This window comes from Callorhinus ursinus, unplaced genomic scaffold (genome assembly GCF_003265705.2).
Source record: "Callorhinus ursinus isolate GAN/ISIS: 27379988/994484 unplaced genomic scaffold, GSC_fseal_2.0 scaffold142, whole genome shotgun sequence".
Lineage (NCBI taxonomy): Eukaryota > Metazoa > Chordata > Mammalia > Carnivora > Otariidae > Callorhinus > Callorhinus ursinus.
In genome coordinates, this window is record NW_027397204.1 from 66,886 (window position 1) to 204,872 (window position 137,987).

General features: G+C 47.0%; 5 protein-coding genes, 2 long non-coding RNA genes and 21 other non-coding genes across 45 annotated transcripts; 16 read left to right on the forward strand and 12 right to left on the reverse strand.

The window, feature by feature from the left end:
• Window positions 1-2,487: 2,487 nt before the first annotated feature.
• On the reverse strand, window positions 2,488-2,569 carry TRNAS-GCU (transfer RNA serine (anticodon GCU)). The gene has a single exon. It is a non-coding gene; the product is annotated as a tRNA-Ser (tRNA).
• Window positions 2,570-9,826: 7,257 nt separating this feature from the next.
• TRNAQ-UUG (transfer RNA glutamine (anticodon UUG)) lies at window positions 9,827-9,898 on the reverse strand. Its single transcript has one exon. It is a non-coding gene; the product is annotated as a tRNA-Gln (tRNA).
• A 459-nt stretch (window positions 9,899-10,357) lies between these two features.
• On the reverse strand, window positions 10,358-10,429 carry TRNAQ-UUG (transfer RNA glutamine (anticodon UUG)). Its single transcript has one exon. It is a non-coding gene; the product is annotated as a tRNA-Gln (tRNA).
• Window positions 10,430-11,524: 1,095 nt separating this feature from the next.
• On the reverse strand, window positions 11,525-11,606 carry TRNAS-UGA (transfer RNA serine (anticodon UGA)). Its single transcript has one exon. It is a non-coding gene; the product is annotated as a tRNA-Ser (tRNA).
• Window positions 11,607-12,064: 458 nt separating this feature from the next.
• On the reverse strand, window positions 12,065-12,136 carry TRNAM-CAU (transfer RNA methionine (anticodon CAU)). The gene has a single exon. It is a non-coding gene; the product is annotated as a tRNA-Met (tRNA).
• A 425-nt stretch (window positions 12,137-12,561) lies between these two features.
• TRNAG-GCC (transfer RNA glycine (anticodon GCC)) lies at window positions 12,562-12,632 on the reverse strand. The gene has a single exon. It is a non-coding gene; the product is annotated as a tRNA-Gly (tRNA).
• A 3,000-nt stretch (window positions 12,633-15,632) lies between these two features.
• Window positions 15,633-15,704, reverse strand: TRNAW-CCA (transfer RNA tryptophan (anticodon CCA)). Its single transcript has one exon. It is a non-coding gene; the product is annotated as a tRNA-Trp (tRNA).
• Window positions 15,705-17,985: 2,281 nt separating this feature from the next.
• On the forward strand, window positions 17,986-18,058 carry TRNAR-UCG (transfer RNA arginine (anticodon UCG)). The gene has a single exon. It is a non-coding gene; the product is annotated as a tRNA-Arg (tRNA).
• A 3,481-nt stretch (window positions 18,059-21,539) lies between these two features.
• On the forward strand, window positions 21,540-21,621 carry TRNAS-AGA (transfer RNA serine (anticodon AGA)). Its single transcript has one exon. It is a non-coding gene; the product is annotated as a tRNA-Ser (tRNA).
• A 359-nt stretch (window positions 21,622-21,980) lies between these two features.
• On the forward strand, window positions 21,981-22,053 carry TRNAR-ACG (transfer RNA arginine (anticodon ACG)). The gene has a single exon. It is a non-coding gene; the product is annotated as a tRNA-Arg (tRNA).
• A 1,488-nt stretch (window positions 22,054-23,541) lies between these two features.
• On the reverse strand, window positions 23,542-23,613 carry TRNAM-CAU (transfer RNA methionine (anticodon CAU)). Its single transcript has one exon. It is a non-coding gene; the product is annotated as a tRNA-Met (tRNA).
• Window positions 23,614-24,711: 1,098 nt separating this feature from the next.
• TRNAW-CCA (transfer RNA tryptophan (anticodon CCA)) lies at window positions 24,712-24,783 on the reverse strand. The gene has a single exon. It is a non-coding gene; the product is annotated as a tRNA-Trp (tRNA).
• Window positions 24,784-25,185: 402 nt separating this feature from the next.
• On the forward strand, window positions 25,186-39,021 carry LOC141371951 (uncharacterized). 3 transcript variants are annotated; one of them, XR_012377312.1, is made up of 4 exons: window positions 25,186-25,537; window positions 27,321-27,542; window positions 32,593-32,707; window positions 38,033-39,021. It is a non-coding gene; the product is annotated as an uncharacterized lncRNA (long non-coding RNA). The 3 variants fall into 3 exon arrangements; XR_012377313.1 differs by having other exon boundaries at window positions 27,324-27,542; XR_012377311.1 differs by lacking the exon at window positions 25,186-25,537 and having other exon boundaries at window positions 27,268-27,542.
• A 3,294-nt stretch (window positions 39,022-42,315) lies between these two features.
• LOC141371956 (uncharacterized) lies at window positions 42,316-58,809 on the forward strand. Its single transcript, XR_012377317.1, has 5 exons — window positions 42,316-42,497; window positions 54,854-55,017; window positions 55,204-55,359; window positions 58,109-58,204; window positions 58,538-58,809. It is a non-coding gene; the product is annotated as an uncharacterized lncRNA (long non-coding RNA).
• On the reverse strand, window positions 43,238-48,471 carry LOC141371955 (endogenous retrovirus group K member 13-1 Env polyprotein-like). Its single transcript, XM_073890350.1, is given in 3 exon segments — window positions 43,238-43,974; window positions 43,977-45,550; window positions 47,965-48,471. Coding segments are annotated over 2 exon segments (1,956 nt in total). The 5' UTR covers window position 45,550; window positions 47,965-48,471; the 3' UTR covers window positions 43,238-43,591.
• A 748-nt stretch (window positions 58,810-59,557) lies between the features above and the next one.
• On the forward strand, window positions 59,558-72,918 carry LOC112838309 (butyrophilin subfamily 2 member A2-like). 3 transcript variants are annotated; one of them, XM_025891133.2, is made up of 8 exons: window positions 59,558-59,832; window positions 60,265-60,393; window positions 61,129-61,476; window positions 67,496-67,777; window positions 69,147-69,347; window positions 69,719-69,739; window positions 69,838-69,864; window positions 71,200-72,918. In XM_025891133.2, exons 2-8 carry the CDS (start codon window positions 60,309-60,311, stop codon window positions 71,820-71,822), a joined length of 1,587 nt encoding a protein of 528 aa, XP_025746918.1. In that variant the 5' UTR covers window positions 59,558-59,832; window positions 60,265-60,308; the 3' UTR covers window positions 71,823-72,918. The 3 variants fall into 3 exon arrangements, with proteins under 3 accessions (XP_025746918.1, XP_025746926.1, XP_073746452.1); XM_025891141.2 differs by having other exon boundaries at window positions 70,102-71,321; XM_073890351.1 differs by lacking the exon at window positions 69,838-69,864.
• A 1,509-nt stretch (window positions 72,919-74,427) lies between these two features.
• Window positions 74,428-80,995, forward strand: LOC112838319 (endogenous retrovirus group V member 2 Env polyprotein-like). The gene is made up of 2 exons (XM_025891157.2): window positions 74,428-75,082; window positions 78,581-80,995. Exon 2 carries the CDS (start codon window positions 78,821-78,823, stop codon window positions 80,162-80,164), a length of 1,344 nt encoding a protein of 447 aa, XP_025746942.2. The 5' UTR covers window positions 74,428-75,082; window positions 78,581-78,820; the 3' UTR covers window positions 80,165-80,995.
• A 93-nt stretch (window positions 80,996-81,088) lies between these two features.
• Window positions 81,089-95,926, forward strand: BTN1A1 (butyrophilin subfamily 1 member A1). 3 transcript variants are annotated; one of them, XM_073890356.1, is made up of 8 exons: window positions 81,089-85,007; window positions 88,088-88,223; window positions 88,418-88,765; window positions 90,487-90,768; window positions 92,478-92,627; window positions 93,120-93,140; window positions 93,234-93,260; window positions 93,641-95,926. In XM_073890356.1, the coding sequence occupies exons 2-8, from the start codon at window positions 88,145-88,147 to the stop codon at window positions 94,312-94,314; spliced, it is 1,581 nt and encodes a 526-aa protein (XP_073746457.1). In that variant the 5' UTR covers window positions 81,089-85,007; window positions 88,088-88,144; the 3' UTR covers window positions 94,315-95,926. The 3 variants fall into 3 exon arrangements, with proteins under 3 accessions (XP_073746457.1, XP_025746932.1, XP_025746930.1); XM_025891147.2 differs by lacking the exon at window positions 81,089-85,007 and adding an exon at window positions 86,844-87,493; XM_025891145.2 differs by lacking the exon at window positions 81,089-85,007 and having other exon boundaries at window positions 87,522-88,223.
• Window positions 95,927-99,353: 3,427 nt separating this feature from the next.
• Window positions 99,354-99,436, forward strand: TRNAL-CAG (transfer RNA leucine (anticodon CAG)). The gene has a single exon. It is a non-coding gene; the product is annotated as a tRNA-Leu (tRNA).
• Window positions 99,437-103,354: 3,918 nt separating this feature from the next.
• On the reverse strand, window positions 103,355-103,428 carry TRNAT-AGU (transfer RNA threonine (anticodon AGU)). Its single transcript has one exon. It is a non-coding gene; the product is annotated as a tRNA-Thr (tRNA).
• A 4,804-nt stretch (window positions 103,429-108,232) lies between these two features.
• Window positions 108,233-117,117, forward strand: HMGN4 (high mobility group nucleosomal binding domain 4). Of its 12 annotated transcripts, none has more exons than XM_073890359.1 (5): window positions 109,175-109,351; window positions 110,849-110,999; window positions 112,789-112,833; window positions 112,954-113,023; window positions 115,433-117,117. In XM_073890359.1, the coding sequence occupies exon 5, from the start codon at window positions 115,519-115,521 to the stop codon at window positions 115,789-115,791; it is 273 nt and encodes a 90-aa protein (XP_073746460.1). In that variant the 5' UTR covers window positions 109,175-109,351; window positions 110,849-110,999; window positions 112,789-112,833; window positions 112,954-113,023; window positions 115,433-115,518; the 3' UTR covers window positions 115,792-117,117. The 12 variants fall into 12 exon arrangements, 9 of the variants coding, with proteins under 9 accessions (XP_025746997.1, XP_073746460.1, XP_073746461.1 ...); XM_073890358.1 differs by having other exon boundaries at window positions 109,177-109,351; window positions 112,954-113,089; XR_012377322.1 differs by lacking the exons at window positions 109,175-109,351; window positions 112,954-113,023 and adding an exon at window positions 108,233-108,726 and having other exon boundaries at window positions 115,433-115,521.
• TRNAR-ACG (transfer RNA arginine (anticodon ACG)) lies at window positions 108,372-108,444 on the forward strand. The gene has a single exon. It is a non-coding gene; the product is annotated as a tRNA-Arg (tRNA).
• On the forward strand, window positions 108,889-108,961 carry TRNAV-CAC (transfer RNA valine (anticodon CAC)). The gene has a single exon. It is a non-coding gene; the product is annotated as a tRNA-Val (tRNA).
• A 6,027-nt stretch (window positions 117,118-123,144) lies between the features above and the next one.
• Window positions 123,145-123,217, reverse strand: TRNAK-UUU (transfer RNA lysine (anticodon UUU)). Its single transcript has one exon. It is a non-coding gene; the product is annotated as a tRNA-Lys (tRNA).
• A 1,879-nt stretch (window positions 123,218-125,096) lies between these two features.
• Window positions 125,097-125,168, forward strand: TRNAA-CGC (transfer RNA alanine (anticodon CGC)). Its single transcript has one exon. It is a non-coding gene; the product is annotated as a tRNA-Ala (tRNA).
• Window positions 125,169-125,694: 526 nt separating this feature from the next.
• TRNAI-AAU (transfer RNA isoleucine (anticodon AAU)) lies at window positions 125,695-125,768 on the forward strand. The gene has a single exon. It is a non-coding gene; the product is annotated as a tRNA-Ile (tRNA).
• A 1,028-nt stretch (window positions 125,769-126,796) lies between these two features.
• On the forward strand, window positions 126,797-126,868 carry TRNAP-AGG (transfer RNA proline (anticodon AGG)). Its single transcript has one exon. It is a non-coding gene; the product is annotated as a tRNA-Pro (tRNA).
• An 869-nt stretch (window positions 126,869-127,737) lies between these two features.
• On the forward strand, window positions 127,738-127,810 carry TRNAK-CUU (transfer RNA lysine (anticodon CUU)). Its single transcript has one exon. It is a non-coding gene; the product is annotated as a tRNA-Lys (tRNA).
• The last annotated feature ends 10,177 nt before the right edge of the window (window positions 127,811-137,987 follow it).

A 137,987-nucleotide genomic window follows, 5' to 3' on the forward strand; every position in this document is an offset into this window, starting at 1 on the left:
ATGAAGAAAAAGTAATTTCCAATGCTTGACTTCATGGTGAAACACAGTTCCTTCAAATCACGTGGAGGATGCTTTTGCTAGGTGAAAGCAACGAATATTAAAACAAGGTAATAATTACCTCTTCCTTTGCCCAGCCTCTTTTTTAGATCTCTGGTGTGACTCTGGTTTTCCCCAGTCAGCTGTAGAGTCCAAATTGTACAGAAAAGTTGGGGCTTGAGCGTTGTTTCTCAGGATTGAGATTTCCCAGACTAAAAAAAATTGCAATGTGTTAATGTCATGTGAAGCCACTCGCTGCTTCCTTCCTCACAAAATGTACCATGACAATAAGTATCCTTTTATCAACCAGGAAAAAGATATACTCTACTATATGGATATGTCTACTAAAAACTAAAAAGGATATATGTCTACTAATATCCCATTGATCGAAGTCATCCTCATGCCCCAGCCCATAGACCAGGGGCAACACTCCAACTCTTGAAGAGGAACTGAGAAGTTACTAGACCAAAGGCTTGGATACAGGAAGGGATGAAAAACTGAGGCCAATACTTGAATCATTTGAGGAGTCAATGCAGATTTACGAAGTTTAGAAATCATTCATCCTTTCTTATTATCTTACACCTTATTGCATTTCATCTTAAAAATGAGTTCCCAAGTGTATGAATTACATGCATTTTGAGAAAGAGAACAGCAGCCCCTGACACCAGGCCTGGGTCTGACATTCACAGCTCAGTCTTAGCGTTGCTAGGAGCTGGCCTGGCCCTCACAGCTAAGCCCTGGTCAATTCCTGTGGAACATAAATAATTTCAAAGGATACCAACAACAGGCAAGGCCACTCTGTGACCCTCAGGAAGCAAGATAAAAACAAAAAAACTGTCTGTAATCATGTGTCCTACTTTGATCCTCTCACCTTTCAGACAAAAATTAAAATAACCAACCATAGAGTTACTGAGTCACTTAATAGATCACCATGATATTTTGCCTCCCTCATTGCAACAAGACAATAAATCCAACTTTGTTCAACTACAGTATGTCCCTCATAGTTTTTGGCAGGAGATCAATTATCTTGAATTTTGAAGCACTAAATATCACAGACATAAAGGCAATAAATTATTGTGTGATACCTTCCCTTCATCCATCACTTAGCCAGGTTAACGGGAGATGGGTTAAAAAGTTGAAGACAATCTCGGTATGTCACAGGAGTGACAAAATTTTCCAGTTTGCTCTATCTTAACATGCTATGTTTTCATTGCGATATGGAGTGCCTTGGGCCATGTGACAGTTTTAAATTTTTATTTAGGAATTTTATCAATGTTTTCCATTGTGATTTTTTAGCATGATATAATTTTTAGTGGTCTGGTGGTCTTCTTTTATTTAGGAGTTTGTAAACCATCTTCAAACTACATATACCATATAATCCAGATGTTGTTAGATGAAATTCAAAATCAGATACTGCTTCAAACTTCATGCTTTGTAGGCCTCAATCCTCATGAGGCTTTGGCTCATGACAAATTTACTTCAGAAGAATTTTCTAGATATCAAAAGTCACAGTCAGTCACAGGATTTGAACATGTTGGAAAGATCTCATCACCCCTAACCACTTGCTCTGAAAGAATTTGGTTCCCATGAACCTTAATAAGGAAAGGCTCATTATATGGTTTTTTAAAACAATTAGTTTGGTTTCTACCTCAGTTTCCTCATCTGTAAAATAGAGCCAGGTGATAGAGGGGGGACGTTTTAGACACATCATCTCTACAGTCCCTTCGATTTTTGTGATTCTACGCTGTGTATCTGACCCCTTGCTCTAGTTCTCAGTAAAGTGAAAAGAGGAGACAGGAGAGATTTTATGGGATAATGTGCTCAAATTAAGAAGCAACTAGCAGAAGAGGACCAAAGAAGGGAGAAACCAACAGAGGTTGGAGGGCTCGCAAAAGATCTTTGATTTAAGTTAATTCAACTAAAGTACAAAAAAAAAAAAAGGAGAGTGGTGCCTTTCTGAGCGAATTCACGGGAAAGGTACATGGGATGTGGGCCTTGCAAAAGGATTTTTTGCCGAAGGGGGCGCTAGCATCACCCGCGCGCCCGCAACCGCTCGAACGGCTGGACCTCACCTGGGAGAGCTGAGGTCACCGACCCGGGGCCGGAGGCCCGAGCGGTCGGAGGAGAAACTCCAGGGGGCGCGGTGCCCGCAGCCTCGGAGGTCCCGAAGCAGAGTTTCAGGCCTCAGTGGAGACCCCGGGGGCGGGGGGGGGGGGGGGGGACTTGTGCCCCCGCCGCGGGAGCCGGGTCGGTGCAACACTCCCATCCAGGCTTATTTAACCCCGGAAATCTCCGTAAAACGGTTAAAGAAGTACATTGGTTAATAGTGAAAAGTTGCTGGTCTAGCCTGTTTCTGGTTTTTTCCTACAAACACCGTCGGCAAGATGCTACCGAAGCCTCTCGCTCACCAAGAGCTAAAACCTCTCTCCACCGGCGCAGCGGGGGAGCCGCCGACGAGGATGGGATTCGAACCCACGCGTGCAGAGCACAATGGATTAGCAGTCCATCGCCTTAACCACTCGGCCACCTCGTCACCTCCGGGAGGACCTTAGCACATAAATACTATGTTGCTCTCCTGAGCACAGCTCTATGTTGTAATTTCTATTATTTGATTATATACTTTTATTAATGAAAAAGACCTCCTTGCTTTCTGTAAGTGGCCCTCTTGTCTTCGTAAAGGAAAAACAAATAAAGAACAGGCTATCGTCCCGGGAAAGAGGGGGTGGGGTGTGGACCCGAATAAAAACCAAATACACTTTCTCAGGAAACCTGGCAGCCTCTGCCGGAAGAATGGAGTTTATGACTGCTTTTGTTTTAAAAATCAAATTGGTTATCGTCATTCCTTTAGGCCATGTATATACTGAAACCATCATGAAACGAGCTGTATTATATCTATTATTGCAGGATTCTCAGATGTCTGCCATATGGAACATTAGCGCTTCTTAGAGTCATCACTTCCCAGGAAGTGCGAGCAGGTGATTGCTGAGGAGCTGGGCCTGGGGGGCTGAAGGTCAGATTAACTGGAACTGGTTCCCAATGTCACACCAAAGATTTCAGACTTTATTAAAGAATCTTAGGACCATCGGAGGGAGTTTTGTTTTGTGTCGATTTGTTTTGTTTGTTTTGTACAGGTAAATTTGATTTAAAAAAGATAATTTACTACTGTCGTTTATTTTATTTTATTTTTTTTACTGCCAACTTCAACGCCCTCCAGCCAAAGATCACCAGGAACACACCTACAGTTGGATAAGTTGTAATTGTTGCTGCTGCCACTAGGAAGGGCACACATCTCGAGAGACCTTGGAGGATCTCAGTTAAAAGGGGAGTTTAAAGACCTTATTAAATACAAACATCCTTTCATGTTTCACATGTCATGCCGTATTGTTGACAAAATACAACATTCTTTCATGATTTTAAAAAACTCTCTCAACAAGTTGGGTATAGAGAGAATGTACCTACCTCTACATAATGAAGGTCATATACAACCTTCATACTGGATATAACTCAAATACTGGATTTATCCAAAACTGGATAACCACATGCAGAAAACTGAAATTGGACCTCTATCTCACACCACTCACAAAAATTAACTCGAAATGGATTAAAGACATAAATATAAGGCAAGAATCCATGAAACTCCTAGAAGAAAACATGAGGGGGAAAGTTCACTGATATTTATTTTGGCAATGATATTTTGGATTTGACACCAAAAGCACAAACTACAAAAGAAAAAAATTAACAAGTGGAAAGCCTATCAAACTAAAAAGCTTCAGCACAGCAAAAGAAATCAACAAAATGAAAAAGCAAACTGTGGAATGGGAGAAAATATTTGCAAACCGTGTATTGGATAAGGAGTTAATATCCAAAATACAGAGAGAGCTCATCCAACTCAGTAGCAACAAAAACGTCCAATTTAAAAGTGGTCAGAGAACAGTGTAGACATTTGTGTGAACCAGACTAACACCATCTTAGACAAATCTGCCATGATGACCACTCTGTGGCCTGAAGCCTTCCTGAACACAGCCCCCATACACACTCCAACCCACCCCCCGAGTCTTTCTGTCTAACCCCGCCCTTATAAGTACCCCCGCAGGCACGGTGTCCTCAATCTGCTCTGGAGATACACCTGTGAGCCTCCAACATCGCCTCCGGGTGGGGCCCCCTGCAGGTGCTCCGAGCCTCCAAGGCTAGAAAAGCAGGTCAGTCACACGGGAGATGGAGTCACCCAAGGCAACCTTCCGTCCCTAAATCCCCTTGACAAACCACCTCTCCTCAAACTGGACTTGTTGGCCTATTCCTTCAGTCTTCCGGCTCCTTCGGCTCTTAGGGCTCATTTTGTGTAGACCTCCCTTTCGTGGAATAACGTCTCTCCAAAGAAAACATCTAAATGGCCAGCATGCTCAACATCACTAGTAATCAGGGAAATGCAAGTCAAAACCACAACGAGCTACCACCTCACATCTGTTAGAATGCCATCACCAAAAAGTCAAGAGATAAGAAGTGTTAGCAACTCTGTGGAGAAAGGGGCCCCCTCGCGCACTGTTGGTGGGAATGTAAATTGGTGCAGCCGCTGTGGAAAACAGTGTGGAGGGTCCACAAAAAATTAAAAATAGAACTACCATGTGACCCAGCAATCCCACTTCTGGGTTTTTATCCAGAAGAAATGAAAACAGGTTATCAAAGAGATATCTGCACGCCCATGCTCATTGCAGCATTATTTACAATAGCCAAAATATGGAAACAACCGAAGTGTCAGTGAATAAATGGATAAAGAAAAATTTGTGTAGGGGCCTGGGGCTCATTCGGTTAAGCGTCTGCCTTCGGCTCAGGTCATGATCCCAGGGTCCTGGAATCGAGCCCCACGTCAGGCTCCCTGCTCCGCGGGGAGCCTGCTTCTCCCTCTACCCCTCCCTCCTACTTGTGCTCTTTCTCTCTTGCAAAACTAAATAAAATCTTAAAAAAACAAAAAGAAAAAGTTGTGTATACATACATATATGTATACACAAAGATACCACAGGCAATGGAATCTTACTCAACCATGAGAAAGAAGGAAAATGCCATCACTGACAACATGGGTAGACCTTGAGGGCGTTATGCTAAGTGAAACAAGTCAGACAGAGAAAGACAAATACTGGGTAATCTCACTTCTATACGAAATCTTAAAAAGCTGAACGCTGAACTTTTAGAAATACAGAGTAGAATGGTGGTTACCAGGGGCTCGGGGGGGTGGAATTGGGGAGATGGGGGTCAAAGGACACAAAGCTTGCTGTGAGCGGATGAGTGACTCCTCGAGATCTAATGCACAAGCTCATGATTATAGTCAACAATACTATATTATATCCCTTAAAGTTCCTAAGATCTTAAATATTCTCATCACACAAAAAAGAAATGGTAATTATGAGACCTGGTGACGGTGTTAGGTAATGCTATGTGGTAACCATATTGCAATATATAAATGCATCAACACGTTGCACATCTTAAATTTTCACGATGTTATATGTCAATTATATCTCAAATTTGAAAAAAAAAATGGGGGGCTTATTGTAACATTTGTCTTCGGTTGGGTGATTTGAGGGAGGAGACAAGGAAGCCAGGCTTTGTCCTGGGTTGGTTGCTGTCAGGAAGGGAGGGCATAATTCTGTGATTTCGTATCTTCATAAACTCTATCTAGAAAAAGGTAAGAATAGAATGAAGCTAAGTTTGGAAAACCAGTGGTCCCTTGTGTTAGCTGGCAGGAGACATTTGGTAATTTTGTGGTACACACAGTGACCTTCTTTGGCTGTCTGTTCTTAGACTAGACTATGAAATGTTCTGTCTCACGTCATCATGATCAGAGAAAGCCCTTGTCTGATGCTCCTGTTGTGTGAGATTGTTTATGTTCCACAGAAAATCCCCATGGCCTAGGGGTGAGTACCAGGCCACCTCCTGACAGCGCCCGGGCCTACTGGACAATCATGTCAGCTCCTGGATGCCTGGATGTCAGCTCCTTTTTCTCATCTATATCCAAGGTCATTACAAAAAAAGAATAACTCCTGGTGTGTGTGTGTGCACATGCTCTACAACGTGATCAGGATTCAGACTGCAGGCTCTAAGGAGGTGTCAAGGAATGATTTCATAAATAGCAAACATATTAATTATCTAATATATAAACACCTATAAAACAGGTAATGTTATGGTAAAAAATATGAAGTTGTAATTGTTTTAAGCTTAAGTGAGTGACAAATTCTAAAATGTTTCTGGAAAGAAAATAAAAATGTATTTGGATTTGGTACTGTTAAGGTTAGGAATTGTCAAACACGATGACCAAGGCCAAACTGAAGAGTTCATTGATTCTTTCATTTATTCAATCTTTCCAAGAATATTTATCAAGCATCGCATCTGTGCCAGGCACTGTTCTAAGTACGGGAGTCTATACCACACGTAAGATTCCCTGCCCTGGTGAAACTGAAGTATGCAGAAATAGGCAATACATACTTAAGAAATCAAAACATACCATATGTCAGAAAGTAGTAAATGCCTTGCAGTGGTAGCCGGCTGAATAGGGTGGTCAGGGAAAAATTAGCTCAGTGGCCTCATCGCTTGCTGCACATTCAAATCCATGAGGAACTTTAGGAAAATAGCCTCGGTGCATTATACCAAGAGATTCTGATTCACTTGTCAGGAGTGATATTAGAAGAGTGATAGTCTAGCTCGTCAATGCTGGCTTAACTGTGAAGAAAGATAGATAAAGGAAAACCATAAAAGCTAAAACCTAGAAGTAATTTTCCCAGGTACGAGGAATTGCTCTCAGTATAGCAACTGCTGACAAAGTATAAATAAATAAATAAATAAATAAATAAATAAATAAATAAATAAATAAAAAGCTGCTTGCAAAGTATCAGTCATAGCAGAAGACCAGAGCCAGACGGGGCTCATTCAGCTTCGGGATCTCCAGGGTCTTTGAAACCCAGTGGGGTAGACAGACTTTTTGTGAAATTCCTTCCCTTGAGTGCAGCCTGGACCTAGTGACTGACTCCTAACCTAAGGAACACAGTGAATGTGATAGGATCTCACTTGCTTGATTAGATTACAACAGACTGTGATTTCTGACTTACCAAAACATTTGCACTCTTGCTTTCTCGGCTCACATGCTTTGACAAAACAAGCTGCCATGTTGGTAAAGTCGACGTGGCAAGGAACCAAGAATGGACTCCAGCCAGCAACCAGCCAGCAGCTGAAGCCCTCAGTTCCACAACCTTTGAGGAGGAACTAAATCCTGCCACACACATGTGAGCCTGGAAATGGATCCTTCCCCAGCTGAGCTTTGACATGACTCCAGTCCAGCCCATACCTTGAATGCAGATCACAAAAGATCCTGAAGCAGAAGACCTAGGTATGCTGACCCTCGAGACCCTCTGCAACTGTAAGATGAAGAGCATCTTGTTTTAAGTGCCAATCTTGTGGTAATTGATACAACAGATAACCAATAAACTCAGGAAGGCCCCATGGCCCAGAGATCCTGTGGCTGGGAGGGAAGGCCATTGAGAAGGCAGAAACACAAGGTACCCTAAGATTGCCGGATCTGAGTTCAGATGCCAATCATCACCCCATGGAGCCCCTACAGAAGAGTCTCTTGAAAAAAAGACTTGTGTGGAAACTGGATTGGTATTTTACCTTTGAAAGAAGTCCTGATCAATAGAATCAATCTAAAGAGCATTCACAGACACGTGCTGTTTAGTAATAGAGGCTGTGGTAGGCTGGATCATGGCTTCTAACAAAGGCCTAAATCCCAATCCCCAGAACCTGTGAATACGTTACCTTACATTTATAGATGTGATTAAATTGAGGATTTTGAGATGAAGAGATTATGCTGGATTTTCCAAGGATACCCAGAAGAAGGTCAGAGTCAAGAATAGGAAACATGACTACAAATGCAAGAGGTGATGCAGGGAAGAGTCCACTAGAAGCTGAACGTGGCAAGGAAACAAGATTCTTCCCTGAAGTCTCCAGAAAACCTGCTGACACCTTGATTTTAGACTTCTGATCTCCAGAACTGTACGAAAAGTAATTTGTGTTATTTTGAGCCACTAAATTTGTGGCAGTTTGCTACAGCAGCAGTAGGAAACTATTACAGAGGTTCTAAAACATTACCATGACTGGGGCTTAATAGGTATGAGGAAGTTTGCAGGGATTTTTCTGGAACAATGTTTAGTGGCCAGAGGAGTTGATGGGGGCTCTTCTTTTGCTGTCATTGAGAGCACTGGAGGATATGCTTAAACTAAAGAGAGTCAACAGAAGGAATTTAGGGTCCAGTGTCTAGAGGGTTAACCATCACACATGGGACCTCTGCGACAACAAACCTTCAAGGGAAGACATGTATACTCTTGCATGGGGTCAGGTGATCTTCAAGGTGTGTAAATTCACTCTCCATTAAAGGAGAGCCTCTTGTACGACAACAAAGGAAACTCTCAAATGACTATGATGGTGGGGGTCTCACTCCATGGTCTGGACACTTTCAGGTCTACAGAGGATGCGCATGAACCTCATGGGGAGAAAAGTCACAGGTGAGGCCTGTGACTCTTGGTCACCGGAGCACATAAGTAACTCACGGGGATCTCACTGACTTCAGGCACCAGGCGAAGCAAAACTCGGCACCAAGAGGAGAGATTCTAGGAGAACATGAGGATGATGGGGAGAGTACAGTTTTCAGGAGCCAGAGGAAAGAGCAAGGAGCTGAGTGTTGATGTGGGGGGGGAGGTGCAAGTCTAAGGGAGTGTCTCTCATACCGAAGTGGACTCCTGGTTTGGGAAAACACAAGGGCAAGGTGACCAAAACTGAGACAAGTCCACTGAGATGTGAAGTCCAAGTGCTACCCGTTACATCATGAGGCCCTTGAAGTTGGGTCCCCACTGAAAGACCGATGAGTATTCCTAATAGATCAGTGTAGCTTCAAAATGATGGAGGCGACACATTGGCTTCAGGTGCACACGGAGCCTCCAATGAGGGCAGACAGTGGAGGCTCTAAGACGTACTCCACAGCTGTCCCACTGTGCAGTAGTATTATTTCAGGACAGTGTTAGTGTTCAGAAGCTGATGGAACACTTTATGTGGGCTCCATGAAAGGAAGGACCTCGGTTTGGGACGGTAAAACGTAAACTCTTAGTCACCAGGGCCAAGATTCTAACTTGCCAGGATCTGAGAAGCTCTGGGCAAAAAAGGCAAAAGAGGAACATGGAGTTTGAGGGGGGAATAGGGCTCGGATTCCCCGGGTGGATGGTGAGAGGCAACTTTCTCTTGGCAGGGACTCTATGTTGATCTGGAAGAGATTGGCAGTGCCTGCAGCTAGATGTGTAGACCTCGAAGGTGAGCAAATGAGTTAGGAGAGGGAAAATCACCAACATGTTGCTGAGGCCCCAAAGAGATTTGGACTCAAATTGCTGGATTTAGAGCCCACAGTGCTCACCACAGAGTCCGTTGAGGAGCTTTCTGTTGCAATTGTTATGCGTATTCTTGCATGGGGCCCTTACATTTTGAGGAGCTAGAGAAGAAAAGAGGAAGGAGCTTATGACACGTGAACTGTTGGGGTCTGAAGACTAAAGAGACGGACTTCGGGAACCCAGGCAGTTAGAGGGAGTGATCCACAAGGACACAAAGGTGATACATAAATAGGTCATTTTTCATAAGGCCGAGAAGAGAGTAAGGAATTACAGGATGCTCTTAGCATGAAGAAAGTGTGAGTGTAAAGTTCCAGTCCACACACCAGGAAGCAATAGCGATTTGAAATATGGGCCGAGGTCACCAAAACCAAAACAGGTCCCACCGAGATTTGAACTCGGATCGCTGGATTCAAAGTCCAGAGTGCTAACCATTACACCATGGGGCCACCTTGTTGAGTGTTCTTGATGGAGTATCTATGAATATTCAATGCAGAGTTTGTCACTGTTCAGCATGCTGTAGACTATAGTTTTAATTTTTTAAATATTAATAGAAAAATCTGCTGTATCGCAGACAGCAGATGTTCCAAAATAGACACGACAATTGGGGCTCACGTGCACTACGAACTTCTCAAGGCCAAGTTCGTGTTAGAAACTGATGGAACCCGAACCCAGAACTGAGGTCTGGGGTGTTTGGACGATATCCTGATTTCCCAAAGAAGGAGGAGGGACACAAGAGGACAGACGTAGAATTCCAGAAGAAAACGCAGGCGACGCTGTTCTGCAAGACAGTGTCACCTTGCCGACCCGGATGCGCTGTTGAGGTGCGCAAGTGATCAGGTGTCTCTGGCCAACTCTGGGTGCGGGGGTGATTTAAGAGAAAAGGGGAAGATGCTAAAAAGACTGGCAGGTCCCACCGAGATTTGAACTCGGATCGCTGGATTCAAAGTCCAGAGTGCTAACCATTACACCATGGGGCCACAGATAACGTGTGTCCCCGGCAAGCTTCTGGAAGCTTTTTGCAGTGATTTGTACGTGAGTACCTGTCCTGGACAGGTGGAAAAGGTTCACGGTCCCCGAATCCAAGGAGGCAACAAACTTGCTCCGCCGGGGAAAAAGCCCAATAGGGCTCGTCTTTGCTTGGAATTTTCCCCAGGGTCCACGGAAGGCTTGAGTACCCGCGTTCCTGGAAAAATCAAAACTGCATTTACTAAATTCCTAACCTGGGCAGTGAACGTTTGTCTACCTATGGGCTTATAGAGGAAACTGTCAACACTGAAAAATCTCTTAGGGCATGTACGAATATAGAAAATGCAAGAAGAAAAGTTAAATATAACGGGAATTTACTAGTAATTTCAAGGATTAAAAACTACGTTTCTAAGTATTTTTACTTTTAGCTTATCTGCATTCTGTGATGGATCAATTGCAAGTGTAATAAAAGATAAATTGTTATTACATTTACTCTTATTTATGTTGCATATACGGTATTGTGTATGTGTTGGTTTTATCCAGCAAAACAACTTTTTTAAATAAGATTCAGCCAACGTCTGAAAACAGTTTTGAAAATTCTCTATCCTATACCTCCTCTCTGCAATTCTGGCTTCCTGAGTGGAATGATAAGAGGGATCAAGAAGGAGGAAAGATTGGAAATTTCTGTTTTGAGATATTCATTCCACAACACCAAACGTGGTCACGAGTTGGATAGTGATGCCCTGGATATGCCCTAATTCCTGCAAGAACATCAAGCAGAAGAAGTAAGAGGCAAACCAGTTTTCAGAAGTCAGACCCAAGCTGGATTTCGGATATGGAAATAGAAAATTAAAGAAAGAATTAAACCTGGGCATTTTTTTTCAGCATCTTCATATAGTGGTCTCAGAAATCCCTAGTGATTTCCCAAAATCATTTTCAAAAAATTTCTTCACCCACCGTTAGACTAAAGGACTAGATCACCTGCTTACATTTCATGGAGAAATATAGTAATACCCAGGAAAGCGGCGTATTTAGTGCTGTTTTGTGTTTTGCAGTTTCCAAAGTTGGTCCAGCAGGTATAAGACCTGGAAAGAAAAACACCACTCCGTAGTCGGCAGGATTCGAACCTGCGCGGGGAGACCCCAATGGATTTCAAGTCCATCGCCTTAACCACTCGGCCACGACTACACGACAGTTCTTTCATTCTCTGGATATATTCCCATGAGGAATAATACCTTTCCAGTTTACAAACTGACCTTTCTGTTGGTTTCCTTGACAACTGCTCTGGAGTGCCTGTCATCACACTAAAAAGAACAAGATTTTGAATATCGAGATGCTGGTAGCACAAGTTATTACACACTGTAACGCTTGCCTGACGTGCGAGATACCAAAGCGCTTGCGAGGGTGGCATTCAGTCCCTAACAGGTGCAGTGGCCCCCAGTCGGAGACTGGATTACAACGGACGAACCAGCCGCAACGGAGAGATCCGCCTCTGTTACAGACAGGGAAGCGGGACTTGTAACAAATTACCGTGGGCATTCTTACTCATCCAGAGCTGGTCCACAGACCCTTTCTGAGAGTGATCAACTTTATTCACTCCCTTTTTCTAAAATCTGAGTTTAAACCAAAAAGAGTCACCGGAGAGATAGCAGAGGATGGTTTCGATCCATCGACCTCTGGGTTATGGGCCCAGCACGCTTCCGCTGCGCCACTCTGCTCATGCCCCAGAAAAAAAAAAAAAGCTGCAAAAAATTTCCAAGACAATAAATTTTGGCGCCTTCTTTTGAATTTTCTGTTTATTTTTCAAATGATCGCTGCCAAGACCGGATGAGGATACCTTGATCTCCGTACTTGGCTACGTTCCGCCCTCAGATACTAGCGGCTTACAATTCGCCTCCGAAAAACCAACCTGTTGAGGTCGGAGTGTGTTCCAGCTCCGACAGGATGACGTTTCAGGCCATTGGAACACCAAATGCAAGCCAATTGGCATAATTTATGAGGGTGAAATTGCAAAAGGAGCGTTAACTTTGATCTTTCTCAGCCATACTCGGATACGAGAAACACAGTTACTTCGAAGTATTTTTCAGTGAAAATATTTCGACCCCTGCTGTGGGTAAAAAAAAAAAAAAAAAAAAAAGCAGGCTGCATTGGCCGGGAATCGAACCCGGGCCTCCCGCGTGGCAGGCGAGAATTCTACCACTGAACCACCAATGCCCCACGGAGGAAAGGTCCTTTATTTGTCCTCATAGCTACCGTTCCGTTGTCTCTGCTTCCTTAGTAAAACAGTGAGGTGCTATGTTTTTTCTCTAGGATTTCCCTAAATCCAATGAAAGAAAAAGCTATACCTAAACACTCTGAGAAAACTTGTGACCTAGAAAAAAGGTGAAACTGATATGTGGCCCTTGGAGGCTTTTGAAGGCGAAAAACAAGTATAAATACCCAGCATATAAAAATGTCTTTCTCCATCCCCCCTCAACCCCCTTTAAATCATTAATGAAAACAAATTCTGAAAATCTCTCGTTTTTAGGATGCAAGCCAATTCGGTTAATTACTAGATCACAGCACTCAATCCAAGTTTGAAACAAGTTATCGCATTTTGGAAAAAAGACCTATTGTCATTCCACTGTGAAGACCCAAGTTTGGACAAAGAAGGAAGGTATCGTCGTCAAAACTGAGACTAGTCAAGAAAATGCTGCAAGTAGGAATTCTCCGGAATCCTACTCCTTACATCAGTCCCCATCACTTGCTGCTTGGGAGGATGGCCACCAGCCGCTGAGGTCCTTGTGGCTCTTTGGAACCAAAAGCCAAAGGGGACCTGGAAATAAGTAGAAGTTATGGCCCCTGTTTGTAAGGACTTTTCAGAAGTTTTGAGAAAAAGCCAACATGGAGAAAAACATTGACAATCAATGAAAATTATCTTCCCTGAAGTGAGTCTTGAGTCTGGGTTTCAGGGAGGTAATGGACTCTGAGTGTCTGGATTATACGAAGCACATGAAAACCTCCATCTTGCTCTAGTCTCTGTCTTTTCACCTCTTCTTCAGGATGGAGAACTTACAGTATTTACTTGGCAGCAGTGATTCGGATGCTTTGAAGGGGAGGAATGGAAGGAAGCTACAGTAGCAAATTAAAAGGCTATCAATGTTGATCTTAAAGGAAGAATTTCAGCCATAAAATAGGTTTCTCCACATCCTAGCAACAGAGGAAAAACAGAACTGGACAGTGTGAGACATATAAATCAACTGGATTGAGTTACATGATGCGTTGGTTCTTGTTTATTCATCTATAAATGGAGCCTGGAGTAGTTGCCCTACATTCCTCCAGAGGCTTTAAAGGTAAATTAAAATGATGTCTATTAAAGCCACTTGAAAAACAGTACAAAACTACCAGTTAAATATTAGCTACTGATTTTTATTTCATGCAACTTTTGAATGAACCACTGAAAGTCAGAAATTTTGCCTTATTTCTCCAGCGTAACACATGTAGTTGGTGTTCATGTTAGTGGGACTTTTAGAGTAGGCAGTGAGGCCCTGACGGGATGCCCGGAGGCCCGCAAGGAGGCGGCCGTGGGCAGCTGTGGGGAAGGCCAGAGGCCTGTGCTGGCAGCATCCACGAGAGGCCGGATCCCACCGGACAGGCCCAAGACGGTGGCGCCACGACGGGAAAGCCCTGAGCAAGTGAGGAAGAAAAAGCTGGAAACCCTGCTTCTCTCCCCAGGTAATAAATATTCCACCCCCTAGTTAACAACGGTCGGTAAAAGACAGAAACACACCCCTCCCCAGGGCGGGCAGCTTGTGGGAGCTCTCTCTCTCCCTCCCTTTTCCTCTCCCCTCTCCCTGCCTCTCACGCTCTCTTAATCTCCACAGTGTGCTTTTGCTTTAATAAACTTTCCCACTTGTGTTACTCATCCACTGTGCTATTTGTCTGTCCTTGAATTCATTCTCGTGACAAGACCAAGGACCTTTGGTGAGGCCTGTGGATCTGGCTAGGGTGAGGCTCCAGGGCCTGGGGTCCGCCCAGCTCACCGCAGCAGAAGCATGCAGCAAGCAAGAGAGAACATTCCTTTCAGAGGAAAGGTCAGGGACAAAGGCCCTGTCCTGGGAAGGAGCAACAGGTATTGGAGGAACTGAAAGAAGACCTGTGTGACAGACAGTTGGCTGATTCAATTAGGAGGATATCAGGACAAGATTTGTGTTTAAAAAATATGCATAATAGGGACTCCAGTTCAACTGAACAAGAGGAGATCTGGGAAGAGGAGTTAGGAGGTTCACATCAACACCCAGGGCAAGAGATACTGATGGAAGAAAAGAGGTCCTTGTAGAGAGCAGGATAGACAGTTTAGGAAATAAAACTCAGCAGAACTCACTGCTCAGATTTGGAAGAGAAGATGGGTCCAGGATGGCTCTAGATTCCTGGCTCAGTGGGGGCAGGGTGGGGCGGATGAAGCTGAGAAGAATGCACACATTGTTAGAGGCAGACACGCAAAGGAACAGTCAGGAAAGCAACCAGAGAAGAAAGAGGGAAACCAGAAAACTATGCATTCCCTGATGCCCGGGAAGAGAGTGTTTAAATTAAATCTTTCTTTAAAGAAGGTTGCCAAGGACGCACTGTCCATTTGGGGAATGCTTCCCCCATTTAGAATTCCAATGGCAAGCTAAGAGCAAAATAGGAATCACAATACATCCCACAAAACTCTGATAAGAGCAGATATTCTGTTCTTTCTATCAAGTTAAAGAACAGGACCACAGGCCCAAAATGGAGTCACTTATGCTAAGCCCAATCACCGAATGGAGACTTATTAGACTTACCAGTTACAGTTTCCGCATCCCCCAGAAACGGAATCTCCAACCAGTCAGGCAATTAGAAATCACCCGGTCGGCACTAGTTAGGTAATCGGCCTGATAGATGCCTATCATCCTCCAAAGGAAAGTGGCTTTGCCTGGTGTTTTGCTGGTAGAACTTCCTCGTTCCCAGTCCCTTCTGCCTATTAAAGTCTCATTTTGTACAACTCCCTGGAGCTCCTTTCCATCTACTAGATGGGATACTGCCCAATTCATGAATTGTTCAATAAAGCCAGTAATTCACTCACGAAATTTTGTTTTTTCACAATCACAACTCCTTGGAAGTCTCTCAAAGCCAGCCTACTATATATACCTCGGAGGAAAACTGTCTTGCCTTTCATTTCTTCTTCCTTCACCCTAAAAAGGTACCCATAGTTGACCCCGACGTGATTTGAACACGCAACCTTCTGATCTGGAGTCAGATGCGCTACCGTTGCGCCACGAGGCCACAGGGAAGAGATCCTTCTCTTCTAAATTAGGATTTAAATCCTATTTAATCCTTTCTCCTCTCCTTCAGGTTCTAAAGATTTATTTCTTTTTATTGATGGATTTGATCATTTTTCTCCCTTCTATCCATAGCTTCGCTAATGCTTTGTTAAGAAAAGAAAGGAATCGACCAGATTAAATATGGATGCAAAAACCCAAATGCTTCCTATGGGGGGAAAAAACCTTCTATGTTTTCTCATGCTCAATCTTTCCACGGGTGAAAGTTCTCCTGTTCGGAGACAAATCCTGCATGTATTGGGTTTAGATCCACAATGAAACAGGACTCATAATAGTTATACATTTTGCACTACTACTTTTCCTACAATTCACTAGACTTCTCCCTCTTCTGAAACAGGCCCCCAGCCCTGCCCAATCCTGCAGTGCCCACCCTGGCCAGGTCCACCTCCCCACTTTCTCAGCACCCGCCAGTCCCATCCTCAACCTGCTGAAAAGCTTAGTCTCAAAAGCCTAGTTTAAATGACATCTCTTTGCAACTGATGAATCACTAAACCCTACCTGTGAAACGAGTAACACACTATATGTTAATTAATTGAATTTAAACTAAAAAAAATAAAAATAAATAAATAACATCTCTTCCTAAAACTCTCACTCGCTCCTCTCAGTCAGAATGCATGGGCCTTCTGGTCTGTATTAGAAGTCCACCAGCGACAATTCAGAACAGGTGGATAATATTTATTGAGCTCTTACCATTTTCTGCTAGCCCTGTGCATGATCTTTCTCCAGCCTCGTGAGTCTCAGAAAGTGCTCCCTGGAACCGGAGCATGAGTATCAGCTGGGAACTTGTTAGAAATGCACATCCTTGTCTGCACCCCAGAACCGCCAAGTCAGAAACTCTGGGAGTGGGCCCCAGAGGCCTACGTTTTAACAAGTTCTCCAGGCTATGGTGATTCAGGGGAAAGTGTGAGCATCACTGCTCCAGCCTGGAGATCACATACTTTCCTTTCTCAAGAAAATAAACATCCAGTCTTCTTCCAGGATGGAGGAGGGGCAATGGATGAATCGACTAGGGCTGCCACAACTCGGGGCTACAGATTGGGTTCTGGAGGCTAGAAGCGGGAGATCAATCCTGTCAGCGAGATTCGTAGACGGCTCTCTTCTCCCAGGGTCCACGTGGTGTGTCTTCCTGTGTGTGTGTGTGTGTGTGTGTGTGTGTGTGTGTGTGTCCCAATCTCTTTTTATAAGGACACCAGGCATGTTGGGTCAGGGCCCACCCATATGACCTCACCCTACTTTATCTATATCTTTGGAAGCCCTACCTCCAAATACAGTGACATTCTAGGGTACTGGGGGTTAGGGCTTAAGCATGTGAAGGAAGGGGGCAGTGAGACACACAATTTCACCCCTAACAGGCAATTTCCAGATGAAGCCCCCAAAGACAGTCCCTGACCTTGGCCCTGGGGCATGAGAATGGAGGGTTTATGGGTAAATCTGACCACCTCTTTGCTTTTCCCATAGGACTGGCTTAGGATTCAGCTTTCTCAAATCTGACAAGTCAACTATCACACCTCCATCGGCTTTCCAGATCACAAAATTTTGTTGCTGTTTTTGTCCTATTTGAACTTTTATGTCGGAGTTGTTTTGAGCAGGGTTTCTGGAGTGCGCAGAAGTGAATTCTTGACTTTATCCACAATCTCTACCTGCCAAGGGGGTCCCGGGGGGACGGGGAGCAATCCGGTGTCCACTTTGCCTCCCCCACCCCCAGCCCTCAGCTCAAGCGTCCCCTCCTCACTGTGGCCTTTTCTCCCAGATCCCTGTCGGAAGATAAAGCCCTGTCTTATTGGTTATTGTCGCAACATCTTCCTCTCCTTGGTGGTTATCTCCGTTGTAACTTTATTGTGTTTTTGGCCGTCAGGTTCAACTGGTTTCTCCAACTAGACTGTAGGATTTCGTTTTTTTTCTTCAAGATCTCCTTTAAATTCCAGTTAGTTACCATACAACCTAATATTAGCTTCAGGCGTAGAATTCTCTGATTCGTCCCTTACATATAACACCCCGGCTCATCCCAACAGGTGCCCTCCTGCATCCGCATCTCCTATTTCCCCATCCCCCACCCACCTCCTTCCCGGAACCCTCAGTGCGTTCTCTGTGGTTAAGAGTCTAGACTGGAAGATCCTGGGAAATGCCTTGGTTTACAATAATGAATTCCCTAGGTTGCAGTTACAACGCCAAGGTGAATTTCTTTCAACAAATTTTGGACACGCACCGCCTTCCACGCCCGGAACGACCACGTGGCCTAATGGATAAGGCGTCTGACTTCGGATCAGAAGATTGAGGGTTCGAATCCCTTCGTGGTTGCTGCGGGGCCTATTTTCCATTCAAGACACCGGGTCGGTTCCTGGTGGTCCACTTTTCCTACGGCTGTTTTCTCGGTTACAGTCGGCAAACAGAATCGGCTCCTTTTCACGTTGACCGAATAGCTCCTTCCCCCGGGTTGGTCGCCTCCACACCGTCCTTCCTTTCTCTTCCTTTGTTCCCCTCCCCCCGAGCGTCTGTCCCACGAGAGCAGCGCAGGCCCTCGTCTGGGGCCGCCGCACCTGTGGCCAGTGCCCCGTCCCTCTCAGCGCTCCCCTCCGCCTACAAAGTCAGGAGCTTTGGGGCGCGGTCTCGGGCCCTGCGGGCTGCCCGACGCCCCGCAGGCTCCCCCCGCCCCTCGGCGCCAACACCCCCGACCGAGCGCCCCGCACCCGCCCACCTGCGCCCCCGCGTTCCACGACTGCCGTGGGAACCCCAGGAACGCCTGGGGGCGGGGAAAGGCACGAGAAAGGTCGAGCTTCACGACACCCTCTAACAAACGTCGGGGCGTGGGGGAATTAGAAGACTCACCATCTGCGATCCCCAGAGAAATCAGACACTCAGCAGAGAGCGTTCGCGATCTCAAAACTCTTAGGACCCTTAGGGGTTTTGGGAAACAACGTGTGCAAGGTGTGAAAGGACCACCCCAAGATTATTTGCTAATTGCAAAGGGAAAAAGAAAGCCCCGAGGGGACCACTCTATCTTCACGGTGGGTGGATATCCTGACAAATGCCTCCTCGTGTGAAGTAAGTACCCTAGCAAGTAAGTACAGTGTCAAGCCCCAATTTTTAACCTGAATCTAATCTAATCAAAATGGACGTAATCAATAACTTCGACTTAACTTCTAGTTTAATGAGGGTCAGGGGATAAATTAAAAGTTGCCTTGAAGAAACAATCCGGATCCAGAGTGTGGGACATTCTACAAGACAATTGGCTTGGATTTTTTAAAAAGTCAGTGTCAAAACAACACCAGCAAGGAGAAGCTGGCAATGCTGTTCTGAACTAAAAGGGACCAAGGAAACATTACAAATCAAATGCATTGCACGCATGAACTTTGATTGGATCCTGGTTAGAAACACCAGCTCCAAAAAATATACTTAGAGAAATTTAAATAACGCTGGCATAATAGATGTTTTTATAAAGAATCACTGGATTTTTTTCCTTATGATAATGGTGCCATGGTTATATAAGACACGTGCACAGTTGAAACACGTGTACGTGTGTAGGTGGGATGCATCATGATGTCTGCAAAGGAATTTTATATTCCAGAAGAAGAAGGTAGATAAGATTAATATGGCAAAATGTTAACAGTTGTTGAATCTGGATGGCGGGTATGCAGATAATCCCTTACTCTTTCAACTTTTCTATATGTTTGAAAATTTTTATAGTATAAGTTCTAATTTAAAAAAAAAAAAAAAAGGCTTGGCAGAAGCTGTCCTATTTAAATGGAGGCCCTAAAGAAAGGGCACAGAGCTCCAAGGAAATAAGGCAGAGGGTCAGCTTGAAGAAGTGTGTGAGGAAGGGCAGGTCGTTCCTTGGTTCAGGAGTCCCAAGCTCCCTTGACAGATGGCCCAGAAAGGAAGCTGAGAAGCTCAGAGAGATGCCCATGATGAGGGCCTCCTGTGCCATTTGTGATCTTCCTTGTAGGCCACAGAGTACCTTCAGAGACTTTAAGGAGGGGAGGGCCACAATCAGATGGGCATTCTCAGATGAACATCAGCTGCTGCCAACATAGCCCTACCTACAAAATCTGCCCTAAAATACATCTCTGGTGTCCACTCTCACCCCTGCCCCTCCCTGGATCTCTCCAAAAAAAACAATCTTCCAGCAAGACAGAACTTTCTTCAGTTTCTCTCATCTTCTGTGAGGTTTAGGTCTAGAACACCACGCCCCTTTCCAACTTGGCTAACTCCTACACATCCTTCAGATCTGAGCTTAAATATGATTCATTCCACATATAGTCATTGAGAACCCATTTACCCATTCAGAGGTAATAAAGGTAGAACTGGACACTTTCTTCATGAAATCTGGAGTCTAATGAGTGACTCTCCAAGCAACGATCCAAGATGTCCACGTCTGGGACCGAGCATGACTCCTATAGGCCACTTGGCCCACTGGACCCCTCACTTGTCATACTCACTTGTCAATGTTCACTTCTATAATTGTTTACTCTGGAAATCCCTCAAGGAGTGGCTATATTTTTCTTGCTCTCCATTGAATGAGCAGCACTTAGCAGAATGCTTGGCACATCGTTGGGCTCAGAATAAAATTTTTGAAAGAACGAAGAAATGAATGAATCAGTTCAAGGACAAGAGCCTGGGAGCCAAAATACTACGAAGAAGTTGTTGCAAAAACCCCGATGACAAACTGTAGGAAGTTCATCTAAGAAAATGGACCTGTTGTGGCTTGGGAGGAAGAGCCAGATTTGAGAAATAATTAGGAGGTTGAATTGAAGGCCTGGTAACCAATGGGCGATGGGGTGAGAGTCAGAGAAAGGAAGAAAGTTAAGTCTTTGATTTTGGGGCTCCTGATAAAATTTGGATTGTTGAAGGAGGTTCAAGTTTGGGGGGAAAGGGTGGAGCATTCATTTTGGGATGTCTTGCTTTTGAGATGCCCATGCACTTGCAAAAAGAAATTACTAGGACAGCTATATATTATGAAGCTCAGAAGAGAGGTCTGGGCTACGGATAAATTTTCAATCCATCAGCACATGAGCAGTAGTTTATCAGTCACGTCTTATCCTTCTTCTGTTCACAGAATGGAGCTATTGATGAAGGACAGAATCATCTACTTGTGCACTAATACACCCACACATACACATACAGATAAGATTGTGATAATGGTTGTACAGTTTCAGAAATGTGGAGATCCTGGGGATCTGCTCTTGCTTTGAAGATGATCTTTGCGAATATCTTTAAACTGTCATCCACAGAGTATCAGATGCAGTTGTTCTTCCCCTCATGAGAGAAGGTGCCATGCAATGAAGTGGATTTGACTTTCAGAAATATTTTCTACTTCCCCGTTTCATTCAAAAATATTCTACCGCCTGTGGAACATTTTGATGGGTCTCCTTTCTCGAATTTAAAAATGATGCTTACAATAGCAGCTGACATTTACTGAGCCCTTATTCCAGGCGCTGTATTAGGTGTCTGGAGGCATAGGGTACCTGCGAGGATGTCTTTGTCAGATTATTTATTGAGGATAAATTTCCCACTTCTGCAAGAATATGAGGATTTTTAAAGGATTATTTAAAGGGGATTATTTAAAGAGGATTATTGCACCATATGGCTGATTTGCTTTCTAGAAAAGACCCAAAGAGCGTTTTCAACTTACCACGTGCTGGAATGGATGTTGGTTGATTCCTTTCCAGTTTCATTAACGGGGATCCTTTGCTTTGCTCTCTTGTATTACTAAATCCTAAAGTAGCCTAGAATACATGATATATGCTAACATGGAGGAGACTGAAAAAAGCTTACAGCAGCTGTAGTCGTGGCCGAGTGGTTAAGGCGATGGACTAGAAATCCATTGGGGTCCCCCCGCGCAGGTTCGAATCCTGCCGACTACGAGAGGTGGCCTTTTTACACATTTGCACCTTCTCTCCTCAGTGTAATTTGCACCTTCTCTGCTCAGTGTAATTTATCTTCAATTACAGGCTACTTTTAAACATATTAAACATTCCCTCAGACTTTTCCAAGTTACACCAAAATGGAGTTCTTATTGACCACAAAGAATCATACTGTGTGAGTAAACTAAAGCAAAGGAACAAATAGAAAACTCTTTTGTTTGAATTCTGATGTTTTGGGGTTGGAAATCCTGGTAATAGGGAAAAAAGAAGTTGAAAGAAAAGATTTCACATGTTCATATTTAGAGCAACATAGCAAATCCACTACTTCCTTTTTCTGTAAATAAATCATAACTGTGTGTGGGCCAGTGGCGCAATGGATAACGCGTCTGACTACGGATCAGAAGATTCCAGGTTCGACTCCTGGCTGGCTCGTTGTTTTGGTTATCCTCTTTGAGGTCTCCAATTCTCATCTTTTTTAGGCCACTGTAATTGTATGTATACATTTTTTTATTTTTTAATTTCTTTTGTAACATCATTTTACACAAAGTGACAAAAATGTTAATAATATAGTCTCCAGCTATAGTTCACTACTCTTTTCTCACATATGTAAATTTTCTTTAAATCACATCATTAAATGGACTAGTCCTCACATTAGATGATAAAAACTTAATAGAAGGAATACATTTCAAATGCATCATTTTTTGAAAGTAAAGATTGGAAGTCTCACAAAGAGAGTATTTCTAAGTACCAAGTACCAATTCTTTTCTTTTCTCTCTTTTTTTTGAGATTGAAGTTTTCAAAGCAGTTTTAGGTTCATAGCAAAATGGAGAGGAAGGTACCACGTGCACTGCGTCCCCCAATATCAACATCCCCCGCCAGAGTGGCACATTTGCTATAATTGATGAACCTACTTTGACACATTGTAATCACCCAAAGTTTAGAGAGTACATTACAGTTCACCCTTGGTGTTATAGTTCTGTGGGTTTGGACAGACATATAATGACATGTATCCATCGTTATAGTATCATGCAGTGTATTTTCACTGCCCCGCCCCACCCCACCCCCCCATCCTCTGCACTCTCTGTGCTTTGCCTATTCATCCTCCCTCCACCCACCAGCCTCTGGCAACCACTGATCATTTGGTGTCTCACCATAGTTTTGGCTTTTTCAGAATTTCATATATTTGGAATCATATAACATGTAGCCTCTCAACTTGGCTTCTTTTACTTAGTAATATGCATTTAAGGCTTCTCCGTGTCATCTAATGGCTTGGTAGCTCATTTCTTTTTAATGCTGAATAATATCACATTATCTGGGTGGACCACAGTTTATTCATCCATTCACCCACTGGAGGGCATCTTGGTGGCTTCCAAGTTTTGGCTATTACTAATAAGCAGCTATAAACATCTGTGTTCGGGTTTTTGCATAGACACATATTTCAACTCCTTTGGGCAAGTAACGAGTAGTGTAATTGCTGGGTTGTGTGGTGAGAGTATGTTTAATTTTGTAAGGAACTGGCAAACTGTCTTACCCCGCCCATGGCTGTACCATCTTGCATTCCCAACAGCAGTGAATGAGAGTTCCTGTTGCTCCACATCCTTGCCAGCCTTTGATATCAGTGTTCTGGATTTTGGACATTCTACGAGGTGTGTTCTGGTATCTCATTGTTGTTTTAATTTTCATTTCTCTCATGACCTATGATGTGGAGCACCTTTTCATATGTTTAAAAAAACATGCAAAAGGGCTTATCAGACACCACCAAAGATCTATAGATGGCATATTGCAAATTTTGTTAGGTTTTTATTTCTATCCTTTTGACATAGACATAATTTAAAGAATCAAACCTTTCACAAGATTTGTAACAAGAATTCATCTCTTCTTTCTTGCTCCTGGTCCTTAGGGGAGGAAAAGGACTAAGCCTAGCAGAGGATGGTTTCGATCCATCGACCTCTGGGTTATGGGCCCAGCACGCTTCCGCTGCGCCACTCTGCTGTGGAAGTCCCTGTCCTCATAGTTAATATTCAGCTCTTCCCTAGTTTGTCTCCCTCCCCCCACTTTTCCCTTCAATCTGTACAAATAAAAAATGGGTTCTCATTTTTCCCTTCAGAGTAGTAACTTGTCTTTTGTAAGGTGGTAGCCCTGAGCCTGAATTAACTCCTAAGAGAAGGGTTAAGAAGAAATGGAAAAAGCTTACTGTGGATTTGCTTCTCCGGCGCTCGGAGGCAGGCTTAGATGGGATATCTGTCGCTGTGTGCTATGTGAAGGTTACATTATAGCACAATTCTGCTGATAACCCAAATGCCGTGTCTTAAACTTATTCTAAGTTATGCAAAATGATGGATGCCGATGACGTAAATGTGCTTTCCCTTTCTCCCATGCTGTCATGTGATGGTTCATAATCTGTTGATGGGGAACGGAAGTCTGGAGCCCCAGGTGAGAGTAAGACGCACATTCCTGCACATAATCTTGACATAGAGTTTTAGGGGGTTCAAGGAACTTCTAGCCCAGAAGACTAACTTTCTCTCTTTCCCTGTAGTCTCAATTTGACAAACAAAACTGTGTTCAGTTTTCTGCATCTGGAAAGGAACTGACCTCTTCTGTGATTTGAAGTGATAAGGAATCCCAGAAATCCAAGTGTGGGCTTGCTGTGGGACCTCTCTGGCACGGAAAAGCTGACCCATGTGTGGAGCAGGTGAGCTGAGGTCACCTCCTAGAAGCAAACTAGTTGCCTGAGAAGATCTGCTAAGGTTCGGAAGGTTAGAAAGACATGTGGATGAAGAGATGGGTCTGAGAGCACAGAAGTGAGCATGGAGAGAAGGCTGAAAGCGTTGGGAATATTAATGGACGAGTTGGTAAAAAGTGGAATTCAGAACATTTGCAATAAAGGAGTAAAAGTGTTTTTATGAGGCCCCCAAAAAACCCAGACACAATACCAAGGTTGCATCTTCCTGTGTATGCTGCCTATTATATACTTTTTTTAAAGGTATTTTAATGAGGGCAGCCAAGGTGGGAGGAAGCGGGGGAGGAACCTTTCTCTTCCTCCTACATCTCACTTCCCAGACCAGGACCTTCCAGAAACGCTAAAACTACTGACCCCGACGTGATTTGAACACGCAACCTTCTGATCTGGAGTCAGACGCGCTACCGTTGCGCCACGAGGTCCTCGAGGGTGCCCCCGATTTCTTTACCTGTCAACCTGATCCATGAAATTAATTTTCTGCACTCGGTGAAGACCACACAGATGAATACCATGTAATGCCTGGCCGCCTCCTGGATCAAAATGCTGTCCGTCCGATCACTCCCCGTTTCTGCCTCCCGATTGCTTCTATTTACAGTCCTTCCTCTCCTATTTCATTCCTGGTTTTCTCTATATACATAAAAAAAAAATAGATGTTTGGGGGAGTTTTGTTGCTTTTTCTCTTTTTAGAAAAATGGACATTTTGTCTTTTTAGAAATATGGCTATTGAAGGGCGGTGGCTCCGGAGCGGCGTGGAGGAACGGGAGTGAGCAAAGAAAGATTGTGTGTCCTCTCTCCCCAGCCGGGGCGACCAGGGCGGGGTTCGAATTTGTTTCCCAAGCGTAGCTTCTAGATGGTGCTTCCGGGAAGGAGGTGGACGCGGGGGCTGCGCGCTGTGACCCGCGTCGCACCCCCCGGGACAGATCCCCGCACCCTCTGCTCTCCGGTTTCGGGGAAACGTGGTTGCTTTCACACTGCCGGAGTCCTCCGGGATCTGATCCCTGGGTCTCAAACTGCCCTCGAAAAGAGCAAGGGATCTTCTGTGTGAGCAAGTAGGTAATTCTGGCCCCCGGGGTTTGGCTGCTGAAAGCGCCTGTCTTGAGACCTGGAGACCCGGCTCGTGAATCTCGGGGAAATTTTTCCGGAGACCTGACATCATGCAGACCATCTCCTCAAATGGTGAGAGGTCTCTCTGAGCTCCTGGAAAAGGACACTCTGAAAAGCGATTCACTGTTTTAGAACAGACGCACTTTTCTCCGGAAAATAGGGTTTCTCTCTCTTTATCTTGGAAAAATCGGTCCAGAGCCCAGGACTCGGGGTGGGACTTGCAAAGGGACGTTATAAATACTGGCTTGAAGGAGTGTGTGTTTGACCTTGCAGGTAGTGAGTAGCCTTGGCAGGTTGCCTGCCGGTATTCGCTGGTAGTCACTCTGTGGGGTGGTGCCGCGAGGTTAGGGATCTGGGAGAGGGATGTGTGGGAGCCCGCGGCACTAGGAGGTGAGATGAACCGGCCTTTCAGAAAGTGAACCACCAAAGGTTTGGTAGAATCTGGGGCCGCTTAGAAAAAGAATGGATATACACAGGTGTGCTGCCGCCAGAGAATTCTGTGCGATCGTTGTTGGCTGAAAGTTGTAATTTATACTTGCCTCACCTACCTGTAAAATGGGGATAATAATTTTAGTGCCTGCCTCCTAAGATTGCGCTGATAAACGTCATGTATTCTAAATGAGTTTATATAGTTATATATGTTTAGAATGATGCCCATCTGGCACACAATAAGCTCTCAATAACAGTAAGTGGAGTGTCTGGTTGGCTCAGTGGAGAGAGCATGCAACTCATGATCTGTGGGTTGTGAGTTCAAACCCCATGGCAGGTGTAGGGGTTATTAAGCAAGTGGATAAACTTTAAATAAGTGTTAGTGTAATTACGATCACTATAAAGCTTGCTAAAATTCTTTTAAGTAATCTCTACACCCAATGTGAGGCTCAAACTCACAACCCCAAGATCAAGAGTCACACACTCCACCGACAGAGCCAGCCAGGTGCCCCTAAGTCTTGCTGAAATTCGTAAAAGCATTTGCACACATCACCAGCCTGGTTTGGCAGACTGGTAAAATTTACATTTGTCAATTGTTAGTTTCTTCCATAGATTTTAGAGTTTGCTGTCATCAAACAGAATTAAATGAACTGGATTATCTCTAATGTTAGAACTATTGGGGTTTTTTTTATAAGTAAAATTTTAAAAATTAGTAAAAACAGCTCTCATCCCAGGTTACAGCTAAAATCAGACAGACATTGACAAAGCAGGGCTGCAGATGAATGTGCAACCTAACATCAACTCAAACCAACAACTGAAATTTAAAACTCAGTGAAACACTGTAACTCATAGAAGTTTCTTTATTCATTTGTTTCAGTTGATGTTTCATGATAAGTCACAGCACAGCTGATTTCTGTCTGGTTGTTTATAATCAATAGTTGCTAATATTGGAGCGGTTTGGGATAGTATTTTAAAATTAAGTTGTTATTCATTCTCACTAACAAGTTCCCAGAGTACCAAGTTGCTTCTCTCACTCCTTGCATTGTTTTGCTGCATGGGTAGCGTTTTCTTTCCCAGAGCCGGAGACCCATGATCCCAGGTCTTGCAGACTTGGTTTTGCTGATTACCCTATTCTAATCTGAGCCTCAGGCAAGTGAGTTTTCAGGAACCTTCCACGCCGGGGTCTTAGCACCAAATCACCCTCACAGTTTATTTTGATCTTGAACCTCACTTCTGATTGCTGGCTTTGTCTCTGTGTCCATGTTTTCTGTTTCTGCCTAGTACCTCTCCCAGAAACTTGGATCTAGTCCTGGAGAGCTAAGGAAAGGGACTCCAGGAATAAGCCCTTTGGTTTTGGCCAGGCCCCTCCCACAGGCTGTCTCCTGCCCGCCATCACCCGCCTACTGACAGATTCCCCTCATATCAGTAGCTTGTCTGGGTCTCCAAATGTCTTTGTTCCTGTCACACATCTCATTGCTGAGATCTTCACACCCTCTTTGACAAGAGACATTGCTGAAATCTCCTGACTGCTCACCTGAACGCAGACCCCCTCATCTGCTACCACCTCCTCCGAGTAGTCGCCCCCGCTTGGCTGGGTTCTCTCCTGATTCCTGCAGTGAGCCACCCTCAAGCCTCCTCCACCTGCAAGGTAGGCCAAGTTTCGGGCTGCCTCTACCATGCCAACATAAATTTGTGTTTGTGGTAGAAAACAGAGGTCAAGTGTAATTGTGCGTGTTTAAACCTAATTAAAACATTCACACCCATTATTGTGGTTATTATCAAAAAAGAAAGAGAAATGACGGTGTTGGCAAGATATGGACAAACTGGAACTCATACATCGCTGGTAGAAATGTAAAATGAGGCAACTACTGTGGAAAACAGTACGGTGGTTCCTCGAAAAGTTAAACATAGGCTTACCATATGATCCAGCAATTTCACTTCCAGGTATATAATCAAAAGGGTTGAAAGCAGGGACTTGTACAGACACTGTACTTGTGATATTTTATCATATTGGAGAATTCCACTTACATGGGGGTGCCTAGAATAGTCAAATTCAGAGACAGAAGGTAGAATGGTGGTCACAGGGGCTGAGAGGGGGGAATGGGGAGTTCTTGTTTAATGGGGACAGCGTTTCAGTCTAAGATGATGAAAAAGTTCTGGAGATGGGTGGTGGTGATGCTTTCACAACAAGGTCATTGCTTTCAAGCCACTGAATTTACTCTTAAAAACTGTTAAAATGGCAAATTGGGTTATGTATATTTCACCACAATAAAAAAAAGTAACTACAAAGCCAATTAAAAGAGAAAGGCAGGGGGGCAGACATAAGGAGGAACTGGAGGTTAGAAAAGACAACCACAGAGGTGCAACGTGATGACTGTTTACTGTCCCCTCTTTGGGGGCAGAAAATGACCACTGGCGGGTGTGCTGTGGGTAAAGTTGGCACCCCCCCACCCCGTGCTCTGTCCCTGCCACACTGGTCTCAGTAAGGGAAAAATCATGAAAGTTTCTTTGAGGAGGGAGGCAATGTCCTCTTCACCCTTCCTTCCTCAGAGCGTCTCCTTAAAAACACAATATGCTCACTATGAGGTCACAATTTTTGATTTTACAATGCAAGGTCCGACCCTTGGCTGTAAACCCATACCCCTGAAACTAACTCAGGAGTCTCTCATGAGCTATACAAAAGATACAAGCTACATCCTTTGTCTCTCAGGGAAATAGAAATGCCAGTGGATACATTTTTACCAGATAAATTACTTTTAACTATATAAATTTGTGTGGATTCTTTCCAGACTTTGTAACCACTTTTGTGCTACCTTATACACATGTAAATCTGATAATGTTTAAATAAGTCATAAATTGTGTTCCCTCTTCTAATTGGTAGAGAGACATCTTTTGTTGGCAGGATTAGTTTGTCTCCCTGCTCCGGGCTGCTCCCACCTCAGGGCCTTTGCACTTGCTATTCCCTCTGCTTGGGCTGTTCTTTCATCGGATTTTTTCACGGCATGTCCCCTCACCTTTGAGGTATTTGTCAGCTTCCTTGTCTCTCCTCTTATCAAATCATATCCCTCCCTCTCTCCACATCTCTTTTCCTTGCTTTATTGTTCTCTGTAGTACTTAGCAGCATCTCGAATACTATATATTTTATTCATACATTTATTACCTGTTAAAAGCCAAGACACAGCCCTTCAGGGCTCCGTGTGGGAGGTCAGCTTGCCCTCCGAGTATGTTCCCAGGGGTTACGGCACGCCTTCCCCACCACAGCAGGTCTACTGCTCCCTGCTAAGAGCAAACACCAGGCAGTTTACCCACAGGGGTAGCCGCCTTCCCAGAAAGCAGACTCTCAGACCCGATACACATCACTCCTTTGGTTGTGGACCCCCTGTGATCCGGAACACATGGTTAATTATTGCGGCAAAGGCTGCTCTGGTTGATTGATCAAAGTCTGTTTTCCTTTTCCTCTTGGAAATACAACTGTCTCAGCCCACTGGGCAGCGCCAGCAAAGCTAGCCCAGGCCCGGGGGGGGGGGGGGGGGGGGGGAACAGCGAACATTTCTTTCCCACAGTCCTGGAGGCCGGGCGTCCAAGGTCAAAGCGCTGGCAGGTTCGGGATGGCTGTGTCCTCACATGGCAGAAGGGGGCCGGGGAGCTCTCTGGGGTCTCTTTTATAAAGACACTAATTCCATTCATAAGGTCTCAACCGAATCACCTCCCGAAGTCCCCACCTCCAAATACAATCACACCAGGCATTAGGTTTCAACCTAGGAATTTGGGAGAACACAAAAATTCAAGCTAAAAGACATTTCCTAGCCTCCTTTGCAAACGAGGGATGGCCATGTGGCTGGGATCTAAACAAGGGACTATGGAAGAATTGTAACCAGCCAGGTAGCAACTTTGAGGCTTGACCTAGGAGAACCTCCCATGAAAGCTCTTCTCTCTGTCTCTCTTTCTGTCAAATGCCGAGGATCAGCAGAGGACTCCATGGCCCCAGACTTCAGAGTCACATGATGGTCCCTTAGCAACCGTGCAAAGACCAACCAGATCTGCATTAGAGGTTGCCTGAGAGAAAAATATTTATTGAGTTGAAAAACTGAGATTTGTGGGTTTCTGGGTTACAGCAACTGAACACATCACCAATAAAACAATGTTTTCTTGTTCCTTTCTTATTAACCTCCCATTATTTCAGTGCTCAAACTCCAGCTCTAGTAAGTACAACATCCTTATAATCTACCAGGTGAGAAGGTAACAGGAATCAGCAGCACACACATATAGCTACGTCTATGGCAAAAAAAAAATACATGGGTTTCTCCAACATTCTAAGCATTATCAACTCATTAATAATGTATAATTGTTCTTTAAGCTAATTAAGGGTTCCTCCTGCATGTCACTTCCTCACCCTAAAAATCCAAGCCGAGCAAAAATATATAAATGGATTACTACTCTTCGGCAACTGTAATACTACCCTAAAAATCACATATCAATGTGGATACTTTTTTAGGTATGATCTTATTTTAAACTGACTTCCCACTTTCTGCTCCCTCTGATAAAGGCAAATACTTTTAAGTGCCCTTCATTGTTCACAGGCCACTTGGGTTCCTGGTCATTCCCAGGCTGTGCATGCTGGGAAATGTTTAATTGTTGGCTCTCTAGGGGAAAAATGTCATCCTTGTCTGCAATATTTGCCAGCTTCCATGATATAAATTCTCCTGCCGTAGCTGATGCAAGCGACAGATGTGAAGTCACCCAAGTCATTGAATGCTGAGCTGGGGAGGGAGGTGCACGGCTGGCTCCCTATGAGCTTCTCCAGAACGCCACAGAGGTCCCACCGAACATTTTCTCAGCAGTTATAACAAGAAGCAGCTAATATTTATTGAGCACTCACTATGGGCCAACAACATTTCTCTGAATTTTCTTATGCTGCTATACAGAATTATAGTCAATCCTCACAACAGACGTGTGAGGTTGGTGTTGAAGACGTGAAAGAATTGCCCTAGCAGCTCGAAACTAAATGCTAACACGACTAAACATAAACAATGTACTGACAGTAATCAGCCGAGGCCACTCTGTTCCCTGTAATAGAACAAGTTGGAGACGATCACTCCATAACTGTGTCTGAAACAAGAAAGAGATAAGGACACTCCCCAGTCACCCCTCTTTTCCAGCCTAGCAGAGTGACCATGCCCCCTGACCAATGACATGGCCAGCCCCCTTCAGTCCTCTTCCTCCCCGAGGCCCCCAGCACTGAACTGTCTGCTCCCGACAACACCCCATCCAGGACTAACCTCTGATTTCCCCCCAACTAGCCCTGGAGGCATGGCTTCTCCCAACCCCCTCTTAGCTAGAGGGCCGTGATTCCTAGAGCTAGCACTCTCCCCCATGCAACAGCAAGCTAGATAAACCTAACTCGGTTTGGCTGCAGGTGCATCCTGGGGCTCTCTGGTCAATGGACTTTAACCGTGTGAGCGGCTTCACTTTACAGGAGAGAAAATTCAAGTTTAACGTTAGGAGTCCTTAGGGAGTCTGTCCTCTGAGATAGGATGTCATACAGGAGGGTGGCCTTGCCCGCCCGACAAGGAGCAGGTGACCGGAGCTGCATTTGAAAGGCCTTGTCAGAGGGAGGGGGACGAGGAACTGGCTGCCAGGAGGCGGACTCACAGGAGAGTGGCTCCGATTAGCCACAGAAAGACGCTGTTATTGCTCCTAGAGACAGAGAGACCGTGGGAAGAGGGGGCGTTAGGGCCCAGGGGTGGGGCTGACAGTGAGCAAGGATGCCCCTGGGGAGGGGCAGCCAGAGCTGGGAGGCGGAGGGACGGTGCCGCAGTAGCTAGGGCAGGAAATGCTGCAGGAGCGAGAGAGGGAGGAGAAAGATCTTGGCCTCGGCCCTCCTCCTGCTGATCAATCTTTTTTCAGTCGTCCCATTGGAACCTACCCAGAAGCCAGAAGGCGAGGGAGCTCCAGAGACGTCATTCCTGTGACACAGAGGAGCAAGAGAAGGGGAGGGGTGAATCCAACAGCACGCAACTTGACTGACACCCCTCCAGCCATGACCACAGTATTAAATCTACAAAAAAAAAAAAATGTTTTAATAAATATATAAATGAGGGGTGCCCGGGTGGCTCAGTTGGTGAAGCGTCTGCCTTGGGCTCAAGTCATGTTCCCAGGGGTCCTGGGACCGAGTCCCAGGTTGGGTTCCCTGCTCTGCAGGTGTGGGAAACAGAACGCCACAACGACCACTGGTGCATGTTCCCTCAGACTCCGAGATCTCTGAGAAAACTCGAGACTGCAGGGTTAAAAATAACCCGAAAGGACCAGAGTGAAATGCCCTTGGGATGTGTGTGGTCTGTTCTAAAGTACACAGCATGGACAAGATGTTTTGCAGATGGGAGGCCAGCTGTAAGCAGCACACTGTGCATTCCCTTCGTTGTTCTCTTATCCTGTGTTAAGGTCCGAGTACAGTGGTGTTTACAATTAATTGATCACAGCCAGTTACAGATTTCTTTATTCCTTCTCCACTCCCACTGCTTCACTTGACTCACCCTGTGTGCGTGGAAGAATGTGCCTTACTAAGCCCCTGCTGTAAATCATTATAGATCTGTATCGTTGTAGAAGGTATATAAGAGTATGGAAAATAAACCTCGGCACCTCGGGCTGATTGCTCGGGGTCCCCTGTGCCTCGCTCTACTGTCGTCTCTTTTCCTCAGTTCCTTCACCGCCCCAGGTCCCCGACTCTCTGAGGGTGACAAGTGGCGCCCGAACAGAGACCTGAAGCCCCCATTGAGGTATGATCGGCCAGCGGTAGGAACCCTACAGAAGGTGGTAAGTAGGAAAGTTTATTACAGGGTTATGGGGCAATCAAATTCGAAAACATCAGGTTTTGCTGCATTAATACAACATTTTCTTAAAGAATATGGAGCTAAAGTTACTAAGCAGCGCATAGAAAAATGTTTGGAAACAGTAGTTGAATATAATCCTTGGTTTCCGGACGAAGGCTCCGTAGATAAGGAGACTTGGGTCCCAGTAAAAAATAATGTCTTGAGGGCTCTGAGACAGGGTGAAACGATTCCCCTTGATTTCTGGCCATTTTGGGCTTTAGTACGAGTGGTGATCAATACTATGGAAACCGGGGATAAGTTATCCCCGGCTGAGGTTGGTAAAGAAACTACCAACTCTTTACATGCATATGAATTAGACGATGAGACTTTAGAAAAGGCTAAGACTGAAAGTAAAAAAGTTTTCGCGGCTTCACAGTCCCGGCCGTCACCCACGGCCCCTCCGCTTTCAACAGAGGACCCCACCGAAGGTGATCAACCTCCCTCCACAGTAGATTCATTCCCTCTCAAAAGGTCCTCTCTAGCTCTCTCACCTCTCGAAAAGGAACTCCGACGGCAAGGGGCTAATGATTTGTTTATGGCTCTCCCCATAGACCGAACACAGGCTGTTGGTCCTGTCTATGAGGGATTACATTTATTTTTTTTAATTTTTTATTGTTATGTTAATCACCATACATTACATCATTAGGTTTTGATGTAGTGTTCCATGATTCATTGTTTGTGCATAACACCCAGTGCTCCACGCAGAACGTGCCCTCTTTAATACCCATCACCAGACTAACCCATCCCCCTACCCTCCTCCCCTCTAGAACCGAGGGATTACGTTTAAATAGTTTAAGGGAACTGAAGAAGGCTTGCCACTTGTATGGACCCACAGCCCCTTATACTATAGAGATTTTGAAAGCTTGGGCAAATTCTCGGGAATGGATCCCTCATGATTGGCATATGGTTGCACGGGCTTGCCTTAAGCCACAGGATTTATTGCAATGGAAAATGTGGTTATCGGATGCTGCCGATATGAAAGCCTGGGCAAATCGGGTAAACCCAGCCATGCACCATATTTCTTTTGAAATGCTCACCGGCTCTGGCCCCTTTTCAGATGCTGGAGAGCAGTTGGTCAACACTCCACCCGCAGCCACAGCGCAGGTCTCTGAAATCGCCCTCGCAGCCTGGGAAAAGCTAACCCCCTCAGGGGAAGTGGGGCAAAGCTATATAAAAATTGTGCAAGGCCCTACAGAAGCATATACAGATTTTATTAATCGGCTCGAAATGACTATCGACTGCCAAGTTGATAATAAACCTGCTAAAGAGCACTTGCTAAGACAGCTTGCTTTTGAAAATGCTAATGAGGACTGCCAAGCGGCCATCCGGCCACATAGGGAAACAGGAGGTATTCTCTATTATCTTCGTCTATGTAGAAATATTGGCACTTTTACACATCAAGCTCGAATAGCCTCCCTCCAACTCATGGCCCTACAAAAACAACAGGATATAAAATGTTATAATTGTAGGGCCCCTGGGTGGCTCAGATGGTTAAGCGTCTGCCTTCGGCTCAGGTCATGATCCCAGGGTCCTGGGATCGAGTCCCGCATCGGGCTCCCTGCTCCTTGGGAGCCTGCTTCTCTCTCTCTCTCTCTCTCTCTCCCTCTGTCTCTCATGAATAAATAAATAAAATCTTTAAAAAAATAAATAAAATGTTATAATTGTAGAAAAATAGGACATGTCAAGAAGGAATGCTGTAAAGCCCCCAACCTAGAGCCAATTCTCCTTTTAATACCGCCCCTAGCCTCTGCCCTCGTTGTGGCAAAGGCAAACATTGGGCCAAGGAATGCAAATCCAAATTTGACAGGCAAGGTAACCCACTCCCATTAAGATCGGGAAACGGGATGCGGGGCCACCCCCAGGCCCCGAACAACAACGGGGGATTCAACATATCGCCTCTCCAGCAGCAACATCCTGCTGCGCACATAAACCCTCCGTGTTATCACTCAGTCCCGCCACCCAGGGAAGTGCCACAATAGATTTAACCACTCCTTTTACAGTGGTCTTCACCCTGGTCTTCACCCTGGTCTTCACCCTGGTCTCGGGCCTCAAAAAATACCCACGGGTTATTACGGACCTAACCAAGAGGAACCGTGGGTCTTGTGCTAGGAAGATCTAGCCTAAATCTTAAAGGAATCCAGGTGATGACTGGAGTAATAGACTCTGACTATGAGGGAGAAATAATGGTGGTTGCACAGACTCGGGTTCCTTGGACCTTTAAGGGAGGAGATAGAATTGCTCAGTTATTATTATTGCCCTATGTACAAATTGGTCAGTCCCAACAGATCAGACGGGAGGATTCGGTAGTACTGTCCCTCTCATGGTTAAATGGGCTTCATTACCGACTCAGACTGATCTTCTTTCTATGACTCTTAAAATTAGAGGAAGGACTTTCTCAGGTCTAGTAGACTCTGGAGTCGATATTTCAGTAATAGCCTCCCAGCATTGGCCTAATACCCGGCCCATGCAAGCAATCTCTAGTTCGGTAGAAGGAATAGGTTTTGTGACGGCTGAAGAAATGCGACAAAGTGGTGTACCACTTAAATGTGAGGGACCAGACGGATTAGAAGGAGTTATCCAGGCTTTCATCTTAAATACCCCCATTAATCTTTGGGGAAGAGACCTCTTGCAACAGTGGGGAGCCGAGCTAGTCATCCCCCCAAATCGACCAGTTAATCAAATCATGACAAAGATGGGCTATTATAAACCAGGACAGGGCTTAGGCAAACAACATCAAGGAATCACAGAACCTATCACTGCCCAAGGACAAACTCATAGGGCTGGACTGGGTTACCCTTTTTTCTAGGGGCCATTGAGGAAGAGGCCTGCCCCTATTAAAATAACACGGAAAACTTCTTCCCCGGTTTGGGCTCCTCAATGGCCCCTTCCGATAGAAAAATTGCAGGCCTTAGAGCAAATTGTTCAAGAACAATTGCAGGCAGGACATACAGAACTTTCGCAATCTCCTTGGAAATCTCCTGTTTTTGTTATCAGAAAGAAATCAGGTAAGTGGAGGCTCTTAATAGACCTTGGGAATGTTAATCCCATCATGGAGCCTCTGGGTGCCTTGCAGCCTGGGTTACCCACTCCTACAGCCATTCCCAAACAATGGCCATTGATAATAATAGATCTAAAGGACTGTTTCTATACCATAGCCATTCACCCTGAGGATAGGGAGAAATTTGCCTTTTCTATTCCCAGCACTAACAATAAGGAACCAATGAGACGATATCAATGGACAGTTTTGCCACAAAGTATGACTAATTCTCCTACCATGTGTCAGTATTAGGTTGGCCAGGTCCTCAGACCTGTAAGAGATCATTATCCTCGATCCTATATCATTCATTATATGGATGATATTTTGCCAGCGTCACAAACTGAAACTGAATTACAAAATGTCTATCAGGCCACTTCTCAACACTTGACTTCCGCCGGTCTCATAATAGCCCCGGAGAAGATCCAAACAACTACTCCGGCTTCTTATCTAGGCCCTGTGGTAGATAGAACCACAGTGAAACCTCCAACAGTGCAAATTCGTAGGGATACCCTCCTTACACTTAACGATTTCCAAAAACTCCTAGGAGACATTAACTGGATTCGCCCTCTCCTGGGGATTCCAACTTATAAATCACAAAATTTATTTAACACTTTACAAGGTGATTCTGCTTTAGACAGTCCTCGCGCTTTATCCTCAGAGGCAGAGGCCGAACTGCCGTTTGTTGAGGAGTGATTAAAAACTGCCTTTGCTTACAGGGATGATGATTCTCTCCCCCTGCTTCTTCTTATTTTCCCTGCCCCTCATTCTCCGACTGGTGTCATAGCACAAGAAGACAAACCTCTCGAATGGGTGACTTTACACACAAAAACTTCTCGAACTGTTACTCCATATCTATCTCTTGTCGCTTCACTCATTCTCCAAGGACGAAAGCGTTCTATTCAAATTCTAGGTTTTGACCCAGCATTCGTTGTTTTACCGATCTCTTCCACATCCTTTAAGGAAGTCTTTCCGTTCTCTGCTGACCTGCAAATATCTCTTGCTGACTATACTGGGCGCATAGGTTGCCACTATCCGTCAGGTAAACTATGGGACTTCTAAAGCGCACTGCCGGGGTTATACATCGCGTCGTCCGTAAGGCCCCAAGCCCCTCAGCTCCTACATACTTTATTGATGGCTCTTCCTCCGGGCGCGCCAGGGTCTGGGGCCCTGCTATTCAGTGCTCCATGAAAACCCCTTACACTTCTGCTCAAACAGGCCGAACTTGCAGCTTTATTGTTCTTACTGCAGAATGTTCATTATCCTATAAATATCGTATCTGATTCTGCCTCCGTAGCTGGCATTGTTGCGCCTTTGGAAACAGCGCTTATCTCCACAACTCATTCTATCATTAACCCTCTGCTTCAGGAATTACAATTAGAAATTCAATCTCGAACTCTCCCTTTGTTCATTACTCATATCCGCTCTCATTCTAACCTCCCTGGACCTCTTACACAGGGAAATCAGTCTGCTGATTTATTGGCTACTCCTGTTTTTGAAACTCCACAGGCAGAACATGCCCATCTTCATACCAACGCCAACCGCCTACATTCACACTATAAAATACCCTTGCGCTCTGCCAGGCAAATAGTCTCTTCCTGTCCCGTTTGTCGACCTCTACATTTAACTGAGCATCCGGCGGGCTTCAGTCCCAGAGGCACAGCTCCTGATTGTATTTGGCAAATGGATGTCACTCATTTTCCCCCTTTCGGACGCCTCTCATATATTCATGTCACAATAGACACCTCTTCAGGATTTCTTCAGGTTACTCCTTTGAAGGGGGAAAAGGCTGGGCATGTCATTTCTCATTTGCTTGAATGTTTTGCTATTATGGGGTTACCTACTTGTATCAAGACAGACAATGGCCCAGCATATACTAGCAAAAAAGTACGAGAATTCCTTGCAGAATGGCAAATACAGCATATCACAGGTATTCCTTATAATCCTCAAGGACAGGCTGTAGTAGAAAGGGTGCACGCCACCATTAAAAACAACTCCGTAAAACTATGTCTAAAAAGAAAGGGGGAATCTCCCCTCGAGACGTCATGGCACAAAGCTTATTTATTTTAAATTTTTTAAATTTACCCCAAGGAGAACCATATACTAGAGCTGACAAACATTTCTCGTCAGCCTCAATCTCAACTCAGGATGCACCTGTGTGGATAAAAAAGGAAAATAATTGGTTGCCCGGGAAATTAATTACCCGAGGCCCTGGTTATGCTTGTGTCATTCCAGATGGATCCAGTCGAGCGATTTGGATACCTCTTCAGAAAGTCCGGCCCAGGACCGGCGATAAAGACAACAGAAGAGGTCTCTCAGCCTCTGCAGGGATTGACTACCCAGCGCCCTGTCCGAGAGATGGCAATACTCTCCTTGAAGAGACCTCGAAAACGGAAATTGCCCCCGACAACACCCCCAACTTGGGGGCAACTGAAGACCCTCACTCAGAGGGCGGAGCGAGTCCTGGAGACGACCAGATCCACCAAAAGCCCTGAACGTTTGTTCCTGGCTATGTTAGCGGTGGGGACATGCGCCTCTGGGGTAGGAGAAAAACACGCCTACTGGGCATATGTACCCCATCTTCCCTTGTTACGTCTAGTCCAATGGACAGAATATGGACCTACTTTTTACAGTTTTTACAAATGACTGTACTCATCTCCCAGCACCTTGGTCCTCTGTACCCTCAAAAAACGAATGAATGCCCAAAACCTCCATCACAGAGTGCTTACGGGCAGCAGCTGTTTTGAAAAAAAGAAAGGGGGAGCTGTGGGAAACAGAACACCACAACGACTACTAGTGCATGCTCGTTCAGACTCCGAGATCTCTGAGAAAACTCGAGACTGCAGGGTTAAAAATAACCCGAAAGGATCAGTGAAATGCCCTTGGGATGTGTGTGGTCTGTTCTAAAGTACACAGCAGAAGATGTTTTGTAGATAGGAGGCCAGCTGTAAGCAGCACACTGTGCATTCCCTTCGTTGTTCTCTTATCCTATGTTAAGGTCCGAGTACAATGGTGTTTACCATTAATTGATCACAGCCAGTTACAGATTTCTTTATTCCTTCTCCACTCCCACTGCTTCACTTGACTCACCCTGTGTGCGTGGAAGAATGTGCCTTACTAAGCCCCTGCTGTAAATCATTATAGATCTGTATCGTTGTAGAAGGTATATAAGAGTATGGAAAATAAACCTCGGCACCTCGGGCTGTTTGCTCGGGGTCCCCTGTGCCTCGCTCTACTGTCATCTCTCAGTTCCTTCGCCGCCCCAGGTCCCCGACTCTCTGAGGGCGACAATCGTGGGGAGGCTGCTTCTCCCTCTCCTGCCGCTCCGCCTGCTGGTGCTCTCTCTCTGAGTCAAATAAATAAGTAAGTCAAAAAGAGAGACTTCCTCTGTTGGAGGTTGCTATGTTGCTAAGTTGGGATGTGATCCTAGGACCACTGCAGCCATCTGGGGACCATGAGGGGCGCTAAGCTGACTTTCTAAGCCTGCAAAGTATAAAGATGGCAAGAACCTGGGTCCTTGATGAAACACCCGGAAATTGTTCCCTAAGTTGGTCAGGGTTCAGTTGTAGAGAATAGAATGCCCTTTAGCTTGTCTAAGCAGGAAGGGACTTATTACAAGGTACTGTCTATACTGAAGATCAGAACTGACTCCCCCAAGCTACACTGCAGAACAGAGCCCCCAAGGGAGCTGATGGCCCTTCTAGGACCGGGACTACCCTGCCATTGCCGCGGCCAAGGATCCCGCGAGCATCCGGAGGCCCCGCTGGCGGGCAGCTCGACCACCCCGTGGCTCCCGCTGCATCTTCGAGAGCAAAACAGATGCCTGTGGGCCTCTCAGTCCCTAGAACTCGGTGATGGGTCACTGGGGACTCGGCTCACACTACACGGGAAGATAAAGGACATTTGAAAATGAAGAAATGGGAGCCCTTGCCCATTTCTATCCCCCAAATCCCACAGGAGTGCATCTGATTTGCCAAAACAAAATCTCTCCCAAATCACAGCTGCTTGAGAACCTGAGAAATGTGATCGTTAGTTTTCCCGCCTCTCTAGGACAGAAAAGACCGCTGGGGTGGGGGAGGGGGTTGGCTGTGGAGTGATCCCTCCCTCTGTCCTAACTCAGAACTTTTTGTTAAATGAGAAAAATCTCTATTGTTTAAGCCAGTAAAGCAATCTGATGCCCCAGGGTATAAAATCAGTTCTTGGCAGCTGGGGTACTAGGACCTAGGTCTTCTGGACCTCAACCCTATTCTCCCACACCTACCCCACCCTTCATTACCTTTGGTATTTATATCTCTTCCTTCACACATGTGTGGTTACCATAGTAAATAAAAGAGCTCAGAGATGTGACTTTCCGGAGGAGATGGTGTCAGCCAAATTAGGTCAAGAAAGGCCCTTCTAAGAGACAACTGAAATGGAATTTTGGAGATCTACCATGTTTAGCAAGAAACACAAGACTGACCCAGCTTCTTTATCCCTCCAATGACTTTCATAAATGTGTGGCTTGTAGTCATATATATATAATATATTACAAATAGGTATATTAATATTAGATATTAATATAATACCTATATGTAGGTATATTATATATTATTATATATAATACATAATATAATACCTAATATATAGGTATATATTAATATATTATGGGTAATATATATTATGTATAATATATATGCAAATGGGGAGGGGTAGGCAAGACAATATTAAGAAATGTTAACCCATGTTTTATATCCTTTTGCATCAGGAAACTCTCCACTTTGCCTCATGCCTGAATGAAAAGGTTCTTATGATGTTAATATGAAGAAAAGTAAGTGTATTTTTAGCTTTCAAAATTATGTTTAGAAACCCATGCCAAAAACTATAATTTTGAAGAAAAAACTCTTGAGTCTCAAAATTCTGTCTTCGAAAAGCAGACCGGTGCAGGACTTGGGCCATCATGTTTCCGCCATAAGATAAGGATCACAGAACAGTGCTTTCAACCTGCAGGTCCTGGGCCATTAATGGGTTGTGAAATCAATATATTGAGTAAATTGAGTGACCAAGACGTTTTTTAAGCAAAAAGAACAGAATGTAATTATAAGAGTGATGGGAGAAAAAGAAACAAAGGCAGGACTTGCCTGAGGCTAACGGTGTCCAGGCAGAATCCCGAGGCTGGCCGACTGGAACTTTCCTCCAGCGATCTCAAGGACCTCCTTCAGTGCTTTGTCATCGTAGGCTTACGCCCATTAGTGTCACTTTCCCTGATGGCTGTAAACACCCCCAAGATAAATTGGCAATGGCCTCCAGAGCATATGGCCCAACTGATAGGCATCTGAAGGGTCTCGAGACTGATGTTCCACTAGGCAGTGGTGATGTCAGTTTTTGGAATGTTGGTAGGTTTGGTGGGGACCGGAGCCGAAGGCCAAGAAAGAATTCTTGAGAAGCTATTTAATTAGTCGTCACTCCTTACAGCCAGGAGTGCCGCTCTTCCTGCCCACACGTCCCGTCCCCACATCACATCACGAGTATACAGAGTGTAAATTAGAATGTGTGTTCTGAGTTACAACATAAACTGTATTTCTTACTGACGGCCACAGCAAAACAAAAAAGTGTGAGATTATGTTAGAACAAAGACATAGGAGCCACGGGAGTTAGAACCACAGGAGGGAAAGGAAGCTCGGCCGGCTTCGCGGTTCCTCCAGATGGCAGCGGAGAGCCAGCGACTCTTCGCCTCGCCGGCCCGGTCACAACCCCTCTCCTCCTCCCGCAGGTGAGGTACAATTCCGAGCAAACAGGGAGCCCCCGCATGAAATCCTGAGTTTGCGGCCCACAGCATTCAAACCGACTGACGGCATCTTCTAATGCTATTACAACGTCCTTGACGGCAAAACCCACGCCTTTCCGTCCTCAGGATCCTCTGTGCGCAGCCCCGGGCTTGTCCACTGACGGGACACGCCTCTGGCCTGGGGGACAGGGGCCTGCTCCCCGGCGCGGGGCGCGTGCAGACACGCGCGGCGGCCACTAGGGGGCGGAGAGGCCTAAAGCTGACCACGTGGGACCTGAGCGGAGGGGGGAGGGGAAAGAGGGAAGGGGGAGGGGCGGGAGAAGGAGGGGAGGGGGAGGGGCGGGAGAAGGAGGGGGCGGGAGAAGGAGGGGAGGGGGAGGGGCGCAGGAAGGAGGGGGAGGGGGGGGGGCGGGGGAGGAGGGGGAGGGGGAGGAGGAGAAAGACAGCTGGAGGTCGGCCAAAGAAGCAGAGAGGTGGAGGGTGCAGGGGAGGGGAGAAAGCAAGTTACTGGGGCGAAAACATAACTGTCTGGCTGGCAGTTAGTTAGGATACTTCACATCTGTTAAAGAACAAAAACAACTCAGTAAATTTGGAAAGTTCTAATTGGCTCTATTACGCGAGCCACGAACCGGACAGCTTTCCCTCCAGCAAGTAGAGGCGGAGCTCTGAGGGGCAGTATGGAAAAAAAAAAAAAAGGAGTCTTTTGTAGGAAGGAGGGTGGGGCGAGGAGGTTATTAACAAAAGAAAAGGAAGGATGGTTTCGGGCAACGTCACCTTCCCCGTAGGAGTGGGGGCGGTGGGGGGAGGGGGTTGGAGAGGGCCCAGGTGCCAGACTGCTTCATTGGGGCGGACCGGAAGGTTCCTGACTGGCCTGCTAAGGCTGCGTTTCTGGGGAGATTGAAACCGCGGTTAGGTGTGGTCTAAAGCCCTGGTTTGGTAAGTGTCCCCATTTGGGGCCTGTAGTTTTCTTGTGGACACATTTTACAATGTGTTATAGATACTGTTTCATTTTCTCCTAACAACAACCCAGTTGGATCATGATTCCTACCCACTTTTATTTTCAACCTGAAATACTGTGGATTAAAACAGAAAACAAGGGCGCCTGGGTGGCTCAGTTGGTTAAGCGACTGCCTTCGGCTCAGGTCATGATCCTGGAGTCCGGGGAGTCTGCTTCTCCCTCTGACCCTCCCCCTCTCATGTGCGCTCTCTCTCAAATAAATAAAGTTAAAAAAATAAAATGTTAAAAAAATAATAACACAGAACAGATTTTAGACGCGACAACATGCTAGAGCTTTCCTCTATTTTACAGTTTTATTAAGTCCATTTGTATGGTTATTCTGGATGACATCCAAGAGCGCAATCCTTCTGTCAGAGCTCATAGACAAAAGGATCGAGCAGTACTCAAAACTTAACAGACGTCTGCCTCCATGGAGTTGGCGTGCTAGCGGGAGGGAGAGAGAAAATAAACAAGTAACATACGCCATAGCATGTCCGATGGTGACCCATATGTTATGGAGAAAAATAAGCCCGGAAGAAAGATAAAGAAGGGCAGGGGAGGAGGGGGTGGTCCGGGAGGGTTTTGAGCAGTCTTCTCATCTGTAAACCGGGGACAGTAGCTGCCACGGCCCGCGTGCAAGGTCGAACAGGGGTGAGGGTAAGAGAATGAAACATAAAAGTATGGGAACAGGAGGGTTGCCCACGGGGGTGCCGCGAGCAACAACTTTATTCTTACTTACACACTTTATATAAGTTCAGGTTACATAACAGTAGGACATAAACAAGTTCCACAGTTTTCTCCCTGCCCTCTCCTGGCTCCGTCCCGAGTTTTTGGTCCAAGGCCAGGTTCCTCAAGCACATAGTTTCTTCCCATGCCTTCAAAGGGCCTGGTGCGCTATTTTTCAGGGCTTATCAATAACACTGTGGTTTCTTAGCCTAAATACAACTCGGGCTAGCCAGTACCACATGTTCTTGTATGGGGGCAGTTAGGTGGCCATGGTTCAAAGGGATCAGGGAGCCTTTGCTCTACCCGATTAACCCCTTTGTTGCTCATGGCTCCCGACATTTCCCCCTTTTATCTTTAAACGCAACATGTGTACATTTGCTTGGGTACTGGCCATGAAAGCAAACAGACAGCGACTCCAAGCACACCATAAGCAGAGTAATAAGGTTACCCCTACAACCAGAGCACACATAATCCAGAAGGAATGTTGGAGGATATTAAAGGGGTTAAACCCCTGTAGCTTTTGTAGAAAGGATTGTGCCATGTCTCTGGGGGTGACTACATGCAGATGGGAGGAGGCTATATTGTTTATTTGTTCTTGCAATTGAAACAGATCTAGGCTTACATTTGTCTCATGCCAGATACCTTGCAAGTGCCTCTGCACCGTTTCCCAGGAGACGTTGTCAGCTTTCGGGGGGTCACACAAATGGAACCATACCCTCCGTGGCACACAAAGGACAAACGAGTATGTAACAATGAATATTGGGTGCCCAAATATTCGACCGCCTGCTCTAAACCATCTAGGCGAGCCAAAATTTTTCTATCTATACTTCCTTGTGTAGCAAGGGTCTGGGAGACATTATGAGCCAAGCTATTTACATGAGCGGCAGTATGTATGCCCTGGGACAGTGCCACCGTGGAGACAGTAGCTGATGCTATCAAAGACACCAAGGCAGTGATGCCAGCTATTAGGAGGCCTAGGAAACGTCGCCCCCGGCTAAGTAGGCCCTCCAATTCTTGCGTAAATTGGTAGCCATAATCTCTATACCAGGGCCCCCTCACCTCTACAGGCATCATTAGATAAGGGGGCTGCATGGCGAGGAAAACCTTCTTTGTTGGATTTGGGGCGCTGGGTAAAGGCAAACAGTTGGTGAGATAACACTCCTCACAAGTTATTTTGTAAAGGGTTCTATTGGCCTTAGCCTCGGGTACTACAGATCCGTCCCCCACTACAAACAGAAACGGTGGGGAAAGACATGCCTGAATTTGAAATGTCAATGGGCCCGTGGGGAAGCCAGGGAAAAGGGGTGAATTAGTTTTAACATCTCTCATGGCCGCAACAATTTTCCATAAGTCCGGGTGTCTCATCCTCCCCAGTGATAGCAGTCCCCCGGGAGCAGAATTATTGTGGTCGTATGGCCCATATCCTGAAGGCGGGGGGGAGCGGCGCAAAGGGAGATCCCTGTCTTTTGACCAGTCAATTATATAAGTGTCAGGTATGCCATGGGGAGTCACAATCTCTGGGTTGTGATGAACGCAGGTTTTCCAAGAGGGTCCATAGGTTTTCCATGTTAGGTCAGATTTGCAGAGGGGATAGTCAAGGTATGGGGTCTCAAGGGATCTGGAAGCGGGTCCGAAACGGCCAACAGGCAGGGGCCGTCGATGTTGAAGGACAACCTCGTTGATGTCCCAATTCTCCACCATTACATGAGGTGCCAAAGTGTCTCTTCTAGGTGGCTCAGTTCCATACCAAGAGCGGATTCTTCGGGAGACTGATGAAGTGACCATGCATCCATAATGGGGCGCCTCAGGGCCATCGATGGCCTGGAAACAAATGGGGGGGGCAGAAGCCAGGCTGGTCCAGTTAAAAGGCGCCACAGCATGAGTGAGGCCGGAAATCTCAGGCCCATCAAAAATGTCTGTGAAGTTAGTAAACACCGTGGGTGAGGGATCCTTCCAGGTGACCGCCCTCGCGGTAGGAGGATCCGGGACAAAAGCCCAGTAAGAAGAGGCCTGGGCAGAGTCAAGGGTTAAAAGTGATAGCATGGCAAGGAAAAGGGCAACAGCCGTGACTGGCTGGCCCGACTCACGCACGGTGGCCTCAGCTCGAGCGGTCAGGGCTTTGATGCCTCCGCATGTTATTTTCCTCTGATCCGAGGCGGGGCGTCTCCTCGTCCTCCCGGAGCGGATCTGGAGCCGCCTCATTCTGCAAACCATCACGGACAATGCGGACGCATCGGAGCGGGAGCCAGCGTGGCGTCTCCTCATCCTGGGGAAAGATACAAGCGCATCCTCGGCCCTGGCGTAGGACCGGGTCAGGTCCCCTCCATTCCATGGTGGCGGGGTCACGCCACTTCGCATAGAGGAGGGGAGCCTGCTCAGGCTGCCAAAAACGTTCGGCGGCAGTGCGGCCAACCGAGTCAACATTCAAAAAATTTAAAACAAAGAGTACTAATGAAAGGTGTAAATGAGGTGAATATTTTATTTTCCCCTGTAGTATTTCCCCCTTTTTTAGTTTTTTGAGGTACATTTTGAGGGTGGAATGGGCTCTTTTGACAATGGCCTGACCTTGAGAATTATAAGGAATACCTGTTGTATGAGTGATGTGAAAATTTGCACAAAATCCTGGATATACTATTAAGCCCTTCAGGGTCTAACTAGATCTACTTAATAATAAGCCCCATGTGTTTGGGGGGAGAGGTCCCCATATTCCTGTACTTATTGGTTGAGGGGACATGCCAGCTTCTAAATAAACAGAACTATTTGGGGCCAGATCTAATCCTGCACTGGCTGGGGTGCCTCGGTGAAGGGATTCAATCCCAGGGAGGTCGGCCGTGTTGGCTCTGACCTCAGAGATGGGGGGGAGAGCATTGCCGCTATTGTTTGGTGGGGCTGCGGGAAGCCCCGTTGGGAGTTTCCCTGCTGCAGGGGGTGGCCAAGGCGGTCAGTTTTTGATCGACACTCATTGGCCCAGTGCCGTCCCCGCATACACCTGGGACACACAGAAGGTGGCTGTGGCTTATTAGGGGGGTTCCCCGAGGGAAAGTTGAAAGATGGGGCTTGTCTTGAGCTCTTAGGGCATTTATTACGAAAGTGTCCAAGTTCCCCGCATAGAAAGCAGGGCATGCAAGCTTTAGAATTCATTGGGGACTTTCCCTTTTGTTTTTTAAGAAGCTGTGAATGTAGCTGCTGCGGAGGAATTCCTCGAAGGGCCGCTGCTAAAGTCACCCCTTGTACATAACTGGGACCAATGTCTGCACACAGCCGCAAAAAGTCCTCAAGGGTGCCCGTGGACTTCCAAGGCCTTATAGCCGCCTGACATGCTGAATTGGCATTCTCAAAGGCTAGCTGCTTCACTATAATAGTTCCTGCCTCCCCATCTACAACAATTCTACTTACGGCTTGTAATAGCCGTGAAACAAAGTCTTGATAGCGTTCATCGGGCCCCTGTCTTATTTTAGATAATTCCTCTGTCCTTGTGCCAGTGGTCGGTAACTTTTTCCATGCAGTCAAAACAGCCTCATTGATTTGAACATAGGCAATCTCAGGGAAATGTATTTGGTTACCCACTTCATAATAAGCTCCAGTACCAGCCAACATCTCATATGTGACAGGGATTTGGGTCCTTTTGTTATAGATAGCCAGATTGTTACATTTTTCCTCGAATTCGGTTTTCCACAACAAATAATCTCCCCCACTAAGGCAAGCCCGGGCAACAACCTTCCAATCTCCCGGGCAAAGAGCTTCTCTGGTAAGGTTCTCCATCATAGATAGGGTAAAGGGAGCAGTGGCCCCGTACTGACTACAGGCAGCCTTTAAGTCTTTTAACATTTTAAAATTTAGGGCAGTATATGTCCGTTGGCCTCCCTGTAAGGTTACTGGGTAGGCATTAAACTCTCCCACGTCTTCTCCTGCCTGTTGCGCTGTTAGTAAAGTCCTCTGTAAAGGGCTAATGCCGGACACAGGGGACTTGGCAGCGTTCTGCTGATTGGTCATAATGGGAAAAGCCTGCAGCGTGCTAGTTTGAGTACACTTAGTCACAGAATTGATCCCCTGCCCAGAGGCTGTGACTGTAGGCAGGACCGATTTCAACGATGTGGGCATAGTCAGAATGGGGTCATCATCAAGATAAACATCATCATCGCCAAATTCATCCCCACCACTCTGAGCCTTAGGGGCTTTCCCCGCCAAGGGTATAGGAGGTGGTGGAGGAGGGAAAGGATCCTGGGTGGGTATGTTAGCATCATTGCCCAGGATCTCAAAAGAGGATACCCCAGTGGGAGTCAGGGGTACTTTAATAGGATCTTTTTTCTCATCTTCAACCCATGATTTTAAAGATATCAGCTCAATTTTTTGTTGTGGCTCCAGGATTTTACAAATATGAGACCAGAGGCCCATTGTATTGGGCGGCAAGGCACCGGAGCCCCGCAACTTTATTTGATTTTTCATCTCTTGGCCCACCCGTCTCCAATCCTCTGGGTTTGCTGTTCCTTCTAGTGGGAACCAAGGGCACAAATCTTTTATGTTCCTGAAAAATTCCTGCAGTGTGGAGGAAGACACCTTATGCCCTCTCTCTGCCAATAAAATCTGCAGGGTCCGCAGAAAATATGCATGACTAGCGGACTGACTTTGTCCCATAATTTCTTACTCCTGTCGTGCCGGTTAAACGACCGGTTCTCTTACCTGAATGCTTGCGACGTCAGTGTCCAGGATCCTCTTTCATGTGCTCAGGTCCCTGTTCGGGCGCCACTTGCCACGGCCCGCGTGCAAGGTCGAACAGGGGTGAGGGTAAGAGAATGAAACATAAAAGTATGGGAACAGGAGGGTTGCCCACGGGGGTGCCGCGAGCAACGACTTTATTCTTTCTCACACACTTTATATAGGCTTAGGTTATATAACAATAAGACATAAACAAGTTCCACAGTTTTCTCCCTGCCCTCTCCTGGCTCCGTCCCGAGTTTTTGGTCCAAGGCCAGGTTCCTCAAGCACATAGTTTCTTCCCATGCCTTCAAAGGGCCTGGTGCGCTATTTTTCAGGGCTTATCAATAACACTGTGGTTTCTTAGCCTAAATACAACTCGGGCTAGCCAGTACCACATGTTCTTGTATGGGGGCAGCCAGGTGGCCATGGTTCAAAGGGATCAGGGAGCCTTTGCTCTACCCGATTAACCCCTTTGTTGCTCATGGCTCCCGACAAATAGCCCCCACTTCATAAGGTTCTGGTGAGGAACAAATGAATTAGTAAAGGCCTTAGCAGGTGCTCCATAAATGTGAACAATAACAGGAGAAAGAGAGAGAGTTTATTACTGTAATCATAATATGTGGAGCTGTTCTGTTCGAGGGATCAGATTAATTTTTTTTGAGCTGCACAGAGCAGAGCTACAACCAATAGGTGAAAGAAAGTTCCAAGGAAGCAGAGTTTGCCCTGTAGGAGAATAACGGAGAATAACTTTCTTACAATTAGCCTTGTTCATTTTGTAAGGTAGTGAGGTGCCCATTTGGGGAATGTTTAAGCAGAGAGCTGATGGCTGCCAAGTGAAGGATGCAGTTGAAAGGGTTACTGCTACACTGTGTGGGCAACTAACAGCCAAGTTTTATAATCCTTTTTAAAATATCAAACTTAATAGTCAACTAAAATTTACCCATAAACTAACCTGACCTATATGGAATGATACACATTCACTCGACAAATCCTTTTTGAATTCTTCCGTTGGTCATTTTTGGAGATGAAGCATAGAGATTATAGTATAGTGGAAATACACCTACTGTGTTACATCAAGATCAACAAACAGCAGGTGGCATAATGCATTTCTGCATTACTTTCATAACGTCAAAATGTTTTCCTTCTTCGACCTAAATGATTGTCCACTGTTTTCTCTATTATCACGCAGATTCAGAACAGCATACCAGGTGATGTGGGAAACAAAGGCAAAAGAAAAAGTTAAATTTCCTTACTGCTTACAGTCCATTGACAAGTCCTTAGGCAGAGTGACCTTCCTCTAGAAACTCAACTGCCTCAAATTAATATTTTTGCTAAGGGCAAAAGGCAATCTTAGCTTAACGTTATCCCAAACTCCTGGATCCTGTAAGACTTCTTTAAATATAAAAATTCTTTTGGAAACTTCCTTCATCTCTACCCGGCAAGATACGTGTTGGCCATCATCCTCCCAGCATATGGCCCCCTGATCTACATCCGAAGGGGCTCATGACTGAGTTTTTACTAGACGGTAATAAATGACCTTTTCCTAACAAGAGCGAGCCCCTCCGGGTCCTGGAAACCCTGCTTCCAAAATTCCTTAATGACTTACACTACCTCTAAGCCCCTCCCAGTTTGAAAGTATATAATCGGTCACCTGTCACAACCCAATGCGGCTTTTTCTGCCCACGGGTCCTGTCCCTGTGGTTTGATAAAACCACCTGTTTGCACCGAAGACGTCTCAAGCATTCTTTCTTGGCCGTTTGCTCTGAATCCCTACATTCCTACGTCACCAGTTCCAAGCAGAAACTCTGGGGTGAGACATTTGGCTTTAAATCTGAGCAGCCTACTCCTCAGTCAGTGACCTGGGGCAGCTTTACTAGGGTCTCTGAGCCTCAGATGTCTCTTCTGAGTAGAATGAGCTCACCATTTGCTGTTTAAAGGTGATGTTTTAAGGATTACATGCAATAATGCATCTATAAAACATTAGCAGAATTCCTGTAAGAGTCAGCCAGTAATTAGCAGGTAGCAAAGCTAGTTTTCATCCCCACTCCCACACACCGTTGAATGTGATGCACCCTTAATGGCAATGCTATGACCTTGTTTGGACCCTGATTTGAAGAAACCAATTGTAAAAATACATTTTTGAGAGACATTTGGGGAAATTTACATATGGGTTTAGATGACTCAAAGAAACTACAGTAGTCTTAATTTTTATTAGGCATGATAAAGGCGTTGTGGTTGTTGGCGGGGGAGGGGGGAGGTCCTTAACTATGGAAGACTTAACCTTACGGATAAAACTGTATAGTGTGTGGGGAGAAAAGTGAGAGCAGAGATATGCAGTATTTTCCATCCAGCAAAACATTAGAGTTGCTGAAGCTGGGGATGGACACCTAAGGGATTCTTTATACTATTTTCTCTACTTCTGTGTATGTTTGGAATTTTCTTTAATAAAAATTTTTTAAAATATGCTGAAAAAATGGCATGGACATCTACCCAGTACACTGCTGAATTATAAAATGGCACAAAACTTTAAGAAATCATTTTGGGGGGCCCCTGGGTGGCTCAGTCATTAGGCTTTGGCTCAGGTCATGATCCCAGGGTCCTGGGATCGGGCCCCTCATCAGGCTCCCTGCTCGGCGGGGAGCCTGCTTCTCCCTCTCCCACTCCCCCTGCTTGTGTTCCCTCTCTCGCTGTGTCTCTCTCTGTCAAATAAATAGAATCTTGAAGAATAAATAAAATAAAATAAAATAAAATTGTCTAACCCAACACTCGTAAAAAAAAAAAAGAATTCATCTGGGGGGAAAAAAAGGAATTCATCTGGTAACAAAAATACATTCATTGATCCACAAATATTTACCAAACACCTACAATGTATCAGACCCTGTTCAAAGTGCCAGGGATAGAGGCGAACGAGACATATACCGAGTTCCCGCTCTACAGTGACAAGAAACAAATAAACAAGATGCCTGAAGGAGATAGAACTAAGATACAGCAGTGGTTCTCAGCTGGGGATTGAGGATGATAAGCACGCCCTCAGGGAACATTTGGCAACATTTGGAGACATTATTGATTATTGCAAAGCGGGGCGGGGGGTGGGGGTAATGCTCCTGGCACCTAGAGGGTAGAGTTCAGGGATGCTACTAAACATCCCACCAGGTACAGGACGGCTCCCCACTGTCCCGGTTAAAATGTCAGTAGTGCTGAGGTTAGGAAACTCTCAAGCAAGATGTGGTGGTCAGGAGTAGCCTGTTTGAGGAGGTGATGGCTGAGCTGAGCTGAGACAGGAATGATGAGAAGGAGTAAGCCTGCTTCTGAGAGGAGGGCTTGCAGGCGTCGGGGCAGAGTCCTTGGAGCTGGAGAGCTGAAGTGGAAAAGGAATAGATGGAAGGCCTTCGAAGGGAGGTGGCTAAAGAGGAAGTGGGGGAGGGGGCAGGTCACAGAGGATGTTCCACTGGGGGCCGTGAGCCCAAAGCACCAAGCCCACTCAAAATGCCGAGTCAAGCTGCACCCCAGATTTACGGCGTCAGTCTACATTTTAATAAGATCCCCACCTGGGGCATGGAGATCCGCATCTCAGTTAGGGAAGCATGCTCTGGAAAATGGTAAGGAATTGGATCTTATTAAAGCTGCAAGTGACCAGCTGAACTGGGAAGACCCCAGGCCCTGGGGCCTTGACCCAGCCAGCCCTGAAGGAGTCATCAAAGGGTCTTGGTCTTGTTATGAGAAGGAATTCAAAGAGACACGCAGCACAGTGGACAAGCAACATGAGGGGGAAAGTTTACTAAAATGAAAAGTATACTCTGGTGAGATGCGAGGGGGAGAGAGAGAGGGAGAGGCGCACGACCTGGGGGTTGGGTTTCTATTACTGACAGGTGTTAACAAGGGGGTGGAATATTCATTACTTGGAGCAAGGATTTCTTGGTAGGACAGTTTCCCGCCTTTTCTTCCTCACTTGCTCAGGGCTTTCCTGTCGTGGCGCCGCATCGTGGGCCTGTCTGGTGGGATCCGGCTTCTCGTGGATGCTGCCAGGTCAGGCCTCTGACCTTCCCCACAGCTGCCCACGGCCGCCTCCTTGCTGGCCTCCGGGCATCCGTTAGAGCCTCACTAACTGCCCACCATGACACAAGGACCACTGGCGGGTACAGGGGGCCGGCTGCCATGTGACCTGGTGTATATGGTGTATATGATGCGCGGTCCATGGGGCAGGGCTGAGTGCAGAGGAGGGAGACTCTTCAGGAAACAGTGGCAGCCGTCTATGCCCAAGATGATGGCCCAGACTTGGATCGTGGTGGTAACCGTGTAGGGGCGGAATGTGAATCAGGTTTATTTGGAAGTGGAGCTGATAGGACTTGCTGGTGGGTTAGATGCTGGTGAGTTAGATGCTGGTGGTAAGGGGAGCATAGAAGCAGGGATGACTTCCCAGTTTGGGCTTGAGCATATGCGTGGATGGCAGGCCACTAGGTGAATAGTAACGCAACCAGGTTCCCGTTGGTGTTGGGATTGTGTGCGTGTGTTCTGTGTTTCGCGCATGCTACTTCTGCGGTCAGAGCTCTCTCCTGTGGTGCACAGGGCCACTGCCCCCAGTTCTCCTGTTGTCAGCCGCGTGTCTTTGCCAAGCCACACCTCCTTCACTTTGGGCTTGGTGGAATATCGGTGAAGTGGGCCTGGGCTCTAAATGTGCTTGATATAATCCCCTGAGATGTTTGGTTTATTTTGAGGCATGGTTACAATAGAAACCTGTTGAATATGCATACACCACGTGTAGAGTAGATGTGAGTACCATTATTATTTTTTTTTAAGATAAGAATGGTAAATCCTTGCCACTGATTAGTTGGGAGACTATTTTGGCTATGTCTGAGGTTCCTATTTTGTGAATCTGAGCAGCTTAATCATTGCTGAGCATGAAGATGGGGGAGGAACCTGAGGACAAAGGGCCCTTGCTTAACTCCGGGGCAGGATCTGGATAAGGGATAATGCCAGGGACGAGAAGACTCCCTTGCCCCTGAAAATCTGTTTCCAACCTGCTCACTATTTCCTGAAGTCTATTTAATGAGGGACATAGCCTTTTATTCAGCAATTAGAAATCACAGATTTCAAATGCAATATTAAAAAAGTAGAGCAAATGAGTTTTTAAGGTAGATAATGATGATCTCCCTCCCTCTCTCATCTCTTTCTTTTTTTATTCAACCAGTGGTTTGGGCACCTGCTCCTGTGTTTCAGGCACTAACTGCAGGTCCCCTCAAGTATGCCAGTGCGAAAAACAAGAAGCCTCACCTTACAGAAGCTCATCCGATAAGGGATAGGGTTAAGAAGTCAGCAGGCCCTGGGCATCTGAAACTGAGTACCCAGAGGAGACTGGATATCCTGAAGTCAAGACTTCTCGAATTCCACAAATTGGCCTCAGGACAGTCTGTGTTTAAAACAAACAGAAATAGGGGCTAAAGGTAGGTGCTTCATTCCGTGCATGGATGAGCCCATGCAAGCTTTCGGACTCTCCCAGAGATTACCATCCCCAGAGCTGAGACCAACATTTCTGGAGAGTACCTCTCTCTTGGCTGACAACAGCCCCACAACAAACAAACACAAAAACAAAGCAGAAAAGACTGTCAAGGTTTATCTGTTCTCTAAAATGGGGCTTGTTTCTCAGGTCTCCTCTGAATAAAAACAGCTTTCCCCACTGAGGCGGAGGAACTTATCCACCAAAATTCATGTTTTCCTTCCAGAGTACAGAATTATCTCTGGTGATTAGCTGTCCAGCGAGGGAAGACATTTCCCAGCATCTCTTGCAGCTGGAGCGGGGCGGGGGGGCGGTCCATGGATTGACTCTCAGCAACAGAATATGGGTGCAAGTGAGGTGTGTCACCTCTGGGCCAAAGCCTTTAGGAGAGGGCCACTTTCTTTTTTCTGGCCACATGTGGAGGACCCTGCTGTCAGGGATGGAGGCTCACAGGTGAAAGGGGTCACACCCACAAAACCTACCTGCCAACCAGAAGCAACTGACAATTATGTGAGCAAGACATTAATTACTGTTGAATTAAGCCCCTGACACTTTGGAATATCTTGTTACAGCAGCTAGCAATACTCTAAGCAATTTATATACTTTCCGTGTTCTAGAATCTATAGAAATAGCAATCATTCTTCAGCGAGGCAGTGTTTGCAAAAGTTTCCTTGCTTTCCCCAGCTTAGGAGTCCGTCCTTAAATAGCCCTGATGCAAATGACATCAGAGGAATTTGGTGACATTCTCCGGGTAATCAAGGTGCCCAGGCCAAGAGCATGTGACCTTATCAACAAGTCTGGCGCTTTGGTGTCTCTGTTAGGCAGTATCTGGGAGGGCTGGGGTGGGGAGAAATGAGCCTTCCGGGGACTTGCCTGAAGTTTAGCATCTAGTTTGGTTCTTTGTGTCAAACTAATGTGGATCCTCCAGGCAAGAATGGAATGTTTCATTCTCATTGATAGGATTTTGAGCATGAAGCTTTTGGTAGCCTGTGAATTTTAAAGACCACGTTTCCCAGCGATAAGAAAGCAGGAAGCCCTCAGAGAAGGGGCTTGTCTGCGTCTCTGTGGCTGCAGCGTGACAGTGGGAGAAACAGTATCTCCCGTTAACTATGCAGTTGGCTTTAGGAAACATGTCTATTCTCCCAGCCTGCTCACCGGCAGGGCAGATTTTTACATTCCGAGCTAACTCGTCCTTCCTCACTCCTCTGTAACGCCATGCCCACTCCTATTTTATTGTGTCTCTGAACTCAACCCCATGCCTGTCCTCAGTCCTTCACAGTTTCATGATTTTATGCCTGTCATTCTTCGAGTGATCTGTGGGGCCCTCGGGTCCTCAAGAACACCTAGTCCCTTCCTGAGGAGCACTTCTCCCAGCAGGTGCCGGGGAACGGACAGGAGGGAGCGCAAGTTCTAGAGCCCTCCTGCTTCCAGAAGCCCTCCTGGAGGCAGTTTTGATTCTTCCTGGATGGGGCCAGGTACCTCGAGCCAGACTGTCAATAATGTCAGGAACGGCCAGGCATTTAGGAGCTACGGATACGCAGGTAAAAATAACCCACTGATCATTTTAGGGCAGACAACTGAAAGTTACTCCTACACGTATTTCAAATACCATATTGAAGATGGAGCCTGGTTATCTAATAGGATTAGACTCTCCATCCTAATAAGATGGAGCATTTCATAACTGCGTTCTTTTTTTTTTTTAAGATTTTATTTTATTTATTTGACAGAGACACAGAGAGAGAGAGCACAGATAGGCAGAGTGGCAGAAGCAGGGAGCCCGACACGGGGCTCGATCCCAGGACCCTGGGATCAGGGCCTGAGCCGAAGGCAGACGCTCAACGACTGAGCCACCCAGGCGCCCCTCGTAACTGCGTTCTTGACAGGTGAGCTGAAGTATCCAGGGGAAAGTGCACTGATGCCTGCCACTTACTTTAAAAGGCATGAACCAAAAATTAAGTAAGGATTGAAATACACAAGTAAGAATGAATAGGCGGCTGAATGGAAGGATAGAGTATAACAAAGTAAGCAACAGTGTCCAGAAATGGTCTGGCTGCTCAGAGATACATCCACAACCCCCACCCCCCCGCCCCCACAGTGGCCTCCCGGGGCTTCTGCTCATGTCTCGGTGGGACCTGGGGGCAAGTGCAGAGTTCGGGCTCCAAATCCACATGGGAGCACTCCTGGCTGGTCCCTAGGAACTGCCTCTACCGCCTTCCAACTGTTTCTGTGATGCCTTTGAGAAAGAGAGGTTTTCCTCCAAGAAGAACTCCTCCTGACCCTATGGTATCAGGTCAAGAACTTCCTTGTGTTACTCCACAGGGTCTGAGTAGGGAAGGCAAAGGGCAGGGTGAGGAAGGAGAAGAAAACGTCCCCACGGTGACTGGTGCCCAGCGCTTTGGGTTCAGTTCTGTTCCCGATAGCTTCTGTGGCCCTCCAGGTGCACACTGCTGTGGGCCCGGGGCGGTGGGCGGGGGGGGGGGCTGACCTCCAGGCTCTCCCACCAAAGGCCTCCAGGCACCCTCCTGCAAGTGGTGTTTATGACCTGCGGCAGAAGGGGAATGTGGGCCAGGTGGAAACTATGGGGTGTCTCTGGAAGAAGGTGTCCGAGAGGACTTGGCATAGAGTTTGGGCTTGTGTTAGGGAATTTGGGGGGTGGCTCATGGAAGCGGGGCTTTGCCCTAGACAGGATGTTGCCAGGGAGGTGGGGGAGGTGTCATTCTTTATGCAGGTATCTTAATAGGTCTGGTGTAGGAGGAAGACCGTATCAATGGAGGCTACAGCTGGAACTGGTGAAGGTTCAGCAGTCTGTCGAAGCCTCTCCTAGGGCGATGTTTGGTCCCTGCCAAACGTGTTTTCCTCCACATTCATACACAGTTGCTGAGTAGTCTTGTGCTCGTCTCGATCCATCATAGTGACAAAATGCTCTTGTCTGATGTTGCTGTCCCGTGTAATTGCTTATGTTCAACAGAAGACTGGGACCAGGCCAATGTCCAGGTGTTGAGGGTTGCATTTTTCCTTCCCAGGGCACCCTCTTGACCCAGTGGCTTCTGGCTGGGGTTGGTCCATGGGGAGCCATAGCAGATGCTGGAAGAGGGAGAGAGGAGAGAGAAGTCTGGGTACTTATTCCCCGGGGGGCTCTCTCCCCGAGGGACCACCTGTAGCTGGCTACACATTCCCCTTCAAAGGTCACAGCTCCTCTTAAGAGAGCCCTCTCTCCATGACTCTGTTCTTTTAGGTCTTCAAAATAGCCTCTTTTTCTCCTCCCCTTGGGGTTAGGGGTGGGTGGTAACCCCAGGGTTCCTGGCCCCAGGGTATAGCTCTAGCCCACATTTTGTAAACCGCTCCAGAGGGAAACCCTTCCTGAATTATCCAAGGTTGAGTGTGCTGTCTGATACCTGTTGAGAGCCTCCCTGGGACAGGAGGCTCCCCAGAACGCAGGCTACTTGATCCTTCTACAGCACTGGGCTCTGATAGAACCTCGTGTTGGAACGAAGCATTATGAAGATGGCAGGATCCTTCTGGAGTGCATGGCTGAGTCCCCAGCCCCAAACCCAGTGGGGCTGCGCCAAGGGAGAGGGCCCGCCGGCTGCTGCGGCAGCACCCTTGGTTGCAAATGGAGCAGGTCTGTGAGCAGCCACAGCAGCTGTGAGCCTGAAAGGGGCTCCGGGGCAGACTCTCCCGTGTCATCCGAATTCCCTCCTGGGCCAGGAGAAGACAGGCAGTATCTGCACAGCAGGTCAGGCCCTGGGCAGCCTCGGGACAGCACGCTGAGGCAGGCTACCGAAAGGACCATGTAGGTTCTCCACTGCTGACTCGGGCCTTTGTCTTCCAGTGAATGTGGGGCACAGAGCAGCAATCCCGAGCCTCCTCACTCCAGAGAAGCTTCTTTCCCCCACAAAGCTGCTCGGGACAGAATCTGTGACAGGGGATGAGAATTGGTCAATATTAGACCGTTAAGCAAAGACAAAATGATAAAAATGGGAAAAAATATAGACAAGTCATATCTTAGAGAAAGAGCTAATCTCTGTAAAATAGAAAACAACCCAGGAGAAAAATGAGTAAAGGAATTATTAGTTCATAGAAATTATTAGTTCATAGAAAAGGAAATAACACACGAAAGCTTCTCAGTAGAGAACCAGGTACATATGTCAGAGTGTACTTCTCCAGGAAAGATCATTCTCACTGTTGGGTACAATGCTTGGTAAATTTCTACCTAATTCCATCTCTTCGTTCAGGTTCTCCAAAAGCTGACTTTTGAGTCGAGGACTTGGGTGCATGTAGTCTACTTGGGAAGTGACCCCAGGAAACCCGAGTTCAGAAATAAATAAAGGGAAAAAGTCAACTAAGTGAAAAGTGGCAGAAAGGGTATGTTAGCTAGTTGGTTACTGTCTGGGCAGCTGGGCCCAATCCCACCCTGTACTCTCAGAACCCTCCTGGCAGGGGTGGGTGCCTGGGCCACTTATGCACAGCCCCCATCCCCCTTTGGGTGAAGGATGCCCCTAGGGGGGTCAACGCCCCTGTCCTCCCAGGTTGGGCCGCGTGTACGCGGAGGAGCAAGCATCATCAGTGTTAGAGAAAGCTCTCAGACGGAGAAGAAGAAAAGTAGGCACCTGGGAACTTGTCACCTTGCAGGAAACTATCTACCGGACCTGGCCCAAGGGCACATGGGATTGCACACTGACAGCGTTCTTTACGAGGCTCCGCCTGGGAGAATGGAGGGAATGCCGGGTAAGGTCTGTCACCACCCCCCTCCACCCCATCCATGCAGCAGCCGTGACTTCCATCTTCCAATACATGTCCATGTTCCGTGGTCCCGCTGCCCCCCGACACCCCACCCAGACCAGGCCGGAGGGCAAGTTTTGCACGTTTTGACTGAATGGCCCAGCACTGTGTCACCAGTCACACCCGTAGCAGGTATGCCTGGGAGGTTCGGGAGGGCAGTTTTCATGCACAGTGTGGTCCAGAGAAGCAAAGGTAGGTGATCTGGCGGGAGATCGGACTGAAGCAGATGTGTGGATGGACAACGTTGGGGGTGGCCTCCCACTTAGCTTTCTCACTCAGGCGCTGAACAACAGCCGAGTGCAGAGCCCAGGCCGGGCCTTGTAAGGGAGAGAGAGGAATCACAGAGGGCAAGGATCTGCTCCCGGGGAGCACAAACTCCGGTCCCTGCGAAGATGGACTCATGTCACCTCGGCAACAAGAACGTGGGACAGGATGGAGTAACGGGCAGAGCCTGCGAGTCGGAGGAGTCTGAGAACACGCCCTTCTGGGAACGTGTGTTGTTCTGGGAGGACGGGGACATGAAGGCTAGGCGGGGCTCCGGAGGCAGAAATGGAGAGCGACGGGGCGGGGGGGGGGGAAGGGGTGCGGGCCTCGGGACTTTGAGCCCTGGGATGCAAGGCCAGTGCAGTTTTGAAGTGAATCAGAACGATTTGGAAGCCTCCCGAGGAAGCATGTAAGCAGTTGGGGGAAATACTAAGAAATGTGCGTTGGAAGATTATTCTAGAAGCTCGAGAGTGGCCGGATTGGGGTCTGGGAGGGGCGCTGTGTGGGTGTAGGGGGTGTTGGGCTCAACCAGACCGTCCACCACCAGCCGACCATGAAGCCCAACGAGAAGCCTTTGTCGGCTGCCGTCTTCCAGCCCCCACTAGAGCGCGCCTTCCGGTCCTCAGTGCCTCACTCAACCGTTTCCGGGTGAATGACGGCGTCCGTAATGGCGACTGCCGCTGCCGTCTTGCTTCCTTCCTTACCAGCTCCCCTCCCCTCCCCCTCCCCTCCCCCCCCCCCCCCCCTCCCCCTCCCCTCCCTCTCCCCTCCCTCGCCCGCACAAGCCCAGCGACTGGAACAGATTCTTCTGGCTTTGGAAGTAGGGCCGCTTATGTTTCCCTCATCGCCTCCCCAACCCCCAACTCCAGCCACTACACACTCATCCCGTCTACACATAGAGGCCGCTCCTGGGATTAGTCTGCTTCTGAAAATGACAAAAAAGGACATTTTACAAGTCCAGATGATCGCAAAAAGCTACGCGCCGCTGTGCGATTTTAAACTTTGTGTGTATTCTGCCTAGTGACTGGTGAGTAAGGAGGCTCGGGGATGCCATTGGCTGGTTGACCCACAGCCGGCCAATCCTGGGCTCTAGACAATTCATTGGCATCTAAGGACTCTGTGGTCACAGTGGACCCGATGCCGGGCCCCGCACGCCGCGACTAATGCGAGGCGAAGAAAAGGGTTTTTTTCTTTGCTTTCAGGACGTTTTGTTCTCCGATTGTGATTATGAGACTAGAGAGAAGAAGGACAACAGGAAAATCTTCATTTGAGCGTCAGAGGAGATAAAACGCAGAAGTGAATTCGAGAAGGTAGGAAAGGGAGGGTCGCGCTAGGTCTCCGGGACCGGGGGGCGGGGGTGGGGGCGGTAGGTGGGAAGTGAGACGGTGGAAGGCGGGGTTCCCGGGAGAGGGGCGGCTCTCCGCGCCTGCCCTCACCTCCCTGAGCTCTGCGGGATTCCAGGGGAGGATGGGGAGGCGGGGCGAGGAAGCGTATGGAAAAAGATCGAGTGACACCTGAAGAAACAACTCTGGCCAGAGAAGGGAGCCGGGGAGGGCGGAAAGCTGCTTCCCGGATCATCGCCTTGTGGCTTATCCGCGGAATGTTTAAGGAGTCAGTCTACAGGGAGAGGAAGGGCGCTGCTCATCACAGAAGTTGGGGTGCTGAGGATCGCAGTGCGGGTCACAGGAAAGTTTGACTTCGGTCAGAGCTGGTGCCAAATTCCTCCTCGTCTGTACCCCCAGGCGTCGGGTCGCGGACTCTCCCGGGAGCCGCGTGTTTGGCGCAGATGGAGCCAGAGGCTGCCCCGCGCGTGTCGGCGCCCGGCTCGCTCCTGTCCTTCGCGCTCCTCAGCTGCTCTGCGCTGCGCTCAGGTAGGGGCGCCTGCCTGGAGTTCCTGCCGGCCCTTGGGACGGCAAAGATCAACACTTCAGTCTGCAGAGCGGAAGAGTGAGGTCCTGCGGCTGGGGTCCCGCGGCTCGCACTCTGCACGCGCTCCCCGAATGTAGACCAGCGCGGAGAAACCCAGTGAGAGCCACAGGAGGGCTGCGCGTACGGTCTTACGTTTTTCAGTAGCTACCTTTAAAATTGCAAAAAGAAACAGATGGAATAAATTTTAACAATGCATTTTGTTTAACCCCAAACAACCAGAATAGTGTTATTTAAACTTTCAATTGATGTAAAATATGAACAGTGGGATATTTGACATTTTTTTATTCTAACATTTCCAAATTGTCTGTATTTTACATTTACAGCACATTCCAGTGGGGACTAGCTCGTGGCTGGTGGTACCACAACGGACCCCTCAAGTGTATCCTACCCTCCAGGCCCTGCGCTAGATCGGGGGATAGAGGGAAAATCTCTCTAAGCCCAGGGTTTGCACGAGGTCCTCAGTATGCGCTTTTTAATAAGTATTAGCAGTTTCATTCGATACCCCCACCAGCTGTCTGTGGCTGCCAACCAGCCTCAGCTACCGGCCCCCAGCAGCCTCAGCTCAGGAAGCCCCTGTGGCCTTAGAAAGACTACTTCTGTCCCCCGAATACCGTCTTCCTTTCCTGCCTTAGATCTGTGACGGCCGCGCCGTCTGATTCTGCTCCTTTGTTGAACAGCCCAGTTTACTGTCGTGGGGCCAGCTGACCCAGTCCTGGCCATGGTGGGAGAAGACACCATGTTCCACTGCCACCTGTCGCCCGAGAAAGACGCGCAGCGCATGGAGGTGCGCTGGTTCCGCGCGCAGTTCTCCCGGGCGGTGCTCGTGTATAAGGGCGGACGAGAGAAGACGCAGGAGCAGATGGAGGAGTACCGGGGAAGGACCACCTTTGTGAGCGAACACATCAACACGGGGAGCGTGGCGCTCGTCATCCGCAACGTCACAGCCCACGACCGCGGCATCTACCACTGTTACTTCCAAGAAGGCAGGTCCTACGACGAGGCCATCGTGCGCCTGATGGTGGCAGGTGTGCCCTTTCATTTTCCTTGGTTGCTTTTCCAGGGTGACCCTTAGGAAAGTTTCTCTCCTAACCTCAGGCCCAGCGCAGCCCAGCAGATTTTTTTTTTTTAGATTTTATTTATTTATTTGACAGAGAGATAGACAGAAAAGCATAAGCAGAGGGAATGGCAGAGGGAGAGGGAGAAGCAGGCTCTGCACTGAGCAAGCAGCCCGATGTGGGACTCGATCCCAGGACCCTGGGATCATAACTTGAGTTGAAGGCAGATGCTTAACCATCTGAGCCACCCAGGCGCCCCCGCCCAGCAGATTTTAAAACAGGGAAGGTGGCTTCCTCCTGCCCAAGGACCAAATGAGTGGGCTTGCCCTGCCACACTGTAGGCATCAATTCCTGAGAAGCGCACACAGAACTCCTCTGTAGCCTTGAGCCAGAGAGAATGTTTAACTCCTACAGATAATTCTCATGCTTACTTAGAGATCTCCAAGGGTCTTGCTCAGCGACTCGTTTTAGAATTAGACATTTTATTGTGAATTATAATACACATCCAGAAAAACTTATAAAACAATGTACAGATTACTGAATCACTATGAACTATAACCCATGTGACCACTACTCATATCAACAAATAGAACACTGCCTTCTCCTGACAAAATACCACAGAGTGGCTTAAACATCAGAAATGTATTTTCTCACGGTTCTGAAGGAAGATCAGGCTTCTCCTGAGGCCTCTCTCCTTGGCTTGCTGATGGTCAGTTTCTCACTGTGTCTTCACATGGCCTTTTCTCTGTGTGGGCACATCTCGGGTATCTTTCTCTGTATGTACTGGTATCTTCTTCACATCCTAAGGTACTGGAGGTTAGGAATGGAGGGGAGCATACTTCAGTTCATAACATGCCCATTCTCAAATTTCCCAAATGAAGCATGTTCCTAGAAGTGCTGTATAATGAGAAATATTTCTCTTCCTCTTTTTAAAAAAAAATATTTTATTTGGGCGCCTGGGTGGCTCAGTCGGTCAAGCATCTGCCTTCAGCTCAGGTCATGATCCCAGGGTCCTGGGATCGAGCCCCGCATCGGGCTCCCTGCTCGGCGGGAAGCCTGCTTCTCCCTCTCCCACTCCCCCTGCTTGTGTTCCCTCTCTCGCTGTCTCTCTCTGTCAAAAAATACATTAAATCTTTAAAAAAATATTTTATTTACTTATTTGAGAGAGAGGGAGAGCATGAGCCAGGCGGAGCAGCAGAGGGAGAGAGAAGCAGGCTGTCTCCACTGAGCAGGGAGCCCGATGTGGGATTCCATCCCAGGACCTCGGGATCGTGACCCGAGCTGAAAGCAAACACTTAACCAACGGAGCCACCCAGGTGCCCCTCTCTTCCTCTCTAATAGATACTATAAATTTGTTTTCTAAAATGCTTGTGCTAATATACACTCTTACCAATAGCATATGATGCTCCATACATTTTTCATCAAGTCCAAAGACAAGTTTTTCGCATTTGATTTCAATCCATCTCTTCTTTTTTAAAAAAAAAGATTTTTATTTATTTATTTGAGAGAGCGAGAGAGCACAAGCGGGGGGCGGGGCGCGGTGGCGCAGAGGCATAGGGAGAAGCAGACTCCCTGCCCAGCAGGAAGCCTGACTCTGGGATCAATCCCAGGACCCTGAGATCATGACCTGAGCCGAAGGCAGCCACCCAACCAACCCACCCAGACACCCCCCCCCATTTCTTCTTTCTAGTCAGTTGTTTCCCACAACTGGGAGAATCAACCCCCATCCTGGACCCTTTTCACTCCCTTTCCTGCCTTTTCCCCTTGGCTCCCATAGCCTTCTATGTGCATTTTACTTACTTATCCTGCATGTTATGTCTCTTCGGCTAGAAGGATGTTTACTGTTTTGCTCCTTTTGCAAGCCCATGTCTGGAACAGAGTCTGGGGCATAAGAACTGCTCAACAAATAGCAGCTGAATGGATGAATCTGCTCCCTAAAGCTGTAAGTGGTCATCATATCCCGCCATCTCCATTCTGAGCCTGAGATCTGCTTTTTTAACCTTTTCCCCGAGCCTGTGGTCAGGCCGTGTTTTTAATCGTCTTTGATGTGTGTGTTGGTCAGGACATGCGAGGAGATGCTCTGGTAACAAGCAGCTCTCGGAACCCAGTAGGTTAAAAAGAACAAAGGTCTATTTCTGACAGGTGAAACATGTCCTCATGAGTCAGGTGGGGCTCTAGTCCACACGGATCTCGCTCAGGGATCTGGAGCTTTGCAGTTCACCTTAGCTGAGGGGAAGAGAGCCTGGCAAATCATGACTGCTCCATGTTCTTTAAACTCGTATTTCGTTGACCAAACCAAGTCGGATGGTTATGCCTCCTGGTACAGGAGAGGGGAACTACAGTCCCAACTGTGTGCCCAGGGGAACTGAAAATTTTTGAGTACCCTTGAGTACCCTGAGAGTACCTTTGCAGGCTTTTGTTACTGGACTTTTTTTTTTTTTTTTAAGCTTTATTATCCACATCACAACCAGAACCCATCAGGATCTGACAAACAACAGCAATTATTCACCACTCTATCTCCAGCATCGAGCAGATTGCTTGACACCTAGTAGGTGCTTAATAAATAGTTATAAACTGAAAGAAAAACAAATACATAGCTGATATCAAAATTTCAGAGTGAGGGGGCGCCTGGGTGGCTCAGTCGTTAAGCGTCTGCCTTCGGCTCAGGTCATGATCCCAGGGTCCTGGGATCGAGCCCCGCATCGGGCTCCCTGCTCGGCGGGAAGCCTGCTTCTCCCTCTCCCACTCCCCCTGTTTATGTTCCCTCTCTCGCTATGTCTCTCTATGTCAAATAAATAAATAAATAAAATCTTAAAAAAAAAAAAGAATGTTAAAGCATTAGAAAAAAGAAAAAGAAAAAAAAATTTCAGAGTGAGTTTTAAACTATCAAGAGTCTGGAGGCAATCAGGATGACACATGGGGATGTTAATCTAAAGCTGTGCAGTCCATTAGCAATAAAATGGATGCCACAAATGTGAGCCACACACATATTTTTAAATTTTCAATAAACACATTTAAAAAGGCAAAAAAAAAAATCAGAGTGGGAAAATTTCTCTTTGGGCCCCCTCGCATCACAGACATTCATAAGTTCATTCAGCAAATACTTCACAAACCACTCCTATGTTCAAGTCACTATTCCAAGTAACCGAGGTGGAAGCAGTGAAGAAAATACACCAAGGTTCCTGCCCTCTCGGCGCCCACGTTCTAGAGAGTGCAGAGAGCCAATCACTACAATATCTAATTAAACTGTATCTTAGATGGTGGTGCGCACCATAGAGAAAATAAAGCAGAGAGGGCTTGAGAATGTTAGGGGTGCGGGGGTGGGGGAGAATAGCTTCCCTGACAGGATGGAAATCGAGCACAACCAGAACGAAGTGAGAGAGTGAGTCGTAACCCTCGGGGGCTCAGAGGACCCCGCGTGAAGTCCCAGCTCAGCACCCGCACCGGGGGTGCAGAGAGGGGACCATAGACTTTGTCATCTTACTCTCTCACTCTGAGGGTGAGAAGGCCACTGTCTGTAACCGCATGGGGACAACATAGGGATGTCCCTTGTCTTGATAGATAGTAATTTTGCCTTTTTTCCCTTTCGCCAAATACTAATCGTAGTGAGAGTGATTGACTTGTCCAGATGATTTCATTAAAGCATGATTAAGTATCAAGCCTGTTGGCCCCACAGGAAAACAAGAGAATTTGACCAGAGGACTTGGGCAAGCCTTCAGAATAGAAGTGGCATATAAACCAGGATTTCTAGGAGTTTATTAATAATGGTTTTAAGATATGCCCTCATTCTCAGGGCAAGTTTGAGACAATAGACTCATTCATTCTCATAGACAATAGACTTATTAAAAGAAACGTTTGAAGGCTGGAAGAGCCTTTAAGATACACCCAAATCAATGGCATTTCAGTCGATCAGACCAGTGGAAGTAAGGCTTAGAGGATAGGGTGGCCTCCCCAGGGGGCCTCAATTCACAGATGGTAGGAGATGCCATCTTTGTCACCTAGAAGGGCAACCTTGTATGTGATTAATAGAACATATTGAAATATTGTGGCAGGAGGGTTTCTCAACCCTGGTGTCCTGACTCTGTGCATAGCAGCACTGCACGGCTGACCAGGATGGGTTTGTATGTGGCAGGAACCCTCTGTTCTTTCCCTGTAAACATGACCCTGGCCTGGCCTGCCCCAGTCTGAACTGAGTTGTAGAATTGTTTTATTTATTGTTTTTTGTTTGTTTGGTTCATTGGCTGGTTGATTTTGTCCTTAAGTCTATTGTCTCAAACTTGCCTTGACTGAACCCCGTGGAACCCCATTTTGTAGAATTTCCCTCCAACTTGCTGAATTCTTTTGAGTCTTATCACACTTCAGAGTTTCTGCCTGAGCCTTTCAGTGTGCAATGGGTTTTTTGTTTTTTGCTTATTTCTTCTTGGCAAAAATCAGATGGAGCTGGTAGCGCTAAGACTTATATGATTGCTTTAATTTTGTCTTTCGTCTTTTCATTTGTCTTTTAATTTTTTGGATCGCCTTAACAAAGGAATTAGGAAGTTTGGATGTGAGGCGCCTGTGGCCGGTTAAGCGTCTACCTTTGGCTCAGATCTTGATCCCAGGGTCCTGGGATTCAGCCCTGAGTGGAGTCGTCACTTGTGCTCCCTGCTCATCGGGGAGCCTGCTTCTCCCTCCCTGCCCCCCATTCGTGCTTGCTCTGTCTCTCTCTCTCTCAAATAAATAAAATATTTTAAGATTTATTTATCTGAGAGAGCGAGAGAGAGCAGGGGTAGGAGCAGAGGAAGAGGGACAAGCAGACTCCATGCTAAGTGCAGAGCCCACGCAGGGCTCAATCTCAGGACCCTGAGATAACGACCTGAGCCGAAACCAAGAGTTGGATGCTGAACTGACTGCACCACCCAGGCGCCCCAATAAATAAAATCTTTTTTTTTTAAGAAATTTGGGTGAGACAGTGTCGTCCAATAATAAACAGGAATTTTATTTTGCTGAGCTGTTCTGAAATAAAATTTAATTTAATTAAGAACTTTGGATGATCACTGGACCCCTGGCTGAAGGGGCAGAAGTCTTCTAGGACCATGCATTTACAGGTCTTGAACCAGACTTCTCTTTTATTAGAGATTCTTTTATAGACAGAGTAAGTTGGGAAGAGCCTGGAGTCAGGATTTTTTGTGATGTTCTGCTGACATTGAGGAGGTGATACATTATCCTGAGGTTCCCAGGAGCACCCAGGTCTTTCTAACTGGTAGATGTTGTGGAGGGATATCAGGACATCCCCTGGCTGACTGAGCCCCTGGGAGGTACACGTCTCTGAACCGGGGTAAAGGCTGGTTCTGCATATTCTAGTTCTGTCCATTCTCCTAAGAACAACCACTTCTGATGACCTGTGTCACGTGCAGCCCTAAGCCGGGAGAGCAGGGACAATGTCTTGAGGTCAAAAAGTTTCCCAAGATTCTGCCTGGCCCAGCAGGCTTCTGTCCTTAATGGATTATTCCCGAGCTTCGGGAGACCAGCGCTGCTGAGACGTCCCCGCAGGACGGAAAGTGAAATCCGCAACCTGCTTGTTTCAGGTCAGAGCAGACGCACTCACCCAGAAGTGAGACAACCAAACCCTCTAAGTGAATGAATCAATCAACAGTCACTTGGTAGGAGACAGACGGATGTGTGTCACTGTGATGGGGTCACGGGTGGAGCACAAAGCCAAGTGCAAGGTCATCCTGCCCTCAGAGACCTCATGATGTATTGGCATATTGGTCTCCTGATGTTGCCCAATGCCAGGGTCTTCTTCCTTCCTCTCCTCCAGCCCTCCTTTCCTCCCTCCTTTCAGAAGGGGTACCGTGGGAATGCGTGGAATACGCACAACCAGCTTCTCCGGCCACTGGCCCCTTGCTGCCTTCCTCCACCCCTTGGCTCTCCCCGTGGAGAGCTGATCTAAGACACTTAGGCTAGGGCGCTGTTGCCTTTTTAGCTGCTCCCTGGTCTCTGTCCCCAGGCCTGGGCTCTAAGCCCCTCATCGAAATGAAGGGCCAGGAGGATGGAGGTGTGCGGCTGGAGTGCACGTCCAGAGGCTGGTTCCCAGAGCCCCGTGCGGTGTGGAGGGATCCTCTCAGTGCGATCATGCCGGCCCTGGAGGAGGCTTACACGGTGGACGCAGATGGCCTCTTCATGGTCACCACGTCCGTGGTCATCAGGCCCTGCTGTGTGAGGAAGACATCCTGCTCCGTCAGCAACACCCTGCTTGGCCAGGAGAAGGAAACTGTGATTTTCATCCCAGGTTGGTTCCCTGCCCTCTGGAGGCTCATCACGCCGAAGCAGGGTCCTCAGACAGAACAGAGCCTGGAACAGGGATGGGGAGATAGAAGCGTGGGGTGGAAGGGCCCTGAGCCCCGAAGAGCTGGAGGACTCCCCCCTTGTCTTGCCTCGAGGGGAAAATCAAAGTCTTCTCGGAGAGCTCTTTCTCTGTCGCGGTCCTTATCCTGCAGCAAATTTTTTTTTTTAAGTTTATTTGTTTAAGTTATCTCTACCCCCAGGTGGGGCTTGAACTCCTAACACCCTGAGATCAAGAGTCACACACTCCCCTGACTGAGCTAGCCAGGCACCCCTGCAGCCATTTTTAAAACATTTAGAACAATCATAAATGGAGAGTGGTTTGGCCAAGTGGCACACTACACCCAGAGGGCTGCCTGCTGAATCTCTCCCTTCCTGCCCATGGCATTTCTCAAGGGAAGGGTGGGTGGGATTCTCTGTCTACAGACATCATGCGCGAATTCATTCAACAAATACTTAACAGGTACTACCCATGTTCAAGGCATTGTTCTCGAGACTGAAGATAAATCAGTGAACAGAATACATAAAGATCCCTGCCGTCATGGGGCTAACATTCTAGGGTGGCAGAGAGCAATAAGTGAGATAATTAATCTGCAGATTATATCAGATGGAGGTAAATACTGTAGAAAAACTTAGTTGGGGGAGGGGACGGGGAGTGCTGGGGTAAGGGGGAGTTGTAATTATAAATAGGATGGTCAGGGAGGTCTTCACCTGAAAAGATGGCAGTTGGGCAAGTGAGGAATGAGCCGTGCAGATATTTGAGAACCAAGCAACCCAGGGAGCAGGAACAGCACATGCAAAGGCCCTGAGGCAGGAGCATGTCAGACAGCTTCAAGGAACCCCAAGGGACAGGTGTGGCTGGTACGCAGGCAAGGATTGTTGAGGGAGTCTGAGTGACATAGGAAACACTGCAGGGTTTTGAGCAGAGAAGTAACAGGATCTCACTCGGGCTGCTGTGCAGGGGACAGACTGCAGAGGGTATAGACGAAGCAGGGAGCGGGGAATTGCAATCTTTCGGGCAAGAAGGGGTGGTGGGATGTGCCGGGTGGTGGCTGTGGTGATTCAGGGGTGGCCGGTTAGCCGTGTTCACCCTGGTCCTTCCCATGGTAGCCTCAGGGGCCCCCGCTTTTTTGGCTCCTGGGCCCCCAGCCCTGGCAATTCCTGTGGGATGAGCCAGTGCAGAGCCAGGGTCTCTGTCTGGGGTTTCTGAGAGTGAAGCCAACAGAGCAGGGAGCCCTTCCCATGGGCATCGTGAGGGACCCTCTCCGGGCTCTCCTTGCTCTCACTGAGTGGGGCTCTCCTGGCTCCCTTTTCAGAATCCTTTGCTGCCGGCACCTTTTCCTGGACGGTGGGCCTCGCTGTCATCCTGCCTTCTCTGCTCCTTTTCACCGCCGGGAGCATCTGTCTCATCAGGAAACTCCACAGGGGAAAAGAGGTTGAAAATGAAGAGAAGGAAATCGCATGTAAGGAACTGGAGACAGACCATGCGGAAGAAGAGAAAGAGCATCACATCAAAGGTAAAAGAGTAGGAGGACAGGTGCCACAGGGCCACGGCTCTGGCAGCTAGAAGCCTGGGGACAGGGAGGAAACGAACAGAGGCCACAGCAAAGGGCCTGGACCGGTGGCAACCAGGGACTCACCCTCCCGCCTGCTTGCTCCCGTTCTGCGGACTCAGCACCATGCTGCTGAACAAACGTAAACCCAATAAGCAGTGATAACATCCAGCCACGGGTGCATCGATTGTTTCTGGAATCTTGACAGTTCCAGTGGCAGGGGCAGCGGGGGACAGGGGTGATCACGAAGGACCCACCCTCCCTCGTTCAACACAAACTCAAATTCTCTGATTTCTTCTATTGAGGACCTGAATTGGTTTCTGTTTCTTTTTCAGAGCAACTTCAAGAAGAATTGCGTAAGTGTACCATTTCCTGAAGTAGTCCATGCAGGTGTGCACTCTGCTCGGTTAGCCAGCAGCTCCTGAAGCTCCTCTGTGTGTCTGTCCCGTTGCAGGATGGAGACGAGCCCTGCTACAGGCCGGTGAGCGCCGTGGACATGCCCTCTGAGCTCAGGCTTCTGCCCCCTGGCCAGCCAGCGGGGCGTATTAGAGGAGATGGGCAGGGGGCGCTGGGAGGCGGGGGGGCTGGGGTGCGCTTCACCGCAGCACTGGGTCCCAGCTCTGCCATCAGGGAATCCCCACGGCTCCTGAGGATGTCCTCTTGTTTAGCATAACTTTATCTATCATTACCAGAGCTTTACCATACATTTACATTTTAGGAGTTGTTGCTCTTTGGATCCTGGATTAATTTGGGAGATGGTATAGACTGCACAATTGGAGAACCACATGATGGAAAAGCAATAAGCTTCCCCACACCCAATTCAAGGGTGGATGCTTAGGCGGCTGGAAACACCTCTCTGCTCCCGGGGAACACTGATGCTCTGGGAATGGCCTGTGAGGGGAGGGGCGTTGGTCAAGAGAGAGAGCATAGGATCCAAATTCCTCATCCTAATGAGCACTTTGCATCTTATGATTTCTCCCCTTCTGCTCAAAAGCACCAAGCAATCCCGGCTTTACCAGATACCGTGGTACTCGAACCTTTCCTCTTTAGGTGAATTTCAAAACTGTCAGAGTCAGACATATCAACAACGTGGGGAGAGGAGAAAATCAGGTTCACACGACAGAAATGTGGACCAGTTGAGTAGTAACTGTAGGTGGGAGATCTGCAGAATGTCAGGGGTCTGAAGCCTTTCCTACATCCAGAGAGGGCAGAGACGTAGGCGTCAGACCCATTTTGTTAACACAGAAGCAGGTTGTGGAGATGTGACCCCCCCTTTTTTCCCCTGGGAAAGGGGGCCCTTGGGAGTCATTTAAATCAGTTGTCACCTGGTGAAACTGGTGGAATCCGGAGAACCAATGAAAGGAACTTTTACTACCCAGGAATCTGCAGAGGAAAATTGGCATTAATTGCTTCACTGGGAGAGGGAGCAGGAGGGGCCTCTTTGCTGGTTTAAACCAAATTGGGACGTTCCTAACTAAAGAGAGTCCCAGAGACCGTATGTCTTAAATAGAAAAGGGGGCAGAGCGGAGAAAATTGAGAGAAAGCAGGAGCCATGAATTTTGGTTCCTTTGCTAAACTTTCCACATGTTTAGACCCCTGATGATCCCCTATCTGAGGCCAGTCTCCTGTCACCCAGGAGACAGAAGTGCAGCCTCAGGAGTTCTGTGAACTAGCCGCCTGGGAATTGGGATCAAGGGCCCTTCATGGAAAAGGCCACCACACAGGGATTTCCCACCACCTTTCTGGGACCTCCCTGGGGTCCAGAATAGCACCATCTCCTGAGACCCCAGGCCTAAACCGGAGACTTCTTCTGCAGCTGACGTGGTCCTAGACCCGGACACCGCTCATCCCGAGCTCTTCCTGACGGAGGACGGGAGAAGCGTGAGAAGAGGCCCCGCCAGGCAGAGTGTCCCCGACAACCCGAAGAGATTCGACTGCCGGCCTTGTGTCCTGGGCCTGGAGAGCTTCTCCTCAGGGAGGCATTACTGGGAGGTTGAGGTTGAAAACGTGATGGTGTGGGCTGTGGGGGTTTGCAGAGACAGTGTTGAGAGGAAAGGGGAGGCCCTCCTGGTCCCCCAGAATGGCTTCTGGACCCTGGAGATGTTTGGAAACCAGTACCGGGTCCTGTCTTCCCCGGAGAGGATTCTTCCCCTGAAAGAGCGTCTTCGTCGGGTGGGTGTCTTCCTGGACTATGAAGCTGGAGATATCTCCTTCTATAACATGAGGGACAGATCACACATCTACACATGTCCCCGTTCACCCTTTTCTGGGCCCCTGAGACCCTTCTTCAGGCTGGGGTCTGATGACAGCCCCCTCTTCATCTGCCCAGCCTTCACAGGGGCGCGGGGGATCCTGGTGCCCGAGGGCGGCCTGATCCTCCACAGGACAGGGACCAGTCACAGCCCCCACGAACAGTGCCCTGGCCTCAGAGCCAAGTAGAGAAGCCCTGGCCATCTCTGCTACCACAGCACAGCACCCTGGAAGGAAACAGGCCCTCCTTCCCAGTGGACACATGGAAGAACCTCCTCCAGAGGCCCCTCCAACACCCTCTTCAGACCCAGCCCCATCCGCCCCTCATTAGGCTGTTGCTTTAGTAACTCATTTGCTGGGAACCACGGGGCAGGGTCTGGCCTCAGAGAGGGGCCGCCACATGGCTCCCACCCATGAAGAGTGTGTGAAAGTGACAGGCTTTCCCATCAGAGTGACACATTGAGCCTGATGCTCAGGTTGATGTCAGACACTGTGGACTCAAGGTGAGGGCATCTGGACACAGCAGGCTGTGAGGGGAGGGAAGCCACTGCTGGAGGTCAAGGACAGAGGAAGCTGCCAGGGAGGTGGGAGCCTCGGCATCACAGCCAAGGGGCACAGGGGCTGAGGATCCATTTCCACCCCTCCCCTGAGCTTTCCAGAGCACACAGCAAAGCCCTCCCAGCCTAGAACTGAGCTGGAGAAGGATGAAGACACATCTCGGCCTGGCTCAGGTGTCCCCTCAATAAACTGGGAGTCAGTACTCAGTTACTGAGTGTGGCCTGAGGTTTAAGGTCCTAGCTGAGCAGGTGAGAACTGAACCAGGTGGATACCCGGGTTCAGGTTCAGTGGGGAAAGCAGCACTTTCCCACGTTTTGACCTCAGGCTGCCTTTAGACATTAACAGTCATGGAGAGGGGTCCCTGGGTGGCGCAGTCGGTCGAGTGTCCCAACTCTTGGTTTTGGCTCAGGTCTCGATCTCAGGGGTGTGAAATCGAGCCCCTGCATGCTCCGCGCTCAGCACAGAGTCTGCTTGAGATTCTCTCTCTCCCTCTCCCTTTGCCCCTCCCCCTGCTCTGTCTCTCTCTCTCTCGCTAAATAAAATCTTTAAAAATGAATAAATAAAATGAAAATTATTGAGGACCCCAAAGGGCATTTGGGTTATATCTGTCAATATTTATGGCATTGAAGATGGAAACAGTCATTTTGAAAATGTATTTATAATTTATATTAAAATAGCAATAATAAACCCATTGTAAGTTAATAAAAAACATGTTTTATGAAAATAACTTGTTTCCAAGGCAAAATAAATTTTATTGAGAAATGTGGCAGGTGGTAGTAATCCAACTGTAAAAAGTGGGCTGAAAAAAAGTATTTAAAAACTACAGCAGTGACACATGGACACCTTCTGGAAAGTATGGGGCACTGAAATAGCTGATTGGTAAGATGGAAGACTGGGTTATTAACATGTATGTGTTGTTTTTATATTTGGTTCTCTTGTTACAGTACAGGTTTAACCAAAAGCACAGGTCTGCAAGTCCAGTTGGGAAACCAGTGCTGCTCATGAGTTAGGCAGGCCAGGTCTGAAGACCCAGTGGATCCAAAGACCCGCCAAGAGGGCCCTGGGCTTTGAGCAGCATAGAAATCAAAGGCAAGCCAGGAAAAAAAGTGAGAGCAGTAAACTGAATAGTGTAAGTGATACACTATAGCTGACAGAGAGTCTGGGAGACTCAGAGAAGGGAGTGTCTGTTAGGGGTTTATACTGGAAAAGGGTCCAGGGTGCATGTTCTTTAAGGAATCCAGGTAGGGTCCAATCAAAGGCAACTGGTGTTATTCTATAAAACCCCAAAGGTCAGGGATGTGGACACCCGTGAAAACCAAGGTTTGTTGGAAGCTAGTGTCCTGAAACATGCTCGGCCCAGTTCTTCTCAGATGTTGTCAGGCGTATGGGGGCCTAGGAGGAAACTCAGACTGATGCACTCTCTTGCCTCCCTCTTGGAGTGGGAACAGAGCTTCTCTGGTTTCCTCAGATGCAAGGTGAAGTACAGAACATGAGTACATGGGGCCTACCGGAGAAACAGCAGAAATGGAGTCTTCCTAAAAGGCAGTCCCTTCAGCTTCCCTTTGCTGCTAATAACTCTTATGCTGATTTTAAGCAACTTACAGCTTTGCAGTGTTTCAGCATTCCGTACAATAAAGTTTTGAGCAGGTTTGTATATCTTTTAGACGCTTTCACTTATGCCGAACTCAACCCTGACCTTCATCCTGAGAAGGAGGCCAGCGAGTGTTGGTGGAGGGAGGGGTTGGGGGTGGGCTTGGAGGGTATACCGTGGGAAATCGCTTATAAAATAAAATCAAACACTTGGGATAGGCATTTAAATTCCTCCAAACCAACTTAAGAGGGGAAATGAGAAGGGGGATGAGTGGGGTTAGGAGGAGGTGAGTCACGCGGGGGCCCTGGGCAGATGGCCCCCAAATGTGCTGATTCTTTCCTACTCCTCAGGTCTCCCCAAAACCATCACTTCCTCCAGGAGACCCTTCCTAACTTTGCCATCAAAAGTGGTCCCGAGGGCGCCTGGGTGGCTCAGTCGGTTAAGCGACTGCCTTCGGCTCAGGTCGTGATCCTGGAGTCCCGGGATCGAGTCCCGCATCGGGCTCCCTGCTCAGCGGGGAGTCTGCTTCTCCCTCTGACCCTCTTCCCTCTCGTGCTCTCTATCTCTCATTCTCTCTCTCTCAAATAAATAAAATCTTTAAAAAAAAAAAAAAGTGGTCCCGAGATAGAACAGAGGCTGTGTTTGGACCCCCACCCCCGCCCTAACCACAAAGCCCATGGCTCCCTGCGTGTCACCTTAGAAGAAAAGGCTGAGCAATCGTGGTTTTTTCTTTTTTTGGGCAGTATATCTCATAGGAAAGCGGAAGCGGGATCTTTGCCAGAAGGAACTCTGCCGAAGAAACCGGACTAAGCCAGCCTGTGCCGCGGGGGTCCCCAGCCCCGACCCCTCACCCACTCTCGCGACAGTCCCGACGCTCGCGGCCGTGGGTGGAGACTTGACATGCAAATGAGACGCGCGGGGCAGGTAGGAGCCTGTGCCACCCACTGCGCCTGCGCGCAGCTGCCCGGCTCGGCGCCCGTGCGAGCGGGGCGCCCCTTCTTTCCAGCCTCAGGCCCTCTGCAGAGCGCCGTGGTTCCGGAAGCCGGCCGGGACTTCTGCTCCCAGAGTCAGCCCCCAATAAACGCTGCGTGCATCTTTCTTGGCCTCATGTCAGTTTCTGTTTGCGCTGAGAGCCAAAGAGCCCTGGGGTCGGGAACGTATTCCGGCCACCACGCAGGGACCCCAAGAGGGAGCCCCGGTGAGTCCCCGAGGACCCGGAGACGGCGGACGGCGGATGGAGCCCCTCCGACCCTTGGGACTGATGAGCGGCCTGGCGCTTTAGTTCGGCGTCTCGGCGGCGGTAAGTTCTGCTTCTGGCCTCAGCGACTCTGCCCCTCCTGTCAGGCCCCGAGGACGGCTTCGCTTCGTTTTGCCTCTCCGTCTTCACTTCGGCCTGAATTTCTCCGGTGGAAGGAGGTTTTCTGGTCCCGCGTTCCGGGGCCGAGCGTCCCCTGCCCCCAGACTCTCACCTCCCCGGTGTTGGTCCCCTGCAGGGTCCCTGGAGGACCCTCTGGTGGGTTGAGCCCGACCTGGGTGCCCACTGCCCCCACACTCTCGTCTCCCCGGCACCACTGGATGGTCCCAGGTTTGGGCCCTCAAATATTGCTCTGAACACAAAACCAAGGGGATCCATCTGTGTGGGGTACTCATGTCCGGGTGAGGCAAAAAATGTCTCCCCCTTCATATAAAGTTAAAACCCAGGGCATGCTGTCCTTGGAAAAAAACAGTATCCCATAAAAAGTAAATCTTTCAGAGGAATCCAGCGGTTATTTTCAAAATTTCTCAAGTATGGACTGATCAAGCCTTGTCAATCCCCATAATACCCCAGACCTCCCAGTGAGGAAGCCCAGTGGAGAATTTTACTTTGTACAGGATTTGAGGGCTGTAAATAAAGGAGTTGTTCCCATACACCCAAGAGTACCCAACCGGTATACTCTGCTTACCCAGGTTCCTGGCAATGCTCAGTTTTCCACTGTCCCGGGCCTGAAGGATGCCTTTTTCTGCATATTTCTTCATGAGGAAAGTCAATATTTACTTGTCTTTGAATGAAAAACCCCTTGTACTCAAAGGACTACTTAGTACACCTGGACTTTAGAGACCACCCCCATCTATTTGGAAATGTACTGGCAAGAGAGTTACAGGAATTAAAAGTGAGACATGGGATCCTCTTACAATATGTTGATGATTGGTTAATAGCCAGTTTGACCAAGCAGGCCTCTGACCAGAATACTGTAAAAACTTTAAATTTTCTACTAAGAGAAGATATAGGGTTCCCCCATCAAAAGCCCACGTATCAGAACAACAGGGCCAGTATTTGGGCTTCATCCTGACACTGGGCCATGGATCCCAAGAGGACCATCAGCGCCTTGCCCATTCCCCAAACTAGAAAGTGACTCTGTGGCTTTCTGGATATGGCAGAGCCCTGTTGCATCTGATTCCCTAATTATGGCCTAATGGCCCTTTGGGGGGGGGGAGGGGACCCCTACAACAGACTGATGTCAATGGGTCTTTTTAAAGCCTTGAAAACTGAGTTGGGTGGGGCCCCGGTACTGGGGCTCCCCAATTTACCTCTATGTCCATGAGAAGCAGGGGATTGCTTTGAGGGTCCTAACTCAAAAGCTGGGCCCTGATCAGAGACTGATAGCCTATTTTTCAAAATAACTGGATCCAGTTGCACGGGCATAGCCCAGCTCTCTTAGTGAGTGAGGCCTCTAAGCTGACCCTGAGTCAACATGTAACTCCCCATCAGGTTCAGACAGTATTAGAAAGTAAAGGGCACCATTGGCCGACTGGAGGAAGGCTAACGAAGTATCAGGCCCTCTTGCTAGATTCCCAGATGTTATTTTAAAAGTATGCCAGACTAAACCCTGCTACCCTGCTCCCATCTGCAGAAGATGAGGGTCTCCAGCATCCGGGTGTGGAGACAATGGAACAGACATATTCTAGCAGACCTGATCTTCAAGACAAATGCCTTGACCATCCAGATAGGGTGTCGATTAGGGACGGGAGAAGTTTTGCGGAGGGAGGTGTCTGGAAGGCCGGCTCCATGATAATGAGCCTAGGTAGAGTCTTGGAGGCTTGAGCTCTTCCACCTCAACACTCCGCCCAACCCAAAGCCTGAACTGATAGCCCTAATTAAGGCCTCACAGTTGGGAGAAGGAAAAAGATGAAGTCTCTATACTGATTCAAAATATGGGTTCCCTGTACCATATGCCCCATGCTGCCATCTGGAAAGAAAGGGGAATGTTAACGACGAATTCACCAATAAAACACTAGGACCCAATTTTCACCCTCCTAAAGACAGTGCAACTTCCCAATCAGGTGGCTGTAGTCCATTGTGAAAGTTGTCAAAGAGATGGGACCTCTGTCAGCGAGGAAAGTAATAAGGCTGACCAATCAGCTGTTCGTTTGTTTATTTACTTATTTTAAAGATTTAATTAATTTATTTGACAGAACAAGCCGGGGGAGCCTTAGGGAGAGGGAGAAGCAGACTCCCCGCTGAGCCGGGAACCCGAGGCAGGCTTGATCCCAGGATCCTGGGATCATGACCTGAGCCAAAGGCAGACGTCTAAGGGACTGAGCCACCCAGGCGCCCCCAATCAGCTGTTTAAACAGGCCACCTGAGCTCAGGAGCCAGCTCAGATTACCACCATGAGTTCCCGGGCCAGCCACAGAACCCCCTGCTGGAACAGGAGGACGCAAAGAGTCAGGGATATACAGAACAAAGCACAGGGTGGCTTATGAGAGAGGACAAAATTCTCATTCCGGAAGCCCAGCAGTAAAAGCTCATTCAACATTCCATGATGCCACCCATTATGGAAGAGACGTCCAATGGAACTTGGTGCAAAAGGTCTTTTCAGGATAGGAACTTAGACAATAAAACAAGTTACCCTCGCCTGTGACTTGCGCACCCAAAACAAACTACAGACCCATCCAATCAGTCCCAACTTCTTATACCAGTCCAACACCAGGGACCATATCCCAGGGAAGATGGGCAAGTAGTCTACCCTGCTGCAACACGAGCAGGCTACAAATACCACCTCGTGTTTGTCCATACTTTTACTGAATGGGTACAAGCCTTCCTCACCGGTCTGGGAAGGCAACCGAGGTCTGTAAATCCCTCTTAAAAGAGAATTCCCCGATTCCCCGGTTCGGGGTCTCTAAGTCTCTCCAAAGTGAGAGACTCCTTTTACAGCCAAAATCACCCACAGCCTATCAGCGGCCCTGGGAATAAATTATAAATTGCATGCTCCCTGGCACCCCCTTCCTCAGGGAAGATTGAAAAGATGACTTATGCCCTAAAAAAGACTTCAGCAAAACTTTGTCAAGAAACTCATGAGCCTTGGGTCCAATTGCTTCCTATTAACACTACTCAGGATTGCCACTGCCCCTAAGACTAACCTAAGACTCAGCCCATTTGAAATGACATGGGAGGCGCCTCCTCACCCCTGGTATTTTACTAGATGGGAAAATAAGCCAGAGCCTGCACCATTTTATTTGGGACTGGTGCAAAAAGCAGTTGTGGATTATGTTAATCACATGCTACCAGCACCCCCTAGAGGTGATTTAGATGAGACTCCCCCCTCCCCCACCCCACCACCTCTGCAAATTAATCCAGGGGATCAGGTCCTCCTTAAAACCTCCTCGGAAGGAGGGCTCCCTGGAAGATCAGGTGCTACCCAAGTGGAAAGGCCCCTATTTAGTAATTTTAGCCACCCCAACAGCAGTTAAGCTCCAGGGAATCCCCAGCTGGGTACATCTTTTCAGGCTAAAACCTTTTTCTCCTGGACATCCTCAGAAATACCTGGAAGGCCCAGAACCATCTTACTCATGTGAGCCTGTGGAAGACCTCAAATACTTGTTCAAGAAGCAACCCTCAGAGTCAGATAAGTGATTATACCTTGGTGGTTTGGCTTGCTGACTTTGCTTTTTGTTGCCTTTGTTTTACTTTTTCTTCTTTGTGAGTACTGTTTTGGGTCACCTCCACTCCCTGGGAAAGACCCGTTCTGCCCCTGCAGGGTCTAGAAGATCACAACCAATGATGGGACTGATGAAGTGGACCCTTCTCTTGGCCCTTCTCCTGGGGATGAGTCGGGAAGAAAATAACAAAGTGGGGGAAACCTGGAGAGAAAACTCAATTGTCAACTTTTCTAGCATTGTGGCCTCGGGAAATAATCTCTCTAATTGTTGGATCTGTCATCCTCACCCACAAGATGGGGTTCCTAAGCTCCAGTTTGTACCTATAAATGAGGATATTACTCTCACCTTGACTTCTGGTCCTGTTAGGAGCACAGCCCTTCTAGTAGTAGAACTCGACGATCGTGACGATATGAAGTGTGTCAGGCTTACAGACTTTTGGAACCAAACTGGTCTCCAGGTTAAGCGGCCTCTTCTCTGTCAAGAACAAGGACAGCCCTGTTGCCCCTGCCGGACAGATACCTGCCTTACCAACATGGGAAGCTCGCCCTCCATTTATCCTATGTCATTTTCCTCTTCAAGCTCTTCATGTAGCCCCAACCAGACCCACTGGTGTGTGGACTCGTCTCTACTCTCCCCAGGCGACCAACCTAACTTCTCCTGTACATACTGGAAAGGAACAGCAACCCCTTCCTGGAGACTGACCTATCAGACCCCATCTGCCTTCGATAGCCAGGAGGGAATAGAAGAGGATTCAGAGCTTGGTGGGGGACCACTGGATGGAGGGCCCCTGTCCCCCAGATGCAAGAGTACACCTACCTGGGGTCCCCTTTTACGAAGTTGGTTTAATTCCTCTTCACCCCGCCAAGCTTGTACCCCACCTGGGTATCTCTTTCTCTGCGGTCCACCACAAAATAAACTACCCTACGAAGGGAGCCCTAATTCCTCCTTCTCCTGGCCTCTTCGGGCAGTGGCCTATTCATGTGTAGATAATGTTCACTTCCGGGGAGAATGCACTTTGGGACGATTGGGTCCTAAAGGATTAGGCGCCACTATATATAACGTCACCTCTCAAACCAGACGGAAGAGAGCACTCGGGCTCATCTTGGCAGCACCCGGAGAAGCCATAGGACTGGCTGCCCCCTGGGGGGGGTTTGCCTATCATGAAACAACCTTAAAAAACCTTACCCGGGTCATAGAAAACCTGGCCACGAACACTGGTGACAGCTTCGAGGGCCTCCAGGAGTCCCTGGATTCCTTGGCTAATGTCGTACTTGACAATCGGTTAGCTCTAGATTATCTTCTGGCCAAACAAGGGGGTGTCTGTGCAGTGGTCAACAACACTTGCTGTACATACATCAACAACTCTGGGGAAGTGGCGCTAAATAGTCAGGAGACTTACAGACGAACCAAATGGTTGCGTGGGTTCAATAATCACAATGCCCAAACTCTGGGACTCAAGTAGAGGCTCTGTGCCTAACATTGTGTGATTCTTTCCATTCCTGGGCCCTCTTGTGGCCATCATTCCTTTGTTAATATTCAGACCCTGCCTCTTTAATCTTTTGGTTAAGTTTGTGTCTTCTAGACGACAAGAGTTTCCTGTCAAACTGATGGTGGTACAAGGGTCCCACCTACCGGGTCCCAAGAGGAACAAGGTCCCTATGGGGCGTTAGAGCAGACCCCGAGAGATTTTACTCCTCCAGGGTAGGACAGGGACAACGCCCCGCTCCGCAAGAAGCAGTTTCAGAAGATGGGACCTTCGGCCCCTCCTTAGGAGTAAGGAGGGTACAGTCTCTCAGGGGGGGACTGAGATGGAACAGAGGCTGTGTCTGGGACCCCACCCCCCCAGCCCACAAAGCCCGTTGCTCTGTGCCTATCGACTTAGATGAAGAGGCTGGACTACACGTTTTGAGCGGTATATCGCAGGAGATCTCGGGGATGCAGAAGCGGGATGTTGGCCAGAAAGAACTCTGCAGGAGAAACCGGACCAAGCCAGCCTGTGCCGCGGGGGGACCCCAGCGCCGACCCTTCAGCCACTCTCCCCTCGGGGCAATCCTGACGGCGGCGGCCGGGGGTGGAGACTTGACATGCAAATGAGGCACGTGCTGCCTGCGGGCGCGAGGCGTCCACTGCGCCTGCGCGCAGCTTCCCGTGTCGCCACCTGTCCCACCTGTCCGAGCTGGGAGGTCCCTGCTTTCCCGCCTCAGCCCCTTTCCAGTCTTTCCGGGCCTTTGTTCCCGGCGCTGCCTCCCTGGTAGTGGAGCGTAAGCCCCCAATAAACACTGCCTCAATCTTTTTTTGGCCTTGCGTCAATGTATGTTTTTGCTGAGAGCCAAAGAGCCCTGGGGTTGAGAACAGCCCCCCCCCGCCCCGGGCCTTCTTTCTTGGCTTTCTCCAGTCCCCAGTCTCTGGTGTTATGGGTGCCTTTTTACCTAGTACAGGGAGGGTATTTTTCATATGGGAGATTTGCTTCCTACTTTCGGTGGAACGGAGGAGGGTGTGAGTGTCCTTGAACTCGCTGTTTTGTAAGTAACTTAATTAAGATAATCAGTATGCCAGAGGGGCACGTCGTGGGGGCACCCTGCCCTTTCTCCCCAGATCATTGTAGGGGAAGCCAAACTACCTCTCCCCATCTTAGGTTTTCAGCTAGGACTCTAACAAAAAGATTAACAAGAGAAAAACAGTTAATGCAGGCAGTGCACATGAAAAGTAACTCTGAATGGCAGCTTAGAATTCCAACTTAATTTACCATCTTCAATAACGTACAGTAAATTTGCAGAGAGATGACGGGACAAAGGAAAACAAATTTAGGCCCCAAGGGAAGGTAAACAGAAGGGAGGGAAGTAATGGAGAAAAGTCTATAGATTCTTCTGGTTCCTCTCTGGACTGGTAAATGTCAGTCTCCAGTAAAAGGAGAATTTATATCCAGCCTTGAGGCAAAGCGGGGGGAAGGTAAAGAGCACTTCCTGTGTCGGCTGCTTTTCTTTTTTCTTTCTTTCTTTTTAAGGTTTTATTTATTTTTGAGAGAGAGCACCAGCAGGGAGGGGTAGAGGGGAGCGAGGAGCCCAGTGTGGGACTGGATCCCAGGACTGTGAGATCATGACCTGAGCCAAAGGCAGACACTTAACCGACTGAGCCACCCAGGTGCCCTTTTTTCTCTTCTAACTTGAAAAGCTTTAATTTACACAAATAACTACTAAATACAAAAAGTAGATTAAAACAGTTTTTTTTTCTGGCAGAGTTTAAATGCACATAATGGATAATTCCAAAGAAAATGCATTTTCCCTACAGCATTCAGAACTAAAATTCTACTGAAGTCTTTGCCTCTAACTGCTTTGGCTGCTTCTAAATTACCTTCAGCTCAAATAATTTCTATGACAAAGTGGCATATTTGGGGTGGCCTATTCTGTTACCTTTCATCATCAAAATTTCTGTTTTTGTTTTTGTTTTTCTTTCCTCTTCCTTACATGCTCAGTGGTCATCACATGCCTGAGGCTTCTCATTTGGACAGTATTTTTATTTTGGAAATGAAATGGGGTGGGGGGCACACAGGGAGGAAGGATGAGTTTGATTCCTGTTACACTATGTCAGGCTGCTTGTCAGGTGTTTGTGCCTTGTAAGCATTTAAACCTTAGACATGCTTGGATTCCATGTCTTTTAAGATGACTTCCAGTCAAAAGTCATCGCAATCCAGAATCTAGAAATACGATTCTAAGTTGTTCAAAATTGGAAGGGGTTCAGGGTGTCTGGCTGGCTCAGTTGGAGGAGCATACGACTCTTGATCTTGAGGTTGAGTTCTGGCCCTACGTTGGGTGTAGAGATTACATAAGTAAATAAAAAACCTTTTTAGGGATTCTCAAGGTTATAAAACCCCGAACACCTTGAGATCAGAAGGAGAATGTGGTCTCTGAGAAAGCAAAAAGCAGGTATGACGGCGGCTGTCACTGTCAGACAAGCCCATTCCGCGATTGTGATGGAGACAAAACACGTCTCCTGTGTAACCAGGTTGAAGCGCAAAGACACAAGACCACATGCAAACCACAAAAGTGACCACACATCCCTGTCTCAGCTAGCTGCTGCTTTACCAATTAGAATTTTAACCTGTTCTGTTCTACTTCCTAATAAAAAGTAGAATATCTGATCAAACAGCAGTGGCCTGATTTCCAACAGCATTCATCCAGAGCAACCTTTCCTTCTTAGACCCTCCCCCAAGCCCCCAACACAAACTGAAATCCTATAAATTCCTCCCACACCCTCTCACTGAGACACCCCACCTCCCGGCCTCCCCACGGTGTATGGGATCCATGCTGCTGTCACAGGTCCCATCAAATTGGGTTCGGCCACAGGTGGGCTTTAGCTGGTGGGGTCCAGCATGACCACAAGCAAGTCAGAACCCTATCAGCCTCCCAGCCCTCATTCCCATCCATCCCAAACTTGGCTCCAGACTTTCAGTTAAATTCCCCAGATACAGCAACATCTCTTAGCATCTAGAGCCAAAAGGAACTTCCTGCAGATTTCTAAGAACTGAAACAAAATGCATTCCTGTTCGTGATTTATTGATAGGTTTTCAGTAATCAGGTATTCACAGAAGGGAACACTCACTCCATTGTGTGATTCATAAGCACATTCCATCCTCCTTTCCATGTCTTAACTCAAATCTTAATTGCTTTAGTTCTGTTTATTTTCCAGAGAAACTCCTAAAAGAGCTTGGAGAATTCTGGGGTTCTCCCACATTTTTCTTTAAACAAGGCTTTGCATCTGTTATAAAACCTTTCTGTTACTGCAAAATGGAAAAACCACAATTGTATGCATATCAGTGGCTCTTCATTCCTCTGGGACTCTGAGCTCCTACTTACTATGGATTCGAAGCCTCAGGATACACGAAAATGAAAAATACTGACAACAATTTAGCGATGAGGGCAGAGAGAAGGGAGATAGTGTAAATTGCATCAACTTGCTCCTTAGGAGACATATAGGCCTCTTGGAAGGTGACCGTAAGATTAGCGAACTCATTTCTCTTTCCCTGAGTAACTTGAAGGCACACTCATCTGAAGCTGATAATTCGGAAATAAGTTGGGGCGGGGGTGCAGGCAGGATGGGTAGGGGCTAAGGGCTGGGAGTGGAGGCCAGTGAGGAGGCTGGAAGAGGTCTTCTCATGAGGGTAATTGACAATTCTTAGCACGGTGTCTCATTTCTTTGGAGAAAAAAGAGATGCCTTTGGAATCTCTTACATTCACTGACTCTCTGTCCCTTCCCTTCCCCTCCCCTCCCTTCCCCCCTCCTCTTATGTCTTCTCAGTTTCCCTGTGTGTGTGTGTGTGTGTGTCTGTCTGTCTGTCTGTCTGTCTCTCTCAGTAATCACCTGCATACACTTTCTGTGATATTCACCCTGGAAGATCCTCAGCCAAAGTGGGGCTAAACTCTGTATTTTCATGTTCGTATAGCCTCCCCCCAGACGGTGAATGCAGGTAGCCCTGCTTTGGAGGGTTTGCCTACCAGGTAGGAAAAGAGGCTGCAGGGGGTAGATTCTGGAAAGAACTCAAAGAGTGGTCCACACGACCCTGACCCCTTCCCGGGATCCTCCTATTTCCGCCTGTTCAGTCCAACCTCACTTGGTTGGCTCCCGTAAGTTCCCTGTCTGCCCCTCCTCTGTGTTTCCTGGAACTCTCCACTGCAAAACCATTTCCAGGAATATGACTCAAGAGATGTCCCCACTCAGCCAGACCTCAGCGTCTTCTTGCTCCCCAGGACACACTTCATCTCCCTCCACCTCCGCGAGCCCCTCTAATACACAGAAATCCATCTGTGTCTTCTCCAGGCCTCCTCACTTCCTTTCTAGCCACCCTTCCCTTATGCAAACCCTGGTGCAGCAACTCACCTAAATTGAACACAGGCTTGGTAAATAGGGGAATGGTGTCACTGTTATAATGCGGATCTATCATTAAGTCACTTCTGATTATTATCAGCATGCCAACAGTGTGTGCCCCAAGAAAGAGCAGTTGACTGCAAAGCTCCCTCGCAAGCCACTACATTCAGTACTACACCCGGTGCCCATTCGCCCTCATCCTTTGTCCTAGATTGGTCTAGCAAAAGAAATGAGCCCGAGACCCTGAGCCAGAGCCACCCCTCAGGGGCATGTCCACAATTCACTGAAAGCTCGCAGCTGCCTCCTCCTCACCTGCGGCTTCTGAAGAAGGATCGAGGTAAAGCCCCTGCCGACCAGCAGCCAGTGGGAAACTCTGATCCTGCTCCAGGCCTCCGAATCAGAATCTGTTGTTTAGAAAACCCTCCAGGGAAGCATAGGCTCGGGTAAGTTAAAAGAGGCGCTGCTCCGGGAGGGCCAGGGATGGGGAGGGGATGTCCTAGCGCTGATAAATCATCAGATAGATTTCACGGTGGAAACGGTACTCAGAGGCTGTTGGACAGGCGGGAAAAATGTGTGATGAGAACACAGAAAAGTAAGCAAAGGAACTAAGAGGAACCATTTAACGCCTTCCCTCCTCCATCTCCAAAAAGCACAAGAAGTTGTACAGGAAAGGAAAGGAAATCAGATGCGATACTTGGATCCGTAAAATCACAGCTACATAACCAATAGTATTGGAAACACTGAACGGAAGGGATATATTTCTATTGTATTAATTAGTCAGGGTTCTCCAGAGAAACAGAACCAAATCTGCATTTGGGAAGAGTCATTCTGGCAGTCTGGAGAGTCAGCTGGAGCCCTGATCTTTTGTTGGTCTTACTCACAGTCTCAATTAAAAGGCAAAGTACAAACTGGGGTGGTGAAGGATTTGGGCCACAAATGTAATACAGGGCTGACATCTTTGACTTATAAAAAGTGCATACAGACTGATAAGAAACAGCAGAATCTGTCTGGGGGAAAATGGGCAATTCGCCTGAAAAGATCACTTCCAGAATATATTAAATGGTTAATAGGAAAAATGATCAGCCTCACTGCCATGTAAATGCCTAGCAAAATAATAATTTGATCTATTTCACCCATCCCATTAGAGATAATGGGGAGGCATAGCCCTCAGTGTTGGCAGGAATTAGATGAGAAAGACATTGCCATTAACCGGGTGTGATAGGTTTAACAGCTCAGGAGGGAACTTCGGCAATAAGCTCATAATTCAACTTACAGACCTGATGACTATATTTCTGGGAATTTATCAGAAAGTTTGTCAGGTAGTTATCAAAGATGTGGACAAAGACTTATGTATAAAGTGTACTAGTTATAGTAGGCAAAACAAAAAAACAAAAACCCACCCAAAAACCTACTAAGAGGGGCACCTGGGTGGCTCAGATGGTTAGGCTTCTGCCTTTGGCTTGGGTGGGGGTCCCACATCAGGCTCCCTGCTCGGCAGGGAGACTGCTTCTGCCTCTCCCCCTGCTCCTGCTCTCTCTCTATTTCTCTGTCTCAAATGAATAAATAAAATCTGAAACAAACAAACAAACAAACCCACTAAGATATCCCACCCTCTTGGGAATCATAGGAACCTACGATATGATATTATATAAGCATAAGCAATGTTTCAAATTATGCAAAAGCTTCATCAATTCTGCCAAAATGTGAATAGAGGCTATCATTAGTTGGTGACATTATGAGTGATGTCTACTTTTTTAAAGAAAATGTTTTTCCAGACGTGGCTGGCTGGCTTAGTGAGGCATGCAAGTCTTGATCTTAGGGTTGTAAGTTTGAGCCCTGCATTGGGTGTAGAGGATACTTATTTTTTTTAATTTTATTTATTTATTTGACAGAGAGAGAGAGAGAGAGAGCGAGCGAGAGGAGGAACCCAAGCAGGGGGGTTGGAGAGGGAGAAGCAGGCTTCCTGGGATCATGACCTGAGCCAGAAGGCAGAGATTTAACAACTGAGCCACCCAGGTGCCACCCTGAGGGTACTTAAAAATAAAGTCTTAAAGGGGTGCCTGGGTGGCTCAGCCATTGAAGCAGTAGACTCTTGATTTTGGCTCAGGTCATGATCTCAGGGTGTCGAGATGGAACCCTGTGGTGGGGCTCCTGCTTAACGTTCTCTCTCTTCCTGTCCCTCTGCCCAACCCCCAGCTCACATTCTATCTCTCTCAAAAATAATAATAAAAATAAATAAAATTAATACATAAGAAATAAACATAAAATCTTTTTAAAAATAAACAAATTTTTCCATATTTTTAAATTTTTTCATAACAATAAGAAGTTTAGCCCCAAATAAGGAAATGCAGGCTGAATTGCTTGCAGGGAGGTAACTTCTTGGAGGCCTTGAAAACGGAATCACACACATGCATTCCCAGCCTACCTTTAAATTTTCAACCCACATAAACAACAATAGGATAACAATTTACCCTCTTCTAAATCCCTATGGTATGCTAAGCACTTTACTTGCTTATTCTCATTTAATGCAGCGCCTCTCCAAAGAAGGTATTATTAACGATATTCCTAATTTAGAGGTAAAAGAAGTGAGGCTTGAAGCGGTGAATGAACTGGCTTAAGGCCTTACAATCTCATTTAGTGTTGCCCCGACCCTCTTCCTTTTTCAGCTGATTGCCTTTTATTTAGTCCAGCTCATCAGTGTATATCCTGGTCTTTGAGCTGAAGACCACAAATGCACAGACCCTTCATCTCTCTGGAAAACTTTTTTTTTCCCCCCAAAGGAAATGCATCTGGGGCCTGGGGGCAGGCTTTGCTGGGAGCACTTCCCCCTTCCCTCTTCCTCTGGCCTTTAACTGAGGCCCCTGGGGCCGGGAGCAGCTCTGTCACTGGGTAGCTGGGCTCATTGGTGCCTCTTCCTCCGGGATCAGAGGTCAGTACCTGCAGCGGCTCTCATTCCCCTGAGAGCGCCAGCAGCCAGGAGGGCATTTGCTCTCCCTCTGGCTCCTTCCCCCCAGTCCTGGGCCCTCTGCCCCGCACCCTGTTCTCTCTCCAGCTCCCCTTTCTTGTGCCTTCTCCTCTCGACTTTCCCCTTTTTTCCTCCAGTTCAATCCCCTGGTTCCTGTCTTTGCCTCCGTTGCTTCGTCTTTATTGTCACTGCAGAAAGCGAATACCAAGTTACTATATTTGGGGGAGAAAGAGGCTTTTTATAGAGCGGTGGTCCCAAGACTTGTTCACTGACACGCAACCCATTAATGGGCACCGTGTCTCACCATTCCCTCCTCCTGCGATTCCCTTGGGGTTTCAGGGCCTATTCTGTGGCTGTACCCGTGCTTGAGCAGACCGGGCGGTGGCTGCGCGGGTGCCAAAGGCTGCACCGACCGAGAGAGTCCGCAGTGGGAGGAGGCGAGGGGGAAGTTTCGGGTGCAAAGGTCTAGAGCGTTCCAGGTTGGAAAGAGCGGTAGGGAGGACGCAGCCGAAGGGTGTCTGAAGAAACTTCGTGATCTCCTGTGCATTCATCTCCTAGGCGGAAGTTCTGACGACCGTGGACCCCCGGCAGCCTGCTGCCCCAGGAAGGCTGGAGATGGCGGTTTCCCCAAACTTCTCCCTCCCCAGGGGTCTGCTCATCCTCACTTTCTTCCAGCTGTGCAAGCCGGATTCGGGTAGGCGCCGCCTGGGTCTCCCTCTCTGGTCCCCTCACCCGCACCCCCGGCCGGAACCGCTCACTAAAGGTCTCGCTAGCGCCCTCCGCGGGGGTCCCCGAGGCGCAGGAGCTACGGTCGCGGGCACTGAGCCCGGTCGGCGTCTGCGCTCAGCTGCCCGCTCCGCACCCTGTCTGCCCGCCTGGTTTTCGCAGCCCACTTCGACGTGATCGGGCCGGCGGAGCCCATCCTGGCCATGGTGGGTGACGACATCGAGCTGCCCTGCCACCTGTCCCCGAACGTGAGCGCCGAGCGCATGGAGCTGCGCTGGTTCCGCAGGAAGGTGGCGGCGGCCGTGCTGGTGCGCCGGGACGGGCGCGAGCAGGCCGGGGAGCAGGTGGCCGAGTACCGCGGCAGAGCCACGCTCGTGGCCCGCGACATCGCGGCAGGGCGCGTGGCCGTGAGGATCCACCGGGTCAGGGCCTCGGACGACGGCGAGTACCGATGCTTCTTCCGGCAGGACGGGAGCTACGAGGAGGCCAGCGTGCACCTTCAGGTGGCCGGTGAGCGCGCGGGGTTAGCCTTCCTCTGGCGACTTCCAGGCGGTGTACCTTTTCCTGTGGCCCCGTGACTTTGGAAACCACCAGATTCTTTGCCCAAATCCCTCCTGGGATGGAAAAGGTCGGCAGGCCTAGAGTGGGAGGTGACTCGGAGGGGCGTTTGAGAGTGGGGACAGAGCATTTCGCCATGTCATGAGTTAAGTAAATGGAAGATGCACCGGCTATATAACATTCTTCTCCGTGAGTACCTCGTAATACACTTGATCCGGTCTCAGAACTGCACATTTAGGTCGTGTCTATTTTTCACCACTACGGTGAGGCTCTGGTGCGCATCCTTTGAAGCTGCTTTATGGATTAGTACCTAAGGGCGGATTTCCTAAGATCCTAGAGCGTGGCTGCTCCTTAACATTCTTGATCCACCGAGAAAAGTGTTTGGTTTTTGTTTCCTTTTTGCCTTCAAGCCCAAATTCAGGGTGGAAACCATAATGCAAATGGTAAGCATTCAGGAGGAGAGTAAGCACTGTGCTCTGACTTTCCCTCTTACTAGTGAATGGAAGCAAACAAATCTCTTTCTGAGCCTTATTTCCTGCTGAAAAAATGGGCATGCACCTATCAAATGATATTTTGCAAGAATGAAATAAAATTACACGATACCTAAGAAACTGCCTTGTCGACGCTTGCAGAAGCATTGCATGCTTGTAAGATATTATTACTGTGCCTCAGACTGCAGGTCGGTGGCTCTGCAGCATATAAATGTATTGCCTTTTATGTATATATTAAAGGTAAAGTTAAAAAATACTGGGGTGTAATTTGGGTCCCTGCCTCAGAACAGGGTGTCCCAGGCAGCAGCATTATGTATAACTCACATTTCCTTTTTAGAGAATTATCTTAAAAGTTGACTATAAAACCCTAGGGATGTGATAGCATAGAATGTCATTATTACCTTTTATGAGTGAGAGATATATTTGAGATTCTTCTGAAAGTGGCAGCGCTTTCCATGAACAGAATCCGCATTGTCACGTAGACACACATACCGGAACGTGGATTTCAGCTAACAGTGTGGACACGTGTTTGAGGTGTCTTCTCTGCAGCTTGGTGTTTGTCTCTAGTCTGTAGAATTGTAAGAAAATAATCAGGCTGAAGACAGAAGGGAAAAACAGCTTTATGTTGATATATGTTAGGACATAACTGTGTTGGGGGGAAGATGAGGTTGAAACCCACTTAAGAAAATTCCTGAATCAGTATCACAGGTAAAGGAAACTTCGATTGTCAGCTCCAATCTCAATGCAAAGAAGCTGCAATCCCCTTCTCTTCAAGTTCTCCTTCTCGGATCATCCTCAAATACGCACTCCTGTTCTCCTCTTCAAAGTCTTTTCATAACACTTCAGACTGCAAAGCTCTCTCCCCTCTCTGGAGCTCCCTTACTTGCCTTATTTGGCCATTGGTCTCCCTGTTCCTGCTGATTAGAAAAGCTCCCTATGTCTGTCCATCAAACTTCTGCCCTCACTTCAAACCCTAACTCCCAGTATGGCATCCCTCTCTGGTAAGGTTATGAAATTCCTTTTATTGATACCACAGCTTCCTTGTGTCATGAAACAGGAGGTGAGTCCCTCTCACTCCCAGTCCCTGTTGTGCTTCTTTTTCTCAAACTTTGTAACCCTGTGGTTATAAGGCTCCCAGAAGGGTGTTCACTGAAAAAGTAAGGCCAGCCTCTCTCTCCATAGCTCTGGGCTCTGATCCTCACATCCACATGGAAGTTCGAGAAAGTGGAGAGGTCCAGCTGGAGTGTACCTCAGTAGGATGGTACCCAGAGCCCCAGGTACAGTGGAGGACTTCTGAGGGAGAGAAGTTTCCATCCACGTCAGAGTCTAGGAATCCTGATGAAGAAGGCCTGTTCACTGTGGCAGCTTCAGTGATCATCAGAGACCCCTTCATGAAGAATATATCCTGCTGTATCCGGAACCTCCTTCTTGGCCAGCAGAAGGAAGGAAACATTTCCATACCAGGTCAGTGAAATCAACGCTGGGTTCCTATTGGACACAGTTTCAGGGCCATATTACCTGGGACACCTGCCCAAGGCATGCCCTCATGGTGCAGCTGTCTACTGTCCCCACCTAAGCTCCTGACCACTGACATGAAGGAGCCCCACCAATTTTACTAGAAGAGAAAAGATTCTAAATGCATAAAATCTGCCTTGATCTCATAGAAATTCCAGATTTTCCGTTTTAGGAGATATATCTTAGATACAGAGGCTTTGCCTCTGGGGCCTTCTCTCCTTGAGTAACAAGAAAACCCATTTCTACCCTTGCCCCTCTGTCTTCCCCATCCTATACTAGAGCTCCGTCTAGGTTTCCAGTGTCCTCAGGAAGGCAAATCTCATTATTCCCTCCAGACTACCTCTGGTTCAGGCAGGAACCTTTCCTTATTCTTTGGTCATGGAGTCCCATCCTGTAGCACACAGAGGTGACATTTTCCCTTCCTGATTTACTTCCTTCATCCCCTTGGCTTCCATCCTGCATTGAGAGTTAAGAAAGGATTTCCACAATAACATGAATTGATCCATTACTTTCTTCACTTCCCAGGTCCTGTCCCGAAGTGACTCTTCTCTTTTTCTTGCCCATAATCAAAACTTTATTGAAAAACTGATACCAAAATAGATCATGGTTGTATCTCTTACAAAATTAAACATAATTACATTATCTTGGCACACTAACTAGAATTACTGAGCCGATAAGGCTTTCTGCAATGTAACAGAAATTCAAGAGGTTGTGGGGACCTTTAGTGTTGCTTTCTTCTAAATGAACACCCTTCTGTGAGTCTGGCCTTTCTCCTGTTGGCTGGCACAGCACTGCTGAGCTCCCTCTACAAAGGATCACCGTCTGAGCACGGCTGAAATCCAGGGTAATCTTGTAGCAACCTTGATATTTTCTTTTTTTTTTTTTTAAGATTTTGTTTATTTATTTGAGAGAGAGAGAGAGAATGAGAGACAGAGCATGAGAGGGAGGAGGGTCAGAGGGAGAAGCAGACTCCCTGCTGAGCAGGGAGCTGGATGCGGGACTCGATCCCGGGACTCCAGGATCGTGACCTGAGCCAAAGGCAGTTGCCCAACCAACCGAGCCACCCAGGCGCCCCGCAACCTTGACATTTTCCATCCATAAAAAAGGAATTTGGGCTTTGAACTACCCATTTTCTTTTTAAAGATTTTATGTATTTATTTGACAGAGAGCACACAAGCGGGGGAGGGCAGAAGGAGAGGGAGAAGCAGACTCCCCGCTGAGCAGAGAGCCCAATCCCAGGATCGTGGGATCATGACCTGACCTGAAGGCAGATGCTTAACCAGTTGAGCCATGCAGGCGCCCCCTAGCCATCTCTTTTTCTTTTTTTTTCTTTTCCCCTTCCAAGGGCAGGTGTAGTAAATCTCCAGCCAAAGGCATTATCTTCTGCAAGCCCAGCCAGTCCCCATCTCTAAGGTGACACTGTCAGGCCCGAAATGACTCCTGTTCATCTTCATTCCTCTCTTTCTCTACCCTCTCCCACCAAGATCAAAATTTTTCTGAGAAGCTTAGAGCAGCAGCATCAGAAGGTCTATTTTTTGCCCTGGGAGGAGTGGGAGAGGGCCAGGTCATCCTCTCTTCCAACCACCTTCGGAATCAAGTAGAGCTGGCCTTGCTCAGAGTCGCACAACAACCCGTCCTTCTTGTGGATTTTGTTTCAGCTTCCTTCTTCCCAAAGTTGACTCCCTGGATGGTGGCCGTGGCTGTCATCTTGATGGTCCTAGGAGTTCTCACAATTGGGTCCATAGTTTGCACTTGGAGACTCTACAAGGAAAGATCCAGACAGAGAAAGGATGAATTCAGCTCTAAGGGTAAGTCATAGGCTGCTTGTCGGGCATGCTTCCGAGTGGGGTTGGATCCAAGTCCTTTGGGATGGCTGCCAGTGGGAAGATATTTGATTCTAGAATTCTGAGAGTCAAGAAGGGGGATATTAAGGCACCAGAAGCCTCTGACACCCTATATGAAGGTCTGGGGCAAAGGAGTCAAAACCAGTGCTAATTGAGATGTCAGACCTGCTGTTCACTCACTACCCTCCCTCAGACTCTCTCCTCACTTCTAACTTGGTTTCCCAGGAAAGATTAAAGATCTGATCCCAAACCAGTAGGAACTTCCTGCACATTTCTTAGGAAAACAAACAAACAAACAAACAAACCCATAATCCTTGTTCATTTGTTGATAGAGTTACAGGGATCAGGTAATCATGAATTAACCCTTCACTCCTTTGTGTGTTCCTCACACTAGCTTTCTCCCCTCCCTCATGTCCACTCTAGAAGGTCATTAAGGTATTTCTGTTTCTTTTCCAGAGAAACTCCTGGAAGAACTCAATAAGTTCTCTCTTCTTGTCATTATTTCGCCAACAAGGTGTTCTCTCTCTTATTAGAAAACCTGTCACTGACTCTCTCTCTCTTTCATTGCAGAGTTGAAAAAGGCAACGGTGCATGCAGGTCGGTGGCTCTGAACTTCTCAGACTTCTCAGGGGCTCTGAGGCTCTATGCCCCCGGGATTCAAAGTCCTGTCATACTTGGAAATAAAAACACTAACCCATTTTTGGGGGGATAGATAGGGGAAAGATGATGGCAGATGGCCTCCACATTTTCCTTAAGGCACATAGAAGGCCCCTGGAAGACGTTTAGAAGACAAGCCCCTCTGACAGGGACTTGATGGGTGACTGTTGATGGGTCACAGGAGGGGGCCAAACAGCTCTCCTCCTGTGGGGACCTGCCAACTTCTAGAACAGTGCTCTATTTTTTTTTGAGAAGAAGGAATAGGTCTTGTGACCCCTAATGCTTACTGATGCTCAGACTTGCTCTCTCTCTGTCTCTAGTTGATGTGACTCTGGATCCAGACACCGCCCACCCCCACCTCTTTTTGTATGAGGATTCCAGATCTGTCCGACTGGAAGATTCACGTCAGGAACTGCCTGAGAAACCAGAGAGATTTGACTCCTGGCCTTGCGTGTTGGGTCGTGAGACCTTCACGGCAGGGCGACATTTCTGGGAGGTGGAGGTGGGAGATAGGGCTGACTGGGTGGTCGGGGTGTGCAGGGAGAATGTGGTGAGGAAAGGGTTTGACCCCATGACTCCTGAGAATGGGTTCTGGGCTGTGGAGTTGTATGGGAATGGGTACTGGGCCCTAACCCCGCTGCGGACCCCTCTCCCCTTAGCAGGACCGCCCCATCGGGTTGGGATTTTCCTGGACTACGAATCAGGACAGGTCTCCTTTTACAATATGACTGATAGGTCCCATATCTACACTTTCTCCAACGCCTCCTTCTCTGGCCCGCTCCGGCCTTTCTTCTGCCTGTGGTCCTGTGGTAAAAAGCCCCTGATGATCTGCCCAGTCACCAACGGGCCTGAGAGAGTCACAGTTGTTGCTGATGCCAAGGACTTCACTAAGGAGATCCCACTGTCCCCCATGGGGGAGGACTCTGCCTCTGGCGATACAGATACCCTTCATTCTAAGCTAATCCCCATCCAGCCCAGCCAAAGGGCACCTTAAGGAATGTCCCAGCCCAGCTACTTTCCTTTGTCCTAAGCCCTCCCCTCCGGCCCCTCTGACACACCAGCGGCCAGGCCCGCCCAGCCCCTGTTTCCCCCTGTTGGGGAGGGATCAGTTGGTCTTGGGAGGTGGGGTGCGGGGTGCGGGGCCTTCCTCATCGGTTTCTGTACTGATCCTCAGGGGGCAGGAGGTCACGCTGAAGCTGCAGCAGTCTCCTGTCCCCGGAGGCCAAATCCTATAGGGAGGGGCGGCTCAGCGATCAAGATGGGGTTAGGTTGGCATGGGGTTGTGACAGAAACATCTGGGCGTCCCGAATAGGGATGTGTAGAGGAACAGGTTTTCGGCAAGCAGGAAACCCAAAAGGTTCTAGGAAGAGAAGATTCAAGGCTGAAATCCCATAAAGGAACTGGGGGGTACATCACGATGGACTGTGAGGGGAACCCAGGCCAATGATGAGCACCTGGCCCGCTTCTAGACTTTCTGGGCCTGTATGTCCAGCTTTCTAAGACACCTCCTACAAAGTAGAGGAAACTGGCCCTACTTCCGCGGGATCTGAGCCATGGGCATGGGGACCTGGGGAAGGGATGAAATGAGCGGGGCTGGGGGGCAGACCAAAGATCTGATCCAAGAGAAAACTTCAGACCAAACCCAGGCTGGGTGCCTGGCTGTGCCCCAGATCCTGCTCTCCTCTCGGCCTCGGCCTGTTTCCCCCTCACCCCGGGGGTCCTTCCAACCTCACTCCGTGGACGCCACACAAGTTTCCAGCTCTCTTCTTCCTTTCACTGTAGAATCTCTCCATCCCAGAGGCTTTTCAGGAATCCTCCTCAGTGACATCACCCCTTTATCCGCCAGGGTCGGCCTCGGCGCCCCTCAGCCCTCCTCCCAACCTCTGGGTTAAACCCCCAAACACACCTTCAGTTCGCTCCCCCTGCCACCCATGCGCACCCCCTGCCAGCGTTCACTCGCCCCACCCCGCAGGCTGCTTTTCCCCTGGGCCCCCAGATGCTGCGTGCTGGTGTGAGCTCAGCTAGCTGACCATGTCCCCTTGTGTCTGCACTTTCCTGTACACAGTGGCTCGAGGGCATGCCCCCGAACTGCAGATTTATCTGGGCGCACACCTTCCATTTCCATTGCATTTTTCCAGTTTCCAGAGTAGATGTCGCCCACGGTCTTAACCTAATAAATAAGTCTGTTGATTGCTGAAGGCAGCACCTGCACCTTTCCTTTATCCCGACAAGTGCAAGTGAAGTAAGAACAAGCGGGAACGCAGCTGGCTGGCCACGGCCGCGCGTCTGTGTGTCCAAGGCTCACCCGTGGCCAGAGGGCGGGGGCTCGCCAAGGCAGGAGGCACAAGGGGCTGTTGGCGCGTGGGGATCTAGCTGCCCACAGAGGCCAGCGTGCTGGTGGCTGCCCCCACTCAGCCTCCGTTCAGGGGGCGGGGGTGACTCCATATCCACTCCTAAAAAGGTAATTGACTCCTGGTGTAGGTGAGTGAGGCCACCTCTTCAAATGTTCACAGCACTTTTCCAGGGGGAGGAAATATTTGGGAAATTTTTAATGGTAATGCCTTGTAATCGGAAAACCAAAAGCAAAAAAACTTGATCTTTAGAAACCCCTTTTCCAAGGATTTCTGCTTCAAAGCCCTGTAGTTCAGTGACATGCGCACTTTCCCTGTGTCGCCCCAAGCAAGGGTCGACAGTGGTCTTCACAGAAGGTCTGACCTGAATGCAATCTGCTGCCCAAAGGGACAGAATGTGAGTCTCCAAAGGTTCCCCAAGTGGCGGGAAAATCACCTCAGATGTGTGTCTCCTGCTAGGAAATCACTGGAATCAGATCTGTTATGGATCAAACAACAAGAAATCCAAATTCCAAATAATGCTCACCCTAACATATTATTTCCATTGTTGTACCACATTACATTTCTCATGATTAAGCTAAAAACCAACTTTGCTAAATTTTCAGTCTACTAACTACCCTTACAGAAGACTGTGACAAATTAAGACCCAACATGGTCTCTTAGGGGGAAATTCTGAACACCAGACAGGTCTATTATCGTCACGTTCACTTGTGGTTTGTGACTTACGACACTGTCAACAACTCTCCATTACTCACCTTTGTTATTGTCAGCCCCCAGGCCCCATTTCCGTTAGGTTTTGGTAATGATTGTGGTTATGATTATGAGTTAGGACTTTGGGTTCAACACCTACATAACCATATCTAGATAACCACATTTCCATATATGTACTGCTAGATTATTTTAAAATGAATCCTCCTGAAGGCTTGTAAATCAGGAGACCACACAAGTATTTGGGGAAGAGGTTGAGAAGATGTAATGGATGAGAAGTGCCTGTCGACATTTTCCCTCTGCCTCCTTCCAGAGATGAGAATCTGAAGCCAGGAGCCGTGAAGTGATTTGATTTAAAGCATTTAGTCTGTGCGCAAAGCAGGACCTGAACGCTGGTGTCCTTGCTCTCTGTGTCTAGGACATCTTCCGTGAACAAACCACAGTTGAATAGCGGGACTAGAGGCTTAGAGAAATTACCGAGGTGGGAGAGTCTTAGGCATGAAGAGGGTCAGGAGAAGAAAAAAGCAACTAAGTGTGCCACCTTTTACTTGGACCAAGGGCTGGCACCCAGAGAACCAGATAGAAAGGGCCCCTTCCTGTATCATTTCATGGATCCCCAACACCCAGTGTCCTTCCCATGCCCCTGCCTCAAACACTTCGCACCCCACACTGTCCACCCCATGCCACCCCTCCCCCACTGCCCTCCTGGGAGAAGAACATCATTTATCATGACTTTAAGTGTTCGTTTGTGTGCAAATTATACTTTTGGAAAGTCAGAGAAAAAGTCCAAATTTCTTTAAAAATACTTGGGAACCTCAGACAGGTGCTCTGCTAGTTTAATGTATAATGTGTATCCTGAAATGTTATGTGAAATCTCACCCAGAACAGACGGGGCTGTCCCAAGAACCCCTCTCCGAGAATATAAAGACAGTCATAGGTTTTAATCATCTCTGTGACTCCCCTCCCCTTCCCCCATGATCCTTGACCTCCCCAAGATCCATGATTTCCTTGACCATTCAAGGAAAATGGTCACCAGACACAGTACTGAGCTGACAGTAGATTCATAGGAAACATTTGTCTCCTTCCTTTCCACCCCCCCCCCCCCCCCCCCCCCCAGCTCTAGCTTCTTTGCTTAAGACACCTCTAAGGAAGAACTTACCTGATGAGCCTTGAGGCTCTCTTTCTAGCAGGCATCTGCTGCCAGGGCCTGGAGGAAATGATCAGTGTTGGTAGGTCTGGCTTTTTTTTTCCTGAATTTTCTAAAAGAGATGACATTTGGTGTTGCTGGACCTCTAAAACCCAGAAAGTTTATCTGCATCCTTGAGAGATATGTTTGTCTTCACAAAATGCTTACGTACAACCTCGTCCCATGCAAGCACTCCAATAATCGGATTTTAACATTCTCTACAGATTGCTTCCATCTTACCTCCTGGAGGGGTTGGGCTCTGGCCTTTCAGGTCCCAGGGGACACCTTCCTTTGGTTATAGTCATCCCTGGCCCTCTCCAGTGAGTCACATTCAGACGTCGAGGCGCAGGCGGGCACACGCATTCGGAGCCTCCGCACATCCCTGTAAGCTGTGCTTTGGGCCCCTACACTCTGTGATTCACACATATTTCAGGCCAGAGCCCTGTGCCACAGAGGCCTGAACACTTTTTTGAATGTGGCCCCTCCACTTTACCCTTAAAAGAAAGATCTGGGCTTTTCTTACAGCTAACCCCTAAAATAATGATCTCAAACTTGGGTGCACCGGAGAATCCCCTAGGGGTGGAGGGGAAGTCCCACCAAATACAATTCCCAGGTGGCACTCTTAGGTCTGAGGTGGGGGGATGTTGGCGATACCCACAGGCTTTCACATTTCACCCCCGGCTAAGGGCAGAGCCGGGTCTCTGAGGCCTGACAGGGTTGCTGTGCTCAAAGCGGGCGACTGCAAACTTGGGCATGGCTCCGAATTACATGGAGCGCTTGTTAGACACACCTTACCGGACTCTATCCCCCAAACGTCTCATTCAGTAGGTCTGGATGGGACTGCGAATTTGCCTCTAACTGGTTCCCTGGCGATGGGGATTTGATGCATAATTTAAGAGACGAAGCACTGTAGTTCTTCAACTGAATTTAGATGTAACTGTCAAGCACCTAGGAAAGTTTGTCAGGTGGCCAGAGGCAAAATGACTTGTCTACAATCCCGCAGGCAGTTAAGTGACCAGTTTCTAGCTTTGTTTGAAACTCTCAGTCAGGTTCCCAGACTCCCAGGCAGCGCTATTGTGAGCACAGGGTCCTGACTCTAACGCTGGGCGAGAAAACCTGAAGTGGTCCCATCTGACCTCAGGTATGTTCCGAAAGTGGCTGCACTGGAGGCTTGGCACCAAGGCCCCCGCCTGCCGGGTTTACTAGATACAGAAACTACTCACTTTTTCTTTTTTTTCTTTTTTTTTTCTTTTTAAAACTATTTATTGCAGTAAAACATCCATAGAGTAACGCCCGCAAATCCTCAGTGCACAGAGCTAAATGCACTCAGAAGAAGCCAGACCAGCCGGCCTCCTAACACCGATTCCCGGAGCGGGGGCGAGGGCGGTAAGCACCCGCTGGGGGATTTACAGGAAAGGCTGGGGAGGAGTAAGCGAGCATCTGCGGGCTCGGCCTCAGCCAGCACTTATCTGGAACGGCCTAGAGCCTCCTGGGGCAAAGTGTGTATGCCAGCAACACGGTAGCATTATTTAATGCCGAGGATTCTGTAGGATTCTGCCGAGAGTGCCCTTCTTCCCGGGCATCCCGCCCCGCTCCTCCGGGGCCTGGAATCGAATCCGAGGTCGCACAGCGGGTGCCCCTTGAACCCCCAGCAACCGAGCGCCCCGGGCAGATCTCGAAGGCGTGCTTTCACTCTTCCACCGAGGAGTTCCCGTGTCTTGAACAAAGAAGCGAATAGTGTTTCTGCAGCCCCAGAAGTAAATTCGGCGCAAGAGCTGCTTTCGCCGAGTCAGGATGGCCGAGCGGTCTAAGGCGCTGCGTTCAGGTCGCAGTCTCCCCTGGAGGCGTGGGTTCGAATCCCACTCCTGACAAAGCCGTATTTTTAGTTGTTAACGCTAGTGAATGTATCCCTCCACCTTTCCTATATTCCACCACCCCTTAGGATAATCAATTTTTAAAAAAAATTTCTTATCCGCACTCTAGAATTAAGCACTATGTACTTAGAAGACGATTTAAGAACTAGCATTTTTAATCTCCTCTGTCTCCCTCATATTCAAGGAATTGAAGGAATGTCAACTCCTAAATTACACTGATGTCCCCAGGGCCCCTCTTTCGTTTTGTTTACTTATAGATTTCTTTCTAATACCCTTTTCTCAATCTCATTTCCCAATAACTATAAGAAATTACTGGAGAAAGGTAATCTTTTTCTTTCTAAATGTGTTTGTAGAGCATACATTTTTGGTTTCAGTGCTTGCGTTTTTAATTCACGTAAATGACGCTCTTTCACATATCCCATTCTATTTTTACTTTATTCCTGTCCTACCATGGTTTTGAGGCTTATTTCTGTTACTGTATGCACATCTAGACCACATCTAGACCAATTGCTTCTAATTGCTGCACAGAGATCTGCAATTGCGTGTTCGCCTCCTCACCCAGGGATGACTCCCAGATTGGGTCCCACGCCTTGCCACCACAGAAAAGGGTGCTATTGATGAACATCTTCCTACATATTCTGCTCTGAAGCTTTCCTTGACATACAACAGGAGCAAATGGCTGGTCATGGGGGTCTGTCCATCGGGGCAGTTTGCAAAGTTTGCACTTTATAACAGGATCCCGGACCCAGGGAATGTGATTTAGAAACACGGAAATTCATGTTTAGTGACGTCTTCGGAAATAGCCCTAAAATTCAAGTTTCCTGATGTCCAGCCTGTTTATCTTAAGCATTAATAGCTAGTTACAAATATTAGCATACAATGTTTCTATTATGAACTCCAAACTTGGACAGTATTATTATTCTTACATAATTTATTACAAAACCCCAAGTAATCAAAAATCCCAGGTAACTAGAATTTTCTCCTCACCGTTCCTTTCTAAAAAAGAAATCCAATCTAATACCCACTTACAAAGACCAAAAACAGGGTGGATCTGTTTTATGATCACTGATATTCAGAATCATTCTGTCTTCTCCCAAATTCCTCAAAATTCACAGAAACGTTCATACATACACTGAAAGAAAAGTGAATTGGTATTTCTTAGAAAGATTGTCATCAATAAGGTTAGAAAAGAGCAACTAAACAAGGTTTCTTTTATTGCCCAGGAGGTCGCACAGTCAGTCCATTTCTGCCCATTTCGAGTCTCCACTTGGGCCTCGGCAGCATATGACAAAGGACGAAATGGCAAATAGGTGCAAAGAGGAGAAGCATTTAGAGATACTTGGAGGGCCAACAGGTTGGTTCAATGCTATTCAGGCTACATGGGTTCATCCCTGACTCTGTCACTTAGGAGCTGTATGGCCTTCCAGGTGACTTTGTATCCCCGTGCCTTGGTGTCCTCCTCTTTAAAGTAGGGGAAATAATTGAACCTTCCCTCATAAGGATGCTGTGGGAATTGCATGACTTAATATATATGAAGTGCTTGGCAAATAACAAATGCCTGGGAAATAATAAACACCAGATAAATGGTATTTTTTTGTTCCAATAGAGCACCTGTTCTTTGCAGGGGCCTGTGTGGAACTCTTGAGATCCAGAGATAGCCCTTGCCCCAGGAGGTAGACCAGATGGCAACAAAGTCAGCTAGAAAGCAAGTAGATGAGTGTTGCTATCCAGAGTGAAATGGGAAACATGGTCCCTGTCTAGCTCCACCTCCTCATAGGAGAACCTCAGCAGTCTAGCTAGAGACTCTACTTACTTCACAACTAGTAAATTCAAGGGCTACCTTTATTGCTTTGGTAACACATGGTCTTTTTGAAAAACAAAAACAAAAACAAAACCCCAAAAAACATGAAGCAAAAACAAAACAAAACATAATCCATGAAGCACTTGATACTTATCAACTGTCAGGTCAAGTCCATCTGTGGTCTTCATGAGGCCACAAGTGATGAGGATGCCCAAAGGCCTTTGGTCATGTCCACACAAGAGTTTCAGGTGCAAACACACCTCCTGCCCTCATTGCTTCCACTTACCCGCACTGGGCATCCTCTTTGTCACCTCCGGTCCACGCCATTCCCTTTGCGTGGAGCACTCTGTCCACACCTTTTCCCCAGCCCACTCTCTTGGCCTGCAGAAGTTGTACATCTCCTTCATGAGCAGTTTGGACGTCACTTCTTGCACGGAGTCTGCCCCCACCTCCTTCTACCTCCGCCAGTCTGGGTTAAATAGCAAACCGTGGCCCACAGTACCCCCACTCTCAGCGTTATTACAAGCCACCATCGAATTGTTTGCCACTCCTTCCCCCAGCCTTTTTAGAACACAATTCATGACCCGTGTGTATGATTAGCATGGTGCTTGCCATATACTTGGCTCTGGACAAATAGGCACTGGGTGGATAAACAAGCATTTGATTGTAAGTCATTTCCACTGGTACATATAAATTACTTTCGTGATTGATACGTGGAGAGTTAGAAAGGCTTTTAAGCTTTTGGGAGAGATGGTTAGACTTTTCACCTGGAATACTCTATAGCTTCAGTAGCCAGTACCATTACCTCAGTGGTACAGATCATGCGATCTCTGGAGGGGCCTCTGGGCTGGAAGCATCCCAGGAAAGGTATTCCTGGACCCTGATGGAGCAGGGGAGTGAAGGTTAAGTCGAATTCAATAACAGGATGAAGTAGCGGTCTAGTGTTGACTTCTGCTTGGTGACTGAGCTGTCCTCTGCACTTGATAGACATCTGCACTCTAGACCTGGAAGAAAGGTTTTCATGAGCAGAGGATGGGAGGATGTAGTAAAAAACAGGGTCTGCCTTTCCATTGCTGTCTGCCGCCTATAGAGAAAAGTGGGGAGTTAAGCTGCAGAGTGGAGAAATTCTCCATAAGAATAGAGTTGTTCCCTGAACTGTTTCTCAAAGTACTGGGTCACTTTGTTTCTGTAGATAGCACATATTTCAACCCTTGACCATCTACATGAAATAATGTGCCCTATAGGTAAAAGCAGGCTGGTGGGACTTTCTGTGCCAGGTGGTGGGGAGTTTGGCGGTGGGAGATGAGCAAGAGGGTTAGTAACAGCTTCAGCAAGCTTCCATTTCCATCGTCTTAGTTTCTGTAGGGGCCTGGCTGTGAGTAGAGCTCCAGACTTCTTTCCCACTTGCTTTTCTTCTCTTTTTTTTTTTCTTCCCTCTTGGAGAGTTTGGGAATAGGCACCTCAGCTCTTCTGGACTTCTTCAAGTCTGCCTGTTCTAGTGGGCTATCCACTCTGATAATACAATTAAGTAGATGCTTCTCCCTGACCTTCTTTTCTGAAATCTCAGTGACAAATATTTGTTTCGGTTTGATTTTCCTTTCCAAAAAACTCCGGACACAAACCACCTTTTAAAATACTTATTTACAGCTTGTGTTATGTGGTGGGGTTTTAGTGGCTGCTATGAACTGAGATGCTGCAGCTTATCAACAAAACCTTTATCAATCATTCCAGAGGTTGACCTTTCTAAAAATACTGCCTGCAGACTGTGAGAGAGCATCCGTTTGGAATTCCCCCAGGAAAGAGAATAGAATGACCAGAGATGATGATGTGGCTTGTAATTTAAACTTGGCGATTTTGCCTTCTGCTTTCCCTGGTTCCTTTAGTATGTGCTAAAAACATATTACATGTGAAATACAGACGTTGACATCAAGAAAAGTAGAAATTCTTTCTCCCTAAAGAAATGTAAATTCGTCTTTATATCTTCGCTTTGCAAGCAAAGAGCTCAATCTCAGAGCCACATAAAACACTTGAGTTAAATTCCGTAGGGGGACCGACCCCTCCTATTACACTTTGTTCGCTCATCCTCTTTATTGAGGGTGGGAAAAAACCGCAAAAGGCCCCGCTGGGATTCGAACCCAGGATCTCCTGTTTACTAGACAGGCGCTTTAACCAGCTAAGCCACGGAGCCAGCACAGTCGTGCCTTTTCGAATCCACAGTGAAAAGGAATGGTCTTCGCTTCTGTTGGTTGCATTTCTGGATTTTCTCACCAGTGAGGGACAGGAGCAGCCCCGATGCCTCTCCAGACCCTAAAGATGAAGCAGTCCCCGCTTCGCCCCCGGCCCCCAAGACCTAAGGAACCGCACGGCTACAGGAAAACTGAGTCCCCTTCCGGCGGCGCCAGAGGCGTCTTGTCCCAGAAGCTGCGGGGAGGAAGGTTCTCCAGCGTCCGCGGGGAGTGCGACCCGGGGCCCAAGGCGGGGAACGCGCCACGTTCACACCCGAAAGCTTCCAGCACCGAAAACTGGTCCCTCAGGAAGCGAACTGTCGGTCCTGTACTTTACAGTGTTTGATTAAAAGTCCAGTCATTCCTTACCCCATTTCTTTCCGTAATAATTGGGTTCCACCTGCCTGCTTCTAAGAGTTCATAATGTTAGCTAATGGAGTTCCAGAGTCGCACCTTAAAAATGCACCTGCCTGCTTCTTGCTTATAATGTTAGCTAATGGGATTCCAGAGTCGCACCTTAAAAATACAAGACTTCATAATGAAAACCTAGTCTTAGAAAGAGAGAAAAGAGCGGCCCCCTCTCCTCTGCAGCTACAGAGGGAGAGAAGCTTTCTTGTCCTAAAACTCGTTCGAAGGATCTGCTTGATAAGATGTCAAATTGAGAACATTCACAAGAATTTCTATATTGTCGTGGGGACTTGTGTGAGTATTTGTAACTGTTCCCAATTTATTCTAGTCTTTGTAAAATAAATCTGCCCTTGGGAATACAATTTGAACAGAGAGCCTTAGTGAAACTCCCAAGAATTTACAAATTATGTGGCCACAACTGTGAAAGTAACTTCCCCAATGAAATTATGATTGGCTGTGTTGCTTGAAATCTATTGTCATGGTGATAATGCCGAAATCAACATTTCAGTTTTTCTAAACTGTATCAATATTTGAAGGATTTCGCTGTCACACTCTATAAGGCAGCAACGGACACTTACCTTCCCCGACATACATGATGGGGGGTGAGGGGATGAGGTGTGAAAGCCCATGACGCTGCTAGATTTCCCATTTCAGTGAAACATAGAAGGTCTATGAAATCAGTTGGAGACTCCATGAAGTAAGCAACTATTTCTTTAATATTATAAAATTAGCCATCATATTATTAGCGTGCTTGGAGCCCACAGAATCATAAACAGTACAGTCACTCCTACTACGGCTTTGACCATACTGTGGCAGGCAGTCCGAAAGACCGCAGAGCCAACAGTAATTTGTTTGGGTTTTTCCTTTGGTTAGCAACTGTCAAAATGTGCACTGAAATTCTGGGAAGTAAGCTGTTTAACAAGCCAGAGACAAATCTTGGGGGAAAAAAATGAGAGAGCAATGGTTTCCAGAAATCTGGATGTGAATTCTATCTTCTACTCAATTCCCAGTGTCACCAGCAAAGACCATGTGCCGGAGTCCAGCTCCAGCAGGAAAGGGTTCCTCGAAGGAAAGGACAGCGTCGGCAAGGGAGGAGACTCGGACACAGGATCGGGTTGTAAGCATCTCCTCTCTGAGAGCCTCGGAGGGGCTTTATTTATTCGTTAGAATATCTCCTTGTTTTTCCATTCTTTCGTAACATGTGATTTTGTTTTTTACATTTTATTGCAACCATTTCGGATTTAAAAATCAAAGGTGCTAAACAGAGCGTGACAGTGCGAGACAAAGCGTGACCTATCTGCTATTGTGTGCCAAAGCGAAGAAGTTATATTTTTACTCTTGCCTAAAGGTTTATCTAAAGTTTATTCTTTCTCCAAAGGCAGCTTACAGTGTGTGCACCCTATCTTATCAAAGTACTTATTCCATTTCTATATGTTTTCATCTCTTGTCCTTGCTCCATAGACACCATGGAGGATTACTCCTCTTAATCTTTAACAGAGGCTGACAGATGATGCCCGCTCCCTTTTTCCCTTTAATCTCATACCATTTGTTCATGTCCTCATCATCAATTCCATTATAAGGAATGGGAGGAGTAGGGGTAAGGAAGTTAATCCTACACCAGGGCTTGCCTCGAGGGGCATACCAAAGGTGGCCTCCTATTTTGTATGCAACATAGGGAGGTCCCTGTACTGTGGGAATCACACGAGATTTTCCTTTCCTAGAATCCTGATGTTTCTAGGAGGAATCTCATCAATAGGAATTTTTACTGGGCCTGGATCCAACAGCTCCCTTACAGATTGGAGGACATTGGGTATTTTTACTTCTTGGCCCACCGTCAGCCTTTTTGGAATCAGTTTCATTATGATTGCTTGCATAGGCATAACTAAATTTATAAATCATTTTATCAGGAAACCCCAGAAAAAAATCCCATGATTATAAAGATCGTCGCAAATAAAATGAAAGGAAGTAGCAGGAGCCAGCTGTGGAGTCTCCTGATTTTCAGGATTGTCCCCCATACTTGGACTTTGTCAAACAGCGTGAGTAGCTTGACTCGCGCCAACCATGGAAAGGCCTCTCACACTGGCTCTGTTGCAGACGTCTGAAATTGGAGAAGGAGCGGATCTCCGTGTCACAGACTGCTGACAATAATGTAAAGAAACAGGGGAGGGGCAGACAGTGCCATTTTCCATACGCTTGAGAGAGAAGCCAGAAGAACAGTGTACACAGAGGACGAGGGGAATCCACCAGTGCAATGGTTAGCATGATATGTTCACTTGGCTAGGCTGTGCTATCCAGTTATTCAACTGAACACTCATCTACATGTTGCTGTGAAGATATTTTGTAAATATGGTTAACATCTACAATTAGTGGATTATAAGTACTCTCAGTAATATGGGTGAGCCAGCCAGTTGAACCAATTATTATTTCCAACCAGTTGAAAGGTTTTAAAAGCAAAATGGAAGTTTTCCTGAGGAAGAAGAAATTCGGTGTTAAGACTGTAGCATCAGCTCCTGCCTGAGATTTTCTAAAGGACAGGCCTGCCCAGCAGAGTTCAGACTTGCCAGTCCTAGAAATATTCATTCATTCATTCTTTCATTCTTTCATTCATTTATATTCTCTTACTGGTTCTGTTTTTTTCTGGACTCCGTTTCTCTGACTGATACAACCACTGAAGAAAAGACTGGAAACTAGAAACTGGAACTCTCAGAAAAGAAGGTGCAGTAGAAAGATCTCCAAAAACGAAGTTAAAGCCTGCCTCAGCTCCTGTCAGGTTGTGAACACGGCAGAGAAGTTTGAAGCAGCAGAAGCTTTTGGAAATCTACAAAACAACGGGATGTGTTTGTAGACACTGAGGAGAGCAAATGTGGGCAGGGCCTCCAGCTCTGAGTTGAAGCCCATTTTAGAGGTGCAAGATGGGATCTATGGCTCCAGGGACACCTTGGGATCTAGCCTGCCCAGCTGGGTAGGTGATGAGCATAAAATAGAACCAAGAAGTACCCCTGTTTGTTTCATTTCCGAAAATTCAGGCATAATTGTTCATGTTTCCAAACTTCTCTTTAGAAATCTCCTTTTTCTTACAGGGAGAGGATAGGCTGTGAACTTGGGTGGGAAAATACATTTTTATCTTGACCAACTTGTTACTGAAATTTTGGGTTTTCTTCCACTATGAACGTGGGCAACAGATCACAGTTGTATTTCAGCCCTTTTTACTTTATCACTTTCGGAAATCACAAATATTTCACATCAAAGTACAGTCGTTACAAATTTCTTTAAATAACATTTATGTTCATGAGTGCTTTGAAATTACAGTATTTATTAGGCCTCCTGCTGTATGTTGTCATTTAGCAGATTAATAAAGGAGCACAAATATTACCATATCATAAATGTTTAATATTTTGATAACGTATTTCAATATAGTTAATTTCCCTTTGAAATCTTATGTATTTATCTTTTTTTCTTTATATTTAAAAGTATTTTTCTGTGAGGCAGTCCATAACCACCAAAGTGCCCTAGGGGTACAGTACAAAACCCCGGTCAGAAGTCCCTTGCTCGACTGTCCTGGGGGAGATTCCTAACTAGAGCGACTTCAATGTTATGCAGAAAGAGTAGCAACATGTATATTCTTCTTAAGGACTGCTGCCATCTTATGAGCTGAAAACAACTATTTTCTAAACTCAGCGTGTATGCTCTCAGTATCAGGCAGTTTTACTCCAACTGTTAACAGCCCTCAACTCATTTACAATGCCCACCCAGGCATGGAGATAACGCTTACTGCTCAGAAATACAGAGAGGCTGAACCGCATACATAAGAGATACTTATTTGCTTCCCGAGAAAGCAAACACGTGAGAGCGTCCACGTGTGCGCGGGCTGATGATGCTCCTTTTAAAGGTGTCGAATTCTGAGTTGTAGGCCCAGCGGTAGAAGCACAGGCCGAGCAGGTGCTCAGCACGGAGCCTTGCTTAGTGAGGACTGAAGTACACGATGGGTAACGACCCGAGCAGACACAGGACAGCACGTCAGGTCATGCCAGGCCACAACGACTTCCAGTTTCCTATGGGTCACATCCAAAGCCGTCGCGAGGGTCTACGGGACCGGAGGTGGTCGGCAGGCCTCGGCCCCGGAGATTTCCCCGTTCCCCGCTCTTTTCCCTGAGAGCCGCATTTCTTCAGCGTTAATTGCCGGCGCTGCGGGGCTTTCCTAGTCTTCCCGGTTTGTTCGTTTTCCTCCAAGTGCTCATCACGATTATTTTACTTATTTAGTGCTTCATGGTCGTCAGTTTCTCGAAGGGCAGGGATCACATCGCTTTCCTTCTCGGGTCGGCTTCCAGCGCCTAAAACGGTAGGTAACACAGGTTGGTGAGCGAACGCGTGGATGGAGAGGGGGCGCGGGCAGAGAGGGTGCCGCGGCTTTGCGCGGGCCGAGCGCGAGCGCGCCTCGCCGGGACCCCCGGCGCCTGCGTCCTCCCGAAGGCGTACAGGCGCCCCCACGTCCCCGTGCGGGCCAGTGGCGCAATGGATAACGCGTCTGACTACGGATCAGAAGATTCCAGGTTCGACTCCTGGCTGGCTCGGGGCGCGGCGCGCTCTTTTACGTCTTTCCTCTGCACGCCGCCGAGGAGCTGCGTGGAGGTCGAAAAGTCGGGCGAAGGGAAGTCGGCCTGCAAGGTCTCCAGAGCGAGAAGGCGCCGCTTTTAGCGCAGCTGGGGTCATCACTCCTCTGCAGAGCGGGTTCCGCGTCTCGGCCCGCGGAATGTGCGCGGTCCCGGGGCACGCCCATTGCGACCGAGTTTCGTAAAGATTGAAGTCTTCCTATTGTTTTCCTGCATCTGGCCATTTTAAGGATGTGGCTTCAGGTCTGTACACTGCAAGGGTCTGGTCTGCGCTTCCCAATGGCGAGTTTGGTGTGAGCGCTCGCGGGGCCCGGAGGCATGTACCTAGAAACCACGGCCATCTGCGAGGGTGGAAGGGCGTGTTCTGCAGGGGAACTGCCTTCTGGGGCCAGCTTTCGCTGTCGCGTTTCCGTAGTGTAGTGGTTATCACGTTCGCCTCACACGCGAAAGGTCCCCGGTTCGAAACCGGGCGGAAACAGGCGCCCTCCCCGTTTTGCAACTAATTCCTTAAAATTTTGTCTTAGCATTTAAAAAAATATATCGCGTCTTCATAAACACGCTCCCCGCCTTCTGTGGTCTTGTGGCCAGGCCGTGGTGCGGAGGCGGCGCCGCCCGAGGTGGGTCGGGGTCCGGCGGCCCGGGCGGCGGCCTGACGTATCGCGAGGGGAGAAGCGGCTCTCCCCCGCTCCGACGCGAGGCGGCCGGCCGCCCGCAGCCCCGGAAGCGGTTCCTCGCCGCCCGCCGCCTTCCTGTTCCCGGCAGGGCCCGCTGCGCGCGTCTCCCCTCGGCCCCACGGCCCGCGCCGGCCCTGCCCCAGCCGAGGGCACCCGCGCGGCCCTGGCCGCAGCTGGACGGCCGCGGGACTCGGGTAAGCAGCGGAGGCCTGAGTGCGCGCCTCCCGACCGCGGGGTGGTCGGGCCGCCCCGCGCCCCGCGTGCTGGGGACCCTCCGGCCGTCGGGCCGGGCCGCGGTGAGGGCCGCCGCCCGGCGCGCCTCTCCAGGGGAGCGGTACCGCTGGCGGCCCGCAGCGCGACCCTCGGGGCGAGGCGCCCGCAGCGCCGCGGAGCCCGGAGACGCCCGGGCAGAGGCGGGGCGGCGACGAGGGCGGTGGAAGGACTGCGGCCGCAGGCCGGCGGCTGGAAGCGGGCGGGCGGGCTGGCCCGGCCTGGGCGCGGCCTCTCCCTCCGCTCGCCCCCGCTCCGTGAGGCCTCCCTTCGGGAGAGCCCGCCGGGCGGACGCCGGAGGCCCGAGGCGGGCTGCACTCTGGCCGCCTGCGCGCCCCGCCAAAAGAAAGGAAACGATCCCGAAGTTCAGCAGCGGACCAGCTGTGGGTTCCGCGTGTTGCCGCGAAGCTTGGGAAAAGTCCCCGGCAGCCCCTGTTGAAAATCGGGTCTTGAGCCCGGGTGTGTGGCCTCTGACCTCTGGCTGACACACGGCCTGCGTCCATGTTAATTGGGATCCGTCGGGCTTTTTCTGGCGCAGAAGTCTTGCTATTCCACCTGACAGCCTCGGGGATAGCCTCAGGATTTCCTTCTTAGATGTGTTGTCACGACTACTCCTACTTTTATTGTTTTTATTTCTGCTGCTACAACTACTACTTTTAGGGGTTAGCCAAGCCTAGTCTCTCAGACCCCGTTGCTCTAGGTTCCCTGAAACGACTGTTTCAGGGATGTGATGTTTTTATGGCCATGAGAAAAGAAAGGGCGATCTTTACCTAATGAGCTGTTTTTCTTTCTCTTTCTCTCCGCAGCTCCCTCTTCCTCCATTTTCATACCTTCTCAGAAAAGCCCTTGCTTTTATCATCTTGTTAATTCCCTTGTTAGCAAGATAATAATCAGCTTTGGTATGTGCTCAGTAGAAATGTATCTAAGACATTTTCATTTGAAATCTCTTCTGTACCGCCCAGAAATACAAGTGAGTTAACGTGGTGCCCTGAAAGGAGCCAGGGGTCTCAGGGGCCTGGGGGGTGTTGGGAGATGTGTCCCCTCCCGTCGCTCTGTGATGCCAGTGGGCAGGAGTACTTTAGCTGAAACCGAGTGTGCCCAAGCCAACCAGTTGCAGGGGGGTGACGGTTTCATCGAAAGCCTCTGACTCTCTGCTTCTCTTCAAATCAGGTGTTTTCTGGCAAAATGCGGAAGGAGCCATACCCTTTCAGACACTCTGCCTTTCTCACCTTCTTCTACCACCCTTCCCTCCCCCAGTCTCCCTCAATGCCAAATGGCAGCTCAGGCTGCCCACCTTGGCTGATAGATCCTTTGGAAGGTGGAGAACAAGCGGGCCCCAGATAGTGGCTGACCCCATGTGAGCCCTTGGTCCTGGGGCAGACTGCACCTTACCTACGATCTTTTATTTTATTTTGTTATAGCCTTTATCGTCTCTTTCCTAAGCTTGGCGTTAGCAGCCTTCTCCCAGACCTTCCCTCCAACCTCAAGGCACGGAGAGAAGAAGGTGGCCTTCTGACTTTGGGGTGGGATTGAGACCAGAACCCAAGTTAGAACTGTCTCCCAGAAATCCAGGTCAGTAACAGTCAAGGGAGCAAAAGGATGCTGCTAAAATGTGACTTGTACCTGTTTGCTGGGAATGGGGTGGGGTGTGTAGGATGAGGTAGGATTTGCTGCTCCATGGACACCGGAGACAGGCTTATAATGAAAGAGACAAAAAATATGGGGAGAGGATTTTGAGAGCTATGCAAAACCGCAAAATGAATCGAATCCAAGATGTGTTGTAGGTCACTAGGGTCTTTACACTCCTCCCTCCTGTGGTAGTCTGCTAGGGCTGCCATAACAAAATGCCACTGACTGCATGTCAAGAACAACAGGAATTTATTTTGTCGCAGTTCTAAAGGCTGGAAGTCCAGCATCAAGATGGTGGCAGGTTTGGTTTCTTCTGAGGCCTCTCTCCTTAGCTCACAGATGGTCACCTTCTTGCTGCCTCTTCACAGGGCCACCCCTGTGTGTTGTCTGTGCCCTCATCTATTCTTATATTGGATTAGGACCCACCCACATGACCTCATTTTTCCTTGACTACCTTTTTAAGGGCCCCATCTCCAAATACAGTCACAGTCTGAGGTCCTCGGGGTTAGGACTTCAACCTATGAATTTGGGTGGGGGGGGGGCAAATTCAGCTCACTTCTGGGGACGAAGATCTATGTATTATATATATTATTGACTGAGTTTGGAGATCTCCCAGCAGTTAACCTCGCAGAAGACTATAGCACACCTGCATCTCCTCATTTTTTTCATCATTTGCATATTTCTGTTGCAGATGAGACAGACTATTTGCTTTTTATTTGACTTTTAGGTTTTTAAAGCCACTTCTACCAGTTAAACTTCGTGGGTCTGCTTCTAATGAAAATATGCAAGTCTTCGTAGCTAACAAAAGTATTGTTTAAAAAGGATGGAGCAGATGTTCCCTCTCCCCTGAGGCTGCTGAGGGAGAGGTACCTTTCCACATTATAGAACAAGCAATCTGCTTAAATGAAGAGTTAAATTGTGAGCTTTCACAAGATTTTTGGCCCGATTCTTTGCAATGCAAGGATGAATGATTCAACACTTTTACTATTTTGTTTGTTCTGTTCTCTGTTAATATACTTCTGTCCTTGGAAGTGTTATTTTAACAAAGGGGAATTGTTAAATTCCTAAAACTTTAAAAATTGTTGCCATGTCATGATAATTTCTTGCCCTGGTGATAGCACTGAAAGTCCTTTCTCTGTATTCCCAAAGTTATAAAATTACTTATATGATTTATCTGCCAGGTCATAATATTTCTTTTCTCTCACATGCATGATAGAGTGTTTATAATCCTATGACTTCTCTATTTTATTGCCTAACAAATTATTTCCTCTTTTTTTAATTCTTAAAATCTCTGTATATTTTTAATTGGTAGACTTTATTTCTTTAAGGCCAGTTTTAGTTTTTCAGATAAGTTGAGCAGAAAGTAGTTTCTCCTATTATTAAACTTTCTCTTATTAATGACAACTTGCATTGGTGAGGTACATTTGTTACAATTGATGAGCTAGTGTTTCCACATTATTCTTTATTGAAGTCCATTGTTTATTTTAGGCTTCACTCTTCGTATACAGTTGAGTTTTGCTAAATGCATAAGGCCACGTATCCACAATTATAGTGCATACAGAATAGTTTCATTGTCTGGTACTCCACCTCCAATAATTTCTTTTCAGTTAACGCCACTGTGTGGTGAGAACGCTGTCTTCCCCATCCCTCTTTGGCCTTCACGGAAATGAAATGACTTTTTATCCCACTGGCCCTTTTTCCTTATTTGTGTATCTGTCTCCTAATTTGTAAGGTCTCTGGAGAGTCAGCCCGAGGTCTCCTGATAAGCTTCCTAAAGGTGAGTTTCAAGGAACTAATCCATATTCGTATACTCAGATACAGCATCCAGCCAGCGGCCTGTTTTCCTTGAATTTATCTTTATTGTTACTTGCTGTGTTTCGGCCTTTGACATGTGGAGATCATGGCCCCCCTGCTTGGGATGGACTGCAAGGGATCTAACATGAAGAAGACAGCCCAGGAAACAGACTGTGAGCATTCCCACACCAGGACGTGGGCTAAGAAACACAGTTTTGGAGTGAGATGGAAGGAGAATGGTATGGAGTGTCCATTCTTTAGGGAAGTGTGTCCTAGAACAAAAGCTCACCCTTTGGTTTCCTCTCTCATTCTCTGGTAACAAAAAGGCCTCTAAGAGTATATGCAGAAGGTTTAGAGTGACATTTTCATTTTTTATTCAAGTTGGCGCACTTTTGAGAGTGAATGGGAGCATTATTAATAGTTCTACCCGGGCAACAGGTATAAACCATGTCACGCTAACACTAGGCAAGTGATTTTCATGCCATAAAATATCTCTCAACGTTGGTTCCTTCATTTTAAGAGCAGCTGTCTTTTCCTACCTGTTCCCTTCTGGGCACACCTTTACCATACCCAGAGTTGACCTATGTGATATCTGGTGTCCTCAATTACTTTCTTTAAAAATTATTTTCTTTATTGTGTCAGAATTTGGATTTAAAAAAAAAAAGCCTTTTGTTGTGTAAGGATTGTTCACACATTTCTTTAGTGGTACATTTGGGAGAGAGAAAAAAGAATAAATTAGGCATAAATTCATGTAATGTCTAGGGAAGCGTGTCCTTGGGAGAGGGCAGGTTGAGTCTACTGGATCATTTGAACTACAGCGCGTGTCTGTGGTAACAGGGACTTTTCAGTTCTCAGGCATTTAAGATATTTAGAGGCAACGGAAGAGAAGAATCCAGCTAATTTCACATTAGCTTTTCAGTGAATTGCTTTCAGCATGAGAATAGAAGTGTTTCTCTTCGCAATTTCCATCTGTTCGCAAAGTTTCTTACAAGGTACCAAGAGAAAAATACACACTGATTCAAGGCACTTTGCTTCTCCTTTCTTCTTTATACTAACACACTTCTCCCTCTATTACACAAGAAGAAAGGAGAAAAATGCAAAATTTCCAGTAATTCTAGTCATGGTGAAAAATTGGGGAGAAAAATAGATAATTTGATGTTTTAGCACCACGTATAGGTGGATAAAAATCAAAACCAAGTTTGCTCAAGGATCATGTATCTACATAGTGAGGTCCAGCAAAAACAAAACAGAGCAAAATAAGACTCTGGAGGAATTTAGGAATGAGAGAATAATTTTTTTTTTCTTAAAATAAAATATTGTGGAGTGGGACAGGGCATAGGATTACAGAATTCCCCAGAAAATGTTCTCAAGGGTGGGGCAGAGATGTAGCTAGTCTTGGCCTAAAGCCTTAAGAAAGTTCACACAGTGCTTGTGAATGCCAGCCATCGGCCCAGGTCCTAATTACCCAAACTCAAAATAAATCACTTTCCATTCTGTGTATCCCTAAATCTGTGCTTTGGGCTACGTACTTTTTTAAAGTAGTTTTTTATTAATTCTTGAGCAGAGACATCTGTGTAGAATCTAGAGAATAGTACGTCAGCTATGTCCCCCCTCCTCCCCACCTCCCCCTCCATTCAAGGGAGAAAATGCTACCCCCCCATCCCTTTCCTTGGATCCTCTTACCCTCTCCAACCACCATCCCTTTCTCAGCCCCCTTTTATGTGACTACTGTCCCGATTTTTATCTTTATCCCTTGTTTTTTTTTTTTTTTAGTTTTACTACATGCTTGTAGCCTAAACATGTCGTTTACTTTTATACTTGTAAGTGGATCTGTACTGTACATATTTTGCAACCTGTCGTTTTTACTCAACAGTATGTTCTTGAGATTCATCTGTGTTTTTGCATGTTGCTGTAATCTATTCATTTCTGCTACTGAATAGCATTCCCTTGCAGAGATGCTACTAAACCTATTTATTCTGTTATTGAAGGCCAGTGGGTGGTGTCGGGTTTTGAAATTACAGAGTCACCAGAAACATTCTCGCAGGGATTTCCTCTGCACATCTCCCAAGAATTCCTCTAGGGAAATACCCAGAAGTGAAATTGCTTTTCAGAATGTTTTCAAATTTAATACACTAATTTATACATACAGAAACACACGTCCCAGCAATGTATAATGTTTCAATTGTTGCACATCTGCTGAGCCCTTGATTTTGTCAGACAATTTAGTTTCCACCAATTTGATGGTTGTAAAGTGTTAGTATGCGTTTGTCATATTACTGATGTGGTTGAGCATACTTTTATGTGCTTATTCACCATTTATACTTCTTCTAAGAAGTACTCATTAACGCTTTTGCTTGTTTTAAAATGTTCCTTTTGTTCTTTTCTCATGGATCTGTAGAAATTCTTTATATATGCTGGATTCAAATCCCTTGTCACTTATATGTGTTATGAGTGTCTTTGCCCAGCTTGTGACTTACCTTTCTACTTTTTTATACTATCTTTGATCTGCACAAATTATTCATTTTAATGTAGTTAAATTTGTCATTTCCCGTTATGGTTGACACTTTTTGTGTTTGTTAAAGAAATCTTTCTAGAAGCAGTGTGAGGAAGACAGAAACCGTCCCCCTCCCTGGACTGGCCAAGCCACCGGCCCAGCGCTGCTACCACCATGCCCAAGAGAAAGGCAAAAGGCGATGCTAAAGGTGACAAAGGGAAGGTGAAGGATGAGCCACAGAGGAGATCGGCACGCTTGTCTGCTAAACCGGCTCCTCCAAAACCAGAACCCCGGCCCAAAAAGGCCCCTGCGAAGAAAGGAGAGAAGCTGCCCAAAGGGAGAAAGGGAAAAGCGGATGGTGGCAAGGAGGGGAACAACGCTGCAAAGAACCTAGATGCTTCCACAGTCCAGCCACAGAAAGCAGAAGGCAGTGGGGATGCCAAGTGAAGTGTACTCTTTTTGATAGCTCTGTACTTCTAGAGACTCTACTGTTCGAAATACTATTTTTCTTTAATCAAGTTTTATAAAAATGTAGAATTTGGGTTTGTTTTTTTTTTTCCCCCCAAACTTATGTTGTTAGCATACAAGACACGTTGTTTTTTGTGGTAAGTGCAGATACCACTAATAGAATGTCTCAGAAGCTGGACTGAAATGGGGAAGATGGGATCTTCTGTCCTTGTTTTTGAAGATTATTCTTGGCTCCCAGGAGAGATTCTCTGACTTTCACACATGTCAGCCGCTTTGGCTTAGAAGCCTTACAGCATAGAGAAGCAAAACTTCATGTCTTCTTTCCTGATGCCATCAGCGTATACTTGACTTCCTGAAATAGTTGTGATGTGGCCTTGGCCCCCCTAAAATCCTGTGTCGGGTAACAATACCCAGGCTTTCTGTTGATAACATCGAGATGGTGTAGCCCTAAAGAGCCAAGATTCCTGTTTGTAGTTGCTGGATCATCCCATTGATAATCTTAAGAGTTTTTAGTCCCTTTCTTCCATGTCCGAGTTGACCTGTGAAAGATCTTACATGCCTCTTGTGAAATACCCACCCCTTCTGAGAACTCCGCCTTTTCAAAACAGCAACAGAAGACTGTTGACTTTTGGGGAAGGGGAGTTTGAAAGTTGTAAAACGTTATGGATTGTCAACTATGTCCTCCTGGAAGTAACTGGTTTTGAAAAGTATCTGATAAAGCTGAATACAAATTGGCTTGGTGGTAGGGGGATCATTTCCTACCCAAAGTCATAGAGATATTCTTTACTGCATTGTAAACATTTTATAGTCTTTTCACATTTGTCTTTAGTCTGCTTTGAACTGATTTTTGTGAAAAGTAGGAGATAGAAGTTCAATATAATATTTTTCCCATGTGGGTAAGTGGTGGTTGTCCCAGCACCATCCTCTGAATACTTAATTCTTTCCCACTGACCTATAACACCAGCTCTTTCATAAATAAAGTCTCTGTGTGGGTGGGTCTGTTGATGATTTCTATTCTGACTCACTGGTCAGTTTGTCTAACCTTGTGGCAGTACTATACAACCCTGAGTACTACAACTTTAGAAAACAGTTTGATATCTCAGGACAAATCCCACCTCCAAAAAAATTACCACCGAATTTTTCTTCCTCGGGAGTGTCTTGGCTATTAGCCATTTGCTCTTCTGTACAACTTTTGAATTGGATTGACAAGTTCTAAAACAAAACAAAAATGTTGGAATTTTTATTGGATTTGTATTGAATTTATAGACTAAATACGATGTTGAGTCTTCCAATCCGTGAACATGATATACTTCTCCATTTATTTAGCCTTTTTAAATGTCTTTCAATAAAGTTTTATAATTTTCTCCATAAATGTCTTTTGTTAATATTTCCTAGGGACTTTATGCTTTTTGACGCTACTCTTACAGTATATTTTTGGTTACTGCATTTTCTGTTTTTAGCTAAAGTTGATGTTTATACCTATCAACCTTGCTAAACTCTCATTAATAAGTCTGTATGTTCTTTTGGGTTTTCTACATAGGTAAACCATGTATTATATATGTGCAGACAATTGTGTTGCCACACAGTTTTATTCCCATTTTTACTCTTTCTAATGCTAGGCATTGTCCAAGTGCTGGGGGCACAGCTGTGAAAAAACAAACTCTCTGCTTTCACCAAGCTTATATTCCAGTTGGGCCTGGGGGAAGAATTAGAAAATACACAGATTTATGTGAGGAGGGGCCTTAAGTAAACAAGTAAAAGTGGGTGCTATTTCGATACGGTGGTTAGGGAAGTCCTCCATGATGAAATGGCATTTGAGCAGAGAACTTAATGAAATAAAGGAACAAAAGATGTCAATATGTGGCAAAAGCACTCCAGCAGATAGGAGGTGAAAATGTGTTTGGCTGTTTGGCTTGCTGAGGAAGAACAAGGAAGCAGAAGTGACTAAATTGGAAAGAAGATGGATAAAGGTGATAGTTGATATGATTGCAGAGATAGCCAGGGGCCAGGAAATGGAAGACTCTGCAAGCCGTAAGTTTTCTCTGAAAGTGACAGGATACAATTAGAGTTCCCAACAGAGAGCATCATCTAAGCGTTGGGGTTGGGAGTGGGCAATAGGCTGTCAAGGGAGGGCAAGAGTTGAAGGAGGAAGACCAATTAGCTGAATTGCAAGAAATTCTACTTTATCATGCTGTATTGCTGTCCTTCCCTCTGTTCAACTATTCCCACCCCATTTTCTTTGGTAAACAGCAAACATGTATCTGTGCTTTCTCTTTGCTAAGCAACGGGTCAGGACCAAAGAAAAACACTACCTGTCCTCAGAGGCCGAAGTTAAATGCAATAAAGTCACCACACAGTACTGTGCTTAGTGTGGTGGTAACACTGCAGGAGCCCTGCCCCTGATGCCAGAGCATAAAGCGGTTTTAGGGAGAACTTCCTGGGTCATTTTGACACCGAAGCAGCAAAATGAAAACAGGAGGAGTTGGTCGAGCAAGGAAGGAGTGGGGGAAAGCCTTCTAGTAAGAGTAGTAACATGCAAAGATAATAAGAGAATATGGTGCATAGTAGAAGTTCAATAAATTGTTGAATAAAAAAATGATTTAAATGCATAAGCAAATTCTAGTAGGTTTTTGTTTTTGTTTTACAATAATAAGGTATTTCTTAAGTGGTCATTGTTTGCCAATGGGTTTGGCATTGGCCAAAAGAAACCGGGTTTCTTTTATTGTGCGCCCTGAAGGCTGGGTTTCTCTTCTTTCTTTTACCGGGGCCGGAAGCAGGGTTTCCCGCCTTTTCTTCCCACTTGCTCAGGGCTTTCCCGTCGTGGCGCCGCCACCGTGGGCCTGTCCGGTGGGATCCGGCCTCTCGTGGATGCTGCCAGCACAGGCCTCTGGCCCTCCCCACAGCGGGCCGCGGCCGCCTCCTTGCGGGCCTCCGGGCATCCCGTCAGGGCCTCACTGCCTACTCTAAAAGCGCCATCCTCAGCAGTGCTCACAGTGATCTCTGCAACACCGGCGCCAGGCCGCCTCAGCACCTTGCACGGCTCTGCACGTGGCTCCGCCACGTGGAACCCGAAGGCCCACCCGCATCCGCCCGGGGCGCGGCCGGAAGAAGCACTTCCGGCCCTTCTAGGCCCTTGGGAGGCCTCAGCTCTCGGTGTCCCGGGCCCCTACCCAGGAGCGCGGCGGCCTGACGCCAGCTGGGTAAGGGAGGCTGGGGCAGGGAGGCGCCTTCGCTGTATTGCTGCTCAGACCCCTCGCAGCCTTGCTCAGGCTGGGGGTTCCGGGCGCTCACCCCAAGGCCCCTTCGGTGAGGGGCTTGTCGGAACCCCATGTCTCTTGGTGTGCGGCCTCTGCCTCTGTTCGTTTCCCCGGGGGCCTCTGGCCTCATGATGCAGCCCGTGGAGCCCTTCACAAGATTATAGTCTAAAAAGCCGTAAAAAATACACAGAATGACCAAAAAAAAAAAAAAAAAAAAAAGCCAATTATACCACAAAACAGTTACCAAACAAGTAAAGTAACATTGCGTTAACGTATTGAATATTAAAGGACAAGACCCGTCTTGGGACCACCGTAATGCCGAACGAGGAAGAACGAGGTACTGATGTGATGTGATGCGGGGGTCGGGAGCGAACGGCCAAGAACGAATTCTTGAGACGTTTTCGGTTCAAAAAGGTGTTTTTATTATAGCACAGGGACGGGACCCGTGGGCAGGAAGAGCTGCAGCTGTGATTTTGAGGAGAGACTGATGATAGGCTTTTAAGTTTGTGGAGGGAGGGAAGGTAGACAGTTGCAGGGATTTCTGTCTGCTGAGAGCAGGGTCCCCAAGCCCTTGGAGGTCTGGCTCTTGTTAAGATAAGGTAGCTTTAGGTTTTTAATAAGGCAGCCCTGAGTTCCTTGAGGGATGTCAGGCTCTGCGTGTCTCAGGTGTTTATCAGTGGGCTGCGGGTTGTAAGGAGATTTAATTTAAGCTGCATCTTTGTTCTCCTCATCAGTGCGAAAATGTCTGATTTTCCTTGGTGACAAAAGCACAGGGTCTTCTGACTGTAGTTTGTTCCCTACATTCGTACGTGAAGGGTATGCCAGATTTCAGTTCAAGGTTAGAGATTTTGAAGATGGAGCTATTTTTCCCATCCAAGTTCACCAGTCCTCAAGTTAAGACTCCCTGCAGAGGTGCTGACCACAGTGTCCGGATCATTGAGCACCCCCCTCCTCCCAGAGACGGAGATATTGGTGATTTAACTGTTAATTTTCTTGTACCTGGTGACATTTCTTATAGGTGGCCATGAGGAAGTTTTGAGAGAGCACAAAAATAAATCAGAATTTACCCCTTCATTTGGTCATTTTTTAAATTTATTTTTTTCTGAGGTACAGTTGACATGTAATGTATTAGTTTCAACTGTACAACATAATGACCCGGTATTTGTGTACATTGTGAAATGATCACCACAATGTCTGGTGAACATCTGTCCCTTTACATAGTGCCAAAAAACTTTTTCTGTGTGATGAGAACTTTCCAGATTTACTGTCTTAGCAACTTTCAAATATGTAACACAGTATTGTTAACTATGTTAATTTTAGTTACTTATATATATAACTAAACATATAATATGTACTAAATATATAACATATCTATATTTACTTATACGTATGAATTCACTTAGATATGAGTGCTAAAGAATGCTGTCCACACCCTTCCTTCCCTGAAGGAAGAGGAGAGCGTGGGGTTGATGAGTGCCAGGAAATGCAAAGGGTCTGAGACTTTACCCAGCTTGCAAGCTAAACTTGCCACACACAGTTTCACGGATGCTGGTGTAACTCACAAGACTCCTGGGGTACGGACAATGGAAAGTCTATTATTCTAGTAATAGCGATAGCCAGACTCTCAGCATTTTTTCTCTGGTTCCCTGGCTCTAGTTCTCAGAGAGCAAAACCACGACATCTGTACATGCAGTGGGTTCTAAGAGAGAAACCCTAAACAATGGCTCTCTATTCTTTTATAATGAGCAGTAAGCGTGCCTGCCCATCACTCTGGAGAGACTCTCTTCCAGGAGTGTTTGCTATATAAGTATCCTTGAAAAGAAAATCCGGAACAAAGAGCTCTTAGAACCTTGCTTAGCAATACATGCAGAAATGTGAGAGATTCGTGAAGGATTATGTCCCAACAATGAGTTGCTGTCACTCATTGAAGTTTTTTTGTTTTGTTTTCTTTCTTCTTCTTCTTCTTCTTCTTCTTCTTCTTCTTCTTCTTCTTCTTCTTCTTTCTTCTTTCTTCTTTCTTCTTTCTTCTTTCTTCTTTCTTCTTCTTTCTTCTTCTTCTTCTTCTTCTTCTTCAAGAAGCATGGCCTGGGAAATTTAAATCTGAATGTTTGCCTAAACTCACTTGCCCAATAGAAGGGTAAATGACCCAGGGAAACTTCTAGTAGCTTTTTCCTCTGGGCACCCACCTCAAGGTAGCTGGGTTTCTTGAGTGGTGGGTGCCAGCCACACATTTGGCTTTGTCTGGTAAAGCAAATGATTAGCACTAGTTAATGGAGGTTAATGGACACAGGTTTAGAGATCGGGACAATAGTGTAGAATGTAAATACAATGTGTCTGTTTCCTTAAAGCAGTGCCATCTTTTAATGATCTAATATATATGTCCCTTGCCTCCTGGAATTGGAGTAATATTCTTGGCAAGTCTCTCAGTCGACCAGTTGCAACCAGGTGGACTCCTGTTGTTGGAGTGCAGATAACAGTGCGGTAGGGCTGGGGTTCAGCCCATTAGGATCCAGAATGGAAAAGTGGAAATGGTTGTCGTCTCCTTCTGTCTCACGCTTCCCCTCAAGACTGAGAAAAGAAAGGGAGTCTTTTAACTCTCATCTAACTATGCACACTGATATATTGGTAAGCCCTTTGTCGTCTTGAACAGTGTAGCCGCTCACCGTTGATTATTTTACTGCTTAGCACAGTCTCTGAGACCATGTTGGGATCATTTTGGAATTAATATTCAATTTTGTGACTCCCTCCCACTGCTTGTTTTTAAAAGGTTGTGAAAGACAGTTGCCCTGTTCTGTTTAATTAAAGTTAATGGAGATTTCTTTCCTTTCGAAAAAAGCTCTGAGCATTGTAAAGAAACCATGGGGTCACAACCCAAGTGGACTGCCTAACAGGCAGGAAAAGCTTTCATGAAGTGATGGGCGCTTCAAGAAGATACTGTTCCCGTGACTCTAATAGCAGTAACAGTCATGATCGCATTGGGTTACTTCTGCAGTTTGGGTTCTTTTTTCCTGCAAAATGCTATCCTGTCTCTGAGGATTGAGCTCAAGGCCCTCATATTATGAGGCCGACATGCTGCCTACTGTGGCAACAAGGCAACTGACAAGGGTGTTCTGTCTTTTTTTCTCAGAGGTTTTGTAGCTACTTTGATGATTTTTCATAGTAGCGTAAAATCCACTTTCTCTGTTATCTTCTGGATCCGGTAGGATGAAAATTCTGCTTCGGGCAATGACCAAAAGAAGTCTCAGTCAAGGGCTGCCACGTCCTGTTTCTTCAGTGGTTCCTAGCAGGGCAGAGACGGTGTTGGTACCAGTGTGCTCAGGGGACTTGAGGTTTTGGGTCACTCTAAGAAGGGGACTGGGATTTAGGGGAAGGGGCAGGGCAGGCAGGTAACTCGGCACAGGACCCCATCGCGCTGTACTCTGTTACATTGCATCTTTATGATGGCTCTAAACCCAGTGTTTCCCAATGAGGGGGATGTGAAATCAATTTAATGGTGAGTAGCTCCCAGCCCGGTAAAGAATAGGATGGAATCTGAAACATCACAATGCAATGCATGTGTGGGAGTAAGTGGTAATTCAGGCAATTTTGTTCCTGCTACATTTGTGTGTCTGGGTCCAGATGTAAACTCAAGTTCAAACTGGCCATGGCCAAAAAAGTTTGGAAGCCACTGCCCCTGGCCCTGAGCTCGAAGTGCTGACACCATGACCCCTGTGGTTTAACGTGGGCATCCCCAGGGCTGAGCAAAGCAGAGGATCGGAAAGGAGAGCCTACTCCAGTGTAGGGCAGAGGGAGCAGTTCTATGTTTTTGTGGGTTTTCAAATAAGAGTTTGACTTTTTGATAATTTGTGGCCATTGTTACTTGTGCTCTAGACGAAACATTTTGTGCGCTGCGGCTTCTAGCCACCTTACTAAAAGGCCCTTCTATTTTCTGAACAGGTCCTAGGTTATGATATCTATGCCGTGCTTGGGATCCCTTCTTATTTTTTAGTGAAATCAGCCTGTGATTTGAGATTATCTTCTTTCCTGTCACTATTTACTGGGTTAAAAATCAGGAAAAAGGGAAGAAAAGTGTCAACGCCCGAACAGGGACTTGAACCCTGGACCCTCAGATTAAAAGTCTGATGCTCTACCGACTGAGCTATCCGGGCTCACAGGAGGTCCCTTTGGCACATCAACTATAGTTGATTTATCTACAAACTTGAAATTTTACAAGTTTGACTTAGGATTCTGGTGCAGAACTGCTCATTCAAAAAATGCTTGTAAATACACTAATCAGCATAGAAACTCAGCCACAAGGAAGGTCTTCTTTAATACCAAGAACTAACCGTATATTAAATATAATAATGCCCCAAATTGTTTTTCTGTATAACTATACACTATATGTACAGATCGATACTCTATGTACAGATATATACTGTACTGTATAGAATTCAGCGCAGTCAAGAACTACAGAATGCTGGCCTTCAGTTCCTAGGCTTCCCAGAGACATATCTCAAATATTCTACATTTGGGCTCAAATAGAGCACTTTCAAAAGGAAGCTGATCCATTGCTGGTGCTTCTGAGGTTTTAGGCAGCACTTTGGACTCCTGAGTATGGGTCGAGAAACAGGAAGCGGTTTGATTTTTTGCTGGGTCTCAGCTGTCTTTATTTATTTATTAATCTTTTTATTTAAATAAACTTTTAATTTTTGAGTAATTTTAGATTTACCAAATTGCAAAAATATACAGAGTTCCCATATACCCAGTGTCCTTGGTTGTTCACATCTTAAGTCACGTATGCATTTTAAGAAAAGTAATTAGAATACTGTGCACATGTAAATATGTGTGCATTTCTTAGCTTAGAAAGATAATTACCAACATTCATTTGTCCCCCCAGGGTCCTATCTCTTCATCTTCCCAGATAAACACTGTCTTGAATTTGGGGTTTATTTTCCATCTGCTATTCTTTATAATTTGGCATCTATTACGGTGTTTCTAAGTTTCTGAACAATATACTGTGGAAACTTCCATGATAACATTCAAACTTAAGGATTTACTTAAAAAAAAACCACAAAACCAATCTCAGGTTTATTTAGGGATCTCTGTTTACATAATCATCTTCTCAATCAGTGTCCTTCTGTACCAGCACATTTTGGGCATGAGATTCTACTGATCACTGAACGCATGCCCTGTAAACACTAGGGCCACCTAACGTTTTCAGGGCTGGGACCAAGGGTCCAAAGGAAGGCAGGAGGCCTGCTGCTGACCCACTCCCTCCTCTTCCCAGCCCTGTGTTCCAGAGACTGCATCCTTCTGGAAGCCCGTTTAAGGCTTTGGGCTGCGAATTCTGGATCCTGGGAGTGGACTAGAGGGCAGTGGGGTAACTAACACTTCCCAGTTTTAGCACTGGACGCCCTGAGTCCCAAGGCAAACTGTGACCCTAGAAGACCTTCTGCTCCATGTGGGTGAGAGCCCCCTGTGTTACTAGGATCCGTTTTATCTAGATGCAAGACTTTTCTTAGGTTGTTAATTCTTCAGCCAATTTATCTTCAAGTAAAAAATTATCCCATGTTGTGAGACACTTCCCATCAGTTCTCTTCTACTTTTCTCTCAATTCAACTGCAATTTTCCAGTGATCTTATCAGCCTGTAGTCAGGCTAACATGGCTGCAGTACCCCTCACTTGTCTTAAAAAAAGGAAAGAAAGAAGCTTTTTATTTTATTTTCAAATTTTTATTTAAATTTGAGTTAGATAACATATAGTGCGAAAGAAGCTTTTAAAGTAGAGTCCCCCTCTCCTTTTTCTCATCAGATTTTTAGGTATTTGGTTCCATCCTTTGGTCTCTGGCTTAAGTGCTTGACAAGGGTCCGATGGCTGGAAGACTTACTCTACTTGGAACACTAATGGGATCCCTTTAACCATTTCATGATTTTGCTGAATAAGCAAAGGAAAATTTAACTTCAGTGTTTAAAAGGTCCTCTCTTTGCTGGGGACAAAAATAGGATTCAAAGAACTGGGAAGTGTTATCAAGAGCGTTACTGTAGGGTTGGGGATGTAGCTCAGTGGTAGAGCGCATGCTTCGCATGTATGAGGCCCCGGGTTCGATCCCCGGCATCTCCAAACCGTTTTTCTCTACGCAATCAGAAACTATGTTTTTAAATCGTGGAATCATTAAACTTCGTATCCTCCTCTCCATCAATTTCCTGCGGTGTTCTTGTACCCACTGCATTTAGAATTGTGTATGTAGAGAGGGAAACAGAATTCCAAGATACTGGAGGATACCTTATCTGAAACCAATAAAACTGGAAACGTGGATAAAAACACCTGAGAGATGGCCGAAGCAGAGCAGCCTGGAAATCAGCCCAGGACCCATTAATGACAGGCTGTTTGTAGTATCTGGCTGGCCTTCAAAGGCAGAGATAATCTTGGCCTGAAAATACAGAGAGGGGATAAGGGCGTATTGCTAGAGCCTCGTTGCTGCGTCATGGCACGAAAAAAAATAGGACAAGTGTTGGGAAAAGGACGAAGCCTAGCTCGGTGGGGGCAAAGTCAGCAGCTCGGATACCCCATGCAACTTGCGGAGTAAAAAGCAATAATAACAAGAATACCTTCTTACCAAGACTTTGGAAGGCTCTTCTCCGCAGTTGGCCGGTTAGCTCAGTTGGTTAGAGCGTGGTGCTAATAACGCCAAGGTCGCGGGTTCGATCCCCGTACGGGCCACGTGCTTCGTTTTCCATCGCCTTGAGCAATAGCTTTGGCTCTTGGGTGGAAAAGGAGTATCACCGTCTGAGGTCAGACAGCCCGCCGTGTCCCTACGAGCAACGTTTTGCCACGAGTCCAGACCATCCTAGGAGAGCTCCGAGAACCCTGTTGGCTGGCCAGCGTGCTCGGAAAGTTTGCCCGGAGAAGCACAAGAGCCGCAGGTCTCCTTAGGGTTGATTAAATTCCTCAGAAAGCCTGTCACTTGTTTGTGCAGTGTCCCAACACTGCCCCTCGAAATAGCCCGGAAACAGGAGTGAGAAGAGAAGGCGGGGCTCGTTTGCTGACTGCTCGGCTGAGGGTTCGGGTTCGGGTTCGGGTCCAGCAGCACGCCGGGCAGGGGAGGAATCCGTCTAGACGCAAGCATGTTCGCGGGGAAGGAAGGACTCAGCCCTCTCGCCGCGGTCCGACGCCGCAGCCCCGCTGTTCCGGCCGTTTCCTGTGTCAGCCTCATTTTCCACCGAAGCCGGCTCTCGCCTCCCTAACTCTGTGTCCCCGTCTTCCTGGCACAGCTGATTTCCTTTATTCATTCCCGACCCCCCGCTTTCGGTCTCGTTGAGGGGCTCCCACGCGTCCGCTCTGGGCGTGGAGAACCCCGGGATCCCGCCGACAGCCCGCCGGGGGTCGGGGCGTGCGAGCGGCCGGCCTGGCTCGCGCTGCGGGGCTCGGGGGGCCGCTCCGGCCTCGACCCCGCGCGCCGACTCCGGGCAGGGGGCGAGGAGCACCGGCTTCTGCTGTTTGGACGGCCGCCGCCGCTGTCTCGGCCTTTGCGGAGCAAGTGAGGCTTCCTACGCCCCTTACGAGGACTGGGTCACGAGAAAAGCCGGGGAAGTGCCGGGAGCCCCGTTTTCCCGGTTTTAACAATAGAAAGGAGGGAGGGAGAGTCAAAGTAAAGGTCGGTTATAGTTATATGCACCTAAACATGAATGAAATACAAATAAGAAATTTACTAAATATTTAATATATTCAGAGAGGGAGCCAACACGTGTGGCTCGTTGGTCTAGGGGTATGATTCTCGCTTAGGGTGCGAGAGGTCCCGGGTTCAAATCCCGGACGAGCCCGCGTTTTGGTGCTCACTCAATTTTTACTAACTCAGCGTTAAACTCACACAACACAAACGCATACAGCTTCCACCCCGTTCACTTGCTACACCTTCATGTGGGAATGCGTAGGCTGCACATGCGCTCGATCCCAGTAACATGGCAACTCTTACTCGAAAGAAGCAAGCACTTTTCAATTTTACCTTTTATTACGCGTTCCATCAACTCTAAAGTGATTCTTGCAAAGGCTGATGTTTCTGGTTCTTCTAGACATTCCAACTCCACGGTTGTGATGGTGTGAAACTATAGGAAGACGCTGGTCACGTCTCAATTCAATGTCACCCACCATTCATGCATCATTTTTTTATGGAAAAATAAGACAGTGAACTGTAGATTTGGAGTTTTGGCAATCTTTGCGCAAGAGATTTCGGCTTTCCACGTTAGCATAGCGTTGACTATTTCCCCATCTTTCAGGAGATTGGGGTTCTGCTTCCTTACTGGGAAGGGGCTCTTTCTCTCGCCTCCTGCAGATACTGTTGGTACACTCATTAAGCACATACTTGTTTAGCATCTATTATGTTTAATGAACTTCTGCAGTCAGTGGTAGACAAAACATAAAAAAAAATCATTGGATCCCGTATTTCAGGGTTTGTTAAATATTTTATATAAAATGAATTTGCACCTCCCCTCCCTTTTCTGTGTGTGTAAGCTTTGATGGTGGAGAAGTACAAAAAAATTCAGATAATGCTTATATGCTTTGCCTTTCATGTCATCCTCCTTATAAGACAAAAAGAAAAAATTTAGACAAAATCTGGAATCCCGCATTCCTAGCGGGTTCAAGAAGAGTTTGTATGTCCTCATAATAAATTGGGGGAAGGTTTTCCCTAACTGCCCGGCTAGCTCAGTCGGTAGAGCATGAGACTCTTAATCTCAGGGTCGTGGGTTCGAGCCCCACGTTGGGCGATGCTTTTTTTTTTTTTTTTTACTTTCTCTTCCAGTGCTTTTTGTTAACTGAATTTCTGCACATTCAGAAACAACGTCCCACACCGCTATCAAACAAGAGGAATTTTGGAGATCAACACTTTTAAGGAATGGAAATTCGGAATCACGGTGAGTGGCCACGGCTCACGGGCTCCGCTGAGCTACTCCGACCTGCTCTCTCAAAAATTGCAGAGTAGAGGCTGGTCGCCCCCTGGCGGGAATGCATTTTTATGGCCTATTAGAAATTTTAATACAAGTCTGTGGTAGGCCACGGGCTCTGTATATTTAAACTCCTCGGCTGATTTGAAGCACCACCCCCCACGAAAAAGGGTTTAGGATATAGGGGGAGAAGGATGCAGAGATGTCGGAAAAGGTAAAGTCTGAAGGTGGAGAAAACAATTCAAACACAGGGAGCAGTTTCATGGGCAGCAAATGTCCACGCAGAGTTTTGAGAATGGCGACTCCACTTTCTGGCCCAAGCAAGTGTCATTTTTTTCTTTTCTTTTCTTTCTTTCTTTCTTTTTTTTCCTTAATTTTTTGGGGGGTTTGTTTCAGAGGTAGAATTTAGTGATTCGTCAGTTGCATGTAACACCCAGTGCTCATCACATCACTCACTCCATCCCCCCACCCCTCTCCCCTCCAGCCACCCTCAGTTTGTTTCCTAGAGTTAAGAGTCTTTTATGGTTTATCTCCCTCTCTGATTTCGTCTTATTTTATCGGAAGATGAATTTTCTATTACCACTACCTCACACACCTGTTCGGTTCCTGTTCACCCACACCTAGACGGCAAAACGTACCTTCTAAAAGATAATGCTGTTTCCAAACTTTCTTCCCTTCATATATGACAAATGGAAGAACCAAACAACCCACAACACATTGCAATTGCCTACAAAATAAAATCTAAAGATTTAGGCTTGTTTTTCAAAATCCAAACTGCATTTCTGCCTCCAACTCGTCTGAACTCTCCACCCTCTCGAAAAAACCTCCCTGTCCAGCCACCAGTGTGCGTTCACCTCCTGCCTACCGTGTACCCTTTTTGCTCCTACAAACCGACGCCAATTGTGGACGAGGGCAGCTCAGCTCTGCGCATGCGCACTACTATCCCAGCGAGGCGTGGATTTTGCTATTACTGAGTGGCTTGAAAATCATTCCCATGGTCAAATTGACCAAGGCTTTTTTGTGAGATTTCCCTGTCCCTCTGTGAAAATTCCACCAGGTCTGTCTTCTTTTATCATTCCTTTCGAGCTTTCCTGGGTTCACTAGCATTTATTGACAAAAAACCCATGGCCACAATAGAGAAAGCACACACCTGCATACCTCTTCATTGATTCTAAAAGCACAGTTAGCCAGATGAGGCCCTCTCTCTTCGCTAACATTGTCCTAATGTTCTCTTCAGGCCTCGGGACAATCCAATGGAAATGCTCTAACTTGGGAATCCAAATCTGGCTCTGCAAGTGAATCACCCGGCGAGCTTCAAAAATTTGATTCCTGGGCCCCATCTCAGCCCTCATGAAGCTGAATCTCTGATGGTTTAGAAACCAGTGCTTTTGAGGTGGTTCTTTCTATTCTAACATGCTGGATATGGCAGGTTGGCTGCCTCGTCAGGCCAGAATTCCATGGGGAGCCAATATCTTACAGGAGACACTGAATCTAGATGTGTAGCTTTTGGGTTCACAAACTTGATGTTATGGGTTTTTCTGCCTCTCTCTCTCCCTCCCTCTTCCCAGTTCAGATAAACTCTGGAGGGATGAGGTCCTGATGACCCAAATGAAACAAACTCAGCCATTTATTCATCCCACACAGGTATTGACCACTCCTATGTGTCAGTCATTGTTTTGGGTGTTCGGGATTTATCAGTGAACGAACAAAGATCCCTGCCCGTTTCATTCTTTGGAGGGAGGCAGACAACAACAAATAAACATACAAGTCAACTAAACTTGATGTTAGACTGTGGTCAGAGTGCCGGACACTGGAGAGGCATGTTGCAGTAGCAAACAGGGTTGTCGGGTTAGGCGTCCTGAAGGTGACATCCGAGCACGCAGGAGCCACGACGTTATTTTCACAAGTTTCTAAATAGAGGAATCAGGCAGAGCTGAAGGCAACTGCATGTCTGCAGTAGGGTGGCTAGGACAGAATGTTTGACGAGAAAGGACTAGGGGGTGGAGGTAAAAACATGACATGGGAGGCCTCACAGGCTTTGTAAGGGCTTTGAACTGGGTGAGACAGGAAGTCTCTGAAGTTTCTGTGCAGAAGAGTAACAGGATCTCATCTACCTTTTAAAGGGTACTCTGGCTGTTGAGTTGAGAACAGATCTTAAGGGGACAGTGGTAGAAACAAGGACACCTGTTAGGAGGCTCCTGGTGACCAAAAGTGTCAAGTCAGACCAGAGTGGTCACAGGGCAGGAGTGGGGAAGTGACCGGACTTCTGGGTATACCTGGAAGGCTGTCCGAGGGCCTGCCTGGTGGCCGTGAAGGACAGTCAAGAATCACTTGAAGTCAGAGTGCCAGCTTTATAAACTTGGGCCAAGGGGCGCCTGGGTGGCTCAGATGGTTAAGCATCTGCCTTCGGCTCAGGTCATGATCCCGGGGTCCTGGGATCGAGTCCCGCGTCGGGCTCCCTGCTCCTTGGGAGCCTGCTTCTCCCGCTGCCTGCCTCTCTCTCTCTCTCTCTCTCTCTCTCTGTCTTTCATGAATAAATAAAAAAAAAAAATAAACTTGGGCCAAGAAACAAACTTAGGTGGCCCAGGGTGTGTGTGTTTTATAACTGCCCTCAAATTTGGGAAGATAATATTCATATGAAAGGTTGGCTAGTGTATAATCAGAGCAAAAGGAGTTAGATGCTAACATTATTTATGTTGTTCTGAACACCTGATATTTCTTGCTGTCTGCCCCCTCCCCCCACCCAGGCTGCCTTGAACCCTGGAATATCCACACCACATGGAGATGCCCACTTCTGGGCACAATGGCGTCACCACAAATTACCACTCCCCGTCCTCTCCCAACCAAACCTTCCTTTTTTCTTTACCCAGGAGCCTGAATATTGTCATTAATAGATCACTTGCTCCTTGTGAGGTTATATTTAGTTCTGAAACTCTTCTGTATTTTCCCTGTTTAGATCAGTCACACCTGTAAGTCAGGCACAGGGAATCACATGATTTAAACTAGGTGGACTCCCTAGTGCTTGGAGTTATTGTCAAACCAAGAATCACGAATCGATATAAAATGCATGAACAAGAAGTAACTTTCCTAGAAGGGTACACTGAACCTTGACTGTTTTCCAAGTCTCCTTTAACAAGGCAAAGAATCTTTCAAGTCAACCGATGAACACAGTTATAGTAAGCACCTTTCTCGTGTTGGATACTTAAAATGAAAACACACACACAACATGGTCCACGCCTTCAAGAAGGCTGTCTTCCACCTAGTGGGTGAATGTATCTGACTCGATAAGAATTAAATCCTCAGCTGTGTTTTAACTGTCTGGCCCTAGGAAATGAAGGGACTTGGTGTGACTGATTTAAAAATAGGTGATGGTGACAGGATTGGATAGTTAAGAAATCACCAGCATTTACCAAGTAAAATCAAAGGAACAAAGACCTTATATCTGATTCATATACTCTACCTACTAGACAGAACAACCATTGAGGATTTCCAGACCACATGTTGTGGATATTAAGAAGCCCCACGTCTTATTGTAAAGCCTGAAGTCCCTTTCCTCACCCTATAGCCTCTGCTTGATGTTTGGATTTCCGGGGTGCCAGGAGAACTATAATGGGTTATCCTGGGTAGAACAAGTATTACTAGTATTAATAAACCACATATCCTCTGTCCATGAACTTACTGGATTTCTGGCTTATAAACATCTTTTGGGTTGCTTGGAACAGATGGCTTTTTCCTGTTTCTACAGCCCCTTGGCTATATTACTAAACCTGAGTTGACATGTTTAAAAATTAAATTTCTGAACCTAAGACCTGTGGCATCAACTCCAAGGCCAAGGCTGTCCCTGAGCTTGGTCCTGAGCACCATCTAACCTAACTCCTTTGAAATAACATTTTAACTGCAAAAGTGTCCTTGATGAAAGGAGGTTAGAAAGGGCCTTGGGGGGGGGGGAGGTATCTTACTATGCAAGGGCTGCCAAAACAAAACACTATCCACTGGGGGGCTTAAACAACAGAGATTAATTTTTTCAGTTCTTGAGGTTGAGAAGTTCAAGATCAAGGTGCCAGCCGATTCAGCTTCTGGTAAGAACTCTGTTCTTGGTTCGCAGAAGGCTGCATTCTCATTGTGTCCTCACAGGGAAGAGAGGGGGTGAGCTCTCTTCGTGTAAGGGCACTAATCCTAATGCATCAGGGCTCCACCCTTATGACCTCATTTAACTTCAATTATTTCCTTATTCCAAATACAGACACACTGGGGGTTCAGTGTAAACTTTAGTAAAGCTTTAACATATGCATTGGGGGGGTGACACAATTCAGTCCATAGCAGGGGGACCAAAAAAAAAAAAAAAATCCCACCCAAAACACAAGGTGACATTTGGAATTCAGAAACTTCTCCGGCACATGGTAAGTACTCAAATATTTGTTGAAGGAATGATTTAGCTGCATTGTCTTTATGACGCTCAACATAATCTTTTATACATATAACACTGTATAATAAATACTGCTGAATTAACTAAAAAGCCATCTTACAGGGGCTTTTCTTCAGGACAGGTAATCTGAAAGTAGAATGCACAGACTCTGTTCATAACTAGAGCTTGAACGGTACTGGACTGAGCCAGGGATGAATAAAAAAAAGCCAGATGTCAGTAATTTGAGGGGCTGCCGGCCAGGCTGTGTAAGCCTAGAGATAAATCTGAACTGGGAGGTCAGTCTCTGAAAAAAAAGCAAAGGGAGACAAAAGCACAAGGTTGTGAACATAAGGTTCTAGTTTCCCGTTTAGGGAAGGAGATCAACAGCAATCCGTGGAGATCAACAGCAATCCGTGCAGCCTAGTGTGCTTCTGGAAGCCTCGGGTAGGTGAGCGGGGTGAAGAAGGCAGGCAGGGGCCTAATCCTCTTGGCAGGGCACACTTGGAAACCTGTTAGAGGCCGGGCCATAGGTCAAGGAGAAAGGAAGTACCCTACTCGAGTGGCTCTCAGCGCCAGTGCCGGGGAGGACAACCGCCCAGGCATTCCGGGAACAAAAGACGGTATCATTTTCTGAACAGGAGATAAACAGGACAATGTCACGAATGACCTCAGCCATTTTCAGAGACCTTCTGCGCACATGACTGCATTCCAGGGTAGAGCCTCTGGGAAAGAAGCCTCAACTGTCCTGTAACAAAGAACAAGGAAACCAATCCATTCGCGTTGCAGTGTCAAGATCAAATTAACGTTCTTTCTTTCCAGCCTGTCACACACCAGTCTCATTAGGGATAAAGCACCGCCCCCACTGCGTAACGCTTCTGTGAATAATCCTAGGATCTGAGTGGAAGAAATAGTATCCAAGAAAGTTCACTATGTCTGGGAAGGTCCCTCCATAGGTACCCTTCTAGGAACATGTGTTCTCATTTGAAATATATCAGCATTCAATGAGGAAATAACAGACTCAAAGTAGGCTTCAGAAAGGGAAAACAGTAAAATAAAAGGAGGTCAGAAAAGGGATACCTCTCCCTAATACCTATAAGAATCCAAGTAGGAGACAAGAAATTACCTTCCACGGATCTTGGCTAATGACTCAGGACGTGTTAAAAAAAAGGGGTGGGGGGTACCTGTTCCAGCTAACAAGCTTGGCCAGGGTCACGGGGCTGCCTTGTGAGGTGGGACCAGGAGTCGGGATAGGCCTGAGGGGAGCCATGTTGTAATAAGGCTTCTTGAGGGAGAAGTCCCCGCATTATTTGGGGGGGGGACTGTATGAAAAGCGATGTAGCCAAGAGGACTGGGGACAATCAGATGATGAGTTCTCACATTCAGCTTTCAGTCACCTTTCACCAAACTTGTCTGCAACTCAAAGTCCTCTACGTTGTACCTTTTTTCCAGAGCAGTCAGCCAGACTCCCCACTTCTCCTCGTGTGGGTAGTTGCTGTGTTCAGCATCAACAGCTAAAGGTATCACACAGATCGTCTGATGTCAGGATAGACCGTGACTATGTTTCAGAGCAATAAACTTTTGGACAACTGACCTCTTTGAGGTCATATAGTGACCTACCTCATACAGTGTCACAAGAGCTACTGTGACCATTTTTTTATTCACTAAAATTTCTTTATGAAGCACTAATAACAATGACCACTCATAAAGACCTCAGCACACTGAAGGCACTACGCTCTATGCTCAAGAGCCAACTATAAACACATCAGCACAGAGGGTCCCCGACCTCAGTCGGTAAAGGGTATGTGACGCCTAGTACCTATCAGGTACTTGGACAGGTTAAATTCTTTTTCCAGATGGTTATGTAATGTCTGGCAAACTTTTATAGACTTTTCCTTTACTTTTCTTACATTTTCTTACATTCCGAACTCTCAGCTTTTCCCTTCTTCAATCTTATACTTCCAAGTACAGAATACTGCTGCAGGAAATCAGGGAGGAAGAAGTTACCAAAAAAACCCCAAAAACCTCAGGGGAAAAAAATGTTAAATTTTACTTTGAGAAACTCCTGGAAATACTTACATCTGTTGGTATTTTAAACATCTTATGACAGTCTTCATGTGAGATATTTGCCACCAACCTATACAGCATACCAGAGGCGGGACGACCTACCTTAAGGAGGGCCTGTGTTGGCAAGTAGGACTAGTTTAGTTTTGCCTTGGCCAGTCATCTTCACTGCCTGTGTCTCAGCACATACGTGCATAATCAACTGGAGTCTAGAGTTCGAAGAATTCTAGGACTTTTTCTAAAAAAAAAAAATCTTTACATTAATAGAACATACTTTTATTTATACTTTATTGAGTTATTCCATTAACTTAAATGCCACACATTGAGTCAAACCTTCAAAGCTACAACCATTAACTCCATGACCTACTCAAACTCATTCTTTGAGCTTTTAAATTTTGGCAGTTTCTGGGGACAGAGACTGTCTTATTTATTGCTGTGTGTTCCAAGCACTTAGCACACATAGCACCTGGATAGTCAGTGCCTGACACATGTTTGTGAGTATAAAGGTCACTGTTGTGTAGGAACCGCTGCTTTTCCTTAATGTTAGTCTCCAAACCAATAGCTGACTTTTCATTCAATTATGACTACTGAGCCCAATGTAAAAGAAAATACCAAGTAACTTTAATACCTTGCTCACATATACGTGCACGATCCTGGAATCAATGAAAAATGTCTCTACTTTTGTCAAAAGTGTTTTTTATCAATCTCCTCTTCAAAATTCCTGTCTAGAGAATTTCACTCCATCTAGGAGGGTTCCCTTAATTAATCTTACTCAAATCTGATCACTTATGTAGTCTAAGTTCTATGTACCTGTATTTTTTGTGACATTGTTTGGGACCTGTTGTTTTAAGGAATAAACTGTTGCCTTTGTGCTTCATATGGTGTATGCTTGAACGTTCCACTCTGAATTGCCCAGAGGTGGGGCCCAGATGAAAACCTGTCAAAGCCCCCCGTGAGGCTTCCCCTGCTTGAGCCAGTGGGGGTGGGACTGAGCAGTGCACCCCATACACTTTGCTTTACAAATGCTATTTCATTTCATATCCGCAATAATAACCCTAAGGATCTTTATTATCATCATCCCCATTTTGCATAGGACCCAAGGAAGTCACACGGTTAGTAAGAGACAGGATTCAGAAGTGGTCTAAGTGTTCTGAACATTAATAATGAAGTAGCAGAAAGAGAGATTGAGAAAATAATTCCATTTACAATTTCACCAAAAAGAATAACATACCTAGAAATAAACTTAGTCAAGGAAGTAAAAGACCTGTACCCTGAAAACTATTAAACACTGATGAAAGAAACTGAAGATGACACAAACAAATGGAAAGATATTCCATGCTCATCGACTGGAAGAATTAATATTGTTAAAATGTCCATACTACTCAAAGTAACCTACAGATTTAACGCAATCCCTCAAACAACAAACAGTACTTTTCACAGAACTGGGACAAAATACACTAAAATTTGTATAGAACGACAAAAGACCCCAAATAGCCAAAGCCATCTTGAGAAAGAACAAAGCTGGGAGTATCACAACCCCATATAGTTCACATTTCAAGACATATCACATATTATAACATACATCCTTCAAGATACACTACAGAGCAGTAGTAATCAAAATAATATGATACTGGCACAAAAACAGACACATAGATCAATGGAACAGAGCAGAGAGCCCAGAAATAAACCCACATATATATGGCCAATGAATCTATGATAAAAGAGGCAAGAATATACAATGGGAAAAAGTCTCCTCAGTAAATGGTGCTGGGAGAACTGGACAGCAACATGCAGAAGAATGAAACTGGATTATCTTATACCACACACAGAAATACACTTAAAATGGATTAAGGACCTAAATGTGAGATAGGAAACCATAAAACTCCTAGAAGAAAACACAGGTAGTAATTTCTCTGACATGGCACTGAGCAACATTTTTCTAGATACATCTCCTGAGGCAAGGGAAACAAAAGCAAAAATAAACAACTGGGAATACACCAAATCAAAAAGCATTTGCACCGTGAAGGAAACCATCCACAAAATGAAAAGGCGGCCTACTGAATGGGAGAAGATATTTACAAATGATAGATCTGATAAGGCGTTAGTATCCAAAATATATGAAGAACTTACACAACTCAACACCCAAAAAACAAATAATCTGATTAAAAATGGGCAGAGGACCCAAATCGACATTTTTCCAAAGAAGACATACAAATGGCCAACAGACACATGAAAAAATGCTCAACATTACTCATCAGGAAAATGCAAATCAAAAGCACAATGAGATACCACCTCAGACCTGTCAGAATGGCTAGAATAAAAAAAGACAAGAAATAACAAGTGTTGGTGCGGATGTGGAGAAAAAGGGACCTTCATGCATTGTTGGTGGGAATGCAAACTGGTACAACCACTGGGGGAAACAGTATGGAGTTGCCTCAAAAAATTAAAAATAGAAACACCTTGTGACCCAGTAATTTCACTACTGGGTATTAACCAAAAGAAAATGAAAACACTAATCTGAAAAGATATATCCACCCCTACCTTTATAGCAGCATTATTTACAACAGCCAATATATGGAAGTAACCCAGTCCATCAACAGATGAGTGGATAAAGATGTGATATATAGGTACACATACAATGGAATATTACTCAGTCATAAAAAAAGAATGAGGGCACCTGGGTGGCTCAGTCGGTTAGGTGGCTGCCTTTGGCTGAGGTCATGATCCCTGGGTCCTGGGATCAGAGTCCTGTGTAGGGCTCCCTGCTGGGAGTCTGCTTCTCCCTCTGCCCCTCCTCCCTCTCAATCTCTCTCGCAACTAATAAATAAAATCTTAAAAAAAAAAAAAAAGAATGAGACCTTGCCATCTGTGACACCATGGATGGACGTGGAGGGTATAATTCTAAGTGAAATAAGTGAGAGAAAGACAAATACTATATGATTTCACTTATATTTGGAATCTAAAAACAAAACAAAGAAACAAAAAAGCAGACTTTTAAATACAGAGAACAAACCAGGGGTTGCCAGAGGGAGGTGGGAAGGGGAATGAGTGAAACAGAGAGAGGCAAGCAAGAGGTACAAACTTCGAGTTATAAAATTAAGTCAGGGAGATGCAAAGTACAGCATAGGGAATATAGTCAATAATATCGTGCTAATGTCGGGTGACAGACGTGACGACACTCGTCACTCCGAGCAATGAGTAATGTTGACTCATTATGTTGTGCCCCGGAAACTAGCATAACACTGCCCATTATACTTCAATAAAAAAAAAAAAGCACAAGCGGCCTCAAGGTCTCGAGAGCCTTTGTTCTTTCCACTGCCTCATACATACTACTAAATAACCTGGCGTGCTGCTGTAATTTCTTCCAGGGAAATTCGTTATTTACTTGTAAATTGTGCGAGCCAGGCCCTGCCTACAGGAAGTGCTACAACGCAGTGACCACGAGACACACGTCACCGAGAGGGGCCGCGCTCGCCCCGGGCCACCGGCACTCTGCACCTGCTGAGCCGGCTCCGCCCCGCACGCGGCGGCCAG

Coding starts and splice junctions, on each gene's coding strand:
- BTN1A1 (XM_073890356.1), top strand. CDS start 88,145: ATGGCGGTTTCCCCAAACTTCTCCCTCCCCAGGGGTCTGCTCATCCTC. Junction 88,224..88,417: donor GCTGTGCAAGCCGGATTCGG/GTAGGCGCCGCC, acceptor TGGTTTTCGCAG/CCCACTTCGACGTGATCGGG. Junction 93,261..93,640: donor AAAGGCAACGGTGCATGCAG/GTCGGTGGCTCT, acceptor CTCTGTCTCTAG/TTGATGTGACTCTGGATCCA.
- LOC112838309 (XM_025891133.2), top strand. CDS start 60,309: ATGGAGCCAGAGGCTGCCCCGCGCGTGTCGGCGCCCGGCTCGCTCCTG. Junction 61,477..67,495: donor CGTGCGCCTGATGGTGGCAG/GTGTGCCCTTTC, acceptor CTCTGTCCCCAG/GCCTGGGCTCTAAGCCCCTC. Junction 69,348..69,718: donor GAAAGAGCATCACATCAAAG/GTAAAAGAGTAG, acceptor TTTCTTTTTCAG/AGCAACTTCAAGAAGAATTG.
- LOC112838319 (XM_025891157.2), top strand. CDS start 78,821: ATGATGGGACTGATGAAGTGGACCCTTCTCTTGGCCCTTCTCCTGGGG.
- HMGN4 (XM_025891212.2), top strand. CDS start 115,519: ATGCCCAAGAGAAAGGCAAAAGGCGATGCTAAAGGTGACAAAGGGAAG.